This window comes from Pteropus medius, unplaced genomic scaffold, assembly GCF_902729225.1.
Source record: "Pteropus medius unplaced genomic scaffold, Ma_sr-lr_union100, whole genome shotgun sequence".
NCBI lineage: Eukaryota > Metazoa > Chordata > Mammalia > Chiroptera > Pteropodidae > Pteropus > Pteropus medius.
Window position 1 is genome coordinate 1,630,444 of NW_024351731.1, and position 144,179 is coordinate 1,774,622.

A 144,179-nucleotide genomic window follows, 5' to 3' on the forward strand; every position below is an offset into this window, starting at 1 on the left:
CAGTGGAGGGCAGATTGGAGGAGGTAGGAATTAGGAGCTGTGTCTTGGACGTGTTAAAGCTGAGATATGTTCAGGATAGCAAGAGGAGATTTTGAGAGAGCAGCTGGGTGCAGGAATGTGGAGCAGAGGTCTGGGCTGGAGTGTAGTTGGGGTGGTCATGGCTTAGAGGTGTCTCCATCCACGCACATGGATAAGACCACTCTCGGCGTGAGTTTAAACAGAGAAGAGATCCTAGGACTAAGCCTGAGGATACTCCAGAATTTACTAAGAGTTGGAAAAATGTGGAAGACTTCGCAAAGGAAACGTAAAACCAGTGAAGGAAGAGAAAGCCAAGTTAGAAAAGTGCCTTAAGGAGGAGGGGGCACTAACTGTGTCAAATGCCTCTTTAGGTCAAGTTGAATGAGGCCCAACAATCCATCGTTGAATTTCCCAACATCGAAGGTCGTTGTGGCTTTGACAGGGGCTGCTATGGTGGATGGTAGAGGGGAAATCCTTATCAGGATGGATTCAAGAAAGACTTAGAGGAGAAGAATTGAGGACAAAAAAATAGAGAACACAAATCTACCCAGGAATTTCGCTGCTACTGGGAGCAGAGACATGGAGGATGGAAGTAATTATAAGGGATGTGGCATCAGAAGAGGGCTTGATTAAGACAGGTGTCGTTCCAGCATGTGGGCATGCCGCTGCAGAAGAAGAGAGGACAATTCCTGGAGTAATTTCCGCGAATAGATAAGAGGGGGCGGGTTGCAGTGCACGAGTAGTGAGTGGCCTTAGATAGCGGCGTGGACTTTCTATCCATAGAACAGGAAGGAGCGAGAGCGGGAACAGATGCTTGTGGGTGTATAGAAATGGTGCCAGTGGCTACTTATGTCTTCATAATTGTTTCTATTTTTCTCAGCGAAATAGGAAGCAAGGACATCAGCCAAGAATGACATTTGAGAGGGATATCCTGAAGGTTTGAAGAGAAAGGACGAGATATGAAATATATGAAATAATCGCCCGGGGAACGGGGGACCATGTACACAGGATGAGGTAAGATGACTTTCAGGCACCACCGAGCACCTTGAGGTCTGTGGTCATGAATTTAAAGAAAGGCCTGACGGTGTGTTTTTTCTCAAGCCACGTTCAACGTGTGAGTAAAGTTGCACAACAGATGCAGCAGTGGGTACAGCCGGAGTTGTGGTTTTACCTGGGAAGCCATGAACAGAGTGGGGTGCAGAAGAGACACTTCAGTGATAGCCGTGGAATCGAAGGCGAAGATCGCAAGTAAAGACGTGATAGAGCCTGAGAGACAGTGAAAAGTTGTCAGGATCGATAGAATTTGATCCCAAGAATGTCGAAACATTGTTGAAGATGGAGAGGTAGGCGAACTAGGAAGGTGGTGATGGGTAAGGTGGTTAAGGTACGTGTTCGAAATTGAGATTATGACGGAGGGGATGACAAGGTCCAGGGTTTGACCGTGAAAGCGCGTGACCGATGCAAAGTGGAGGACAAGATCATAAGCACAGCAGTGGCAAAGAAAGGGTCAGACAAGAAGCACACGAGAAGATGCTCAGCATCATTAGCCACTAGGTAAGTGCAAATCCAGACAATGGTGGGTACCACTTCACTCCCATTAGGGCACAGCTATAATAAAAATGACAGACATTGGCAAGTGCAGGTGAGGATGTGGAAGAAATGGAACCCTCGTAAGCTGCTGGTGGGAATATAAAGTGGCGAAGCTACTCTGGAACGAACATTGGCAGTTTCTTAAAATGTTAAATATAGATTTACCATATGATGTAGCAATTCCATTCTTAGGTATCTACCCAGGAGAAATGAAGACATATGTCCCCACGAAGGCTTGTATGTGAATTTCAGAGCAGCGTTATTCATCGTAGCCAAAGAATAGAAACAACCCACATGTCCATCAATGGGCGAACAGATAAACTACATATTATTTCTACATAACAGGATATTATTCTACCATGGAAAGAAGTGAAGTGGTGATTCATGCTACAACATGGGCGAACCTTGAAAACACGATGCTCAGTGAAATGATCTAGGTACAGAAGGCCACATATTATATGATCCCATTTATATGAAATGGCTGGAAAAGGCAAATCTACAGAGACAGAAAGTAGATGAGAGGTTTCCTGGAACTTAACAAAGGAAAATAAGAGAAAGACAGACAGCAAGTGGCCGGAGTATGAGAAGGGTTGTCCACGTGTACATTGAAATCGCCACGAAGCGTGACCGGAGCGGTGCTGGAGAGGGCGGCAGTGAGGGACGTCCTGAAACCTTCAAGAAAATGAGGGGTTGGTAGTCGACTGCACCAGGAAATGGCAGCAGATGGTGTGGTCCAAGGCGCGAGCTTCAAAACTAGAGGTTTAAGCAGGGAGAGGCAGGGACAGTGATCCAGAAGTAGCCCTGAGCAGCAAGGACACCTACCCTACCTCCAGGTCCAGTCATACAAGGATTCTGGGAGAGAAAACTGAATGCATATGTTTATCGTTTATAATTAATCGTCACAACAGCCTGGTGAGGTAGGCAGGGAGGTGTCGGGGGGAAATGAACTGGACCTGGAGCCAGACATGGGACCCTAGTGTTGGCTCCTCTGGTGGTTAACAATTGACCTCAGGCAACCAGATCACCCTCTGGGACCCTGAACTAGAGAACGAGAAGGATCATCACCATCGACCTCAGGGAGTATTCTGAGGGTGACACAGGGGCACTCAGACGCCTATCTCACATTTCATAGTAAGAGGCCCCAGAGAGCTTTGGTCCTGTGTATTCTCCATTTTCGCTGATGAGAAACCTGAGCTTTAAAGGTCAGCCGATTTGTCCAAAGCCACACAGCACTTACGGAGAACACAAGAAGGTGCCAGGAAGCTCCTCCGTCAGCGTCTCTAACCCAGGCAGAGGCGGGAGCGCCACGCCCTCTTCAGGGCTCCACAGCCACCCCGACTTCCCCTGCGTCTTACTGCCCTTTGTCTTCTTTGTTCATTAGAGTGTGAATGTTGCTGCCTCTTTGTCCACCTTGTTCATTAGATTCTGAGCCCTGAGCTGCACGGAGCTCAGAACGAACACGGGCAAGAGCTGAGAAAGGGCAGGAAGGAAGGGAAGAAGGACACACGCTGGATGTGTTAGGTTCTCGTTTAAATCCTGCCTCCCTTTTGATAAAAGGTCTTGAAAACTAACTCGTTGTGTGGTCATCTTGACTTCCATGTTGGGGGTAGGGAGTGAGCTGACTTTCCTGTAGGGTGACAGCTGATGGCACTGCCCTTACAATAAATCATAGCAGGGGCCGGGCCTGTCATCTGCTGGAGTTCTCTGCTTCCAGCTGGGCAATGGCCACACGACTGACCCCAGATGGTGACCGCTTCCGTGTCCAAAGTCTTTCTCTCTAGGTGGCCTGTTTTCATATCTCATCAACCTTGCAACCAAGATAGTTTTCTTGGATAAACACCAAGATGTTGGCAGTGCTGTCTTTGAGTCGAAGGAGAGTGGGTAACTTCTTCTCCTTTGTTTGAATTTTCTCATTTTTATTTAAATAACATGGTGGTTAATCATTTTCAAAATCAAGAAATCAAATCAATTATCATTAATAGTGATCCTTTCTCGTGCCACAATATCAGCTTCCTCTCTCTTGTTTAGTCATCTCCGTGACAATAAAATGATGGTCCACTTCAGAATCACAAGACATGAACTTATGCCTGTGCTATTACATGACGTTCAAAGCAGCTGACTGACAGGCCCAACATCATGCAGCTGTAAATTACGGAGCTGCCAAGTCAAACCCGTATCTGTTTGACTTCAAAACCCACATTATCTGTATATCCTTCTAGCTTGTGTGAAATAGTGGGAGAAGTATTTATTCAACTAAATTGACACAGCCTTGGCCAAGCCTCAGCCCACTGCTTGTCACTTCCTTCTACCATCTCACCTAGTAACTGAAAAATTCACATGGTCCCAGAAGTCAGAATGACGACTTTCACTACTACTAACGTGACCACTACTACTGGTAATAACCCACTACTAATAATAGCAATAATGGCGGCTCCCACTTTGAAAGAGCTTGCTGTGCATCTAGCACTGTGTTAAGCTTTAAGTATTTTGCCTGTGTGGACTCATTTAATACTTATGAAAATGCTAGGACTTAGGTAATATTTTTATCCTATTTTATAGATGAGGACGTCAAGGTCTTGAGAGGTGAAATACCTTGTCCAAAGTGAGGTGACGGTTAAGCGGCTGCCAGAGCCCAGTGCCAGCTCTAGTGTGACTCCAGAGCAGGACCGTCTCGCTGTAGTGTGGTACTAGTGTTCAGAGGATGTGATCGGCCGGGGAAGAATCAAGGAAGATGAGGAAGGTAGAAGGCTCTGGAATGCGGTCCTTTAAAAGAGAGAGAAATGGAGCTGCTGGCACTGAGCTTCAGCTGTCTCCCCCACAGCAGATCGCTTGCGACTCGAACTCGAATTTCACCCACACAGAAGTAAACTGTTTCAGTTTGGGTTGGGGTGGAGAGTGGGTCGCCCTGTCTTTCCACAATGCAAATGCAAAATGACATTTTGCATTGAAAATGAAAGTCCTCACTCACCAGCCTTTGTTTCTAACCCAGCCCCCCACGCCTGTATTTCATGTCTTTTGTTTTTATTTTCATTAAGGCTACAGAAGGATAAGAAAATTTTTGCAAAGTAGTTGCCAGCTTTTAGCATCCACCTGCTCATTTGCCCCCCACTCACCCCCAAGGTACCCGTCTGGCTGTCTAGCAGGTGTAGCTTGCAGCTGTAGCAGATTTCACCCAGCATGGGACAGATGGAGGGGATATATCCATCACAGCAGGGTAGTTTTTTTAAAAAAACTACATGACCAGACCTTCATCAAGGCCTAGTAGGAATTTATGGCATTGATGGAAAGTATGCCAAGTCAGCGGGTGTCTGTTCTGCTGTATTTTATGAGCAATAATGGGGTTCCTAGTGGTGGGGAGTGGGTGGTTGTTAGCATTGCCTGCAGTACAGGCAGGTCATTGTATCTGGGTTGTCTGGAAATAACCATAGCAGATTTTACTTGGGGAAGCATCGTGGGATGAGGGGGGCAGGGGGGGTGTCGGGGAGATGGCACGGGAGCCTTAATGACCTGGGGTAGCAGGTCACACATTCTCTCTGTGATTTCAAATGAGGGTGTGGCAGAGTCCGCTAGAGCTTGCCAAAGAACCGTGTGCTTTCCTCTGTTTCCCAGCCCCCATGTGTAGGTGACTTATCCTTACTGGTGGCAGGTAAGGGAGGAGGTACGTCACTCCCTGGCCAGAGGCAGTTAAGCAGGCAGGCTTGGAAGCCACATCCGGCCAAGGGCAAGGTTAGGAGATGGAGGAGGGCTGCCTGGCCCACATCGGGCTTGACATGGGTTTGCCTATTGGGGCAGCATGACAAGAAGTAACCCTTGGCAGGGCTGCGCTGTGGCTTATTATAGATGAGGCAGATAAAGCACTGCACACAGCAGGTGCTGCGTCACGGCGGCAGCTCTTTGCCTGGTCCCGTGAACAGCTACAGAAGCCTCTGCCGGCCGAAGCCATAAAGCGAACCAGACAATGTTAGATGATTCTCTTCTGTCGCATCTCATTTGTGTCAAATCTCTGAGGATCTAGACCTGAGAAACTTGAAATGCAAGGAAAAAGGTCGAGAAGTCACAGTTGTTTCTGAAAGGTGGTTCTTTTCATTTAATCTCTTGCCCCATGGAAAACTTTTTCCCGAGTTAATATTTCCAGAGAGAGCGACCCCACCCCTCTTCCGTAACCCTTCTCAGGGGCAGTCACTGGTGGGGGAGCAAGGGCTGTGGAACAACACCGGCCGAGGCTTCACACCCAGGTCACCTGCTTAACCTCTGCGCCCTGGGAAACGTTACTGCCCCTCTCTAAAGTTATCTATAAAATGGTGACTATAGTACCTGCCGTATTAGGGTTCTCCAGAGACCAGAACCAATGGGATATATGACATGTACATACTCACAGTTGAGCCTTGAACAACCTGGGGTTAGGGATGCCGACCACCGGCGAAGTTGAAAATATGACCATAACTTTAGTTGGCCTTCCACATACATGGATTCCTGACCATGGATCAAAAATACAGTTGACCCTGAACAGCGTGGGTTTGAACTGTGTGCATTCACCTAAGTGCAGATTTTTAAAATCCTCATTTTCATCCATCGTGAGAATGTGCCTCTCCATAAAAACTTTAGAATCAGTGTGTCCAAACCCATAGAATGTACAATACCAAGAATGAGCCCTAAGGTAAACTGTGCACTTTAGTGAGTGTGATGTATCAATGTAAGTTCATTTTTAGTTTAAAACAAAGAAAGAAAAGAAAAATGTACCATTGTGGTGAGTGACATTGCTCATGGGGGAGGCCATGCATGTCTTGGGACAGAGGGTATATGGGAAATCTCTGTTCCTTCCTCTCGATTTTTGTTATGAACCTAAAACTGCTATAAAAAAAATAAAATCTTTTAAAAAATGCAAGAAAAAAAAAAGTATCCTGGTAATTTTCGAAAGGTGCTAAGGAACTGACTCTTTGAAAATTGGCAAATAAAGGGAAAGACTCGAGCATTCAGCCTTCCTTTCCTGTAAAGGCTGAATCACTGTGTAATCAGATGGCAGATGTTTCTCTCTGCAGACGTATCCCAACACATAAATGCAGAAGACAGGCTCAAATGGGAATGTCATCAATTTTCGACCCCTAATGAATTAAGGATCTAAACATTGAACAGAAATGGCTGCTACCAACACAAAAAGATATTAAGTGCCTGTTGATGAGAACTATGACAGCACCTGTGGAATAGTTCTACCCCAAACACTTAAAACTGCAACCGATGAAGCCTCTGTAATCAACTCACCCTTGGCAGGAAGTACAGAAGACTGAGGGAAATACTGATATTTACCGCAGGAATGCAGTCAGCAGAAATTCCGGTCGAGGAAACTATAGAACAAAGGATCCAATTTCCACAAGAAACAAACTTCAAAGCTGGAGGGGGGAGTTGGAAGGGGAACCTATGCATTAAAAGAGACCCGAAAGACAAACGGCATATTTTTTTTTAAAAACGGGCAGAGCTACAGTATGATATTTAGGAATAAACACCGGTGATAAACTCCAAAGAGGGGTACAGCAGTGATTACTATAGAAATGAGACAGTGGTTATTCTGAGGGTGGAACCCTTCAGGGTTCCGGGTGTAGCAGGTTCTGTCTTGTCACGTTTGGGTCTCACAAGGGCATCTGCCTTACAATAATTTTTAAATTACACATTTGTTTTACACTGTTTTCCATATTTTTAAATGGCTGTTTCGCCTATTTCACAGAGTGAAAGGAAGCTACCTAAATATGCAGCCTCCTGAGCACAGAAACCTCATGTGTCTTCTTCATCGTCATATCCCCAAGGGCTAGACTAGCTCTTGGCACATGGTAGGGACTGAATACAAATTTACAGAATAATGAATGGATGAATGGATGAATGAGACGGTAGCATCACATACGCACCTAAGGTAATATTCTGATTACTATTATAAACTTCAGCAAGGTCATTCATTCCCAAGGAGTGGAAAATTTATCGCGTGCTACAGACGTTGTCCTCTGTAGCTGTGCTGCCTGCTGCTGCGGCTGCAATGACAAATGGGAGCCTCAGAGGAACCAGGCTGGCCATTGGCAGAGTGATGACATCCAATGACGAATAAGTCTTCCCGGCTCCTCACACGTCAGCAGTCGGGCTCTGTGTGCCTCTGTCGCCTGTGGAGCTTAAGGCGATAATAGCTGCTCTAAGCGGCGGGGCTCGTGGGCATTGATCTGGCTGCAGGAAGCCGCCAACTGACTTGTTCTGAAGTCGCCTTGCGGAGCCACACATGCTTTCACTTGGATTACACCTTCATAGTAACTCGGGGGAGAGTTCACGGACACTGGGTTATGTCGTGCTGCCTGACAGTAGTGCCACAAGCCCAGCAAATTAGAACACACCCTCATTATCTCACGGTTTCTTTGGATCAGGAGGCCAGACACAACTTAGTTGGGTCCTCCGCAAGGCTACAGACAAGACGTGTTCAGCTTGGGCTCACATCTGAGGGCTCCGCGGGGGAGGCCCTCGCTATGGAGGCACAGGGAACTGAAGTCCACTAACAGCTATGTGAGCTTGGAAGAGGAACCTCCCCCAGTCCTGGCTGACACCTTGATTGCAGCCTTGCAGAGGACCCAGCTCAACTGTGCCCAGAAACTGTAAGGCCATAAATGAGTGCTGTTTTAAGCTGCTAGGCTTGGGCTAACATTGTTAGTCAGAAACAGATGACTAAAGCAGACAGTGTGGGGAGGAGAGTAAAGCCACCCCCATTCTCCCCCAAAAAGCACATTAGCAATAATTCTCAGAGCAACCCGAAAAGTAGGAATTATTATCTCCATTTTATATAGAAAGCAACTGAGACCCAGAGATTAAGGAACTCCCCCGAATAAATGGAGGAGCAGGATTCGATTTCAGCCGGGTCCTTCTAAAACCCACCCTCTTTTTGTATGTTCACAAAGCTTTAAATGAAGCTTAAAGCTCATGATTGCTTTGTTCACCTTCATGTTAACTTTAAATAGCAGAGTAGAGATAGTCGATCTGCATTTATCCTCCCCAGTCAAGCCTACCTTTTGTACACTAACTCAACGCTGCTGTTGGGGACAGGAGCCAACTTTGGGCTGTAAACTCAGTGCAGGTCTCTTAGCATGCTCCAGGTCTGGAAGGGTGCCGGCAGAGAGAAGGGAACTGAGGAGCCCATGTGACAATAAATCACACGGCAGCTGACCTGGACTGACTTCAGTAGTTGCTGTGAGGCCAAGGCCATGGACTGCCCCGCTGTGAAAGGTCCCGCCACCTGCAGAGATGGAGCAGGCTGTCCTTCTTCCTCCAAAATCAGCTGTTTCTTGAGCAGACAAGGAGCCACGGCATTCACGTACTGAAGATCCAGGTTCAGAATGTTCTGTGGAAACCCTGGAGTTGGGTTTGGCTGGTGGATCTGTCCTACTAAAATTTGACGATTGACTTGAAATAGCAAAATCCGCAGAGGATCAAACTCCAGCCTCTTTGTGAAGGCAGGAGAGCTAAAATATGACCGCGAAACCTGTTGAAATCCAGCTAAGGCCCTACAACAGCCCCTAGCATGCAAAGCAACAGTCGTGGAATCGTTTTCCCCCGAGCTTCACCCACTGGCAGCAACACCTCCAGCCCGAACACATAAAGCACTTCGAGAAAACACTTGGTTAGAAATTCTAGGTATTCAGGTATAACGGAGGAGCAGAAACTGTGAATACCTAGAAGTGTCCGGGGACAGCGATGACCACATCGTCTTCAAACTCAGTCAACAACTGCTTCTGAAGACCTGTTTAGTATTTAACCCTGTGTAGAGTTCAAAGGCACAAGGTGGGGACATGGGGAGGAACAAACAAGAGTTTCAGTCTTAGAAACATGAAGGAGGCATGGACCAAGGGCACAGGAGCAGAGGAAAGAGGACCCCAAATCAACCCGGGGGACTCGAGAAAAGCTTCTCGAGTGGCAGTGAGAGTTGAGGGGACTCTACAAGACCAAGGGATTTCCACGAGGGACAGGCAGGGGAGGGCAACCCAGTCAAGGGACTAGCATGAGCAAGGACAGGAGGAGGCAGGAAGCATGGCGTGGCCGAAGAACTCCCAGCGGTTCACCGTGACGGGAAGACTCTGTCTCTCCGAAGCCTCCAGAAAGCGAGCAGTGATGCCAACGCCTTGATTTTGGCCTTCCGACCTCCAGAATCGGGACACGGTAAATTTGTGTTGTTTTTAGCCCCTGACATCTGCTGTCAACCACCAAATATTGAGCCTCTCTTTGGGGAAAAATGATGACCTTTTTTTGATATTATGTTTTAAGGATAAACTGCATTTATTTACTTTTAAGTCGGTGTTAGTTATACAAACTTGCTTTCATCACTCAGTTAAAGCAGTTCGGCGAGGGACAGGTCCATGTGGGCAGGCCCAGGAATCTGTGTTGTCATTGGCTCTCCACATAATTCTCTAATGCAAATTAATGTTTGAGAACCACTGCCTTGGGGAATAATAGGGCAACCTTTACCCAGGTGGTTTGCTCTCTGCCGCATTTTAGAGTCCTTTCCCTTTCGACTGCTAGCGTTTGCAAGGGAAAGACGAATTAATATTATTTTTAAGAGCATATTACAATTATGAGCGCAAAACCGAGATTTAAAAAAATATATATATAGCTCAAATTAAACCGTGTTTTCTCAAGGATCCAGTTGCTCACTTCCTTCCAATAAAGCAGCTGTTCCAAGCAGACTGCGAATCGGACAATTTCCGGATATCCAGACTGAAGACATTCATCAGAGGCGCTCCTGAATGGCTGTCAAATTTGGCAAACCTAGATCAGAGGAAGAAAAGAAATGCGTAATTCGGCCACATACACAGGAAGTTCAGTATCTACTCTCAACGGCGCACGCACACGCACACGTGCACACACACGGACAGACTAGCCTGGATAATTATAACTAGGAAAATGGAGCTTCCACTTCCAGTAACTCTTTTTTTTTTTGGTCTCAGCCGTTCTCGGTTCTCTCCCTTTCCTGTGATTCTGCCGGTAATGTCAACTTGGTACTTCGTCAACTACCATTTCATATTGTTTTCTCTCTTCACCTCTAGAGCAGACATGCCTAGAGGGTAACAGGTGGCTTTTCCCCATATTTCTACTCCCTAAAGCTTATTAATTCAGCCGTCAACTACATAAACATGCATTCCTGCATGTAAGAGTAGAGAGAACAGACGCTATCCCATGTTGTTGCTTCGACTTCATAAATGTGAGAAATGTAGGCTGCTGATGCTAACACATTATTGGCGGTGTGGGATACTGTGAGGGCCTTCATTTGAACGGGACGCTCAGGCCAGTGGCAAACAATACAGATAGTCCCCAAGCTCGGCAGACTTTAAATTGAACGCAGAAGGCGACAGCATAAGAATTGCATTATGGTGTGAAAAGGGATGGGACCTGAGAAGTGACAGTGCCGAAGAACTGGCACCTAATTTGATCTAACCGTGCAGACAGGTATGGGAGGGCCGCCGCAGTACTGTTTGCGAACTGGATTCAGAGCTCGCCCTGCGCTCTCTTAGATCATCATCCCTGATTGTTGGAATAGACTTATGAGTCATTCTTGACTCTCGATGGTAATAACCATGACTTTGGCTCATTCGCTTCTGGCTATGATTATATGTGAGGGAGAGCGTTGCAAAATATTTACTCTACAGGCACAGAGCTCTTGGCTATCAAGGAAGTCGTTTAAGAAATGATGTGGCAAATACCTTCGATTTAATGAATATTTATGGCGTATCTACTATTTTCAAGGCATTGAGATGGATACAAAAACAAAGTCAATAGTCCTGTTTTCATAGGTCTTAAATGCGAGAGTGTGTGCATATGAGGACTAACAAGTGTGTACACGAATAATCAAGGGATCTTATTCTGTAAATGAAGCTGTAGATGAGAGTATCTTGGATGGGATTATCATCCTGATTATAAATGGAATTATAGATGGAATTATCTGTCCTGATCTAATTTCTTTTAGGCGGGAACAAACAAGGAGCTCAGACCAGTGCGAGGTGCCCTCGAAGCCACAGGTGACATAACCCCCGCAGGTCTGACAATGGCTCTTCCCTTCCCTTCCCATCCCATACTCCCTACCCCCTTAGTCTGACGAAACCTCACTCCTGGTGTTCCCATAGCCTCCGTGCTGACTCTATACATGCAGTTCCCATATTCCATATTGAAATGCTACTTCGCCATGCCCTTTCCACATCTTTCTAATCAGACCCTGAGATCCTGAGGCCTTGGCATTACAACCTGACACTAAGCAACAGTGTCTAACCCTTGGTGGAGACTGTAAGTGTCTGCTGGGCAGGACTGGGCACCCAGTGCAACACAGAACATATAAGTTCTCAATAAAGAATTAGTAGGTTAAATGATGCCACTTTAGAAATCAAACCATCATTCCAAGATATTCATAGTTAATGTACAAAAAAATTACCTGGAGAGGTTGTTGAAAATGAACACCCTCAGAAATTTGGGTTCAGAAGGTCTAGAATCAGGTTCTATAAATTTGTTCTTTAAACAAGCTCCCCAGTTGATTCTAGATTGTTCTGTGCCATACTTTGAGAAACTGCCCTCATTACAGAGCTTCCTAACAAGATGATACTTGTCTTTCCGATTAATTGTATATGTTTATCTTAAAACCCGCCGAGAACCGATTTATACAATTCACACCATCTGACAAACAATGTCTTTACTTCCTAAAGTTGGGTTACAAAATGACTCTATGAGTGGGAATCTTTCGTTCAGATATTATTGGTTAGTCCAGTGGAGACTAGTGCGACGTCTCAGCCCATAAAGCTGCGTCCACGAGCGGACCTGTAGGTAATGCCACGTAGGGCAGAGAGCGACCTGTAGCCAGAGGGAGGGGAGTGGGTATTTTAGAAGAGCTTTAAACAAATGTCATTTGTTTACGAGGGCTAAGGAATAAGGATTTCTCAGGTGACCTCGGAGGAATAAGGATTTTTCAGGTGACCTCAGGGCCTAATTTTCTAAGTCTTGGGTTAACAAAACTTAGCTATATCAATGCCTGCACCCAGAAACCCAGAGTGCCAGGAAACTAAAGGAAGCATTTCTCAAAGTGTCAGTAAATCAATATTGGCTGGAGTCCTAAACAAAATAAATCTTCACTCAGCCCCATTATGATTTCAGAATTATCACAAAGATTTCATGAATAGAGCAGCGTAGTGTCAAGAACGAAAGCCAGTAAACTAATTTGAATTACAGACCTGTCTCCAAGCTGTGGGAGGTGGCCTCTGGCAGCCATGTTGAAGAGAAGGTAATTAACACAATCCATCTTGCGTGGATGGTGCTTTGCAGGCTGTTTGAAATTCTGTGAACCTCTCACCCAGATCCCAGTAACCCTTTGAAATACGCTGAACGGTGGCAGTCAAGAGTATAGGGGGTTCGTGAAGTGAGTGAGAGATGGCAGAGAAATCTCAGTTAGGAACTGAGATCATCTCATGGGCAGTTTGCCAGTTGTTTGGGAAACTATAAGATAAAGGCCTCTTCTAATGAGGGATGTTTTAAAGTGCAGTGCTGTGAATCTATAAAAGCCCTTTACAACTATTTAAAAATTAAAAATTCATATCATTTCCTAAGTCCTGCGGCCTAAAAAATTAATTCTATCTATTTTGGTGTAAGAATCGAGACAGGATGATGATACTATTCGATTTTAGTGTTAACAGAAAATATTCTTCAGGACAATGATCAGGACCTTTCCTGTATATAGTCATGGCTGTCATTACCAGCACAAAGCATTCTGGGATGTCAGATTATGGTCATCTTTGTCCAGACGATGACAACAGAGGCAACACTTACCGAACACAGGTGGTGGCTTCGAAATAGCTGGCAAGGCTGAGAAACAGTGACTTGACAACATCTTGGGTGAGAAAGGAAAATATTTTTAAATGACCAAAATTGGAAAGAAATACAGGAAGTAGAGAAGTCATTTGGGAAACAGTTACTTACAAGCAATAGTCACTACCAAGAAGCATGTGAAGACACTGGCTAATATTCCTCCTAGAAACCATCTGAAATGACAAGATTGATCAGGTTCAGCAAATTAATCATGCATTTCCAATATATGAGATGTTCTTTTAGGTTGACTCTAGACTTAGGATTTTAAGATTTACATGGAAACTACATCAATAAACATAGTGTGGTATTAGTAAAGGATAGAAATATGGATCAGTGGAAGAGAAGAGACAGCCCAGAAAAGACCCACACGGAGACAGTTCACTGATTTTTAGCCAAGATGCAAAAGCAATTCAATGGAGAAAGGATAGCCTTTTTAGCAAATGGCGTCGAAACAATCGTATATCCACAGGCAAAGAATGAGCCTCCACATGTACAAAACACCTTAACACAAAATTTAACTCAATGAGTCATAGACTGAAATATAAACCACAAAAGTCTAAAAGTTCTAAGAAAAAAAAGAGAGAAGCTATATGTCTACAGCTTCACAACCTTGCCCCAAAAGTGTGCTAACCTTCTGGCGTATTGCCAGTGAGTCGAGTGATTGTATTATGGGGTGGATTTTTTTTAAATGAATACCGTCTTCATTGTTTTTGTGTTCAAAATATGAATTATTGAAAGAGATTACAAATAGATACAAAGGAGGAAGGAAAATAGAATAAAAAAATCCCACTGCCCTGAAGAAGCCATTATGAATATCTAATGTCTATCCTTTCAGACATCTCTTTATATGCATTTTTAATTGAGTATTTTAATTTTAAATTATTGAACATTTATTTATAATTTAAAAAATTTAATATTTTACATTTAATTTTAAATTATGCATTTAAATTGACCTTCAACAAATATACACTAAAACATATGAAGTGTATATTTTGGGTTTTTTTTTTTTACATAAGCCCCTGTAATTTCTACCCAAATCAAGTATAGAATATTTCCAGCACCGAATAAGTTTTCCTTTGTCGTCCCTTCCCATGCTATTTCTCCGAAGTAACCGCCATTCTTACATCTATAATAACTGATCCGTTTTGCCTTTTCTTGAATTTTATATATGTATGCAATCATATAGACTCTTGTGTCTGTCATCTTTCACTTCCATAATATCTATGGGATTCATCCATGCTGTTGCCCAAGTGAATCGTTTTTTAACCAATTATTTACTTAAATAACTTTTTCTTTAGAATAACTTTAGGTAATGCAGAAAAATTGTAAAAACGAGTACAGAGGGTTCTCATATACCCCTCACCCAGCTTCCTCTATTATTAGCATCTTGCGTTGCATGGCACACTTGTCACAGTTAAGGAACCGACATCGGTGCGTTACTAGTAACTCAACTCCACACTTCATTTGGGCTTCAGAGTTTTCCCTAATTTATCCATGTCCCAGGATCCCATCCAAAAATACCACATTACATTTAGTCATCATGTCTCCTTAGCGTCCTCCGGGTTGTGACAATTTCTTAGACTCTCCTTGCTTTTGATGACCTTGACAGTTTTGAGGACTGGTCAGGTAATGTACAGAATGTCCTTTGATGACCTTGACAGTTTTGAGGACTGGTCAGGTGATGTACAGAATGTCCCTCGCTTTGGGTTTTTCTCATGGTTACACTGGAGTTTGGAAGATCACAGAGGTACAGTTCCATTCCTATCACATCATGTCAAGGGTACACGCTGTCAACATAACTTACCCCTGTTGATATTACTCTTGGTCATTTGAGGTCATGTTTGCCAGGTTTCCCTCTTCCTACAGTCTATTCTTTGCAAGCAAGTTTCTAATGCAGCTCACACTCAAGGATGGGGAATTAAGCTCCCCTCTTAAGTAGGGAGTACATGGGGAAATTAACCTAAGAGGAATATTACACCAATAAATAAAAGAAAAGTTTCCATGATCACTTAAATTTGGGGTAGCCAAGTTAAATAAAGCTAAACGTGTTTCTTCACTATATTTCACTGTGCCGTTATCATGCGAAAGCACATTATGATCCTCCAGTGTGGGATATGTAATGCAGAATTTTGCAGATTTATTTTTAACCACAGGACACCCTCCCTCTCCTGTTTTTGTTCTTTTGGTCCCATTGTGATCCAAAAATACTTCTCAAACCTCATAATTATCTGGGAAGCTTGTTAAAAAAAAAACACACAAAATGATTCTCAGTAGATCTAAATTAGTATCTCAAGGGATGGGATCCAGATTTTGCACTTAAAAACACAACTTCTTTCAGCGACATGAAATATTAGACCCTCAAGAGGCAGGGCTTGAAAGCAAGCAGCACTTGCTGACCAGGGGGCAAGGAGCACAAAGATTTCACTCTTCTGTTTCACTGATGCAACAAATATCGACGAGCCCCTGGCACTGGGGGTATAGTCGTGAAGGAGACACACACGTCTGAGCTTGCCTTGTTCCGGGGAGAGACAGATCATTAACATTTAAACAAGTGAACACACTATAGGTCAGGGAGTGACAAGTGCTCTGAAGAAAAGTAAAGCGAGGTATGTGTGACAACAAGTGGTATGCTGTTTCTACAGGGTCGTCAGGGAAGGGCTCTCTGATGATGTGACACTGGAAAAGATTCCAGAAAGAAGGAAGAGCATAAGTTATGAGGCTTTGTGGGGAAGACTGTACCAGGCAGAGTAAACAGCAAGCGCAAAGGCCCTGAGGCATGAGTGGGGCATAGCACAGAAGAGATGTGATCGTTGACCTGGAGACTTGGGCAAGAAAAGGACAGGAAGGACATGCTGGGCAGAGGGTAGAACGGAAACATGCCTATAGGTAGGCAGGAGCATCATGTGCTCTGAGATGCTGAGTGGGCATCCCTGGATCAAACGCTTTGCGTTAGGATATAAAAATATAACGGAGAACTTGGAGTCCCAGTCAAAGTGCCTTTGACCTCTAAGCAGGGGTATTTAGACTCTATCTGCAACAGAGAATCACTGAGGATTTAAATAAAGGGTGATACATGGTAAACTCCAATTTCTAGCAAGATACACTGGCTTTTGTATGCTTTGTGAGATGATGGGAATGGGGAGGTGACAGATAAAGGAGCACTTCTCATGGACAGACAAATGAGCAAATTTTAACCACAGAGCTACCTAAAAATGCTTTGCAGGATAAGACAAGTAAATCATCCATCAATTACAGCTTCATTAATTATGAAACATCACTGCATGAAAATAAAACGCGGATTACCTCGCACATGCAGAAATGATCAAACATGCAGCAAGTAGAATCATTTGAAGGGAGACCTCTCCCAACAAACTGGTTTCTAAAAGGAAAAATAAAAATAAATGAATTAGAAATCACTGCTGATTAATCTTAAAACAGCAAAATCGTACTAAAATTTCTACATACCAAAAACTAATTTTCAGATATATGTCAGCTCAAACAATTTGTCACGAGTAACAAGATAAAATTATCAAATATTAGAAAATTTCTGCAAATAATTGGATATCCTGTCATTAGAAATAAACGATCATGCTATATAAACAGTATTGGGCTTGCCTTTTACCTCAATGCTAGAGAAAGACTTTGTTGAGTTTTTGCTAATATCAGACATCTACCTCTGATGATGATGATGATGATGATGATGATGCCTAAATTTGTAGCATGCTTTATAATTCACAGAGCTTTCATATGTCAGTTTGAAAGTATGAGATGAACTTTCATAAATCGGTTCATTTGATCAACACAACAAACCTGTGAGATAGGAACCATGATCGTAGTTTTGCAAATGAGAAGACCGAGACTGAGAAGAATGAAGAAATTTGATCAAGGTCACACAGCTACGAGGGGCCAGAGCCAAGATTTAAAAACCGCGCCGGGCTAGAACATCATGTTTTGCCTGCAATGGGGTGGGGAAAGAGCATTGCAACTTCGCATACTGGGAATCTCTAAAGGGCACCAAACAGAACATATATCATGAACCGCTGGGCCTTGGAAAACTCTTTGCTATCAATAAATATATAGCAGTGCTTTCAAGCCACAGTGGAAATGACTGCAGATTCTCCAGCAGCGATAAACATGAGTTAAGCCAATCATGACCCTGAGTATTATTCTCATCACCTAAAAAAAATCAGAGCTGGTTTGACGATTACCACATAAAGATTGAAGGGAAAAGTGTGAACAGATCTCAACTTAATTTTTCCTGTGTGCTTCGGAAGTTCAATTTTGCAACAGTTGTTTAAAATTTGGAATGACTTCCGCTATGCATGCATTTATTTTTGCTACTTATGTTATTGAGTCAGCACACAAGACCTACTTAGTCCATCATGTGGATGGGATACTGAAGACTGGCCGTGTCAAATATAGTAGCTGTGAATGATGTCGCCTCAAATGTACAGTATTTCATGTACATTGTGAATTAAATACGTGATCATGAGTTCGATTGAACAATCGACCATCCTTCTGAAGTGTGTTTCTATTCTTAGCCTCCTCTGATTTCATGTGGAATTTGAAAACCATTTCCTCACAGAAACAAGTCCAGCTTGACAAACTCACTAGAATTAAATATTAAAGGCTTACTGAATTTCAGTTTAAGTTCTACAAAGGTATGACTTAGGTGATTTTGGATAAGGTGTTTATTGATTCAATCCCTCAGGAGCCATTTCTTTAGTACCTATTTTGACTTAGCTCAAGTGTAACCTCCTCCAGGAAGCCTTCCTTGACTCTTTCGACTCTGCCTTGGCCCTTAGCCGTGATACGTGGCTCAGGCATGTCTCCACCAGCGCTCTTTCACAATGAATTGAAACTGATGTTTTATTTCTCTCTATCCCCCACTGGACTGCAAGGTCACTAAGAATACTAAGTTGACATCTATGGTGGCAGTGCCTGTAATTTCCTTGGGGAATCACCTCTTCCTCTTTCTTTGTTCATGGTTCAGGCACAGAGACTGATTCTCCTCCCAGCACTGGGCCCACTCCAAACCATTTGGAGCTTCACATACTTGTTGACAGCGTGATTGGTTTAGCCAGCCTACTCTTCCAGAACCAATGAAACTGGGCTTCTTGTCATAACTCCAGAAGGCCGCGATCTCTTTCTGCTGAACTGGAAACTGGAAAATTGTAGGCACAGAGCCACTGAGAGCCACCATGGAGTAAGAGCTTTTTAAAGTATAAAGCTGACACAAAAGAGAAGAGACAGCAGAAATAGACTCTCAGACACCTGAAATTCTGCCTGGAGTTTTCATTAATGTGAAACCCACTTTGAGTTGGGTTTCCATCCACTGGAACCCAAAAAGCCCTGACTGATAATGATGATGTCCTGTACGCCTATATTGTTAGCACATGGAACATCACCTGGAACAGAAATGCACACTCAAAACCTACATGTGAAGGAGAAAAAACAATCAGATGGAGACCTTGTCCGCCCAGGGCTTCAGAGCCAGATGAGGAGGAGGAAAATATTTCCAACAATGACAGATGCAGAGTGCTAGGGAATTATGGGGCAGAGTGCTACCTCCCCCAGCCAGAAAGGGGCAGAAGAAGCCTCATAGAAGTGGTCTTGTTTGATTTTGACCTTGAAGATGGAATTGGGATCTTCCGGGACTAGTAGGTGGGAGACACATTCCAGACACAGCAAAGAACACATACGAAGGCTTACTTGACCTGTCTGAACTTGAGTATTCTCATCTGTAAATCGGAGATAGCACACTTAATTGGCCCCTCACAGTCATGGAGCCCCTGCTCTGTACCAGGCATTATGTGGGCAGATTGAAATCAACAGATGATTAAAACGTAGTGCCCAGCCTCAAGGAGCTCATAGCCCAGCCTTGTAGACAAGATGCAGAAGTAAACAGGGAACAGCAGTGCAGGAAATGGGCATGAGAGACGGGAGCCCTGGGCGCAGAGGAGCACAAAGAGGGGTCACTTAACATCCTCTCCCTAGGAGGGCAGGGTGGGCTCCCTGGAGGAAGTGACTATGGACTCTCAGTAGGTGTTGATCACCCAGAGACAGTAAAAGCTGCTTTCCTGTCATATCGCTACCTCGAAAAGGAACTAAAAAATCCTTTTAAATATTGAATAGCTGCACCGAGAATAAATAAAGCAGGGCATATTGGTCTTTGGGAGTAGAAGAAGAGGTGGTCAGTGAAGTGAATGTTCATGGTTTTGCGTAGGCCAATGAAGAGAAGATATTTTTCCATTTAACTTCAATCTTATGTAATTATATCTTTATTTATATACATATACATATATATATATTTTAGTATTTTGTACATATGGCACATGATGTCAAGTGCTCTACATGAATTATTTTCATCATTACAAGGTAGGAGCTCTGATTATCTCCATATACAGAGGAAAATGTGAAGTTTTAGAGAGTTAGGTGAACTTCTGAGTAACAGCTAACAGGTAGGGGGCTGGGCTGTGAACTTGGGCAAGCCGTTGGACAGAGCCTCGATGAAACACTGTGTGCAAATGTGATTGATCTGATTTCAGCAACTTCGAGATCAAGGGACGTGTTTGCTAAATTTATTTCAGATTTACTCCCAACAGGAAATCTCAGTACCTTTAAATTTTGACTTTCCCTTGCCAGGGGCATAGCATTAAAGGAAGTTTTTTCTTTTATTTCTTTCTTTTTTTTTTTTCCCTACATAAGGAAGATGTCAAATACAGAGCTAAATATGAAGAGTAAAATAACAGACACCTGTGTACACTCTATGCAGATTTCGCAAAGGTTAACATTTTGCCAAAAGTCTCCAGGTTTTTAAAAAAATAAAAATAAAAAAAAAATAAAAAAATAAAACTGCAAATTCAGTCCTTTGGATGCCTCCAAGGTAACACCCAAGGCAGTCGCCTCCCCTGTGAATGCCTCACATAGGAGCTGGCAGCACCCCAGGTCCTACCCGCCTCACACAGGTGGAGTCCAGTCCCGAGGTGTACGTTAGTCATCGTCTCTAGGCCCCGAAGGGGAGAATTCCTTGGGTGCGGCAAAGATTTAGGAAAAGAGACTCACTCGAAAGATGCGCAGCGTCGCCTTGGAGATGGTCGGAGGCCATCGACTGAGACTGAAGGGGAGATTCGTGGGAGTTTTTTCCAGGAGGCTGAGATGCGACGTGGCCCGAAGCGGAGGCGTTCACACACTCGGCATTCGGCGTCTCCGACTTCCAGTCGTCGGTGAGAGAACAGTCCAAATCAGCTCCTGGAAAAGCGAAAGGACAGTACAGTGTATGTAATGTGTGTGTGTGTGTGTGTCCATTGGAGCTTGAATGGAGTGGATCTCTAAATGCAATGCCATTTCCATTTGTCCTCATCCTTGAAGGACAGATCACCCCAGGCAACATCTGGAGCTATTTTAGTTGTCACAGAGTGGGGGCTGGGGGAGGGCGCTACTGGCATTTAGTGAACAGAGCCGGGGATGTTGCTAAACATCCTGTAATGCACGCAACAGGCCTCACAACAAGGAATTGGTCGGCCCCAAACTCCGATAATGCTGAGGTTGTGAAACCCTGTCACAAAAGCTGACCTAAATGTGCAAGGAGTCTTCAGCCTTATGGCTCTAAACAGTTTTGGTGAGTGCTCACAAGGGGAAAATGACTATTTTCCTGTGCTTTCTGCATCTTCCTAATTGCCCTTACTCTTGTCAAAGCACCTGCTCTCTGCCTTCGTAGGGCAAATTATAATTTCTGATTTTCGCAGTGATCATATAAACACACATTACATCATGCTTAATTTGAGTGATTTTTATTTAATGTCTGTCTTCCTCACCAGACTTCTAATGATTAACGCCTAGCTCATTGCAAGCCCTCCATAACTGCTGTTCGTGAACGGGGAATTCCAGTGGGGGCGGGGAGGTGGAGCCAGGCAAAGCTTCTCTACCCCAGATCTAACCTGGGCTGCAGTAACGCGGACAGTAACCGTAGAGATGGTGGGTCAGTTCTTCCCTCCGTGGAAGCTCAAGCCGACCTGAGCCTGAGGCTCCAAGCGAGGGGCCTGGCTTCCTCCACCTGTGGCTCTGTCCTCCTGCTCAGCCTGGATGCTGAGCCAATGAACCGGTGCTTCTGGACACAGAAATTCCTGCCCACCCTGCAGCCTCCCTCCCACAGTTCTTCCCACACCTTGGGGCCACTTGACTGCAGAAGCATCCCTGCTGGTTGCCATAGAGAAATGAAGCAGGGGAAAGTGAAACATGCGGATCATCTAGTAATGACCACAGGGCAGAGGAGGTCCTAGATGTCGTTCATCGCAGCACTATTCACAAAGCCAAGACGCGGAAACATACCAAGGGTTCATCCGCAGACGAATGAATGAATGAATGAAGAAAATCCTGCCCTTTGCCATTCTATGGATGAACCGGGAGGACATTATGTTAAGTGAAATGAGCCAATCATAGAAGGACAAATCCCGCCTGATTCCGCTTCCATGAGGTATCTAAAATCATCCGACTCATAGAACTGGGGAATGAAACCGTGGTTGCCGGGGCCTGGGGCTGGGGGAAGCGATCCACAGGTGTAGTCTCAGTTATGCTCATCCAATAACGCCTAGAGGTCTGCTGAGCAACACGGTGGTGTGGTAATAGTTAAAGGTACAGTATTTCATGCACTTCAAAATTTGATAAGAGGGTAGATTTCATGCGAAATGTTTTTCCTACAAAAATAAAGAACCGAAACAAACCACAAAGGGTCACGAGGAAACTTTAGAGGTGTTGGATGTCTATTACCTTGATTGTGGTGTTTGCATATGTCTAAACTCATCTAATTATACATATGAGATGTGTGTAGTTCTTTATGTATCGATTATGGAAGTGAGAAAGAGCTGGGAACTTTTGTGGCTAGTTATATATTCACGAGTGGCACTTAATTAAGGTCTGGGGGGATGTGGATGAGGTTGCGACAACAGTGAAAAAAATCTCTGTGTTGCTGTCCAAGGCTGCTCGGTTGAACTTAACAGCATTGCCACTGAGAATTAGATGACATGAAACAAAATGTATCCTATGTGGAGTACCGGAAACATTATACAGAATCTTCTAAAAAGGGGATGGCATTAAAGAGGGATATTACAAAAAAGTCTTAACATAAAAAAATGATCGAGGAGTTTCTATCTCTGAAAAGACATGGTTCGCCCCCAACTCACACTTTTCCTAACTGACATGTGATTTCTTTCTCCCATCTTAATAATAAATGAAAAGATCACAATGCAGAAAACATTTCAGCAGATAGCTCTTTCGTATTGGTTTTGAGGATATTAATGTCATCCTGTTTCTCCTGGTTTATTTAAATTCAGTGGAGTTTACTTCTGTTTTTAAAAGGATGAAGCGATTTCTTCCAAGCACATTTCCATATCCTTGCATGTAAAGTGGGCATTACTGTTGGCTATAGAGGGAAATGCGAAGCCACCGACAGATGCAGCCATCAAAGATATTTCTGGGAGAGGCCTTAATAGCTCTGGAGAGAATCGCAGACCTCGGTCTAGTGTGTCGTGCCTGAGGTCATCTTGCCTTTCTTTCTTAGAATCGGCAGAAATAGAGCATGGGGGGCGGGCCTGATCTGTGGGTTGCATGCAACTGCTGTCCACTTTCAATATGACTTATGGAGTTCTGGGAATGTATGCCCAACGGCAGTATTGGGGTCTGGGCAGGTGGCAAATGCCATGGCTAAAGAATGAATTGCAGCTAATAAGGAAAGGTGTCTCACACAGCTGTGGGGCAGGGCAGGGGTGGGAGGTGAACCAAGGATAAACCAAGCAACCAAAAAAAAAAATCCTGTTTAGCCTGAAAAACGAAGCAAGAGAAAATCAGAGGAAGTAAGTTTTGATTACATCCATCGCCCAGAGAGAAAAACAGCAAAACAAGTTAATTTTGAATTCTCGAGTCTTCTAACTAGGCGACACTTCCAGAGAAAAATAAATTGTTGATAAAAGTCACGGGGCCTTGGGTAGATCTGGAAATGAAGTCTGGGGAAGATTTAATTATAGTTGACAGCTGAGAAGAGAGATTTTGAAGTCCTGTGTACACCCGGGTTGACTAATTACTAATTTTGGAGGTGGTGGTGGTGGTGGTGGTTTGATTTGTTGTTATATTTAGAAGATATTTAGAAACCATGAGAATTTTAACAAGATACCTCGTACACGTGCAGCGCTGCTGTGGTCCAATTGCTTTAAAATTGTTTGGACATATTTCGAAGCGGTAACTATGGGAAAACTAGATGCGAATTTTCAAATATGTGAAACTGCCTTCAGGACAGTGGTTCTCGAACTTTAGTCATCCAAGCATCATTTTCCCCATTTTTGCCACATCATGGAGCCCGCTTACCCTTAGCCATTTAATATTTTCCTCAAATTGTCCCGTTTTATTTAGTCTTTTATGTCAAAGGAACTATATCAATTATTTAAATGCACTGGAGACAAAGTAAATGTAAAAATAAGTACAATAAAAATGAGACCTTATTTGATTTGCACTAAGTACCGTTGTAGAGGAAAGCTCTGAGCTTATTCTTTGTTCAAAGAACTTTGTGAAAACAAAAGAGAGATTAACAGACTTCGGAGAGAAGTGACGACATCACATGAGAATTTGCTGGAATGGCACTGGTCCATAGCACTTACTGTTAGGGGTAATTATTAGTGGAACATCTGTTCAACCCCCTGAATTCCTTTCTTAAGTCGCCTTTATGCCCATTCACTCATTTTCCATCGCCGAACTCTCTTATTTCAGAGACCTCTACTACTGCTCATATTGGCTCCCAAACCAATATTTTTAGATCCTTCCTTCTTCCTGAACCCCATTCCCACATTCCCAAAACTCTGCTGGCTATCTTTCCACTTCCCATAGGTATCTCAAATTCAACTCATATGAAATAGAATTCATTGTCTCTCTTCCTGTCCCGAATGTGTTTTTTTTTTCTTTTTTTCTTTTTCTTTTTGCCTTTTTATAGCTGTTACGTGGGCAGACTCCCAGATCCTGTGCTAAGTTTTCATGGATTATTGCGTTTCATCTTCACGACAATTCTATGTGCTATTATTTTTCTTATTTTATATATAAAGACATGGAGGATCGGAGGGGCTAATTAACTTGCCCAAGAGCATCTGGGTTGGAAAAGGTGATTCTGGGACTTGAATTCAAGTCTATCCCGCTCAAAATCCACTCTCCTCATCTCTGGGCCACACTGTCTTCATGACCGGCAGGACTTTTCATGCAGCACCCCCAAATTAAACACATCAGTTTTCTCGATTCCTCCCACTTCAACATCTCTGCGTTTCATCATTCAACCTGCCAGTTCTGCCTTGAAAACAATTCCTGATATCTCTTCCTTCCTCACTGTTTCTAGGCCACTTTCCTTGCCTGTTGGTTTTAACGCCTCTGAGCTCCCACTAGGTACCGTCCCTCCAATGATCACTCCGTGTTACCATAAAGGTAATCTCTGAAAGTCCAAATCTGATTATGTCATCGCCCCACCCAAGAGCCTTCTGAAAGATCCTCATTTGATTAGGTAAAATCCAAACTCCTCAACACAATCCAGAAGGTTCTTCAAACACCTTCAGTTTGTCTTCCCAGACCGCCCCCCACCCCTTCCCAACCCCATGTCCCTGTCTCTTTCTCTTCTCTTTGTCCTGTTTATACATCCCTGTTATTGTGGGGAACTAGGGTGCACTCAATTAATCATTCGTTTATGTCAGGAATTGTGTCTCATTGAACGAGCACTTACTCTGTTTATTTTTTAAAAATTAATGTAGTATTACACACAGAAAATATACTGGTGAAATTTTAACCATATTTTGTGTCATTGTCGATTTCCTGCTTTTGATCGTGTACTAGACGTGGTTGAGTGGATGGCTGAGTAAATTTTTACCAGGGAGGAAAGTTGGATAAAGGGTAAACCGACCCTCTCTGCACTATTTTTTGCAACTTCTCATGAATCTATGATTATAACACATTTAAAAGTTTTAAAAAAATTAATGTAGTATTTGAATTTTCTGCCCAGGAAGTAGGTTGAGAAAAATAGTAGACATGTAAGTATTATACCTTTAAATTATTATATTATTATATCACATGACTCCTCTCGCTTGCTGCTTGGGCCTGGGCTGAGGTATATGCCGGATTTCATCTTGGAAAGAAGAGTAAAGCCTCTAGACAGACTGAGGCTGAATTCCAACTCTGTTGTGTATAAACTAAATGAACTTTGGCAAGTCACCCCGAACCTCAGTCATCATAAAAAGTAAATAAGATAATACGACCTACTTCCTAGGGATCTTTGGGATAGCTAAACAAGATAATGCACGTAAACAAGGTGATTTACTTAATCAAGACAGAATGCAAAGTACTTAGCATATAATAAGCACCTTTGACTTCTCCTTCTCAACCTTCATCAGCAAAGCCTCGTGGCTCAACAATTTCTCACCTCTTAGTTCAAGCTACCATTATCTCCCACCTGATTCAACTCCAGCAGCCTCTTAACTGATCTCCTTGCTTCTACCCCCAATACCTACCTTACGTCTAATCTGAACACAGCAGCCAAAGACATAAAAGTTGAGTCACGTTATTCCTTTGCTCCAAGTCCTCTTATAGTTTCTCCTCTCACTGAGAGCAGATGGCAAAGTCTTTAAAATGGCCTCACAGGTCTCCCTGTCCTTCCCACTTGTTCTCACCCATACGCACCTCTGAGATCCTGTTTTCTCCTCTCCCATCATGCACCTAGCCCTGGGCGGGCTCCCAGTCCAGGCCCTTTGCACTTGTATTTCCTGGGCCTGGACTGTTCCTCCCCCAGATGCTTCGCTGCCACTTTCAAGTCAATGCTCAAAAGTCACTCTCAGTGAGGGCTTCCTAATCACCCTACCTAAACTTTCAATCCCCATCACCTCCTCTATCATTCTCCTCACCACTTACCACTTTCTAACGTACTATATAATTTATTCTGTCTCTTCTGACAGAAAAGTGAGTTCCATGAGAACAGTGATTTTGTCTGTTTTGTTCACCACTGTGTCCCAGAAGAGTGCCTGGCACACAGTTGGCCCTCAATAAAATCTTCCAAGTGAATGAATAAATGAATGAATTCCAGCAGATGAGCAAAATGACCAAAGCCACAGAAGCATGGAAGAGCATGGTCCATTTGGGAAACTGAGAGCCCATCGGGATGACCGGAGTCGAATGCATGTATGGGAGGGACCTGGTCTCTCTCCTTCCCTTTGCAGGAGACATCTCGAAGAGTCCTCCGTACCCCATGACTTCGTTTCTTTACCTCTCACACTCTCCTTGTCCTGTTTCTAGTTCTCTTCTGCCTCTTTCACTCCATCGGCAATGACCTCCAGGTCAGGGACTCCGGCGGTCGTCGCGTTGAAGCCCAGGGTATGATCTGCCGCTGTCGATTGCTCCCTCCCTCTCAAACCGCTATTTCCCTTTCATGACACAACACTCTCTTGGTGTTCTGCTCAGCCTTCTAGATGCCTCCTCTCTATCCCTTTTGCAGGCTAGTCCTGTCCTATTCACCCGATCATGGTTTGAGTTTGCGAATTTCCATTCTAGGTTCTCCCTTTGCCGACTCTACCCTCTTCTGGATGTATCTCATGTACTCTGTGTCCTCAGTGACCACCTAGACTGAAATGGCTTACAGATGTATCGCTTTAGCTCAGGCTGCCCCTCCAAGCTCCGGGTCAACTTGCACCTTTGATGTCCCACAGGACCTTAAACTCAATGTGTTCCCAATCACGCTTGTGTTCTTTCCTCACCCAGCGAACCTACTCGCGAGACTCCGGACTCTAGCCTCTTTTGTCTCTTTAGCTCAGAACGCTCTCACCTCCTCTCTTTGCTCAGAAAAGGTCCGCTCATTCTCTAGAACTCAGCTCAATTGCCACATCCACAGGGACACCTTCCCTGAGCTTCTGAGTAGGTTGGATCTCCCCTTACATCATATACTTTTTCTTCAAGGCACTTACCACGATTATTGCTTTGTATCTGTTTGTGCAATTATTTAGCAAATGCCTGAACCTCACCCCCTGCTCCAGTAAACTAGGGACAGGGGTTATGTTGTTCATAATCACCCCGTATACCCAGACTTAGCACAGTACCTGGCAGATGGCAAATGCCCAACAAATATCAATTTTTTTTCATTCTAATAATAAAAATAATTATAACTACAAATTATTGAGTATCAAGCATTGACCTATGCTTGACGTTCATTGTCCTATTTAATATTAAGATGTGCGTTGAGTTCCCATCAGGGTATTTATATACATATACGCACATATCAAATACATACATATTTACCTATAATATATATAACGTATACTATTTAATACATATATGTGATATATCTAATATATACATAGAGCATGTATTTCAATAGGAATATTTCATATATTATGATCATATATTATAATATATAAATATATTATCATTCTATATATACGTATTTTGTTTTAAAAATGAGGACATTTAGAGTTAGCAAAGTTAATAACTATCGCAATATGCCCAAACCAGAACTTGAACCCTGACTCCAGTATCTTTTCTCCACCCATATTCAAAACGGAAAAGATACATTGGAGATGTGCAGATATTTTTCAGGTTTTATCAACTTAAAAATTTACATACTTAAATTAGGCTGTTTTGCATGACATGGAAACATATGTATTTGGATCATATAGTAGTGTGGAGAGAACTTTAGATGAATTTTTAGAATGCGGCCCATCCTCTCTATCAAAATGACTTTCATTTTGTCTAAGGCCATGCCACCCTGAACAAGAGCGATCCCGTCTGATCTCGGAAGCTAAGCAGGGTCGGGCCTGGTTAGTACTTGGATGGGAGACCACCTAGGAAGACCAGGTGCTGTAGGCGTAAAAAATAAATTAAAAAATAAGGGATTATAAACCGACAAGGTTCTTGCAATCTGTGAGGTCAACCGAAGGTTGCCTCTCCTAAAAAAAAAAAAAATGACCACATTTCTGGATTTTACATTGGTCCCAGACCAAGTGTTGGTACTGACCACGTGGCAATGGTATTGCACTATGGGAAGGGAGATGCAAACTTACCGTTTTCACTGCGATGGTGGATGTCTAGCCTGCTGGCCCCGTCCAGCCAAATATCCTCACTTGAGGAAGAGTCAACATCGCCCAAGATACTTCCATGCAGCCAGGATTTCGAGGCACCGAGTTGGAAGAGGGAAGAAAAAGAACGGCGGAGCCTCTTTTTCTTTCTAAATATTCTGGAGAGAAATGAAAGAGGATGGTGACGCATGAACAGCAGTCACCTCAGGTTCAAAACGGTGAATTTAGTGAAAGTGATTCGATGAGCAGCACACAACACTCCAATTCCGTCCGTGAAGCTCATTTTATCTGTTCCCTCTGTTAATTCCACAGAAGCTTCTTAAATTTCTGGGTGTGCCAGATGCTTGGATCAATGTCAAGGATACCGAGATAATAGACAAAACCTGGGATACAAAAAGTTCACATTCTAGTATTTGAGAAAGACAAAAATGATGCAGCCATAGTTAATGCTTTCATAGAGCTTATTCCGTGCCAGGTGTCTTTCTAAGAGGCTTACATATAATACCTCACATTATCCTCAGGACAGCCCTGTGCGGTAGGTACCATTGTTACTCTAGTTTTCAAATCAGGAAACTTAGGCACGAAGAGATTTAGTAACTTGTCTGAGTGCGTACAGCTAGTAAATGACATAGCTGAGATGCAAACCCAGGCAGTCTGGCTTCATAGTCCCTGCTTGATTACTGGGCTATGAGAGATGAGGGGGGATATGTGCTCTGACAAAATTAACTAGAGGCTGCTAGTTAAGAGTACCCACCAGGAGGGGCATTGCTAATCCGGAGCCGAGGGAGGCTTTCCGGGGTAGGAACACTCTGAGCGACATAGGATGATCTGACCTGTTCACTGAAGCACACACAAGTGCATCCCACGTTGGATCATGCTAGGAAGTGAGGCCAGGAAGGTAAAAAGGAGGCCAGTAATAAAGAGCCTGGAATGTTACGTGAAGGGCTTGGGTTTAATGTTAGAACAAAGAGAGAACACTGATGTATGTCGAGGGTGGTGGTGATGCAATTTGGCTTGTGTTTCTAAAAGATTTTAACTACTCACATGTCCACAATCCCAACAATCCACCCTCTGCATTGTAATCAGTTGTTACCTTGCTAAGGAGAAATCTGAGATTTGTCAATGGCTCCTCTTCATCCGCAGAATAAAGCCCAAACTCCTTAGGCTGGAATTCAGCCCCTTCCGTCCACTCCCGACGTCTGTGCTCAGCCTTCTCTCTTGCAGGGCAGCTCTTTCCACCCTAAGCTGTATTTCCACAACTGCTCGCTATTCTCCAAATTGTATCGGGGTCTCTCAGAACTCTCTCCAGCGCTCCCCTTTCCTGCTTCTATTTTAACCGACATCCTACATCTCCCAAGACTCAAGTCCATCATCATCATCTCTAGTAAGCTTGTTTCAACCTGTTCGTGCACGTGAGATCAGCCTCCTTCCTCCCCCCTTCCCCTGCCCTCCGTTCAGACTTCATCACCTGCATCACTTCATTACTTTCGTCTGTTCTCATGTCAGCTCTTTCTGCCCTATTAGCCTTTGTTTTTCCACAGTCTAGAGCAGCAATGGACTCCTTATAAATGAATGTTGAATGAACAAACGAATGAATGAATAACTAACAGGTGCATTGGACTTCCGATTCTTTTACATGATATCTTCTACTTACCTAACCAAGTTCTCCTTGTATATAACACTGGTTTGGGATGGGCTCAGGGTTATGTTGCCATCTTTGTCGCAGAGAAAACTGTCTTCTGTCCAAACGTAGTAGCCATTGGTGAGGAGTCTGGGACTTCGGCGACAGGGAAAGTGGGAGCCTGTCAGGGCATCTGTGGAGCAGCAGTCAAAGGGACTGTCACCATGCAGGAAGTCACAGGTAAAACTACAGAGGGAATAAGGAAAGTCCTTTAAAGCTCTGTCCAGAACATCTAGTCACACAAAAGCCACATTTCTAGTCACTATAAAGGAAAACTCCTCTGCATTCATGGCTGCCAGTGACTTCTGCAACCCGAAGAATTTCACTCTCGGTCTTCTGGGATTCATCTCTTTACCCGTGAGAGCATTGGACTCCAGGACGTTTAGTGCTTCCTTCCGTTTTAAACACTTCGATAAAACCATATGATGCACTTACACCCTTGACATTAATCCTCCAAGTAAGATGCTTTCTTTGCATCTTTCGTGGATGGAAAAATTGGAAAGCAGTCTCTCTGGGGTGTGGGAAGCTCGTAGTCTCCTCCACTCCTATTACTCTGAATATCCTTCCAATTTCTATGTCCTCACTCTTGTCACTGTGATAGACAAATTATAACTATGCAGCCACCAGACAGATGTGAGGTATAGAGTGAACATGCAGTTAAAGAGATCTGTTCAGCCTTTGCCAATTTCCCTCTTGGTCAGCCACACGAATGTTCATGCAGTTCTCATCCCTGATTCGGTATCGGGAGTGTCTCCTTAGGTAAACCTGTATGTCTTAGGTTTGCAAAACACATATCTATGTGATTGAAAGGCAACCTCATGCTCTACTAAATTTCCGATAACTTTTTTAAATTTAAAAGTCTACTCACAATTAATATGTGCACTAAAGTTAGTAAAGTGCTACTCTGAGTGAATATTATTTAGTATTGAAAACTTGCTATGGGGCTTGGCCCATACATCACGCTTTATCTACCTTAGGGAAAGTTCCCTAAAAGCTAAGTATTATTATCTTCATTGTGCAGCAGGAAAAAATAATGAGGTGCAGAAAGGCAAAAGAGAGAGAGAGAGAGAGAGAGAGAGAGAGAGAGAGAGAGAGAGAGAGAGAGAAGAAGAAGAAGAAGAAGAAGAAGGAAATAAGACTTCATTGCAGAAATTGAACAAAATGGTAAAACTACACATTTTAGTGGAGAATGAAATTTGGCCAGCTTGTGCATTGGTGTAGAATCTGGTTTCTCTTGTAAGGTAAAATAATAAAAGCATATTTAAGAGAACATAAATTCGAGAGAAAATAACCATATACCAGTATTCATTAGTTTCTCCACTCATCAATTAAACAATTCACATTTGCCTACATGTTCACACCGCGCCCCCCCCACTCCAAAAAAAAAAAAAACCATTATTAGCTTAGGTGAGTTTTCATTTTGTATGTGCATGGGACGGAAAATATACACCCATACCCAAACTGGTTGATACCTAAAACTAATATTTTTTAAACAGGAATACAACAAAATAACGCATACAGGAAGAGAATTTGACTGCTTGTTCTTGTAAAAAGCCCCATGGAATACCTTGGAAAAATGCATGTGGAAGACAGTTCTCCAGCATATTCTTTCTCGGGCTTGGAAGACCCTGCATGAGCAAATGAGAGAGAAGTACAACTTTGTCACAGCTCGCCAACACGCATGATTGCAAACAGCGGAGGCTGTCAAGAAGGTGTGAATAGCTGATGCCCCAGCCTCAGGAGAGACTCTAACTGATGCAGCCATCAGTATTAATGCGACTTGTCACCAGGCCTCTCTGGGCAGCCAGAAATGATCTAGGGGCTTCTACCTTCTGGTTCTTCTCCTCAGCACTCCTTTAGAGGTCCCTTAGTGCAGGATGAGGCGATAATAAATCATTAGCATCAAACCGACTCATGAAAAGGAAGAAGAAAACATCTTGTGTGAAGCTATAGAAAACTGAAATCAATTACCCAATGTGCTGGTTATTTTAGCTTACTCAGTAATTTGAGGAATTCAGTCATCTGCCCGGAATCTCTCTCATTAGTGCATTTTAAGGCACTCCTATGGTACAATAATGAACAAAAAGCAATAGTGGAGGGAAAAAAAAAGTAGTTTTGTTTTATATAAATGATTTCCTAACGTATGAAGCCTGTGAGTATTCTTAAATTTTTTTAAAGCATTCATTCATTCATTGTAGTTTAACCATAGGCTTAGCAACAGACTTCAATCAGGGAAAATTGTGATTGCTTAATATTCTAAACTCTAAAGCAGAATTTTATATCATATAGTAATGGTGTGAATACTTCTACAAGGCAGGCTCTGTGAAACTTGATTCCATTACTGACAATTACTATGTAAGCACAGAAAGGAATTTAGACGTTCAGACTGGGCTGGTTGATTTGTAAGAAGAAAATTGTAGGTGTGTGAGGAAGGGTTAGAAGCAGGGTTTGGGGAGGCAATGACAAGAGGAAGGAAGAAACTTGAAACCACTACCGTTTTAACAACGCCCTTATTTTCTACAAGTAGCTATCAAAATCATTCAGTATTTTTTTTTATAGACAAACAGTTTTGCATCTTAATAGTAGCTGGTAAACAATCTCCTTTCACATTTATGCACAGGCATCTAAAAAAAAAATGGTGATTTTTTTTCCCCCTACTAAAAGGAAAAATACCACATTTCTCTCAAGGAAAGAAATGAAGTCGAAATCATTGCCAAAGTGAACGCTGGCATTTAAGAAGCACAAGCTACTGACAGATGGTTAATGGTGTGAGTATCAGCAAAATCAAAGCAAGGAAATTGCTAAAAGAAGTCTAATCATTCAAAAGATAATTGCGTTCGCCACATTTACTTGCCACTGGTGTTGACATCAGTTGAGATATTCGGTACATCTTGGGAAGGCTGCTTATTCAAACTTCACAGATTTTCTGCAAAAGATGTAAAAAAAAAGGTGGATTATATATTAAAAATAGAAAAGTGATGCCAAAACAGATGGCATCTACTAATTGCACTACTCAGATTTGTTTACTGAAATAATAAGGAGACATAGGATGGAAAGCAGGAGACTGGATCGGAGGACCACCGAAGTGGAGTCTGCCTCTCCAATTTTGTGTTACATTTTCCATTGTCTTGCTCAGTGCACCTAAATAATCTTGTTCTGTAAATAAGATCAACATTTTATTTGGGAAAGCTAGACTTGCAACGACTGACTTGTAATTAAAATAAAAATAAAAATGAATTGTTCGATTAAGGAATCTGAAAAGTGATTGGTTCTAGAGCCCTCTGAATAAGCTTATGTATATTTTCATCATCCAGCACACATCAACCTCATTGTCAAGTTTCCAGTCATGCTTGGGGTTAGTGTCTGTCTTTGGTCCAACACCTCGAACCGCTGAAAGGTAGTCACGGGGAGGGTCTTTTGCACTTGCTATCGGCCTGGACATTCGTAAGCGGCGTAAGCAGCATCGCACTAAAAATAGTACACCACTGGGCAGATTTCAACACTCAGTTCTCACGAACATGTTATTTACCTTCTCAATTACAAATTAGAAAATTATGTAAACTCTGACCGTTTATCACTCATCACATCGGTCTACCTTCTGTTCACTATTTGCAGATATCCCTATTCTAACAGCTTTATAAAATAGGACGAAATGCTTTTCTAATTCACCGCCTCTATCCACATTTTTAAAAAATGCAATAACTAGTAACGAATTGTTTTTTGTAACTGTCATACATAATTTTAAATCAGAATAATTATACAGCTCTAGATTGATTCTTCCAATAAATTATACACGAAACCTGTTAGAAAACATAGATCCTGGCTTATATAGACCTGCGGACAAATCAGGAGAACTTTCTGGCATCCCTTGGATGATCTCTAAATCAAAGCACACATTCATCAATGTCATTTGCTTAGAATATAAAATAATTTTATTTCACTATAATAGTGCATCGCTTGTCCTTTTTATTTTTGCTCAATATAATATGAATATGTCCAGCCCAAATTACCCTATGTTAGTTTCCCCAAGCATTAGGTTTAATTTTAGGCCACCAGGTTCTGTAGCAGAAGATAAGATCTTATGGCTAGATCTTAGAAATACTGTCATAGGCTACTCGCAGTACACTAACAGTTAATAGAGTATTAGTATTACTGAAAAAGAATTCAGTTACAGCTCTAAAACTTTTCAAGAAACAGATCCTATCTACCAGTTCCATCAAAGCAACCAATCTGTTTCGAAAAATAATTTGCCCATACTCGTTCTTTCCAAAGGGAATCCCCAGTCTCTTCTTCCAATTGATAGATGACAAAATAGTTACTGAAGTGTGAAGCTTCCTGAGTTTGACAGTCAGCGGAGAAATCCAGGACTTAGTAGTTCTTCAGCTGAAAATAATGTCAGAATGTCAACAGGTGCGGAAGTCCCCTCATAACAGAAAATCCCACCTTTCTCTCCTGCTAATAGATGCCTGCGTACATTACTGTGTGCAGCAGGAGCTGGCAGAGAAGTTTCATCTTCAGCGGTCCTCTGTTCTTTTGGTTGTTTCCTAGAATAGAAGAGCATGTAGTTCTTGGGAAAGTCAGCCTTAAAACAGCTCTTGTTTCCTTTCAAAAACTGCCTGCGTAACCAGAGGCTGAGAGCAGAATGAGGTCACACTTCCTGTGGGGCTCAGCATCAGGGGCATTCACGGCTGAGGAGCATGGTGAAGACTCAAGATTGTCTCCTGGACCAGCAGCGGGGGATGTGCATCCCATGAGTCCAGCCAGCTGGACACATCATGGAGGGATGCTTTGCTGAGCTAACTCGCCACCCCTAGCTGCAAGAGCATAAGGAAAATCTTCAGAGAAGCAACGCTCACACTTACTGTTTATCATCTTCTGACCATTTTCAGCATGAGTAGTGCATAGTAGTGCTTCGTCCAAATCAATTAAATTTCTTGGTGATAATGTGCTGATGCTATTAAATTCAGCATTTTCTTGAATACCAGGAGTTTGATCTTCTGAAAATGTCTGCAATGGCAATATGTTGATCCATCAAACAGTGGGCTTTACAGGACACTCTATGGGTGGCACTTTACATTTTATATTTTAGTAGAGCCGAAAGAACTTGATGTCGGTGGATTCCTATAAATTTCTGCTATTGTAAATGATAAAAGAAATATACATTCTAGCAACACTGAGGTGCACTGGATTGTAGAAAGCGTACGGGTTTTGGAGCCACACAGATTGAGATTCAAACTGTCTGCCACACCAGCTGTGTGCCCTTAGATTTGTGACTTAACCTCTTTGAGTTGCAATGCGTTCAGTTATAAATGTAATGATATATATTTCAAAGGATGGCTTGGAGAATTAAATGAGATAAAAGAAATGGGACATAAGTGAGTCCTCAGCTCACTTTATGTTTCCCATAAACCGACTTCTCTTCTGAGAACCCAGTTGGTCAGGCTGTCAGAAAAGTTAATCTCATTCTTTCTTGGGGTTCCCTTTCCCCCTGAGATTATGCCACAGGCAGGGTCCTCTGTTGAACATGCCCCAGGCAGCAGAAGCTGCTAGGAGGAGAGCCTGTCTAGTTTGTGGTAGGCAGCTTTCAAGGATGGACCTCGAGGATCCTTGTGAAATCCTCCCTCCTTGAGGGTGGGCTGAAATAACTTCTGAATAGAATCAGACAAAAAGGATGGATTTTCACTATCATGATTAGGTCACAAAAGATTGCAGCTTTTGTCTTGCTGGACTCTCTATTACCTTCTTAGTTTATGCACTTTGATGAGGCAAACGGCCATGTCGAAAGGATGTAAAGGTGGTCTCAAATGCCAGCGAGGAACTGAGGCCCTCTGTTCAACAGCCAGAAATCAAGCCGACAGGCGTTTGAGTGAGCTTGAAAGTGGATTCTTCTCCAGGGTAGCCTTGTGACTGCAGTCCCCACTAACGCTTTGACTGTCACCTGTGAAATATGCAGAGCCAAGGAGCCAGTTTAGCACTACCCAGATTCCTGACCGACTGACACTGCGCCATCATAAATGGTGTGTTAAGGCATCGGGTTTTGGGGTAACTTTTTACACGACAGTAGGTAACTAATACATAGTCATGACAAATGTTATCTTCTGAGCCATCCATTATTGCGGGGTACAAACTTACAGCCTGTGTCTCTCTGCTGCTTTAGCGCCATCCTCAGAATATAGGCACATTTATTCAAGACTATGTATAGTCACGTCCACCTAGATTTACCACATTCTGTCATACAGCCTTTCTGGATGTGTGGTACCCTCTTCCTTGTAATTCATAGCTCTCCACCTTCTCATGCTCTTCTTGTCCTTCCCATTCTTTCTTTTTCTCATCCTCCTCCTTCCAGCCATAGCTACTGTATTCCGAAAGAGGAGGTAAAGATCCTTCTGACTTCTTTAAGACCCTCTGATCTGCCTGTGTCCGCAAATCTCAGCTTACTTTCTGTTCCTAGAATTGGTAAGTGGAGGGGTCCTTTGAAGCCTTGATTTACAGTACTACCTTCGATACCAAGCTTGCACCTCTTTGGCTATACATTCCATCAAAAACAGTCGATAGCTTTTTACCTATTTGATCTCAATCACCTCTCTGTGCCAATATCCATACCTATAATTCTCTTGAAACATACCTATCTCTTTGTTTCTAATTGCTGGCACCTTGAACTTGTCAAAGTACCCATTTCTTGGGTATTTGTCATGTGTCGTATGAGTAATTCATGGCCACTGTCTTGGAAGAACTTTCAAACTGTTTGGTTTTATGAGAACTAGATTATGTTAGCAAGATGAGCTGTGATTAAATTGTAAAATCAGAATGCCACTAGGGAGTTATTTGGCCTGTAGGTAATATGGGGGTAGGGATGGGGACTTATATATATAAATATTTGGAGGACATGATATTTCAGTTGCGAGTGATATCCCAAGGAAAGGCAAAGAAATCAGAAAAATGGCAAGCCAGGATAGACAGGGATTTATTTAAACTTTAGTTCCCCTGTGACAATACTGGAGTATCTCATGTTCAGATGATGCTAAAAAATAAATAAATAAATAAATAAATAAATAAATAAATAAATAAATAAATGAAAGTGAAATCCCTCATGATTTCTTTTGATTTTAGAATCTACAATTTCTACAGTTAAATTTATTGTAGTACTTTTATTATTTGCCTTTAGATTTGATTTTCTTATCCTTGCTGATCTCAAACTTCCTTTGTTGCGAACGTGTCTTTTTAGGATTTATACAGTATTTCTTGAAACTGGAATTCCTGTCTCTCAAAAATGCTCTAGATATATCCTTACTGTTTGCTCAGGGTTCATATTCAAATTGCAGTGGGGGATAATATGTGTGTGTGTGTGTGTGTGAGAGAGAGAGAGACAGAGAGAGAGACAGAGAGAGAGAGAGAGACACTGAAAAATGAGAGGTGGGGCAGAGGAGGAGGATCGAGAGAGTGATTATCTAGTGAAAACCCTATAATAAAGTCATAATAAGAGCTTACATTCTTGGTGACAAGAACAGCATCTTATTCTTCTCTGTAATCCCCAGCAGCTCATATAGGGCTTGATGCAAAGTATGTTTTTATGGAATCAATAAGGAGCGAAACTGGGACCACCCACAGAGATAACAAAACTTGATACGTGGGGCCCTGTGAAATGTGAGAAAGAAATATTAGGAAACACTTTGTATTTGCATATTAATTATGATATGCAAAACGTGTAAGGCTTGTTCTATGTAATTTCATCCTCAAAACAATGCTGTGCAGTAGATTTAAAAGTCTCATTTCCATGTGAGGAATGGAGAATCCGAGAAGAGTCTAGTCCCCAAACACTCAGGTAGCCGTGTCAGGTCTAACTTAGAACTCCTGGTCTCATTCCAAAGCTCTGGCTCGAATATAGTTTCTTAGTTTAAGTTGCTATTAAAAAACGATGGCAAGAAGCATGTTAATGTCTTGATTCCCTTCAAATTTATAGTCCCCTATGATCTTCATGATACCTATAGTTCTCAAAAAAAAAAAAAAGGAGACAGTAAGGAAAAATCAAAGGGCTTTTCCCCTCATCCTGGTGAAACTGGCTCTGCCGAACGTTTTGCAAAAGTACAAAAGAGGAAGTAATTCAATACGTGACCGCAGGGTTGTGTTGCCTCAATATTTTTGACTAAGGCAAAACTGTGGACTGTGGCAACACTTGTGCTAACATGTTCTCTGCCCCTGCCCAACCCTCTCCCCTCCCCCACAGGGGGAACTGTTTCATGGGAACATCAGCCAGTTACCTGGAGGATGCTGGTATTGTTTTCTGATCCTGACTAAGGGGACAGACATTTAGACAAATTGTGTGACCAGTGAGAGCACACATTCTCAATCTGCTCATCCTGCATGCTAACACTTACACTGTATTGAAAGTAGCTGTCGGTGTGTTGGTCTACTTAGCTACACTGCTAAGTGCCTTAAAGTCAGGAATTAAGCTTATTTGTTGGTATGCTCCTGAGGCCTAAGCACTGTACTGGGCACACAGCAGATGTTCCATAAACGCTGTGGGAAAGAAACAGAAGTAGAATGAGGTTTTTTATTTGTTAGAGCTTGAATCAAAACTATAAAGAACTATGGGGCAATAATAATTTTGGAGTCTGCGTAGAACTCTTATTTGAAGCTTACTCATCCTTCAAAACATATTTCAAAGGCCACCTCCTTTATGCAGTCTTCCTTGATTTATTGAGTCAGAATAAGCATACTCCTACAGTAGAGTATCTCTATTTCAAATTGATTAATATTTTGCTGCCTATCATACTTGCATCTTTCTGTACCCATTATGGCAAGTCACCTTAGAATTGGATACCTAGTTTCATTATTCTTCCTGTTCTATCACTCTGTATCACCCACTTTCTATCATTAGGTAGGATCTCCATCCAAGTTTGCTGAATGATTAAACCAAGTAAATGAGTCTTGAGACAATGCATGCAGGCATGCTGTCTGCCACATGTGAGGATGCCACTGAACTACAGCTATCTCCATTCTCAAGGAAAATAATAATCACTAAGAGGTTAAGAATGTCGACTATTTGATTACTGTTCATTTGTATGCTTGCTACGTTCTGTTGCCCACCCTTTCTTCCCCCAGTTTTAACAATCACCTGCAATGTGCTTCTACATTGTAGAGACTGCTTCTAAAAGCAAATACCTAAGGAATCAGGAATATGAATGTGTTAGGTCAGTCTCTCACTAGCTTTGCTCCTCATTTGGCTTGCCTTTTTAGCTTTGCAAACCAGCAAGTATTCTCAGCTTCGTTGGACGGCTGTAAGTTGTAATTTGGAGTTCTATTCAGTATCAGCCAGTTGCAAGCATCTTAGTTGTTTTTGTTGTCCAGCTTCCATTCTCTTTCTTTCGAGTAACAGCACCCCAATTTTCTGTAAAGGATACCCTCATTCCCATCTCTCAGGCCGTAACATTTGGGCCAGTCTCCACTCCCACCTGCCTTATTGGGGATTGGACCCAGGTCCATGACAGATTAGTACAAGTTATTCCTATGACCACCATGCTTGGTTCGGGCACCTGATTTAATATAAGCCAATGAAAGAATGACTTCTAGGACTTCTTTTCATGTTCATCAGGCTATTGTAATGACGAGTCTGAAGCTCTTGGGGGACTGGATGTCGATCTCAACAATCAAGCCAACCCACAGGAAGCAGATCCCCAAAATCAAACTTCCCCAGAAGGCAGACTCATCTCCTTTCCCTTCTTAATTCCACGAGCATAAATTCCCTTTACGCTTAAGCTGTTTTGCGCTGAATTTCTATCACGTGCCACCAAAAGACTCCCAAAACGATTTCTGAAACTTTCCTGTACAAAACGATCATTTAGAATGGCTTTTGAAATGCAGGTTTCCAGTCTCCAAACTGAAAATTCAGGTTTAGGGCCCAAGAATTTGCATTTTAACAAACGGCTCCTGTGAGTCTACTACAGACAATTGGTAGACCAACACTCGAGAAATACCGATATAGTTCCCAATGAACGACAATAACCCAGATCAGAAGAGGTACAAATTATCAACAGAGTAGCTGAAAGAGCCCGTCCTTTGTCCTGGCATCTCAAACAGGAAGGCTATTGAACATCCAAGAGTTAATTTTACATTCAACGCTTTTCCATTTAGGAACTCTTCACCTGATTTCTCTTTATTATTTATTCCTGCTTTAGGTCGCATGGTCACGTATCTCAGTTTGTCTGGGATGGCCTGGGAATCCACCTGTTGCTCTCGTATAATTATTAATAACGCTTCTTCCACTCTTAAAAGTGTCCAGACTTGGATGAGATCTTTCATGCTTACTCCATTGCTTCATGGCAATTTGCACAAAAAGGAGTTCTTTATCATTCAGGCCTCTTGCTACATTTTCAAGCTTTTGCTGAGCCAAAAATGTATATTTTTTTTCTATTTTATGACCTTTACTAGCAGAGACTCATTTATTACTAGTATTTAAATCTTAAATTTTTTTAAAAAAATTTATTTTTCAGTTATAGTTGACATAAATATTATATGTTTCATGTGTACAACTTAGTAACATTTATATAACTTACAAAATGATCACACCAAGAAGTCTAGTACGCATCTGACACCATAAATGGTTATTACAATATTATTGACTGTGTTCCCTAAGCTGTACTTTACATCCCCATGACTATTTTGCAACCACCAATTTGTATTTCTTAATCCCTTCACCTTTTTCACCAAACCCCCAACCCCCATCTTACCTGGCCATCAGTTTGTTCTCTGTATCTATGAGTTTGTTTCTGTTTTATTTGTTTATTTTGTTTTTTAGGCTCCACATATAAGTGAAATCACGTGGAATTTGTCCTTCTCTGTCTGACTTATTTCACTTAGTATAACACCTTCTAGGTCCATCCATGTTGCAGAGACTGGTATTTTAAAATCATTACTGCCATGTCTAAAATGCTTAAAAATCTCAGAAACTCATGTAGCTTCTGAATAGCATATAAATTACTAGTAAAAATAAATAAGTAAAATAAAGTTGCCTAGAATGTCCTGCAATCCTTAGAATTAATTTATTCTAAGGAAGCAGCGTACAAACCCAGAAATCACAATGGGAAATACATTAGAAATGGGAGCAGAATGCTGTGTGGACACGTGAGAAAGATGGTATTTTCCTAGCTTAGAAGTCCAGCTACCAAAGATGAATTCTGGGACAATCATAACATTTGGTCAGTTGATAAAGGGATATGGTGACACAGAGACAAAGCAAGTAAGCGTTTGAGACATAAAGGAAGTGATGTTAGTGCTATTTTCAAAGATTCTTAAGCACTTGGAATAGAGAGATGCCGAAGATGTCTATCACAGCAGTTTAGGTTTCTACTGAACTAATCTATTAACAAAAAAAAAAACAACAACTTTGAATTGTTTTGATTTTCTTCACTGATGCTAATTATAAATATTAAAGAAACAGAAAAACAGCTTTCTTGTGTTTTATATGTAATCAAGGAATATCTGGTATTTAGTAGTGACTTTTTCCTCCCTTAAAATACGTCTATACAGTCGTTAAATATTACAGGAGATATTATGGTTCCTTTTTCATATTTTTAATGTTGGAGGAATTTAGTTTGATTTCTGCCTAAGGACTAAGATAATTTGCCCAAACTGCTTGTTTGGTTCTGCTCTTACACAGCTGTAAGATCTTTCTATATTTGGAGATGAAGTGACTGATGGCTAACATTAACCATCTGGATGAGGGGTGTGTTGGGTGCCAGAGAGAAGAGGGGACATAGCCATGCATAGCTTCACTGCAAGGCTGAGGGACCATGTCTAGACTCTGCCCTGATCCTGATCTTTGATTTTAGATGGTCAAAAGAGGCAATGATAGCCTATGTGGGTTTTTTTAAATCAGTTTTGTCAGACTTAATGACCCCATTTTAGAGTTAATGCTATGTAACGCCCTTGCACTTTTCTGAAATTAAACTCATAGATGATATAAGTGAGCTACACATAAATCATTTAAAAAATCAATATAATGACAATGATAATATTTGAACAAACTTTATGGAAATAATTCATAATAAAAATAACATATATTTCAATACATATGTGTTCAATCATGACTCACAAAGAGACATAACGAAGCAGTCAAGTGCATGCACCTAAATTTAGATTTACCGTGAATGTAACAGCTACAAATGCAGAGTGACACAGGCATGTTCTATCAGTGCCTCAAATACCATGAGTAGCTCTGCCATAGGTGACATGATTTTTAAACATGGGATAAACTCTCGGTAATGTTCATAAAAAAAGGATAATCTTACCTCGTATTACACAGAGGCTTCATTCCTGGAAAATCGAGTGTACATTAAAACCTTGCAAAACTACTTTGTGCTTATGTGTGAAACCGAGTCCTAGGCTCATATAATTATAAACAGGTTTTGTAACCTACACGAATGTCTGGAGCGACATTCAAAAGCCATACATGACTTGGGGCAATTCTTGAAGGTATTTCAGGATGTCTACCAGCCCTGGTCCCTCCTCACTAAATTGCAGCAGTGCCCTACCCCAATGACATGACAACTAAAACACACACATCCCTATACTTAAAGTGTCCCCTACAGGATGGCATTAGCTCCTTTGAGAGCAGTCACCTATACAATCCGCTCAAGCCAGGAATTATTTCCATTTTTTTCCTTTCGAGTTGCCTCCTTGGAGGGGTCCCTTGTTAAGTTCCAATTAAAATGGAAGAATCATCCTTTCAGGATAGACTGGTGGATTCTCAACAAACAGTGGAGAGTGGATAGAATCTGTATTCTCCTTTATGTCTGTATTTTGTTTAAATTACAAACGACCTTAGCTTTTCAGTGATGTAGAACAACAGATGTTTATTTTTTCCCTCACTTAATGGATTGTGGGTCAGCATGGTTTCTGCCAGGGTTTAGTTAGTTAACTCCAGGTTGAAAATCGGAAATTTGATCACTGGCACTACAAAGCTGCTGAAGAAAACTTTCCGTGCTTTGAACGTCACTAGCATCGTCTGATACACAGTCCTCAGTGAGAGAGTCTAATTAGTATCGCTGAAAACAGCACTTTAGCTGCAAGGGAGCCTGGGAATGTGAGTTTCTGACATTTTCATTTCATTTGGAGCAAGGTTGCCTCTGTCTCCAAGACTCATAAGGTGGGTGTATCTGTCAGTTGGGTTAGTTGTGTTGTGTAATAAACAGCCCTCCAAATCTCAATAGCATAAAACAACAAATATTTATTTACTTTTATTATATCAGTTGTAGATTAGCAGTTGGTTCTGGGCTCACCATAATCTGTGTAGAACTTGGGTTGCTAGAGCTGCTACCATCTCAAATATTGTTTTTCAAGGAAAGCTTGATGAACTGGCTTTTTAAATTACCAGCTGGCCATGACAGGGCTCACTCTCAATTTCATTTTATTAGCCAAAGCAAATCAAATGGCTTCATGTAATTCCAAGGAGTGTGGAAGGTAAAATCCTGTCATGTGTCCAGAAGATTCTGGAAATACACGGTATACTACACTAATGACAACCATAATGGGGAGTTTCCCAAACACGGAGAGTTCAAGTGCTGGGCAACCAAAATACAACATGACAAATGTCCAGTTGAGACCGTCTTATTTATATCTTTTCTATATATTTCCATGCTCAGTCTAACTCAGTAGCTATTAGTAACATGGTGATGAATGAATGTCGAATACAAGGATAGCAATGTGTTTGTTTAAATTTCCAAATCTCACTATAGTTGAAGCTTAAAGAGAGCAATCTGCTATTTTAACTTCACCCTGTAAAGCATGATAAATGTTATTTGTATGTCATGTTGCATCTAGTAAGCTTAAGAGCCAGACTGGTGCACTGGAGAGAGAAAAACGATGCTTCATTTCAATATTACTTTGAATATGTTCACTTGTTACTTTCCCCTACAGTGGAGACACTTTTGGGACGTGGTGGGTATTCAGTAAAAGTAGTTCTATCATTAGCTGTGTAATCTTGGGGAAGATTCGCGCTCGCTCTCTCTCTCTCTCTCTCTCTCTCTCTCTCTCTCTCTCTCATTCTGTAATACCTGCCTTTGTATTGTTAGGATCTCCTAGACTACAGAGAGCAGTACAATTGTGCGGTTGTGGCTGTCATGTGATGTACTTACAGCGCACTGCCTGCCACAAACTATTCATTCAATAGAGATTTTATTGACTTTATAGCAGTAACCATTCGCTCTATTTTTAACGTGGGATGGGGTGGATAGCTAAGGAAGCGTGCGCTGCATTTATAAAAGTTTGCCCAGGGTGCTGGGGTTGAGTAGTGGAAACCTGGTTCCCATCAAATCAACAATAGTAATATTCAACGGTCTTCGTCCTGATCTCTCAAAGGTCAAACACTTCACAGCCGCCGATGGGCCCCCGGCGCTGGCGATGCTCCCTTCGCCCACCCCGGCCCCTCCCGCGGGCCCTCCGCGAAGCCCCGCCCCCCGCGGCGGCCCTCCAATCGGCTGCGCGGCCCGGGCCCGGCCCCCGCGCGTCACGTGACGCGCCCAGGCCCCGCTTCCGGCGCGTCGCGGTCGGCTGACGTCGCCGGGGACCGGCGTCGCGTCAGGGCTGGCCGGTGGTGGCAGCGGCGGCGATGGCAGCGGACACCGAGCGCGTTTGAAGGCTCGGACCCGCTCCCTCCCGCGCGACCTCGGGCCCGACCCGGCGCTGCGGCCCCAGCTCGCTGCGCTCCGCTCCCGCTCCCTCCCCGGCGCTGCCTGGGCGGAGGCGGAGTCGGAGGCGGCGGCGGAGGCCCGGGCTGGCCGCCCTGCTCGTGCCCCCGCTCGGCCCGGGACGGCCCGACTGCTGTGCGGAGAGGAGGCCGAGTCGGTAAGAGGCGGCGTCGGCGGCGGCGGGGCTTGGAGGCCGCCCGGCCCCCGCCTGGCCGCCCAGGACGCCACGGCGCCGGTGTCTCTCTCCGGCCGCTCCCCTCCCGCGTTCCTCCCCATAACTCGCCGCCCCTATTGTCTGGGCGCCGCCGCTCCCTCACCCCCTCCCTTCCTTCCCCCCTGCTGAGGGCCGGACGACTGTCAAACCTGGAGGCGTCTCCAGCTCCCCGCCAGCGCTGTCGGAGCCTTTCCTGTCTGTCTCCTGCCACCCTCCTCCCGCCCCGCATCTCTCCCCACCGTTTTTTTGGCCCCGCGGCCATTCTCTGACCTTTGCTTCACTTTGCTAGTGTTGCATCCTCTTGATAATTTTCCCTTTCCTCCAGTTGTCATCTCTCACAACTTTCTCCATCCTTCTTTCTTTTTTTTGCCATTCTTTCCCGCTTTTCTTCCCGTTTTTACTCCTCTCCGTTCTCTCTGTCTCCGTTTCTCTTTTTTGCTCCAAGTTTTTTCCCCAATAGACTTTTACTTTGTCTTACTTTTCTTTAATTCAGATCCCTCCTCATCTCCCCTCTCCACCTATGAAAGAGGAAATCTAGCCTTTTCTGGTTACTCAAACCGAAGTATCACTGTGGAATTATACGTCGTAATTCTATTACTATTTATGGTTTGCAGTTTGAGCCTAGAAAATGTTAGCGAGCTACTCCCTGCGAAGTTCTTCCCGTGACAAACAGCAGGGAAGGTTGATTAGATTTCTACACAGACGTTTAAGTAGCTGCCTTACACGTTGCACCAGATCTCTTAAAAATATTCATGGTTTTGTGCCGTTTACACCAAATAACCCTGATAGCTTCCTGTTAACTTTAACGCATTAGTGTTTGCTTCTTCCATGGCAAGAGACTATCCGCCCCCCACCCCCATTAGTATTTAAGTTTATTTCACATATTTTATGGCAGGTGTTGGTGTTATTTCTCCCCTTGAGATCAGATTTTTTTCAAAGAGGAAAATTGGTTTTTATGTTTGCTGTTAGGTCTTGTCCCTTTTGAGTGATGACTAAACCATTTTAAAAACCTAAACATTTGTGTGTTTTCCTTTTTAAACTGGAAGCATTGTCATTTTCGTAATTCTAAGTACCAGAATTAAGAGCCATCTCTTCTCCCCTAATAACAATAGATTTACATTCCCGATTACCTGTTATATTTTGATCAGGCTATCAAAAATGAGTTCATATTCTTTAGGTACTAGGTAGTGAAAAAGAGGCTACCTCAAGTGTGCTGGGCAGCCCCTGTGTCCAAAAGGGTAATAAATAGTCCATGTGTCAGCGATCTAGGGAGGAATAGATAACTCTTTTGTAGTTTTTTGCTTGTTTGAATGTTACAACCACATTTATTGTCTGTATTGAAATTGACAGGGGCATGTCATCATTGCTTACTGAATGTGAAGTATAGGAAAGAAATTTTCTTTGGAACTTCATATGTTAAATTAAAATTATTGGATCATTTGCTGCCAGGGCGGGAGATCATAGGTAATGAAAAATCCTAATCACAAGAGGAATTATTAAAATCTTCACTGACAGAGGAGTGTGTCTGTCGTTTTTCCATCTTTGTGTGTTCTTCATTGTCTTATCAAGTATTTTGTGTTACCAGGTACTAAATATTTGTTGAAAAATTTGGTTAATTTTTCTCTTAAGAATTTCAGTAGTCATATTCCAGAACGCTCAGCTGTCTTGATTTTTCAAAGACCGAAAAACATTTTCAGTTGTTACTGTGGAGAGTTTTCTTGGTTATTTTCCAAGTTAAAACTTAAAGCATTGTAGTTTTAATGCCCAACTGTTTATTCTTTAAGTTAAAACTTAAAGCATTGTAGTTTTAATGCCCAATTGTTTATTCTTTTTCAGCAGTTATCTCTTTAATGTCCTTTTTCTTAATTCATTCTTGATAGATTGCCCGTAAGTTGCACAGTACTTTGCCTGTAGATATTGGTAATTATCATTCAAATTTTTAAAAAATTCGGTAGTTATTTTGGCTTCTCTTGTAATGTTTTAAGAATTCTGTTTAAATCCTTATGCATTTTATGCATCAGAATCTAACATTTTTTTTCCTCTCGAGGTAGTGAAAAAAGAACACTGAAGAATAGCATCTCAAGATGAGTAAAAAGCCCCCAAATCGTCCTGGAATCACTTTTGAGATCGGTGCTCGTTTGGAGGCACTGGACTACTTACAAAAATGGTATGGAAAACATGGAGCTCTTGCCCTAAAGCATGCTGTGGTACATATGCTGGTTCATTGCTGCTGTCCTGACAGTGGCAGAAACATTAACATGTTTGCATTTCGAACACACGCATACATTGTTTTTTAGTTTTCCTGCTCTTCAACACATTTTGTAGGTTTAGCATTTAGACAGTATTTCTGGTCAGAATCTTTCTAGTCACAATCATTTTAGGTGGTCGAGAACTGCAAATAATTCTCTAGAATATGAGAGAAAAGAGAGTATCAGTACCTCTGTGTACTTTAACGTGAGCTGTATTGATGGTGGGAGGGAGGGGATTAATCCAGATAACCTGCTTCCCAAGTTTTGGCTGAAACTTGATATTAATCTATTTTCTTAGTCTGTGTCGGAGGTGGTCTTTCAAGCTACGGAATATGTTGATGGCTAGCCGAGTCCTTACTCACTAGCCCACCTAAAACTAAGAACCACTTTACCTCCTTCTCCTCCAGAGGGCTGTGACCGAGAAGGCTTGTTGTTTGTCTCCTGTATGAAATGGGCAGTCCTTCCAGACCTCTTATTTCTTCTCTTGTTCTGGCCATCGGTGATAAGTGTTGATGCAAACACTCCACCATACCCCTTATACAGTGATGTAGGAAAAATCGCTCACCTGAGATAAAGCACTACCTGGGAAAGAGAGAAGGGGACACAACACACAAGGGTCACTGGGTCACAGCTGGAATAACGCAGATCCCCTCTCCAAGGGAATGCCTTCCTCATTCCGGCTAGCTGGCGTCCACTTCCGCTCTCTGGGACTCTGCTGTGTCTTTTTGCCATTCTCAGCCCCCTGCCCTGAGAGGGCTGTTAGAGAGGCTCCTCTCCCGGAGTGGAGCTGCCTCAGCGCCTCTCGAAGCCTGTTTATTTTGATGAGGTCTAGTGGCTTAGCCACTCCAGAACTTTGTTTCCTAGGCTTTCTGACATTTTCTCTCACTACAGCTCCTTTCAAAATGTAGTGGGCATTTCGTAGATTTGCCTTGATTGATTTGTATTTAGTCAGCTTCCTGAGCTGACAGTGGCAGGCAGAGAATCTTGCTTAGTCATAATCTTTGACTTTAGACGAGCCTCGGGTTTCTGTCTCTCAGCATCCAGTGTTAGAACTCTCCACATGTCCCTGACCCCCTGTTTAATGAGCTCTGTCCTGGGCTCTGCTTTGGGACAGTTTGAAACTCCAGTTTGAGGTGGGAAGCACAGTTCTGACTGGCCTCATGCCTCCAAGCTGCATCTCAGTGGGTGCTTGTTTGTAGGGCAGCAGTCCCCAACCTTTGTGGCGCCAGATACCAGCACTCCTGTGAGAATCTGATGCCTTATGATCTGAGGTGGAGCTGAGGCGGTGATGCTGGCGCTGGGGAGTGGCTGCAAATACACAGGAAGCTTCTCTCACTTTCTCGCAGTCATCTTCTGCCATGTGGCCCGTTTCTTAGCAGGCCGCAGACCGGTACCGGTCTACAGCCTGGGTGTTGGGGACATCTGTTGTAGGGGACTTAGTTGTTATTCTCATCAGGTGGAGAGTACACAGGAGATCTCAGGAAAGGCTTGGAAGGAACATGGGAACCAGGCAGGAGCAGCCTCCCAGTCAGGGCGATAAAAGTCGTCTCCAGATATTGCCAGGTGTTCAGCGGGGGGAGTGGACACTGTCCTGGTTGAGAACCGCTCCATTCGACACCAGTCGCCACCTCAGTCCATAATTGGCTGTCTTTGATTTTGATTTGACCGAAAGAAGCTTTTTACAAGCACACTATTGAATGTGTCATACGGGAGTGTGAGAAGTGATACTTCCTACTTCTTTGATGTCAATTAATCTTAAAGTTTTCTTTTCTTTCTTTTTTTATTGTTACTGGCTTTTTGAATTACTAGTTAATTCATAATTCATATTAGTATATTTTCTTGGGCTTTGAAACCGAACTCGCTTCCAGTTTTGGGCTTTGAAACCGAACTCGCTTCCAGTACATGCTCTCAGTGGCTTTCAGGGCTATTAACATAACTTTGCTATTAGTAAGAAATTTACTCATTTCTTACTAATTTATTACTTTTACTGGTGAAATGTTTTCTAATTCAACAGCTGTTAAATTGATGATCCAGTAGTTAAGTTTATAAAAAAGAACTACTTTTGAAATCAAGCTTGAGTGTGCTTTTAGAGTATTTGGAATTTCAGAGAACAAAGGAAAGTTTGGCTTAAGTTTTTCATTGTATTATGCTTCTCATTAAGAGATTCTTAAGGGCTTAGGTAGGATGATAACATGCAAATGTACCGATTGATGAAGTTTAGATTTAGTTTTAACGACCCCAGTGATAATGGTCTTTTTAAAGTAAGTAAATAGCCAGAATAATTACATATCATATTTCTGAAACTTACCATCATTTTGCTTTTTATGAGCTCATTTATATGAAGATTTTAGCATTATTCTATGGTTGATGCTTTAAAAAAAAGAAAAATATATACATATTCTAGGTAATTGAAAGAAATAATTTTTCTTATTGTGACTTTGTTTTTAATGTCATTCAAGAACTAGTTAGGCTTGGGCGATGCTATAATTTAGTATGTAGGTGCTTTACCGTAGAACAGCTAATTAATTGCTAAGATTTATTGAATTTTATGTGGGGCACAAGGGAATTTTTATGAGCTATAACGCTCTTAACAGATTTTATTTCTAAATGAGATAAACTTTATTCATATCATTCCATTTCTTAAGGGCTATCCCGTATTTCATATGAATTCTACACATTTTTGTTTTAGTATCTGGTAAAAGTATAGACGAATTATTTGAATGTTGAGAAACTTTGATATTCTTGTGAGGGCAAAAAGTTAATCCCTGAAAATATACTAAAATAATTTCCCTTCATCCATGCCTTCCTTTCTACTTTCATGAATTCTCATGTTGCATCCATATTAAATACTTACTTAGTCTTCCGTATTTATTCATTCGGTTGGAAAGATATTAAGTCTCTATTTGACATAAATGTCTTTTGAATTGTTATAGGCATTAGACAGGGAGGGACGAGCAAGAATGCAAATACTACCTACTGTCTCTGCACTCGAAGACATTTATTATGAGTACTGTATCTGTTATTAAGGAAATAACATCCCACGTTGATACCTTTTTAAAGAGAAATACAAAGGGAAAGTTGTGTTGAGCACCCAGAATGCCAATTTGTCCTGAGTGTAAAAGGTTTTTCCTGTATAAAAAAGGAAAATCATTTTTAGAATATACCCCATAAATAAAAGGATAAACTCTAAATTTAGTGGACAGAAATAATCTGAAGTTAAGCTCCCACTTTCAGGTTTGGGGTAAATTTGATTTAATAGTAAGACTCAATCTGTTTTTTTAGGAAAAGTACATTATTACTGCTTGAACAAACCATATCCTACATTTTTTTAAGTTCATAAAGATATTTCAGCCTTGAAAATATACTCCACATTTTTAAGTAGTGATTTACTACTTTTTATTTAAAAAGTAACCTTAATAGCTACTTTAGAAAACTCATTGATGGTTTGATTATTTACCAGTATTAATGAATGCAGGTCCTGAGAAACCATCGTGAGAGGCCAGTTATCTTTAGGTTCAGTGTGTGGTTTTTGATACTTGGCTCACTTCTCCACTGACTAAACCTAATTCCTACTGAGTAGTATGAGTTGCTGTAATTTTTAAAAATTTTGTAGTTTTACTTAAAGCATTCAATTTCTTCCTCAGCAGTCTTTTAATTTAAAAGTCTCTTCAAAGACTTAATATGCTGATGTTTACAGCTAACGCAATCAGCCATTTTCTGTCTTATCTCCGTCATATTTTCCACCACAGCTTCTGTACATCCAAACCTTAGCACATCAGTTTCTTAATCTCTTGACTACAGTAACCCATAAGAATGAAAATGGATACAGGTTGTCGATCCAGGAATGTATTTGGGGAAAGAGAAAGTTCAGAGTTGAAGTTATACTGGAAACACTATAAGTGGATTCTAAAGATAAAAGAGGCAGGTTTAAATTCAGACTGTCACTTTCTGATCCTGTAAATATGGGTAAATCCTTGAACTTGGTTGGTTTAGCAGTAAAATGGAAATAGTGTTACTGGCATTTATTTACAGAATTATTTTAAGGATCAAGTAAAATAATGTATTTAAACTTGCTTCAGAGTCTACAAATAACACATAAAGCACTGAGGGAGATACAAGAGAAGAGAGAGAGTTGAAAAATAAGCCTCTGGGGATGTGAAGACAAGTATATATGTTTTTAAAATGTTGCTCGAACGTTGATATGAGAATGCCCTGGAATGTAAAAGGAAAATCATGTCATTGCAACAAGCTATAAAGCATATTTTTGATGCGATAATAAAATCTTTGTTTCCGCATTTTTATAGTTTACAAAGCACCCTTACAAACATTAAAGTGTCTAATCATTCCGATTATTGTTCAGTAACAAAAGTGACGAAATCAAACTGGTTTTGACTATTGATTTAACTTCTGTCTTTTAATTAAAATTAAAATAAGTTACAAGTGACTTAATTATGAAAACAATTCAAGTAATATGCTCTGGTGTTACTTTTAAAAGAAATTTGTGACATAGAGTCAGTTTAAAACATTTAGATGAGTTTGTGCTCTTCTGACCTTTTTCGGAATGTTTCTATTTAATTCTCTTCTAGATCTAAAGGAAAAGAAAATGAAAGATAAAAATAATGTGGTGAGGTCTCCAAGTATTAGAGTTTGATAGAACAGTATAAATTTGAATTGGCAAATGCTGTTTCCACACATTTGGAGTTTTTTGAACTGTATGGAACATTTGCAAATGTCAGTTTTTAAAAAATGTTCATGAACAGAATTTTAATAGAGTAGGAAAATTGAGGAAATTTAGATTGTAGCAAGTACAAATACCTTCTAATTTAAATGAGAGTAAATTATTCTGAATAAAGAGTTGCTTTTTTCTAATTGGATTTAGCTATTCAAAGGAAAACAAAGGTAGAAATAAATTATGTGATCTATATTTGAAGAAGAACGCTCCTGAAAGTAGATCAGATTTAAAAACTGAAATATTTGTATTAGGTGGGTTTGAAATTTATAGAAACCTTTAGGTAAATACTTTTAAAACAGAAATTCTTTTGCTAATAGGAGTAAAATTTTGTCTTTTTTGTATATTGGGTTTTCCTGAATCTGTATATACTTGAAAAGTATTGATTTTTATTTTGAGTCACTACCTTTGAAAACCTAATTCCAGCTTATAGACTTAACAAAAATATGATCACATTTATACACCTCATAATTTAATTGTGTATTATCAGTGGCCATAGAAAACTTACCCATGGGTTCCAGATTAAGGACTTTTCCTGCAGAGATTTTCAAATTGAAATGCATGAACTGTGACTTGGGAGAGTTACTTTTCTGCTTTAATGTCTTTGAAATGAGGGTGTGACTTATTAGATGATTTTTTAGGTCCTTTGAATTAGAAACTCAAATTTTTAAAATCTATTTTCCATCTATTCAGGGACAACAGATTTTTTAATCTCATATAAGTGTATAACAGACTTGAGGCAGAAGTAATGCAGACAAGGATTAGAATTCATATGTAATTCAGAGGTGCTGGTCACTAGAAGAGAAAATGCGTTGAAAGTGGAGAAAGGTTAATATATTTCAGAACAAAAATATAGAGGGTTGAAATATTTCGAGTATCGTAATACTGGGCAGGTTGTTAACTTTTTCCAGTCTGCCCTCCCACTCATTTAAATACTTACTTTTTCATTACTTATTTAATTTGGACATTACTGAAAATCATACCTATTGGCTTAGAAAGTATATTTGCCCAGTAGGATACTCACTCACTTTCTGTGTGGTACCAATTTACTAACAAATTGGTTCTCTTTACAAAGTTCATCGATACTACAGTTTTGAAAGTGGTTCGTGTGAAGTCAGGAAGAGCGGCTCTCAGACTTGAGCCTGCAGCAGAATCACCTGGAGGGTTCGTTAAACTTGGATTGCTGGGCCCATCACCCAGCTTCTGAGTGGGTCTGAGGCAGAACTCACTCACTTGCATTTCTAGCAGGTCCTCAGGTTAGCCTGATGCTGCTGGTCTGGGGACCACAGAAGAGAACCCTTGGTGTAGACTATGCAGAATTACGAACCTGAAGATAAAGCTTTTGAGGTAGATAGCAATGGAAATATCCAGGATTACTTTTTGAATGTATAGTGTGTTTTTAATTCTTTGTTAGTTGGAGGAAATAAAATGTAAGTACACAGCAAAATGATGCATGATCCAGGAATCTTTTTTTGCTGTTTTTCAGTAGAATAGGATACATTGCTCTGCATGTACTTTGACATGCCGTCGGTTTTCTTGACCCTCTTTTGTAATCTCCAGATCTACTTGCTGGATACTTGTTGGGGTTTAGGCCTTTGTTGCTAAAAACAAGGATTAGAATTCATATGTAGTGACTCGTGGATTGATTTATGAGACATGATTTCTGTAATGATTTTAGGATTTCTAGAAAATAGTATGTCACTTGAATTTTACAAGAAGCCTGTCAGGTAAAGAGGGATCTTCACCAGTTCAGAATTGAAAAATCTGAGGTTCAGAGATTTTTTTCCATTTCATCTATCCAGAAGAGTTGAGTCCTGCAGCCAGGTTCTTTTGGCTCCAGGTCGAGTGATCTCTTTACTACAACGCTTTGCTTCCTATGTAGGTGCTCTAAAGCTTTGAGCCTCAGCTTCCAGAGTAAATGGGCTCAATGCTCGCAGGCTGTCTTAACTCCTGACTTGCTCTAGTGATCTGCGTATGTCCGGTGTCTAGAAGGACCCTGAGTCCAGCACGCCTGTGTCACTCTTGTTCCACGGAGTGCTTCTGCAAGGCAGGTTAATTCCAGGCCCGCCTGTCCTGGAAAGTCTTCCTCCTGAGTTTACCTAAGAGTCACACTTTCAAGCTGATGCTTTCCTAAGCTTCATAAACGAATGATAGTGTAAAGTCCAGGAACCTCTCTGGCTTATTTCGCTGTGGGGGGTGTATCTGTGTGTGTGTGTGTGTGTGTGTGTGTTCATATTATGGCAAAGATTGGACTATGATGTAAGACAGTTTTATTTGCTCAACTAACATTTGGTTGAAGCTCAAACATCACAAACCAACATGCGTCGAACTCCCTATTCGTTAACGTCATTCCTGCTGAATATTATTGTGTATTGTGAGATCTTACACTTGTCACATCACATTAGATGATGTTTTATTTTGTAGTGAGGAGTTGATTAAAACCACTAGTGGGGAAATAATTTATCGTCCTGGTAGTCAGCTCTACTAAAAAGAATGTTTTGCCATTCTACTTTTGCTGAGTAGACAGAATTGTTATCTGCAGAGACTTAAGGTTTTAAATTTTGTTTTTAAGTAATTTGAGGGAGAAAATACTAGTTTTAAGTTTTAAATGTCAGTGTAATTTTTAAAAGAAATTAACAATGTCGAAAAGCCAGCTTAGTTTTTCTGTTCTTAATAAGAGCCCTAGTTTTTTAGTATTTTCATGTGACTTTATATTTTGAAGAACTATTGACCATTCCTACTGCCTCCTCCCACAGATCATTAGCACATAAAGTTTTTTATTAAATTAGAAATTGATATGCAAGTATTATGTTATTTCAGTAATTATAATTAACTTTGAGAGAATCGTTGCACTAAAATTGAAGAAAGGATCTGGATATTTAATATTCTTTGTGTCTTAAAAGTATTTATTGCCAAACAACAACCCTCTTCAATTAAAAATGCATGTTTCTAGTACATCATGGTTAGGTAAGGTACTGAATATAAGCTACTTACTTGGAATAACGTATATACGAGGCCTAGCCCCTTCTACTCATAAAAGGCACCCAGCGAAGTTTATGAAATTTTGGTGAGTTGGTAAAGAATGGCCTCAAAAGTTTTGAGGATATCATGAAATCTGGTTACCAATGAAGAAGATTATGGCAAATGAGTTGTGACTTACTGGCTGAAAACTAAGCACATTTGTAAAACTAGATTTGCAAATTTAATTTCATTTTTAAAGTTTTTTTTTTTTAGTCTAACAAATCATTTCCTAGGTTTCTTAATTTTTAGACTTAAATGAAGACAGTTTTTAAACATCGTGAAAGTTAAGCTACTTTTCTCAGACTTTTTAATTTAGTAATGTGATGATGTTTCATTCTTAGGCATAGTGAGATGCAGTGTATCTTTTGTTTTCAGAAATTTTAATAAAACGAGCCTTTTGGATGTTTATTTTGTACAGTATAGTAAAAGCTGTTTTTTATACCCTTTGGGCTAACACAAACCAACATTAGGCATATTACTTGTGTTAAGAAAAAATAAACAGATAATATAATTTGATTTTGACTTTGTTTTTATCTGTTTTCGGTACCTCCTGGTAAGAGCCTCCTATACTTGGAGCATTGCAGTAGGTGTGACAAGAGCTGAAAATCAGTAATTGCAAGGTACAGAGTGTCTGTTGCTCGAAAGCACAGTCTTTAAGGACAGATAAATCTTTGTTCAGGGATCTACCATTTATTACCTGTTTTTACTTGAGCAAGTTACTTAAGCTTTCAGATCCTCTGTGACCTCCCTTTAATAATGGGGAACAATGGCAGTGCCTGGCTCAGGGTTCTCTGAGGATTAAGCAATCCAGTGCGTGTTGTGTTATCATACTTTCTGCCACATGGTAGACACTTAGTAAGTGATAATAGCGTGAACATTAGTTAGTCTACGAACGTAGACTCTAATGGGAGAGGAGTCAGTGTAAACTCTTAAAACCTTAATCAATAGACATATAAACCTGTGTGTCTCTGAGTAGTAAAATAATGTTTTAAGTGCCAAATATTAAGAAATAGAAACTGATTGGACTGCAGCCTGCTAGAGTTTTTAGTTTTGTGACAAAATTAAGTAAAGAGTTCGGTCATGTTAGCTTGAACAAATTATATGAAGTACGCAATCTTTGAATAGAATAGCTGGTGGCATTTTTTGGTAGAGTAGGAACTTTTGATAGTCTAATCGATGCATATGGTGGGAGATGATAATGAGTATAAAGGCTGAGGTGTAGGCATTTCAATTTGTTATGAACGAAGGCGTGGCAGGGGAGTCAGGTGCTAAGGAGGTAGAGCGGAATAGGAGTTTAAAATCCAGCGATCTGAAAGGAAGCCTTAATTTGAAAGGTGGCTGCTGCAGGTTCTGCAGGAAAATACAGCTAACTCTGATCTCACCCACTCTGCTGCAGAGGTTGTAGACAGGGAGGAAGCAGGGTGGTTTGGCAGCATGTCCTGGATGTGTGTCCTGGACAATGAATGCATCTGGAAAGAGGGATCTGAGTGGACCTGAGGGATAATGTGACAAGACTTTTAGTATTTAATGTTGGAGATGTGATTTTTGACATTCGTTATCATCTGAATGTCCTTGAAATTCTATATTCATTTGTATTTATACTTCGTTTTGGAATACCAAGTTTGAATTAACCAAAGGGTTTTGTTTCAGTGTGTTCTTAAGCGAAGTAGTTAACATGCAGTATCTAAAAGCACTTCATTTAAAAATATTGTATTACTATTAGGTGACATCGTTATTATGGTTACAATCAATGAGCGAATGGGTGAGAGAACACTTGAAAATTACAGAGCATAATGTAAATTTGAAATACTTCCAAGAAGCTAAATTTTTACGAGGTTATTAGATTCTAAGGATATTATGTTTGCTTTGGATTACATTTTATGTTTTTATTATTTGGAAAATAATCCTTGTGACAGTCTTATGTGAAGAAGTTCTTACCTCTAATATGGTATCATACAAAATGACTAAAACGTAGTAGAACTAGAAATAGTTCTAGTTCTAATTTGGGGAACTCATTCTTATTTGTCATCTAGTTTGATATATGCAGATTTTTACCTGTATGGGAAAAGAAAGTTAACCATGAGGAAATGACAGAGAAAATGCTTGATACACTTCTGGCCAAGAATCTTCTACACATAAGCCAAAGGACAGAGTTGTTAACTATTCATTGATAGGTTACAAGCCACTAAACAAGGCCTGACAACAGTCTCAAAGTTCCTAAAGACCATCAGAATTCACTCTGAGATGAAGCTATTTAAATTAAGTGCCATATTAATTAAAAAGGCAACATATTTTTAAAAATTGCCCCAATAAATTATTCAAATTATATATTTTTTAAAGTCATTTGTTTATACCGATAAAATAAAATTTCTAATTTATATAAATTTAAATATTGACAGTTCTGCATCAATTTCATTTAACTCAGCAAATACTGAGTCTCTAATTCACTATGTGCCAGACAGTACAGTAGCAATAAAACTACAAATACAAATAAGACATTATTCCGATCAACTCAAATTTAGAGGAGAAGGGAGAGAAAAAGAGAATCAAACAAGTTAACGCAAGTACAATATAATGTAATGGCTAATGGAGTAAAGGCATATTATAGTAGCATAGAGAAAGAGTACCCAAATTAGATGTTCTCCTAAAGTAGTTCCTTAATTTTCAAGGAATGAAAGATACTTGAAATAGGACTAAAACACAATTTAAATGTTAACAGAATCTTAGCTGGAATTAACAATTAAAAACAAGTTTTGTGAAAGAAAACTCATAAGCAAGAAACTCTAACATGGTATCATACAAAATGACTAAAACGTAGTAGAACTATTTCTAGTTCTATATGATCTAGTTCTCTAGATCACAGGTTTAGTTCAGAATCTACATATCTCGCCCCTCTCTGAATAATCTTGTACAGGTGGGAAGCACCAGTGACAGCATTAAAATGCCAGTATTATCAGGTAAGACAATAAAGTGCTATAAGAGTTCAGGGAAGGTGAAATCATTTTATTCTTGATAATGGCCTTGCTCCACTCTGGGGTAGTAGCCACAGTTTAACTTGCCCGCTGATTCAGAAGGGGTCCCAAGGAATCACTGACAATTACCGTGGTAGAACTACATGTATGACAACTGTTAACTTTGGCAAGGATCAGTATAAAGGCTTCTCAGTCTTTCTGAATGCTTTTTGTTTTTCTTAAACATAATAAACCAGAAAGACCCAATTTTAGGGTGGATGATTTTCCTTAAGTTTGCTGAGAATAAACTTCTCTAGGATTCAAGTGTAAAAGACATCTGAGAGCAAGGTAGACGTGGGGGTAGTACCTTATTTTCTACACAAGCAAATATCATTTAAGCAATGTCTGCACTCAGAATGGGTTTATAATAGGGACAATAGACAGTGGAAATTTTGAGGTGTTTTGCAGTAACATAATAAGGGGTAACATCTCTGCGTAGAATCTTGGCATTGAGGAATCTTCTAGTGAGGTTGCCTTCTCTCCGTCTCCTTTTGAACCCTTGAGAGATGCCAACTATGGTTATTTTCTTTTTATTTTCTAATTTTCTAAAACAATTTTCCAATTGTTTTAACTCTGAAATCCGTCTTCCACTTCTCAAATCTTTCACAAATGTCTGGGACTTAGCTTAATCACTATTCTTTAACAGCATTCCATGACTCAGCCTTTAAAAAAATAACAAAAACATTACCGCTACATCTTCCGAGTTCAATATGAAAAATCTTATGTCCCGTTCACACTCAAATTATTATAAAACATAAATAGCGCATCAAAATAATATTGCCGTAATTCAAGATGGGGAGACATTTGTGCATACATTTGTTCAACAGAATTTTTCATTCACTATGTGTATCAGAGTATTGTTACTGTGGGCCATCTGCTAGAGCAGGGAAATCATTTCACTGTATAAAACTATATGTTAAATTGCCATTTCATGCATTTTAATATGTATAGCAAAGATCTTGACATTAGGATTTTTTTCCAGGGTATAACTGATTACTGAATTAAGTACAAACTTTACGGAATTCCCTGTTCGTAGAATAGAGGGTCATTTTATTACTCTTTCAAAGTGCTTTATTTGAACCTAGCTAACCAGTCCAATCCAGTGTCCCACTAATCTCTTTTCACCTTACTGCTTACCATGGTCTAGCAAAAGAGGACCGTTTCCCCCAGTCTCTCCTCCAGTCTCTGATCATGAGGTCTTGAGGGTAGAACTTGTCTCTGAATCCTCACTGGCTGCCTGCCTAACCGTGAGTCACGTGATGGTTTTAAGTAAATGAACACTGAGTGAGTAAATGAAGTATGATCTGTGGATACATTTTACCTTTGTTTGCACCATGTTTATTAAGCCCAAATTCTGCAAGTCCCCACCAAGATCAACATAGACACTGTCCCCCAAGGACCTTCAGTGAACTTCCCAATTCTCTCCGAACTATTAATAGCACCTTATGTAAAATTTTTCTAATGCCTGTTTACCAGGTACGACATGATCACTTTACTGCAGGCCTTATCCTACATCTTTTATAGGCCGTTGTGCCAGTTTTGGCTTTGAATACTCTGCCACGAGTGTTCTTGAGCAGTCTGCCACCTGTTAAATGTGGACTGTGTTGTCTATACCTTGGGTGGTTACTGGGATCCAAATGAGATAAGGTCTATAGAGAGCAGTTGACACTCAATGAGGAAGAACATGGAGCCTGACACACATGACTCAGTAAATACTCTGGTTCTTCTCCCTCTCTCCTCATCTGACTTAAGCTAATAAGCTCCTGAAAGGTAGGAGTTAATTGTTTTCTTTTGACCTATCAGCAGTGCCCGGCAAGGACCTTAATCTTATTAGGTGCCCAATTATATGTTGAGTAAATGAACAGAAATTTGGACATTCTTTGTAAGGGTAATATTTATGACACCTTTATTTAAGATTCAAAATTTGATTAGTAGTGAACATTGTAAAAAAAATAGATAATCTTGGGTATTTATGTTATTTATTTAATTCTTGTCCATCATCCAGAATTTACATATCAATCTCTAGGTATTTATGTGTAAAGAGTATAACATGCTATAAGTTATCCTAAAGAATTCCTCAAAATATAATTTTTAGTCTGTTCGTTGCATTTGGTACCCTCTCAGCCAACAGTATTTGAAATACGTTAGGAAAACTATAAGTTACTTAAAAATGCAATCCAGATTTAAATTCTTTGAACTCACTTAGATTCCGATTCTTTAGTGAATTGCATCATATTGTGATGGTAAAGATAATGTCTGACTGTTTCCATGTACTATTTTCACTTTGAGAAATGTCTTAAGTATATAGAGTTGGGCACACTTAGAGTGCGAAGGAAGCTAAGAATACATCCCTATTTTTTACTCAAAATTTAAAAGACACGGTAGTAAATATGTGAAACTAGAGGCTCTTATATTTTGAAATTTTTAATTTTTAGAACTGATAGAACTGATAGAAAGCCTCTTTACAGTAGTTGGTTAAATGGCCGGCAAATGTTGACAAACACACGAAAGGTTAACCTTATTCCTAGGCTTCCCTTAATTCTATTGGCAATTTTTATGTTTTAAAAAACTAGCGCAGTAAAAACAATCAGAGCAAGCTGCCGAAGACAAGCATTGTCACGTTCATTCTAAAGGCGATGGCTTGGGCGTGTCCACCTCGGGTATGCAGGTCCCCTGAGTGTCCTTGTTCTTAGCTCTTTAACTGTTTCCTCCCAAAAAATGACTCAGGGTAAGATGTAACCAAGGTTAGAATTGGGTTGCCAGCTGTCTTGGTTCTGAGGACACGCGCATCCAGATTGTTTTTAAAGTCACTTCCTATTCCTACCGAACGTGTCCTGAGCGGCCAGGCCAGTGTGTCTGTCATGGTGCAGATGCTGGAGAGACAGATGGATGTGACGGTTATTCTTACATCATGTTCCTCGGATCTCTACTCTCTCGAGAAATGTTAATAAGTGTTCCTTGATAAAGGGTTATGTAGTTCTGTAAGTTTGGTCATAGTGAGTACTTTATCTCCATCTCATTGAGGGGGCCGAGAAGTTTTTTAATAAAACAGTTTAGCTTTTTCAAGTCAGTATTTTCCCAGCTTATTTGACCATTGGCCCCTTTTTGTGTGGCGCCTTAGCGTCTCCGGGGCTGTAAATGCCGTGCCTGCATGGAGCCGATCTCACGGAGGGTCCAGGGGAGCAGCGGGGAGGGGAGTGGGGAAGTCTTCACAGGAGCGAGTACACGCAGAGCCACCTCCCAGACGATGAGTGTGCGCAGGAGGGAGGCACCCCGGGGCGAGGCAGGAGGAACAGAATGTACAAAGCTCGGGGCGTGCATGGGGCGTGCATGGGGCGTGCACAGGACGTGCACAGGACGGGCTGTGCTCCAGGGAACTCCAAGTAGCTCCATATCATGGAGAAAGCAGCTCTCCCAGAGAATGCTTCACAGCCCTTGAAGTGTATAAAATCTTGACTGGCACATGTGGTTTATAAAGCGGGTAGCCATTCACTCCTAAATTTCCAAGTTATGTGAGGTCTAGTGTGCTTTATATTTAAAGCTAATTTTCCAGAGCAATAAGAAGAATTTCAGGTTTATCAAACACCAGGAAAAATATGGGATAAACTGTTACGGCTGAATCATCTACCATGTGCTGCTATTGAGTTCTTAAGTTTATTTAATGATACTTTAAAAAAAAAATGGAGTTATCTGAATTTAATACGGTACAGTAGGTAGGAATGATGAAGCAATTTCCCTTTTTAAAAATTTTGAGTTAACTAATTTCTATTTTGGAGTTAATTGTAGGAGAATCATCACACATGAAGACAGAACAATGGGATATTATTTTTATATTTTTAAAATTTAAGTTTTAATTGAATTTTCCCTACTACCATTGATGCTCATGATCAAATATTGGAAAGTAAAAAAAATAAATACATTAAAGACCATAATTTTCCATTCAGTGGCTATACTGTTGTTGGTATAGCTAAGGACTGTTCATTTTGGCTAACTGTATTTTTAGATGGTTTCTATTTCTTTGTTGTTATAAATGTTTTGCATATATAATTCTAGAATTGGAATGATTGGATCAAAAGTAGGAATATGTTTAAGGCTCTTGCACAGTAATTTTTAGTTCCACTGGGTGTGTATCAAAGTGTTTATTTCAAAAGGAATCAAGAACAGTCATTAAATTCAATTAAATTCAAAAATAAAGCAAACTTTGTTTACTTTCAGTAGTTTAAAAACATGGACCCATATTATTTTGTTGGTGGTTTTAACAGTGAGCAATATTTCATGCTTTTTAATACGTTGTATAACATATGTAAGAATGTTCTCCTGATCTAAAGCTCCTTTTTATTTTTGAGGTATCCATCACGAATTGAAAAGATTGACTATGAGGAGGGCAAAATGTTGGTCCATTTTGAGCGCTGGAGCCATCGTTACGATGAGTGGATTTACTGGGATAGCAACAGACTGCGACCTCTCGAGAGGCCGGCACTGCGAAAGGAGGGCCTGAAGGACGAGGATGATTTCTTTGTGAGTAGCCGCTTTCATCTGCTAGATGTAGAATGACGCATTCTAAAGGGAATTCTGTTAAATTTCACAGAAGCTTGTTTTTATTAAGGAAATGCTTATTTATTATATACATGGTATTGATCTTAAAAGTTGTTTGAAATAGGATTTTAAAGCCGGAGAAGAAGTTCTGGCTCGTTGGACAGACTGTCGCTATTACCCTGCCAAGATCGAAGCAATTAACAAAGAAGGTATGTGTCTAGAATGATCCGGGGTTTATGATAGTAAAATTTTAACACATTTTTAATTTTAATTAATGCCTATTTAAAGTGTTGAAATTAGGAGAGGTAAATAGATGGTTAAAATTTTTTCAGCGTTCAGTGCACAGGCTGGTATTGTATGCTTTTTATTTCTTCTCCTCTGTTTCCAGTTTGTTGGCTAAGTTAGTTTTGTAAACATCTCAATCAGAGTGGGAGGAAAGTTAAAGAGCGAAATTCAAATCAGTTAACTTAGAGGTGAAATACTGTCCAGCATTCTCTGAGGAAAGAGTATGGAACTTCATCAGTTTGAGGATTTCCTTTATTGCTTCTTTCCCCTTCCCTTTTTTCTTAATTTTTGTGAATAATTGAGAGTTAATTTTCCTAATAGCCTTTTGTGGTGTCTAATATTGATACTGAGCAAAAGTTACCAAGCTGATCAGAAATGTTGAAAATAACAAATCAGCTGTGTGAATGTGGCACGAGATGAGTAAATCTATTGCACAGATTGTGAATTGAAAAAACAGAACTTATAGACCGATTAATTGGGAAAGGCATAAGAATTAATATTTAAATTATTATTGGAAATATACTTATTTTTTAATTTCTTATTTAAAATCTCATTTAAAACAGTTGTGAAATACTTGTAAGTCTGTCTTTCTAGTTAGTAATACATTAGTTTTCTGTTACAATTATCTCTTAAACTTGACCACTCATTTATTCTTTTTTACTAAAGAAACACATTGAGTGACAGCTTCTTGGCAAGAAGGGCATTTAATCTAAGGGGACACTTCCTTTAAACTGAATATCGAAAGACAAGTTAGCTAGGTAAAGAAGGACTGAAAAGGCTTCTCTGGCAGAAGAAATAGTGTATGCAGAAGAAAAGAGGAGAGGCAGGTCATTTTCCAGGATCTGTAGTCTTCAATGTGACTGGCGTGAAGGATTCCTTTAAAGGGACTAGAATAGCAGAAGAGGTTGGCGAGGGAAGTGTGTGAAGAGTCTGATAATCTTCCTAAAGAATATGACTTTTATTTGGAGGTGATGGGAGCCAGGTAAAGGATTAAGCGGAAGTTTTAAACTAACAGGACGTGAGAAAAAATAGGAAGTAAGAGAAGATAGAAGAGGAGGACATTTAAGAAGAGATACACTATAAGAATGTTGAGTGTGAAAAAGTAGGTCATAGTCGTCTAGCTAGGAATTACGATATAACTTTACGCAAGCTTTATTCCGATCTGTTGTTATTATGAAATGAAATAACAGATAGGGCTATGATTTTATTCACACCAATCACCTTGTGGAAGAGTTGAGGGCCATCTCAGTCTTGAAGGTCACTTCTCCTTTTCTACTGTGCACTTGGGCTTCTGGAGAGCTGTGTTATGGAGCTTGGATTCCATGTCTTACACACATGGGCTCCCCCAGGTCAAGTCCAGAGCCTAGCACAGAGTAGGCAGTCAGCAACAATTTGTGGAAAGGAAGGAAGAAATCAGTTCTGTTGTATAATCCACCGAAAATAGCACTAAACAAAACAAAATTAAACAGTGCTAACCTAATTAAGAGCAGTTTCTGTAAAGTGTGGTAAGCTTTGGGACCTTCCGCTCTATGTTTAAAGCTCCTTGGGAGTATGCACACAAGCGCATGCAGACACACGCTTAGAACACACTCAGAAACAAAACCACCCTCGTTCGTTATCCCATTTGTCTGAAAATTGGAAGAGTGAAGATAGTGATTGCAATCTCTGCCATTTTAGGAGCAGTTTAAGTGAGCAGTTAGTGAAATATTGGCAGATATAATTTGTTTTTTGAAAATCTCCGCTAGAGGTATTTATTTTTGTGACCTCTGTATGTCTCACGTGATGGATAAATCTGCCCCCTCCAAAAAAAAAACAACAACAACAACAAAAAGCTAAAAAAGGGCAAAGGAAGCCCAATCAGATAGGGATTGACTTGGAAGTCTGTCTTTCAAGTTAGACTACAAAAGCTAAACAGAACTAACAAATAGGAACTTTTAGGTATACGTAATATGTCTTAGAGAATCGAAGAGAAGAGGCAAATCTGTAGAATGCAGTGGTCAGGGAAGTTTTCACATTAGGGGAGGGGTCTGAAGAGCTGATCCGTGAAGAGTGGGTTGGAGTTAGGGAAGGAGGGAGGCAGCACAACAGAGGAGACAGTGAGTGATGGCAGGGAGGGACAGCGCACAGGAGGTGTGGCAAGGAGCCTGCGGGCTCTTCCGGGATGCCATTTGGAAGAAGGGAGAGGGCAGTCGCAGGAGTCACGGTAGGGTAAGGTGGACGGACGGTTTGGCATGCTCAGTCTTCCCAGTGTCTTTATATCCTTGCTATTCGACAGATCAGTTCTTTTCATAACTTGGGTTTAGATCTTTATATCTGTGCTATAGTGTCTTATGCTAATTATCAGAAGATAGGAAATTCACATTATAAAAAAATCTTTGAACGTATGTGGCATTGGCTTTGGCGCCAGTAATACTAACGATCACATTTATCGTTTGTGCTCATTTTGTAAAGGTCAAGTATCTGTTTACTAACAGTGGTACTCTGCCCTCATTTGTACAGGAAATGATGATAGGCAAACATTGGAATTCCATAAATATGAAATGTACATAATTTATATGTTTTCTAATACAGCTGACTTTTATTGACTTGCAAGCATGGAGTCTGTTGCAAACAATCTTGAGTCCTAAATGCAGGATGAGTTAGGAAAGGCATGGGGATCGGGGGTGTTAGTTGTAGCTAGCTGTGCTGCTGCCTAGCTGACCGCCATTGGATGTAGCATTTAGCTTCTCTGGACTTCAGTGGTCTAATCTGCACAGGAAGACTTTTGTCTAGATGATCTAGAAAGTGTTTTCTAGCTTAAAAGCCTGTGAATCTATAATTCTTATTTGCCAGTTTATTAATATTTACTAAGGAATAATTCTTTTCTGAGAAAATGATTTTTTTCTATTTTAGATCTCCCTCTCTGTTATTTGGAAAGAAACTTTGAAAGACAGCAAATGATAATTTTTATAGAAGTATTATACATGTTTGTAAATAATGATTTTATTTTGGCCAGATATATTATACCTGACATGTTATTTAAACATATATTTAAATTATTAAAAATAAAATTTAAAATCCTTCAGCAAAAATCAGAATGACATGCGACTAACTTATCATGATTTAATTTGGATATTTTTAAAGGGAAATTAGAGTCGTTTTCAGACAGAAAGAGAAAATAAACTTAATCAACTTGATGGAGTCCTGAAAAGGGGTGTGTGTTTGCAGTTATTGCAGTCATGGACATTTATTTCTGTCAGGGCATTAGTTGTTAGATTTCAAATGTTGCTGTAAGATTGAATTATATTTTCTAATGATTCTGACTTGCTCCGATTTCAGGAACATTCACAGTTCAGTTTTATGATGGAGTAATTCGTTGTTTAAAAAGAATGCACATTAAAGCCATGCCCGAGGATGCTAAGGGGCAGGTAAGAGTGTTCAGCGTTCTAGCTACCCAAAGGGTGTCTTCTTGAATGGTGACCGATCAAAATAAATGTACATCTCTTTAAAGCGAACTAATTGTAGGGTTATGTGCTGATAGCCCCAAATAGCAGCAAGAAAAAGAAGCTTAGAATGTAAAGTAAATTATACACTTGATTTTTAGACCTGCTAAAGTTATAGGTCACTAGTTTCTGTTCCAGGTGAAATCCCAGCATCCACTAAGCTGGTGTTGTCCTATCGACCCAGCTGGATCGTGTAACCAGTCTATGGGAAGTGAGGTAAGTGCCTTTTTTTAATTGTTTCATTTTTCTGGTATATAGTATCATTTAGAAAGTTAATTTTTAATATAAAATTTTATATTGAGTTTCTTATCTTCTCCTTTCCTTCTATAAATCATAGTCATTAATCTTCTTTTAAAAGGCGCTTACCTGACACTCTGTAGGCTGTTCCCGGTAGGGCTCTCTGAGTCATAAGATATAAGCAGTGTATTACATGGTTTGTCACTGCTCAAAGCAAGAATGAACGGTAAGCATTTGAAGGAGAATCTGAGATGCAGTTAAAACCATGATTCCTTTGGTTGACAATGTTTCCTGAAATACTGGAAAGAAAAGGTGCCAGTAGAAATTTAAAATATTTTCTTTTATGTTCTGCTGTTATTTGGGATTTTCAGCACCTGGACCTACAATTAACTTTAAGAAATTGAAAATATAAAAATGTCTAATATGGAAATATGCTACATATTTGTTCCATACCATACACTCAAAAATGTCATCCTGAAATGTGTTGGAATCACCTGATCAGCTTCAGTGCAGTGTAGACATTTAGCGATCTAGAAATGTTGGCCACCGCATTAGAAAAATGATTCCTGATACTTTCTGCGAAGAGTGTTTTAAAACACCTGGTTTTCAGAGATTTACTTTTGAAATGATCAGCTAGCAGAGTTTATTTTCCCCCCAATTAATATATAAGTGCAATTTAAAGTGGCAATGCTTTTGATCAGTGAAGTGCTCTGTCTTCCTGCTTGTAAGTATAAATAAATGTTCTTTTAAGCATTCAGTGGTATGATTCTTTGTTACTGCATAGAAAGATTGAGTAAAACATTGTGAACTTAGTTTAATATATACCCATTTAATTAAGCAAAAGTCTCTTTTTTTTTTTTTGCTTTAACACTATTATTTTGTTACTTTGGTTATTCAAATGTTCGTGAGTTGGCCCTGTCCCTAAAACTTTGGTTTTTTTTTTCCAAAGTGAGACATCGAGCCAGTTTGGTTTGTGGTAAAATTTTAAGTTGTGAAAATTAATTTATCAGATGTATTGGATATTTAGTTTTAATAAGTATTTTAGTCACACCATGGTGTAAGCTAATATTAAAATCAGTGCCAAAATACTACTGAAAGAAAATCTGAGTAGCAGTATATTTTATTTAATTTTGAATTACAAACATATTAAAATATGTGCAGAATTTTTAGTTTTATAAATTGCTTTCATTTTTAAAAAGTGTCTTTTTTCCTCAAAAAGGTTTCGACTCATTTTTATCTAGGGAATATTCTAAGTCAGGGGTTGTTTGGGCAGAGCGAAGAGAATTCACCTTTGCTTCTCTTCTAGATTTTGAGTACTTTGAGAATTCTTTAATAAGATGCATAGTAGAATTTCTTTTACTAAACTAGCAAAAGATAAGGCATCAAATAAATGCCCTGTGGAAATGCCCTTCCCTAAGCTTTCTGTCGCTTTTTCTCCCCTATTCTTTTCCTTAGTCCACCGATAGAAAATTTACATTTTAACTCACTAATGTCACAGGTTGGCTTCTAAGATCCTTTACTATCTATTAAACATTTCGTTTTATTGAATTCTCATAGCAAATCCTTTGACATAAGTATGGCTGATATTTCTGTTTCACGGATGAGGAATTCAGAACTCAGAGCATTGAGTTACTTGCTTAAAATGTCACTCAACCGTAGTACTCAGAGTGGCTCCAAACTCACACCTGAGTTCAGGGTTTGTTCTAGTGCACTACTCTTATGTTGCCTACAGGTAACTTTGAAATATATTATTAGTTCTGATTCATTTGATTGAACCAGTTATTTTTAATAGTGAATCTTTCCTATTTAAAAATAGAAGAGCAAAATAATGATCACACAACTGCAATCATGCCATGATTTACAAGTCATGTGATCAAGAACTATTTTTTATATCTAATTTACTTTATATCTAAGTAGGACGGATTGGCCAGTACTGGTGCATTTGGTTTGTTTGTTTGTTTGTTTACAAATTAGACACAGCTTTATTTTACAACTTCATAATTCACTTTCTAAAAAGACACGTACTGGGAACATAGTTTAAAATGCTGGAAAAGCTAGATGCTGGGCGTTTTCCAGGTAGGAGCAAAAATATGGTCACTCAGGGCCGATGCGTTCCTGGGGCTTCCAGGCAGCTGCTTTTATCAGCCGTGGTCTCGTGAGCACTTAGCATGCTTCCAGGCGGTGTAGTGCGATATTCAATAGGAAATTGGTGACCGGATGTGTTAGGTGCAGTCACATGACATTTTCAGTTCAGTCCAGTCATGGGGGAGAGGGAGAGACATAGATTTTGTTTGTTTGTTTGTTTGCTTTTAATGGCTTATTGTCTTCACCATATATTTTTAACAATGAGCAGCCATCAACCTGTAATGCTTAATGACCTATGTTTGTTAATGGAACCCGTGAATTAAATGCATTTGATGTTGTGAAATTGTTTTTAGTTGCTTGGTTAAGAATTTAATGGATTACCCATTTTGGTTGAATCTGAATTGGTGGTCTATTTGACAGCTTAGTGGCTTTAGTGGAAGATTAATTCTGTAGAGCTATTACAAATATTCGTTATAATTAAAAAATCTTTGCTTGTGAAAATTTAAATGTTAGTACCACTTTACATCTTTCCATATTTTTTACAATAAGCGTTTTTAGTTAAAAATAAAACAGTGAAAATTAGAAACAAAGTAAAAAAATTAATACAGGAAAAATAAATATTCGCATCTCAGCAGAATGGTGACTAACATGGCCCAGGAAGTTGGAGCGGGAGGGAAATTAACCTGGAGCCTGACAGTCTGTACTTTACCTTGGCCAAGTCAAGTATTTTTTTTTTTTTTCACTAGTACTATTAAGTTGTTGTAATAAATTGGTATCTGAACTTTAAAAGCTCTAAAGATTAATAAAATCACACCTTGATTTTTATGAAATTGACCATACTTTGACTATTCTTCCTAATAAGGGATAGTAATTTACTCAGTGGAATACATTTCTTTTAATCTTTGCAGAAGTGCAACATAAGTATTTCTCTCTTATTTCTTTTATAGTCTGTTGTATTACGGAAAAGAAATGCAGTTTGGCCTTTAAACCCTAAAGTACTAAGGCAAAATGTCATGTCATAAGTTTCCTCGGTTATTTTAGATTTTATTCCCAAGAAATTATATCAAAGGAATATTTATTGAATATTTTTCTTTTATAAAAGCTTATAAATGCAGCTAACCCATTAGATGATTAAATTTAGTAATCTACCATGTTGATGATATACCTTGTAGATACAGTTAATTCAGTTTTTATATTTGTGTGAGTGTGAAAGTAGCTTTGAAAATGTGATGTGATACATGTTTTTACTCATTATTGTAATTAAATTTTGATTAATTTTTAATGCTTCACATATTTTGTGTTTTTCCTTTGGAGGATTGGATAGCTTTAGTCAAAGCAGCTGCTGCAGCTGCAGCCAAGAATAAAACAGGGAACAAACCTCGAACCAGCGCTAATAGCAATAAAGATAAAGAGAAAGATGAGAGGAAATGGTTTAAAGTACCTTCAAAGAAGGAAGAAACTTCCACTTCTGTAGCCACACCAGAGGTTGAGAAGAAGGAAGATGCGCCCACGTCTAGTGATACTTTTGGTACAAAATATGTTCTTACGTTCACTCCTTACGGCAGTGGTAAAACTCACATCGCGTATGACGAGTAGTCGGATCCCTTGGCTGCCTGTGATTTGAACATGTTAAATTATTAGGCTTTTTCCCTAGCATAATATGATAGTTAACTTTTTTTTTTTTTTTTTTTAGCATTTTATGTATCTGAAGATTATTGGTCAAATATGGATACTTGATAATGCATGCCCTCAATATTTTTGAATGTAAAAGTTGAGATTTTGATTTGCAACTTATTGGTAGTAGGTTTTGGGGGTTTTTGTTTATGTTTTTTTTTTAACCTCTTAAATGCTTCTGCATGTATTTCAGTACATAACATGGAAAAAACAGGAAGTCATTCTCTTCCTGCTTTTTTCCCCCCCAAAGAATAACTGCTTAGTAGTTATTTCTTTCTGATGTATCAGTTTGGAGAGATTTGTATTTTTAAAGTTCTGTGTCAGGCACTATATTTTAAAAAAAATTAAGTGCGAAGCATTTTTACTGTTTTGCTATTTAAAAAAAAAATCATGTGTTTTAGCTGTGGATTCTATATAAACTCTCACATATGTGTTTTATTAAAAGTAGGACTTCACGTAGAGAACGTTCCAAAGATGGTCTTTCCACAGCCAGAGAGCACGTTGTCAAACAAGAGGAAAAGTAGTCAAGGCAACTCATTTCAGGCAAAGAGAGCGCGGCTTAACAAGATTACTGGTAAACTGCAATGATTCTTTTGCCGGGGAATGGAGGGTTTGATTTTAGCTCGTTTTTAATAAAGCAAAATGTATCTTTTGGTGTAACATATAACTGGTTAATAAGAAAAACAGTTTCTGTGGTTCTTCAGGGTCAACATCCTTCAGCACTGTGGGTTTCTCGTGTTGTGAAATGTGGAAAATATCACACATCTGCCTACCTCACAGGGATGTTGTGAGGATCGATAGGGTCAAAAGTTGTAAAATTCCATAGTTTGAAAATCACTTTGGTGATAAGAGTAGTTTCTATAAGAATTGAATTACCTGCTTTTGTCAGCTTGTGGGATGCAATGTCTAAGGTTCTAGATACTATGATACATTCTTACTCTTGATCAGACTCATTAAGGATGGTCCTGTGTGTGGCTAGAAAGACGAACACCGAAGCTGTTAATTTTCAGTGTGCAGGTACTTCTCTAAGTTTTTAAAATTTCTGTCCTTGTCTTCAGGTTGGTCTCTAGAAATGGTTTTATTTCTCTGTGCGTTGTTCTAACTCAGGAGGTAGAGTGCTGGGATGATGAAAAACACTGATAACCCTAGCCTGGTTAGTGTTCATAGAAGAAAGGATTTCAGTATTAGAATCGAGGCCAGTCATACTGGGCCCCATTACTTCCTGGGCCTTTTCAGCCTAGTGATTAACTGTGAACATATATAATTTTTCTGAGTATATGTTAAAAGGCCAATTAAAATACATTAATTATTCAGTCACATGTTCTTATTTTAAGGACAGAATGCTTTTTAGTGCCTTTGGCCTAATAAAGCTATATCAACCCTTGTTGGCATCTTTTAAATAGTTTGAAGAATCTTGGTTTCACTGTGAGATTCCAGAATAAACTTAAATTAAACATTTTGTCTATTTTTTGAAGAGTGGAAGCCCACTGAATGATGACTATAGCTTAGAGTTCTTTAGAACCACTGTTTTATTATAGTATTCACCTAAATGATTATAATTGGTTTCAACAGGTGAGACTTCTCAGTCTTTCCATTTGTTAATATTATTTTTGTGCTTTTTTCTGATAAAGGATATATTTGGTCGCAGGACAGGAAATGTTTCAAATCAACTCACCCATTCCACCTTTTCCTTAGAAACTATTAGTTTTGGAGAAATCCAGAGTGTTATCCAGGCAACTTGGGACTTCAGTTTTGCCTTAGCGTAATGGACCGTAGCGCTCTGTCCTGTGACAGAAGTGGACTAGTACTTCTGACTCCCAAGATACCAAGATTGAAACAGCACGATTGGAGGACCAAGACCAAGGAAGATGGAAGTGACACAGATGTGATACAGCTGCCAGCTTACTAGCATCCTGGTTTTCCCTACAGTCTGGATAACCTGATTTTAGTTTCAGTTGGTATGCTCTTACATGGGCCTTACTGAGAAGTTCCAGCTTGACATTAAAGCGAGCAAAAAAAGAAAACAGCTCAGTCCACAGTGATGCATTATCTCCACATGGCCTTGGAAAGACAGTAGGTGGGGAAAGAAGAACCATTTTACCATGAGCTTCAAGGAAGTTCTAATAGAGGTTGCTTAAGAACACCCTGTGCCTTCTGTGGAGGGACTTTGTCTTCACTTCCCGTTGGGAATCTCAGATGAACACGTGATAGTTTGGCAGCAGTAGAAAAAAGCATAAGATTTTACAAATGTGGAGTCATTATGACTTTTTATCTTTATTTGCTCAGAAGATTTAAATGTATGATGATCTTTTTAATAGTTCATCTCTCTGCATCCATTTCTGATTTCATGTTAACTACATCATGCAGAAAAGACAATAGATATTATAAGATTGTCTTCAACGGGTGAAACTCAGACTTGCCTCTATATAGTAAATTTTATTTGTAGACTATGAAAACAGTTGAGAACTAATATAAAATAGCAATCCTGTTATGGAATTATGGTGTAGTTTAAATTTCTCAAGCTCACTTATACATGTCCTAATATCCCTTAGCTGCCAAGATGAGTAATGCTTCGATTTGGGCAGCATCTCAGCCTCCCCAGATGTATTTCCCCCACTCGATTTATTTTTTAAATAGTTCTAGCTGGAAGTAAGTGGACCATCTGCTGGAGAAATTTAATTAATGTATTCACTTTCTTTCTTCCCATGTACACACCCTACAGAGATTCTAAACCTGATTTCTACGTGGGGAATGATATAGAACGATTTTTTTCATCAGTTTCCAACTAAGTAGAAGTTGAAATTATAGTTGCAAAGTTTACGTATGTTCTTCCAGTCTTATTTTTTTTTATTATGTAATGTACTTTATTGATAGTTGTCTACTTTATGCATATTGACTTAAAATAGACAGTTCTACAGAGAGAATCAGGAGTGCAAACTTTGGGCTAAAGTTGCAGGCAAACTACAAATTTGAATAGATTTAAAAATACACGTTCTAAAGGGAATAGAAGAAGAAACATCAGCAGTTGGTACATGTTCTGTTTGTAATAGTTCTAGGAGTTCTTCGAAGTTCAGCCCGTTTAGATATGTTCGTGCAGCTTAAGGAATTTTAAAACTAATTTTAAAAACCTAGAGGTTTGACTTGGCCAGTAACATGTTACCGATCATAATATCAAGAGTATTTGATTCTTAATCCCAGTACGGATATTTTATTGGAATCCATGACTGATAAGTAAGCCGTCATTTAAACGCTTCGTTCTCTTTCCTTCCCTTTGTTACTCCAGGGTGCTCTGGCCTCGATTCTATTTATTCCTGTTGGCAGCGAGAGACCAACTATATATTTTATAGCTGATGTAGGGTATTGAGAAATTGTAACTTTGTCAGTGGGACTCATGAATATTTGATATTCTACTTTAACCTGATATTTAAATAATTATTTAAAACTGCATGATGATTTTGTTAAGATAATTACTCTATAGATTCATCCCTCTGGAGGAGGACCTGTTAGGAATATATTGATCATCTGTATTTGCAAATAACTAAAATTAATTTCATTTGTGTATGTTTTCTTCCAATTCTCATTTTCTGAGGATATCACATTTCTCCCTAGAACTTGAGCAGGTCAGGATGAGCGATCTGGACTGCTGCTTAAGGCAGCGGTCCTCTCGTCAAGGATATTTTATTTTTTAATCCCCTTTTGTTTATATTCAGTAACTCTTTTTTAAGATGGTATGCATGCAAAATATGAAAACCTTTTATTGATCATATTTGAGGCGTTCGAATTCACTAGATACCAAGTATTTTCTAATCTAATTTTAAGTAGTTTGCATTAAATGTCTCATTTCCTTTTATAAGAACGTTTCAAAGCTCTATTTTTCCTTCACAAACCATTAAGTGGAAATTGCGTTTAATTAACTGGGTTTATAATATCCCAATTTAAATTCAGAGTATGGCTGCATTGTTAGTATCATCATTTTTAAACTTGTAGTACCCTATTTTTAATCTTGTAAATTGCGATCTGTTCTACCTATTGATGAGATTCAAAAAAGTATTTCCTTACCTGTATGAAAGGGAACAAAATGTAAGATATGTTGAATAGATTGAATAACAAATATTTGTCTTGTGTGATTAGCCTTTAGAAGTAGAACCTCTACATCTTCCTACAAAAGCACTTAATTCTCTAATTATTTTCCCTTTTATTTCAGCTGTGTTTCTCAAAAATGTTAGCTAGAGAAAAACCTAGTGAATGCGATTTTAAATGTTAAAAAAACACATCATGCTATATGTTTTTGAGTCACCTAAAAATATGTTCAGAAGTTATATTAATATAATTAATTGAATTTATGGTTTATAGACTATTTTTGTAAAATATATTGGTTTTTTTTTTCCCGTTTAATCTATACTTGATATTGCGTAAGACTTTAAAAAAACTATGTAGATTGTTATCTCAGACTAAATACCAGTTTTAATACCAGCCATTGATATATTCACATCATTTTTTTACATTCCACCTTTTCTATTTTAAATTACAATTTCGAGTGCTAGATATTCAACTTTCCAATGAAGGAAAGGGCCTTTTTGCCTAATTGAACAGTGGGCACTAGTATCACTTTAAGAATAGAGTTTTACAATTTGAATTCCTACTTAGGTTACTTAACATCCTTGAGATGGTTATCTGAAAAAGACAAGAGATGTCACCACATGAATAACTTGAGGTTATGTAACACTTGGGGGCACGTTTTTTTCTCCTATTAATAAATATGCTGTAGACAGCTTCAGTAATGTAAGTGGTATAATTGCTGTAGTAAGTATACTATCATGTGGTCGATTGTTAAACACACTTCCTTTGACTCAGTGGTTTTGTGTGGCCAGCTTTGAGATGACACAAAAATGATTTTTGGTGATCTTCTATGTACCCAACGGCCATAAGCAAAAACAAATACTTGTTATTAGACAAGGGTTATAAACTTGTCTTCATTGAAGGTATTTGTCAGGTGCTTAGCAAAGAATCTTGACTAAGTAAATGCCTTTAAAATTTATAATTAAAGCGGTGTCTTAATGTCTTGTAAAGTTAATTGTATTTACTCCCGATAAAATATCCTGTCTTCTAAAATTGAGAATCAGTTGTATGCATTGGAGAAAACTGGAACTCCCAAATTATTTTATCATTTATAGATGTCGTAGGAAGGACCCATACCTTTCCACATTAACGAAAAGTGGCTCCATCAGTGTTGGCAGCACGTTTGCAAGAAGATAAACGATAGCTGGATTTAGAGATAAACCCGTAAAGCTTAGGTTAAAGGATCCAAGAGAAATTAAAAATGGGGAGCACTTTTATTAGCTAATATAGCAACAACAGAAGTCTCCTTTTATGTTCTAGATGTTTGGAAGGATTTCTCATGTCTTAATATTAATTTCATGTTATTTCAGTCGTATAGACAAAGCCCATATTAAGAGTCCTAACAATCTAAGTAATATTAGGTTTCTGGACATTAAGCCATAGAATTTAAAATTTTTGTAGAATAAATGTGTATGTGCGTGGTGTTAAGGATGTCTTTAGGAGTATTTAAAAAATGAATTACGTAAGCAACTTTCAAATTCCGATTCAGTCCCCTGAGTCACTGTTATGGATGTTTGTATTTTTGACAAACTTTTGAGCATATTTACTTCCTATATATTAAAAAGTATGGGGGATTTCAACTGATAATATTTTTGTGAAGTTCATTAGGGTGAAAGTCAATGTTTTTTCTAATAAGAAATTTCTGTGCGATTTTTCTCAAGGTTTGTTGGCATCCAAAGCTGTTGGGGTGGATGGTGCTGAAAAAAAGGAAGACTACAGCGAAACGGCTCCAATGCTGGAGCAGGTATGAAACGGTAGCATTTGATTTTATTCAAGGTTCCCAACTGGAACGATCGCGGAGCTATAATGCCACGTAATTGAAATTGCCCTTTTGATCAGACATGGGAATAGGAAGCTAATTAATCGATGGTATGTTTTTAACTCTGCCTTCTCCAAGGGATACAAACTACAGACTTCATTAGTGTTTATTTTCAATAGACTGGCATTTAAGCCTTTGTCTCCAGCATTCGAAGGCCTGGAGACAGGCATCCCAGGGTATACGTTTCCAGCTGGATCACCTTTAACTAGCTTAGGAAAAGGCCCTTCCACAAATACTTTTCATTTGTGAGTTAAAACAGGGTTTTTGACATCTAATAAAGCTTCTTTTGTAAGAAGTTTCTTTTATATTGTAATAATTGGTGTTAGACTGACTGTGTTTTATGAATTGATCAATGAGCCATACATTTTTGCTAGGATGTATATTTTAATAACTACAAAAAAAAAAAAAGAATTTTAAAAACCTCTTAAGGGTCTGTCTTTAAACCACCTAATGGAGGAATTTAAAAGTGAAGGTTGCAGTTGCTAGATTTGCCGTGGCTGCCTTCAGATTCCCACAGTACCTGTACATAATGCGCTCCGCATGCTTTCACATTCCCTAAGGGCTTCACTTCTGGGGCACTGTAAGACCGGAAGAACACAGTAATAGCCATAACTGGATTTCCTTGGTTCTCCTGTTTTAAAATCCGAGCCTTAATGTAGTTTTAATATATCCTTTTTGTATTATTTTAATTTTCTTTATTAGTAGCCTAATAAAGAAGACTTTAGTACGAGTCTCTTTTTGCTCTTATCTATATGCGTTTAAAAAAATAGTCCAAATTTAATTGATATTGTATTGAGTTTTTCAGGGTTATTTTAGGCCTGATTTGATAGCAATGCATTGTTTTGGTGCCTCCATTAATGTATGAAATCAACGGTCTTTAAATTGATTCATATGTCAGCAAATCATACCTTCTGATTTTCTGTGATCATCAAACGGTCAAGTCTGCCGTTACTGTCAGTTTATCAACCAAATTTTAAGTGACTTTACTGTGTATTACTATATTCAACGTCCCAGATATAACAATATTTTGTATTTTCACCACTGTTTATGGTATTCTTAGACTGCAATAAATCAGGGACTTGGGTAATAAAATGTTTCTGGAAAATTCATTACAATGTCAATCTTTCATTCTGCACAATCCTGCTGAGGTGAACGTGATTGTGAAAATTAATTATTTTATGTGGAGGTTAGTATAGAGAGAAGTATAGAAAACAGCATTATGAAATTGAGTTGAGAAAAGAAAAATCGAGTAACTCGGCTGTTTCTATTTGCATCATTGAAAAAATTTTGAGAGTTCTTGCCAGTTTTGTAACAAAGAGACCAGTAATCATTAATGAAAACTTTGTAAATTATTTTATATTTTAAGGACTGTAAATGCGGTTCCCTCATTTTTTGTCATTCAGGTTGATTTCAGTGTGAAAATGTTTTGAAACCAAATTCTTAATTTTTATGCTGTTTGCCCTGCTTCAAAGTTAAAAAGCCGAGTTATAAAACTCTCAATGACATCTCGATTGGTATCAACACTAGACTGAAATGAGAAGTATTGTTTGTCACTAACCTCTTGTCGTCCTCAGTAAAATAATGTCATTCATGACATAGATTTATAACAGGCCTACAGCCAAATTTACTGTGCTAATGATTTCTTTTATTTACCTTAAAAAAAATTCAAACTCTGGTCTTGAACCCCAATTCTCAGATTATTAATTATAGATTACTTAATTGTATTAGGGAATCGTCATGTTACATTTACTTTGGATAAAACCTGCATTAGATGCATAATTCATTAAGTTTTTAAAAATGTTAACTTGTCCTTGTTTAGAAGTTAAGCACCTTATCAAGATATTAATTTAAGTTTTAAAATCTTGTTTTATAACTTTGTAACTCGAGATTAATGGATGCTGTAGTGATGTCTCTCACGTATGTGAAGATGAACAATAAAATTGTTTATTTACAAGTAATGGCTCTAATTACTTTTCTGGCAACACCTTTTATGATAAGCTGAGGAATTCTTTCCATTTATTGAGTACTTTTTCAAATGATTAATCTGCACTAAAACACATGTGTAATGAGTAAATTCAAAACTAGGAATGATAACAAATAAATGGGACACTTGACATCAGCCCTTTTATGCGGTATGTCCAGCATGCCATCTATAGAGCATTCAGAGGTGCCCTACTTAATACCAAATACACACTTTTTTTTTCCCCCACCAAAATTTGAATGCCTTATATTTTAGTGGGAACAGAAAGCTCTTTGGTCCCCAGCAATGACCTTGCATATTCCAGGGAACTGCACTCTTGATGGTCAGCCCTCACAAAGGATGTGGAAGTTAAAAGGTTTCTTAGGAATAAGCATGTCGTTCGGAGTGCTAGCAGTTTCATTCCTTATAGAGGCCTATCTTCCTCTAGATTTTTAAAAAGTGTATCTCATATTTTGCTCTCAGATACGAATATCAGAAAGAGCTACAGTATAGGCATTCCGACACCATAGATTGCAGATCCACCCAATGTGGCTATTCTTTGTTGTCGTTGGACACGTTCACATACAGTTTTACATACGTAGGAAATTTTACTGCCAAATGAATAAAGAACTGACAAAGTTCTAATTTTTTTTTAAAAGTATCAGTTGGCAGGAAGAAGGTAAAAACTCTCATCTAAGAATGCGACGTATTTTGTTTTTAAATCCAATGTTTTTAACTTACACTTGGTTTTACTCCTTGGTTTTTTTTTTTGTTGTTGTTGTTGCTTGTTTTGTATTGTTTTTTAGTCTTTTAACTCTGTATTGCTGGTGGCTTTGATTTCATGATGCATTATGCTTATGAAACTCTGGCTTTCAGCACTAAAATGAGTTAAAGATAATGTTTCGTTAATTTGATCATTGTTTTCCTGTTGAGATCTTTCTTTAAAGGGAAACTGTCTACTTGGCCTTCTGCATTCAACTTGATAAAGGAAATTATAAGAAAACATCTGAAAGTCAAAGGCTTAAATGTATTCCTCTAAGGCTCTAAAACATGAAAGTGCTGTTTATTTACCTAATTATTATTAATGTCATTGGAAATTATGGTTTCAAAGAAATATATTTCAGTTTAATACTGAAAATAGTACGATAACATTGGATATTCTGAAAATATTATGAATAATACATTTCAAAAAACCTGAATTTAGACTTAAAGTTGACAGCATCCCTGTAAAGACAGCCTATTCAATTTTAGTTAATAATTTGTGGGGTTCTTTTTGGTTTTTCATTTGTAATAGAAATGTTATATGTTGCTTAACAATGTTTTTTGGATACTAAAGTTGCTTAACAATCAAAATAGAATACAAGAACAAAAATGAAGAAACCAAAATAAAAATATCAATTTTTTATTATTTATTCAGGCGATTTCACCTAAACCTCAAAGTCAGAAAAAAAATGAAGCTGACATTAGCAGTTCTGCCAACACTCAGAAACCTGCACTGTTATCCTCAACTTTGTCTTCAGGAAAGGCTCGCAGCAAGAAATGCAAACATGAATCTGGAGATTCTTCTGGGTGTATAAAACCCCCTAAATCACCACTTCCCCCAGAGTTAATACAAGTCGAGGATTTGACGCTTGTATCTCAGCTTTCTTCTTCAGTGATAAATAAAACTAGTGAGCACAGATTTTTAAAAAATAGTTACTTATCCTATAAGATACATTAAAAACTGATTGTAGTTATATTGTCTTTTTATGAATTTGCTTTTTTAAAATTCAAACTTAAGTGGATATGATAGGGAAGGCTTGAAACTATTTCAGGGGCAAAAACCATATACATTTCTGACTGATTTATTGTGCAGAGACTGTACGTACTGCTGGTTGAGAAACCTTACCATTTAAAAATAATACAAATTCCACTGTAGTTTGATTCTCTTCAGCTAATAATCCAAGCGCAACAAGAGGCCTGATTCATTACAAAAAAAAAAACAAAAACAAAAAAACAAAAAACCTAGAAAGAAAGATATAAAAAAGACTGACTCATGGAGGCTGTTTTTCCTCAACTCCTAAGACTATTCTTATGGATAGATTGAGTTATTGTTCCCACTTTCTGTATATCCCTCTGCAATACATTTTATTTATTTATTTATTCAGTTTTATTAATGAAAGAAGAAGAACGCTTCCTTGATCTTATTTTTAACGATTTCGCTGTTTCAATACCACTTCAATCGTTTAAGAGTTAATTTAGTCTTTAAGAAAGCCTTTCCAGATGGGTTTGGTTATATATAAGACAAAATTTGTGTTGACCCTATGTTTCCCATATTAGTTTAGTATTCTCAGTTAGAAATATATGAAAAACAGTTACCTGGAAAGTTGCTTGGTACAAGATACTTTTGCTGTTTATACAAGAGATGCGTTAATACCCTGATTCGTAAAATGAATGTGACACGTTCCCTCAGGAATTCTTCTGTACCATATCTGCCCCAGCAATTAAAAATGTCGGCATTGAGAAAACTTATCAAATATATTCACCTCCTGTTCAGTTCTCATATTTTCTACCAAGCCATATTTTTCAAGTTTTGATTAGGTACTTTTTCTGTTTCGGTTTTGTTCTTTTTAATAAATGGATAGAAAAGGACGGGAACAGAAAAACTAAAATGTTTCCTCATGGCGTTTATCCTGAAAAAATGTCATTAGTCAACAATGTCACATGACATTGTTAAGTATTTTATTTTGAAATTGTTTCGTATTTTAGTATTATAACCACAACGTTGCAGCAATTGAATTTTCTTTCATTTTTAAAAAATTATCACTTTTTTATTTCAATTTTTGTAAAAATTTTAAATATCGGAAGTATCAATCTCTTTAGACTACTTATTTCTTCCTTCTAAATTAATATATCGGCCTTATTCAGTCCTGCCTATTGTAAGTAATCAAACATTTACATGCCACGTAGAAAGAAGAAACCTAAAGGTAAAAAAAAAAGACAAATTTGCAAACTTTTGTGCTATATGGATATAAGACGCTTAAATGACTCATCAAGTTAATTATTAAAAAAACACATTAGGTCAACAACAGTGTCATTTTCTTATAAAATTCTGATTATTTGCCCATGTTCTTAAAGTTGTTTGTGTTCAATTTTTTTTAATGAATCAGGCCCAAACATATGCTTATAAAAATCCATTTGGGGGAATGAGGGTGGGATAAAGTTATTTATATTAGTTTTACTTTGGCAAGTAAAGTAAAGCACTAACTACGATGCATGTTAGATTTTTGTCACCTATGCTCCCACTTTTTTTTCCCCCTTAGGCTTTCTAGATTTGTAATGTAGGAAAAGGGATATATATATATATATTTTTTAATCTTTGGCTGTACAGAGACTATTTTCCCATAGAAAAAATGGCAACTAACACAGCGATCTGCAGTTAGAGAATTAACTGTAGTCTGTCACTTGGGGAAACTACCTGAAATTAATGTTACATGTTATTTTCTTTTGGTTCTAGTAGGCTTGGATTTTAGAAGTTTTGATTAATTCTTTTTGTGAATGAGGGCACAGGTTTTGCCTTTGATTACTTTTGGAACATGCCATTCCTTGTGGATGCCTAACAACATCAGAGGGCAGTATTTAAATCATTTTTCCCATTTATCTCCTTAAATATTATAAGATGACCCCAGCATGTGTGTGCTTCGTGAACATTGAAGATCTTTTTCTAGGTCCTCCACAGCCTGTGAACCCCCCTAGACCTTTCAAGCATAGCGAGCGGAGGAGGAGATCTCAGCGCTTAGCCACCTTGCCCATGCCTGATGATTCTGTAGAAAAGGTTTCTCCTCCCTCTCCAGCCGCTGATGGGAAAGTATTCTCCATCAGTTCTCAGGATCAGCAAGAGTCGTCAGTACCAGAGGGTAATGTATATTGATTTCCTATAGAACCAAATATAAAAGAAGATTAAGAAAACATGAGAGAGAAAGACTATTAAAATATTAAGAAATTTCTGCTTTTTCATCCTTACATCTTTTGGATTTAGAAGCATTTTATTTATTCTACCAATAGTTAGTTATTGGCTTCTTTGTGCCAGGCACTGTTTAACTTACATAACATTTTAATCCATGTGAGTATTAACTGAGTCAGTTTATCTATGTTAATATATCTCATTCTTTATTTTGTGTAGTGCCTGATGTTGCACATTTGTCACTTGAGAAGCTGGGACCCTGTCTCCCTCTTGACTTAAGTCGTGCTTCAGAAGTTTCAGCACCACTACTAGCCCCAGATCCCTCTTACCATGATGACTGTCCCAGGGCAGAAAAGGAAGATACGCAGATGCTGACAAATCCTTCTTCCAAAGCGGTGACTGATGGAAAAGGAGCTCCAACAGCATCAGGTAAAAAGGATTCATTTTACAAACAGCTAGGCTTACATGTATAGGCTATAAGCATTTTGATGTATGATTATGTTATTTTAATATGAAATTCCTCTTCAGAAATACTTTCATGTAACATCCGTGGGACGTAGGGTTTCTCTGTTCAGAGTTATTTTGTGCCACCGTTGGCTCTCATGTTCCCTGAATATACTTCTTTGTCGCTTGAATCTACTTTTCCCTGTTTGCCTGCTCCCTTCCTCCCTTCCTTTTCAATTTTTATTTCGTTTTTCAATTTCCCTTGACATTCAATATTATGTTAGTTTCAGGTGTAGAGCGTCATTGTTAGACATTTATATAATTTGTGAGGTGATCCCCCCAATTAGTCTAATACCCACGTGGCACCATCCGTGGTTATTACAATAGCGTTGACTGCGTTCCTCATGCTGTACTTTACATCCCCATGACTTTCGTAATTGCTGACTTGTACTTCTTAATCCCTTCACCTTTTTTTACTCAGCGCTCTAAAACCCCTCCCACCTGGCAACCATAACTTTGTTCTCTGTGTCTTTGAGTTTATTTTTTTGTTTATTTTGTTTTTTTAGATTCCATATTTAAGGGAAATCATATGTATTTGTCTTTCTGTGCTTGACTTATTTCACTGAGCATGGTACCCTCTAGGTCCATTCATGTTTTGCAGATGGTACGATTTCATTCTTTTTGATCACCAAGTAATATTCCATTGTATATATGTACCACATCTTTCTTCAGTCGTCTGTCCATGGACACTTGGGTCTTGTTTTCTTATCCATCAGCTACCCTGTGTCTTTTGATTAGAGCATTTAATCTGTTTACATTTAAAGTAATTATTGATAGGCATTTAGTTATGGCCATTTTTTAATTCATATTTTTTATTGTTTTTTATTCTTCATGTGAGTGTGGGACCAGCCTGTTTCACTTCTCTGCCCCTCCTACCAGTCTCAGTGCGGCTTCTCTATATACTCAGTTATAAGACTTCTGTTCAGCTAGACTTCAGGTGGTTCTCAAGAGTGGTTGTTCTATAATTTAGCTATAATTTTGTTGTGAGAGGTCATGAGAGGAGGTGAGCACAGCATTTACTTACTCCGCCATCTTTACTGGAAGTCCCCTCCCCGCTTCTTTCTTATATCCTGTTTTTACTAAACAGGAATTACTAGAGCTAAATATCATTACAGAAGTTTTTAGTTTGAAGCCAGAAAATACTCAATGGGATCAATACTTAGGTTTAGGATTTTAATAGAATTTAATATTTAAGAAACTTAGCTTAATTTTAACTTATACCTCTGTCTTAAATATAATCCCATATTTTGGGACAGAATCCCCCAAATTTAAATGTAATTTGTTATAGCGTTATTTTGGAAGTCTAATATGCAAAATTGGCCGTGCTCAATAACACATTTTTGGGACGATTTTATGATATTTATTGTAATCTGAAACCATTCAGAGGTATTTTATCAAGTTGATACTCCACTAGAATATTAATTTATTTCCTTCATATGGTTACATTGATATAATTGGAAGTTTTATAGAATTTTAACCATAACTAAAGAGTATATATAATTTTTTAAAAGGCAAATACTAATTTCAAATGCTTTTCCAGTAAATTACTAATTTAGAATTAGATAGATGAAAGGTTTGAATTGAGTCAGTTCTGAAATGGAGAAAAACATAAAACCGTTTTGATTTTCAGCCAAGAGTGTTGGGAATACTTGTTTTTAATAGCATTTTCCCCCAAATCACTTTAATCTTTCAACTTTTTGGATGAAGCATAAAATAAGAATTTGTTCTTTTCTTGTTGTGGTATGTATTTATTAAAATAAAGAAACATATACTTTTTAGATTACTGCCTTTAACTTCTTATTCCTTTTTTCAAAGTAAAAATGTAAGTATTATTAAAATAGTTTCCTACAGTTCCTTTTTATTAATAAAGAATGAAGTTAATTTTTACCTGATAGAGTTTCTGTATCTTATTTTAAGAAATTAATGCCCAAATCTGAAGATTTATGGGTTTCGAAACATTCGTTGTCATTTCCCGAATGTGATCAACTGTCTTTTGATTCTTTTTCTAAGCCTCTTTTATGCTAGGATAATTTTGCTGCTTTTTCACACAAAATTTCTGAATTACTATTGACCCTTTGAGATGTTTTTCCTGGTGAAGGTCTTCTGCAGATCTTTCACAATTTGGAATTTGTGGCTGTCCTGAATATATGAAAAATGTATTAAATTTATAATGATCTAACATCCACTGGGGAAATTATTTTCAGATGTATATTTGAAGACATTTGTATTTCAAATATATAAATATTAATACTAGTAACAAGGCTGAAAGATAGACCGATACAAGTAGCGGTATAATAACAGTTACGTTTGCTAGATTATGTGTCCTAAAACATCAAAGTAGTGACTGTGCATGGACACCCTTGATTCATGTGATTTTGTTTCTAATCAGAGTATAAACCTAGTCTTTTTTCAGAATTTCTAGCACATTGGTGGAGATAGGGCTAATTACCATGAGGTGTGGTTCTTGTTGTTATCCTAGTGGTTAAAATGTAATGGGGTGGAGGGAAGACATGATAATTCTTTTCCTTTTTAAGTATTAGATATAACTTTGAGAAAGTCAAAGTAGTAACACAATTTTCTGGAACAGTGAAAGGTAGGAGTGTAGGCTAGTAATATGAATCTGTAGATTTGTTAAAGAGTAAGGATCATCTGGGTATCATGACAGTTTCATTGCTTAAATCAAAGAAATGCGTGGTTTTAAATGTTAATTACTGGAAGTCCATTTATTAGAGGGTTGAACACATTCACAATATTTGAATGCATGGTGGGGGGAATTCTAATTTCTATTATCACTTTTAATTTTTTTGAAGGAAGAAATGGAATTCAGGTCATATTCTCTTGGATACTTTTTGATTAGAAACCTTGGAAGCCTGTGTGACTTGTCTTGAAATTCTCAATGACCTGCATGCTTTTCTTTCTCAAAATTTGTATCTCCCGTTTCTAAACTGGTCTGCAGTATTCGTGGACTGCTCTCTACTCCCTTGGTTGTCTTCCACCTGGAGTCAAAGAACCAAGGTGTTCTGTTTCCGTTTCTTCCTCTCCCTCTTCTGTGTTTGCTTGCTTGCTTGGTTTCCATCTTGATTCTAAAAGTGAATTTTGTTACCGTTGGATTTTAAAACTTCTGTAGAAAGCAGTATTTACCAGAACTTGTATCAAAGCCATTTTCTGGGGGTATTTTTGTCAAATTGAAACTCTTGTGGTATTTTAGAATGAGGAGGATGTTAGTCATTACTGTGAAAGAGTTTAACAGACTTAGATTTTTTGCTCTTGTGAGAGAGATACACATACTGTTTCATTTAGCAGTCATGGTAAAAGATTGATGAGATTATGAAAGTTATCCCATTGTATACACCTGTTCTTAATAGGTTAAAATTTGCTTTTAATTGTTTTTCCAGTAGAGGTAGTGAGCTTGCACTAATCCTTCCAGATTCTTCCACTGGGAAGCATGCGGACATGACTAGCCAAGGTTAAGAACACTATTGCTGCCCACATTACCAAAACAGTCGTTGGTGCCCTTATAAAAGCAGATGCCTCTTTTTGCATTTCATTATCAGAATGCTTTATCTAACAGAGCCAACTAGTTCTAGGTAAGGATGGAGCCTTAAGTTCTATTACTCTTAGTATTAAGATGGAATCCTGTTACTATCTGGGCGTGTTAACTAGTTTTCTTATCTACTGAATATATGTATAACAAATACTGAATTACTGTAACCTCTTTAAGGAGTTAAAGATATGGAAGCTCAACATTTTTGTTACCCATCCATTTTTATTATCTACTTGCATGGAAAGGTGAGCCAATAATAGTCACAGACTCTGACTTGGGGACGACTTCCCTTGCCGAAACTGTGCTAGCACTTCAAGTAGATGACTTTTAGTCCAACATCTTACATCAACTTCATATTTATTTTACTTTTTAAAAGCTTTTTTGTTTTAAAGTGTTTTCCAGTCCCCCCAGCCTCAGAATTGTACAGAACAAAACAAAGCTACAACCAGAGGCTCTGCAGTCTCCCTCCACCCCCACACCAAATGTTCACGGCTTGTACAGAGCCTGGGGTTTCCATGGAGAGGCTCAGGGATAGCCTCTTTTTTGGCCAGAAGATTCAGATATTTAGCATACAGGATGGGGCTTGAGAACCCACCCTGCATTACTGGATTTTAACGTTTAGGCAGGCAGGCACAGCTCAGAGCTACCTTTCTGTAATCTGAATAGCTCCACGTGTTTTGAATCTCTTGGGCTTTTTTTTTTGTTTTTTTGTTTTTTGTTTTTTGTTTCATGTATTGGACTATCATGTAATATTTTGTTTGAAGAAATGTTGTGTTGATAAAATTTAGTTTAAAAATCACCATTCTATAAACTAGTACTCTGGTTCCCAAATTCTCACGTGTGCTGAAATAAGGACAATGTCATGAACTTACCTTCAAAAATTGATTCTTTTGTTGAATTCTTGAGTAGGTCGATTTTTTTTTTGTACTTAGGTGAGTTTTTAAAAGTCTTGCTGCTGTTGCACGTATGAATATTTACTTTGATATCCTTATTTGTGAAAAACGTTGACAACCCTTCGTCAGTCCCCCAGTTTTATTTCTGAAATTTTGTCAATTAAGAAATACAAAGATTTGGGAAAACTGAGTCTGGAGCCAGTGCTCTTGGAAGCGCTCTGGGGATGGCTGTGTCCTTCAGCTGTGCTGACCTGTGTGCCGGAGCAGCCAGCCATTCATGACCGCTTTACTTGTTCTCCAAGTACCTGAAGGGTCCCACACATTCCAGTCCCTGCAGGCAGCCCCCCCGGGCGGTTCCTTTCATTTGATTCAGCCCAAGGGGGTCCAGCCGTGCTCCACCTTTCACCCGGAGAGTCAGTGCTCCAGAGAATTACAGACCTTCAAGGCATTAATTGTGATCAAGTGCCGCTTCGCGAACATATCTGTACTGTCTTTGAGGATTTAGAAAGCACACTCCTCATTGCTTGCATTGTAAATGCCTTATCATCTTTAAGAAAGTTGCATTATATTTGTAGAATTTTCATGGAGCACTCATTAGTAGTCAGTAAACAGTAAAAGGAAGCCATACGTTTATTTAAGTCTTGATAATAAGGAAATTTAATTGTATTTCTTTTTGCTTTGATGTCCCTTTCATTTTTTGTCATGAGATTTTTTCATCATGCAGATTGTTGATACACTTAGTATGAAACTTATTAGAGCCTTATTAACATTTAATTCAAGTTGAGTGGTGTTTTTATATTTCTGAGTTTAAATTATATAAAGTATTTGAAGATGATAAAATGCTAGTTTTTGATATTGTATTGAAGTGATTTAAAAATCAGAGAACTCATGGTGTCATTAAAGCATAATTTAGTACACTGAAATTGTATATTAAATTTACTGTGGTATTTTTCTTAGATTAACCCTAGACACACATAAGATACTGGCATTGGGAATGGTCGAAGAGGAGTTGAGAAACTCAGCTAAATGTATTTGTGTCAGTCACGCAGTTATTGGGGTACACTGTTGGTTTAAAATGTATTTTGGACTATTAGATAGTAATTCCTAAATGTCATTAAAGTTCAGTATTTTTTATGCGTTAATAAGCCTTTGTATTTTGCGTTTAGATAAAGACCAAAAATAATTTGTAAAGTAATTCTATTTTGGCTTTTATCATTACCCAACACCATATTCATGGTATAGTTCAAAGGTAAAAGTTTGTTTTAGGCAGCAATAATTTAATATTAGTTTAAAATTTTATACAGGTTGTTGAAAACCAGTATAACTCAATATGAAGTTTATTATTTCATTTGGATGACCTGAATAGCCTTTAGGTCATACCTGTCACAGAAGTGGACAGGGACCTATTCCTCAGGTACATTTCAACATCTTCTGGATTGCCAAAGGCTGTGATATCAGGGTAGATCCTTACTGATTGCCTAGTACATTTAGCTTAACATTTTTTAAATGTTTAGACCCATATTTGCTCTATTTTTAGAAATGATGTAGTCTCAAATTATTACCCCACCACAAAGGAGAAAGTGAAAAAAAGCACTTATTTGGCAGACACTGGTCTAAGCATATTCATACTTTGACTCATATAATCCTGGTAACAACACAAAATAGATGCTCCTGTTTCTATTTGGCAGTTAAGGAAACTGAAGCGCAGACATTTAATGAATTATCAAGGCCATACGGCTAATATACGGTGGAGCCAGGATTTTAATCCGGGTAGTCTGAAGGAACAGAATCGTCCTTAATTTATCAGTTTTTTCGAAGTAAGAAGTCCCACTTCTTCGTTACTAGTTCAGGCAGTAAAATAAGAGAGCTCTTTTGGGGGAAAGAGTCTTCTTAGAGTTTTGTGATCGATGATAATTTAAAACCTTATTCCATACTTTTAACCCTTCCTGACTAAACTTATATATTTCCCCCCCAAATCTGCAGGAATGTCGAAAACAGAAAAAAAAGTGAAATTGGAAGAAAAAAGCTCAACAGCATTTGGTATGAACAGAAAGCAATCCTTAAGCAAAAGACTGTATTTGGCTTGGCAGTGGGAGGGCTCGGTGTGCCCTTGCTGTTTACCTGGCAGCTCCCCCTTAGGTGCGAGCTGGTCATTTGCTTGAGTGTCTCTCAGTGTCACTCAGCTCCAGGTGCATGAGTTCTTAGATACATAACTTACAGCATCATGTGCATTTTTTTGTCAGGGGAGTCTGAGGCTTTCTCTGAGAACTTTGTGTTTTTGAACATCTTTAAAATTATAGCTATTTAAAAGTAAGCTGCCACTTAATATTGTTGAGACTCAGAGAATGAGTGATAAATTAAAATTGTCATTTTTTCAGACTGTCTTCTTTAAGCCACCTTAGGACAAAGATACTAAGTTTTCTGCTATCTTTTCTCGCTTTTGTGCTATAATTAAAAGTTTTGGAATAATGGATGATAGTCTGAAGTAGTCTGTGGATTAGCTAGCTAAATGGAGCTTGAATCACTGAAAGTTGGTTAAATGTGACAAATTGTAGACTGACCTATTTTGAGTTGGAACGATAGTTGAATATATGTAATGCATTCATTTTAAATGAAATTTTTAGGATACTGCTTTAACATCTATTCATTTTCTTTAAAGTACATATGATTAGGAAAAAGGTATATTTTAAAATTTGGGGGAAAAGTTTAATGAAATAGTTTTTTTCTTCGTGTTTGTAGTCTTCGTTCTTGTATACCCTGGGAAAGTATTGAAAGACTAAAGAAATTATGGATTGATTTAATGTTTTCTTTTTTATTTTTTCAAAGAAAAAAGTTCAAGGACTTTTAAAATCTTCTAATACGTTTTAATTAAATTATATATGGAAATGTTGAGTCTCCTCAGTCTGGTCTTTCTTAAATTATGGAGCTTATCACTTGCCACATCAAGAAACTGAGTTATATTACTCATTTAAAGATTGTTAACTACTGTCTGTGTTAACTTTAAGGTGTCAGGAGTTGGGATTTCTCAACACTGCTAATGAAGATCCCCTCTTATAGCCCAATAAGCTAATCAGGAGTTCCAGACTCAGGACAGGAACAGTTTAATTGAATCCATCCACTCTGGGCAGGTGACTGGAATAGCTGATTAAAACGTAAATGCTGCTTTTAGGTTAACCACAAAGGAACTAGTCAAGATCTGTCATGATTACTAACTTACTTTCTTTTGTCACTTAGGTAAGAGAAAAGAAAAGGATAAAGAGAAAAAAGAGAAGAGAGACAAAGATCACTATAAACCAAAACAGAAGAAGAAGAAGAAGAAGAAAAAGAAATCTAAGCAGCATGGTAAATGTGTTCAAACAGCTGATTCTCACTGTTTTTAAATTCTAAGGTTCTTTCAACTTTCCTGTCTTCTTTCACAAAATGGAGGCAGGACGAGATTCCTACCGTAGGAGAACTGAGGAGTCCTGTGGTTTTCCTTTGTCTTGCTGGTTTGGAAAATCCGCACTTCTCTCCCGCTGATTCCACTGACTGTAATGGAATCTTTACCTCCGGTTGGACTTCCACTTCCAGTGTTAGGTGGACAGAGGCCCTGACCAAGTGCCCTTCAGCAAGGAAGGGATTATTCTTAATCTAGAATTTTGTATTGCCTTGAGTTAGCTTTCAAAACGAGGGTAAAAATAAAGATATTTTTAGAGAAACTTGAAAAGAAACAAATGATAGCCTATCGCTAACCTGTCTCTAAAGGACATCATAACTCTCCTGTGCTTGGAGGAAAATGGTGAGAGAGAGATTTCACATGCCAGAGAAAATGATGAGAAGAGAAAATGCAAATAGGTGGATAAATCTAAACATCGATTATATGAATCGATTTGATTTGTGGAGGAAAAGATAAAACAAATGGTAGAGAACAAAAATTTGTAATAATAGTAACTTATAAACTGAGATGGACAGACTTGTATTTCAGTGTTGTTCAGGTCTTGTTTTGGATGAGTAAAATAAATTTATTGCTTTTAGACTCTGATAAGTTAAATTTGCATTTTGGAATTTCTAACATGAAAACGAAAAATAGAAGCATAATTTCCAAAGTGGGCGGTGAGCAAGAATGTAATGGAAAAAAAAAAAAAAGAATCCAAAGGAAGACAATACGAAAATCAAAAGATAGAAATATCAATTAAAAAATAAGATACTGGAAATAAATCCAACTATATCAGTAATTATAGCCATATGAGATCATCATAGATTTTAAAAATCCAGTTATATTTTTAAGAGACAAAATATAACGATAGGACAGAGCAATGCTGAAAATAAAAGTATGGAAAAAAAATGTAGTGAGCAAATACCAACCAAGAAGAAAGTTGGAGTAGATACAGTTATTTCAAATAAAATTGTCAGTAAGGCAAAAATCATTTCTAGAGATAGGTGGTTACCAGAATAATGATAAAGGTTCAGGTCAGAGAATTTATATCTTCCTAGATATAAAATTCCTAAATTTTATCACTGAATAGCATCATCATATCTTTCTTAGTAATTAATAAATTAACAAAATTCAACAGTCCTGTGTAAAGATAAGAAAGATGGTAGCAACAGGGTGACCTGCTAGACCTGTGGGATCGCTGCCGTCGGCAGCTGCAGGAGCACAGTGTTCTCACGCAGACGCAACCGTTTGTTAAAATTGACCATGGGATGCAGCTTCGAGCACATCCGAACACATTTTAGTGAGCACTGTAAGGCAGACCATAGTTTCTGACTATGATATAGAGAGCTCAAATCAGTATTAGAATGATAAATTGAAAAACCCCATGTCTTTAGAAATCAGGACAGACATTTTTAAGGAACTTATGGATCAAACAACAGTAAGACGTTAAGAACCTGAAAGATGATGAAAATATTATATATCAAAACCTGAGAATGTAGTTAAAATAGTACTTTTAAGAAGAAGTTGTTTTTGTCTATGACCATGCCACCCTGAACGTGCCCGATCCCTTCTGATCTCGGAAGCCAAGCGGGGTTGGGCCTGGTTGGTACGTGGATGGGAGACCACGTAGGAAGACTGGGTGCTGTAGGCGTAAAAAATAAAAAAAAAAATTAACGGATTGTAAGCTGACAAGGTCCTTGCAATTTGTGAGGTCAACCAAGGGTTGCCTTGCCTAAAAAAAAAAAGAATGTTTTGCCATACATGCTTACATTAGAAAAGAAAGCTGAAAATCAGAAAATCAGCTAAGCTCCAACTTAAGGTAGAAAAGAACAAGTTCAAAAAAAGTCTAAGTAAATAATATGAAGCAGAAATTAATGAACCAAAAAATGCTAGGAAGAAATAAAAAAAAGGTCAAAGTTAATTTTTTGTTAAAAAAAACGAATAAAATCAGCAAACCTCTGGGAAGACTTATTAGAAAAAAATACAAAATGCATTAACAATGTTAGGAATAAAGGGAACACAACTGTAGCTGCTCCAGACATTAAAAAAATAATAATGTAAACAACTTTATGCTAGTGAACTTGAGAGGTTAGGCGAAAAGTATGGACAACTGCCAGAAACCAGACTCACTCTAAAAGAGGGTAAAAACCCGAATAGTCTTCAAACCTTAAAAGAAATTTAGTCAGTATTTTAAAATCTTCCCACAAAGAAAAAGCCCTGACCCCAAAACTTTTGCTGCCAAGTGTTAACAAATATTAAAAAGGTGCACGTTACTCTAAACATACATAAATTATTTCATAATGTAGAAAAAGAGGAACACTCCTATAGTGGGATGAAGTGTTCCCCCGGAATAGGTGTCCAGCTCCCAACCCCCGTACCTGTGAATGTGGTTGTGGTAATTTGTTGGAGCAGCCCTAGGGAACGAATACAACTCCAGCGTTGTTTTAGGTGATTTAAATAACCTCTCAAAATCAGAAGAGAACAGTATGGGAAATTACAGGCTCTTCTCATTTATGGACGTAGATGCAAAATCCATAAATAAACGCTATGGAATTAAACCCAGCAATGTGTTAACTATCGTGACCATGTAGGATTGGGGTGCAAAGTTGGTTTGAATACAGGTGGGGTGTAGAATGCTAGCAGTAGTGTTCATTTGCTAATATGATATAGAGATTAGTCGGCCATGTTTTATTTTTAACATCAAATAGCGATTTCTGTCATAAATTTGACACTCATACTCTACTGTTTTTACTTTTGTTAAGAGGCCAATATGACGTGTAGTTGATAAAAGGCAGCTTTGAAAGCTGAGCATGTGGCTTCAAATCCTGATTGTAACACTCATAGCTGGGCAAGTTATTTACTACCTATAAATCTCAGTATTCTCATGTCTAAAGTAATAATGATAGTTTTTACTTCATGGATTTATTGTTAGAATCAGTCAGTTGATTGTCGTACTTCACGCAGCACCTAGCTGGCATTCAGTAAGTGCCCCTTCCATGTCATGCCTGAATCGTAAGGCGTCGGGCCAGCTGCTGTTCCTGTGAGGCCCTGGGAGGCAGGAGGGCAGAGTGCAGCTGGAAGGCCGCTGTGTAGCCTGACAGCGTTCAGCGTCGTCGAGGAGTGTCCCCAGTCCTAACCCACCAGGCAGGGAGGCCCAGGAGACTGTGTTAACAAGCTTTAAATGTCGAAATCCTCTGACAGCACTTTTTGGTTAAGAGTAAGGTGTCTAGTCAGGCTGTCTGGGTTTGAACGTTAGCTTTGCCATCGATAGCTGTGTATTTTGGGGCCGTTTCCTTAACGTTTCTTCTCCCTCCTTTCGTTTGTAAGATGGCACTGCGGTCGTAGCTCCCTCATTGGATGATTGTGAGGACGGAAGGACTTAAACACTGAGGGCGCTTAGAATCCCGCTCGGCACAGGGAGCCTGCGCTCCTGTGGAGTTTCTGCTGTGCACTGTGTTAGCGCCCTGTAGCTGCTGTCACAAATTGCGCATGTCAGTGACCTGAAACAACACGAATTTATTACTTTACAGTTCTGACAGCGGCCTAAAGTGGGTCTCACTGGACTAAAATCAGGGTGTCAGCAGGACTGCCTTTCCTGCTGGAGGCTCTGGGGCAGAATCTGTTTAGCCTTGTCCAGCTTCTCGAGACTACTGCATGTCTTGGGTTGTGTCCCCTGCCATCTTCAAAGGCAGCAAAGGGCACTCAAGTCTTTCTCAGCTCATCACACTCTGCCTGCCATTGACCCTTCGGCCTCCCTCTCTCACTTTTCGGGACCCTCGTGATGACATTGGGCCCACCCAGACAATCCAGGATAATCTCTCTACTTTGAGATCGGCCGATTAGCAGCCTGAATTCTCCTCTGCCATATTGCAATCTAACACGTTTACAGGACGTGGACAATTTGGGGGGCATTCCTCCCGCAGCCACCAGCTTCAAATAGGTGCTTGGCACAGCCGCTGTGGTTACTGCTCCTTTGTGAACTTGCTTTCTCACTCTCTGCTTTTCTTCGACTCCCCCCCGACCCGTCCCACCACTTAGTTATTCCCTAACCCAGGGGTCCCCAACCGCCAGGCCACTGACCGGTAACGGTCAGTCACCTGTTAGGAACGGGCCACATAGCAGGTGAGTGGCAGGCCAGCGAGCGAAGCTTCAGCTGTATTTGCAGCCGCTCCCAAGCACTAGCGTCACCTCCTCAGCTCCACCTCAGATCCTCAGGCATTAGATTCTCATAGGAGCACAGGTCCCTGGTTGGGGACCGCTGCTAACCTGCCTCAGATGATGATGTCCTTTGCTTCATATGCAGTAGAGGAAACAGACGCTGTCGGATGAGAACGTGGCCATCTTCTCTCCGCACATCTGCATACTCACCTGAATACATCCATCCCCTCCTCGTCCTCTGCAGAAATGGAGGGAATGTTTGTCCTTCTGTTCTTAAAATCCTGGCATTTCTCACCCCACCCCACGCCCCTTCTTTCCCGCATCTTTAGATTCATGTGGATGATGTGCAGGATCTCCCGTCTTTAAAAAGTCCTCCTCTGGGCCTGCATTTCTCCCCTGGTTTCTCTGCCCCGTCTCAAAACCTCACGTCCCCTCACCGCACCGTCGCTGTCCCGTGAGCTGCCTGTGGCCTCTCCTTTCTCATCCATCTGTGTGACTCATTCCAAGCTGAGGAGAAAACTTTGACACATTTCCTTCAGGACCAGTTAATTTCACTCAGAGGTTCTTTGCTAAAGAATGTATTGATCAAATGGTCACTGTGATAATTGGCATGCTAGACGTCATGGGGACCTCTTTACAAATGGCGAAGAAGAAGGTTTGCACATCTTCCTGCAGACATAGCTGTGATTGTAATGAAGAGAAAAATGTAGAAGTGATCATTTTGGGACTACTGAATAAGAACTTACTGGTACTGCTTAGAACATGGTGATCTCTGCTATACATATGCTGTCTGGGCTGTATTTCCCAGGTGTTCTTGCCACGTCCAATTCATCATCTAGCTTTTCATGGATGAGAAAAAGTGGTGGCATGATTGTTTTTTGGGTCTTAAAACCTGACTTTCTCATTATTTTTATAGCGACTCTCCTTGATTACCGGACACTTTATTAATATTTCTTTATGTATCTTATATTTCAGACTATTCAGACTATGAAGACAGTTCCCTAGAATTTTTGGAAAGGTGCTCTTCTCCACTAACTCGATCTTCTGGGAGTTCTCTGGCTCTGCGAAGCATGTTTACGGAGAAAAATACAACCTATCAGTACCCAAGGGCAATCTTGTCAGTTGACCTTAGTGGTGAAAGTATGTGTAACCATGTAATGCTTAAAACAAGGCTTAAGATTCTTAAATGTGGAACTGAGGACAAAACATACTTTATGGAGGGCCAGTCTGAGCAGGGCACGCAATTTACAAAGTTATTCTGTAAACTAATATGAAAATGATAGCATTAGAAATTCGAGCTACCTTTTAACTGGTATAAAGTGAAATTGGCTTCACACTTGATTAGAGGAGAGGTGGTAAGGAGGAACCGTTAGTTTCTACCACAAACTGGTCTTCTGCAGTTGTTTTTACATGGATTTTTACATTCTTCCCTACCAACTTGAAAAGTCGATATTGTTATCCACATTACATAGATAAGCTGAAGCTTATAAGCTAAGTAACGTTGGGGCTAGTTAGCGTTAGAATTAAAACTCAGACCAAGGTCTTTCTTAACTCCAAAGATAATGCTTTTTCTACCAAATATTCATCTTGGTCTTAAAAATGCACGTTGAATTCCCGAGCACAGATACACCCAGAGGGCTGGGAGTGTGGTCAGCAGCGAGTTGAGCACAGTGGGGATGGGCACCCTCGCACAGGCAGAAGGCCGTGCCCGGTGGCGAAAGCCCTACGGTTGGAGTCCGTCATGTTTTCCTGCAAGTGCAGTGGGTGATGCTGGAGACTCTTAACCATTCAGCGCTCTAAGCAGCGGGAGGAGGGGCTCTTCCTGGCCTTGGTCTGAGACCAGAGCAGGATGGGAACCAGAGTTAGGGAGTGGAGAATAAGGGACGAGGTCTTCATCGTGTGTAAAACCCCGTGCTCGCTTCCTGTCTTTTCCTTTCCCCTGAAGGCCCCACGTGGTAGATACTAGGTAATGAGTTTCCTTTTGCACTGTTACTGCCTGCCGTCTTCCAGGCCTAACTCCTCTCTTGCTCACCATGGAGAAGAGCAGCACATTCTTCCCTTTGCCCTAAAATAAGCACACAGCACTTTTGAGATTTTTAATTAAAAAAAAAAAAATTGGGAGGAGGAGGAAGATTAGGAAAAAGTTGTATCCCTCCCTACCCTTTTCCCATTTATAAATATAAACCTAAAACCTGGCGTTTAAACCAAGTTATGTGTAGTGGTCATCCTTATAATCTAATTTCTAAAATATACTTAAAATGAAATTTAAAATTCCTCAGCGAACTCGTGATCCCAGTTTAAGAACTGGTGAAATGATTAACGCGGGCTTCCGCGGCAGGCAGTCCCGGTCCGCACTCGGCGCCCCCACAAGCTGCCCGCACTACGCGAGCAGGTTGCCTATCTTATATTTAAAGCGTTAGTGTCATACGTCGTGTGTATTAAGTGCAGTGGTCGTTGATGATACTGATGCTGTTCAGAAGAATAGTACTGATGTTAGGCCCTAGGCAAGCTCTTTCACCTCTGCGAAGTGCTACATACACCTCTTCACACCTTGTGGTTCTTACGAGGACCAAAAGGGTTGACATTTGTGAAAGCACTTGGAACCTTTGCAAATTTAAATGCTTGGTATCAACCTTAGACACAACCTCTAAACACCAAGATGAGGGGATGCTTTCTGGCTGTGATCGTGTGCAGATTAAGATGTGTAGCAGTCGTGATAACCTAGGCTTCAGAAATGATTTGCTGCTTTGTCCAGAGACAAAGAATCTATTTCCATTTGTTTGCCCTACCTTTGTAAGTAGTTAATAGCTTATAATCACTTCTCATAACACCTTTCTTTCTGGAAAATGACATAAAAATGGAAAAATATGCCGAGTGTCCTTTTATGTATATTGTAGACCTAACAGATGTGGAATTCCTAGACGATTCTTCAACGGAGAGTTTGCTTCTCAGCGGGGATGAGTATAATCAGGACTTTGATTCGACCAATTTTGAAGAATCTCAGGATGAAGACGATGCTCTTAATGAAATCGTGCGATGCGTTTGCGAATTGGACGAGGAGAACGGCTTCATGATCCAGGTAGGACCGGTTCTCTCCGGGCTCCTCCTGTTACTAGCTTGTCCTGTTGGAGAATGAAGGTTTCTCACTTAGCATGTTTAAAATACCAGCAGTAATGACTGGGAAATCTCTTCGTCAAAGAAGTAGACAGTTTTCTTATTTGAGGGTCGCCCTCCCTTTGCCAGGGTCTTTAGCGTGAGGCCTTCAAGCTGAAATTCTTTTCAGGAGCCGGTAGGGTGGCTGAGCGTCCACAGTGGAGGGTAGGCAAGGAGGCCCGGCCCTTCCAGGTCTGGATCCCTGTTAACAGCGAGTGGCTTCACAGAGTCACCCTCAGTAGGCGACTTTGGAAACAAGTTTCCTCTGTTCTCAGAGATGAAAGGAAGGCTTTGTTCAAGGGTTAACCATTACAAGCAACCTTTCCCTGCAGAAAGAGCATCTGTCTTTAAGAAAAAAGTGAGTATAACCCGTATTTTGTGATGACGTTTGGAAGATGTGGAGACGTTAGTCACAGGAATGCAAAAATAGTTATTTCCTTTTTTTCATCCCCTTTTCAGTGGTTTTCTCAAATAAGGGAACTGCAGATTTATAGGTTCACCCGACAGGTAGTACTTTTAAGAGATTGTTGTTACAGGCACTGCTACAGACTTGCCTTTTTCGTTTAATTTGTGAACTTTAATAAGATATTCTTAAGAGTTTTAAGCATGTAATTGCCTAGAAATCAATGGGAAATAGATGAGAGAAATAGCTTTATGACTTTCTGTAATTTAATTTTATGAAAGCACGTTTTAATCGGTGCCACAAGAGGAAGTTTTTGAAATAGTTGACTATTTCGGAACTAAAATCCATGTTCAGTCAACACTTGCTTTTGTTACGTGGACCGAGACTGCGCCAGTGGCTGCAGCAGGGACTAAGCCAGCCAGCCGAGCGCCCGTCTGCGCGCGGTGACGTGCGTGCTCTGTCCCCGCAGTGTGAAGAGTGCCTCTGCTGGCAGCACAGTGCGTGCATGGGGCTGCTGGAGGAGAGCATCCCCGAGCAGTACATCTGCTACGTCTGCCGCGACCCTCCCGGTAAGACTTGCTGCGCTCGGGGCCCGAGCCCGGGGCCGAGCGTCTTGTTGCGTATTCCACAGGGAACCACCTACGACACCATTACTTCCTTGCCAATTGCGCTTTGCTTCCCTATTAAAATTTTCAAGTATTTTTCACTCTTATGGCTTTATCTTCCATGTTAGTTACTTAGGCAAAAACATTACCATAATTCATCAACATAATTACTCCCTTACTGGAAGGACAGAGTCGTGGCTTTTTCCTGGAGAAAAATCAGTCCCTCAGTGTACGCCCGTCACTGACTTCCAAGTAGGTTCATGCGTGGCTAGTTGGATGGGGCTGTGTTCTCATCTTATGCTCCTCCGGGCGTGGCTTTATGAAAGTTTCGGATAGTGCGCTATGTCCAACTAGTTTTAGAGGACACGGGATAGCAGATGATCACAAGTGATCCCTTCATTTCACTCATGAGGCGACTAGGACGCAGAAAGTTCAATGCCTCGTGCACAGGGATAGTTCTAGACGTGGCAGAGCCAGGAGGAAATCCTAACCTCCTGACCCCTTGTCCACCCAGCTCTCCACGCAGTGCCTTCTTCCGTGCTGGCCACGTGCATATACTGTGTATGTTTTCAGCTTCTGAAGCAGAAAGCAACTAGGTACTCTCCAGTAAAGGGCTAATGAATTGTTTTTCTGTCTATCAAAAAAGTAACATTAAGAAGCAGAATTACTCAGACCTTCATGAATGTGGACATTCGTTCATTCATTCAGCAGCATTTATTGGCTGCCACTGTTTGCCAGACGCTGGTCAGAGGTGAGGTGATTGATTCTAACCATGCCTCCCTCTCTCATAGTGTGTGGGGGACACAGACACATAAGCAGCTAATCAGAGGAGGATGTAATTACTGTTGGTTGACATTGAAGATACAGGATTCTATAGGGCTCTGAGAGACCTCAGACATGGGCGAGTCCCGGTTCCCTGTTCACTTAACTAGAACTTTGTCTTATCCAGTTCAAAACGAAGGTCAGGGAGAGAAAGAGACACCCTTCCTAGTTTCTCTCCAGACCTCAGCCTTTTTAGAGGACAAGTGACAGATACGTAAAGATGGAATCAGCATACTCAAGGTTCCACTCGCGGGTGCCACCTGCCACCGACCGTACCCTGGGTGGAGCGTGTGCTCCTCGGTGGGCAGGACGCCCGGGCTGCGGAAGCTGCTTCAGTGCCAGGTCCTCCGTACGCCGCCGTGCTCCTCCGAGGTTGACCTTCGTGCTAGCCCTCGCCCTGCTCCCTGGGTGATGCCGGCAGGGTGGGAAGTGACCCGAACGAGTGGATCCTTTATGACTAACGTCGGCTTCATCTGCAGGTCAGAGGTGGAGTGCAAGATACCGTTACGATAAGGATTGGTTGAATAATGGGAGAATGTGCGGGTTATCGTTTTTAAAAGAAAATTATTCTCATCTCAATGCCAAAAAGATAGTTTCCACACATCACCTGCTTGCCGATGTCTGCGGCGTCACCAAAGTGCTGCACGGGCTACAGCTGAAGATCGGCATCCTCAAGTAAGTGGCAGCCCCCCGAGAGGCCGCGCCGCGAGTTTAACTCACGGGACCAGTTGGCCCTTCGAAGAGTCAGATCAGCAGTTTGGAGGACAGAATAGTCATTTGAGTAAATTTTAACTTACAAGGAAAGGAAGGTCTGATAACGCCTGGGTGAGTAGCTGCTCCGCGCCCGCTGGGTCAGCGCCTAACCTTCCAGCACAGGCTGGTTCCGCTCCCACTGCTCACCGCGTCACACGTTAAGTGTGTTTGCTGCGGTGAACCCGCATTTTATGTCCTTCTGGAATGTTGTCAAGGTGAAATAGAGTCAGTAACATACTTTTAAATCGCCTGCAGGTTGACTTTGAAGGGGGCTGACAGGTCACGTCATCCGCCCCTCTGCTGCGCACCAAATTTGTTTTAGTCATCCCAGACAACTTTCCCATAAAAAAACAAGCTGGCACCTTCCCAAACAATGTATCAGAGTGTTCCTGACTTCCTTGTTTTCAGTTCTTCCTAATGCCTGGCTAGAATTCGTATTTTTTTTAAAAAAAAACACATTTATGTAAAAACAGGATGAATCACTGGTTCTTCACAGGAGTTTTGTCATTTTGACTCACTCGCCTGGCCAGAAGCCGGCCCTTTCCTCTGCTCGCAGCCCCGTCCTGGTGGCTGCCACGCTGACTTGGGGCACCGCGTGTGCCTGCGCGGGGTCGTTCCCTGAGCGGACAGTCCGGTCCTGTCGCTCTCCTCTGGTACCGTCTCAACCTAGGCCGTTCTTTGCACACGGACAGCCGCCATCCCTTTAGAATTCTCTGCGGCTCGTCTGGTACTCACTCTCGCTCATCCTTCACACTGTGGCCACTGTGATCTTAGTAGAAAATAAATACGAGCTCGTCTCTTCCCAGCTAGATACACACTGCAGTGTCTTCGCGGTGCTCCGTGAACGGCGCTGAGGGTCTTCGGCCCGCATTCTCCAGTCCTCCTGTGATTCATCTCCCATCTGCCACATTGTTGCCATGTCTCCCCTCTCCTCCTTTTTTCCCCAGATGTTCCAGCTGTAACCGTAGTCCCTGAACGAAGCATGCCTTTTCATAGCTCCAGGCCTTTATTCACACCCGGAACAACCTTCTGCCACCAGCACAGACCTCTAGCAGACAGGTGTCTTTCCATGCTATCTGCTCAGCTAGAGGTGGCTGCGCCCTTCCTGGCAGACTCCACCCACGCTGCTGTCAGGCAGTTCGTTGTTTTTAATGCCTGCCTTGCCTTACTACAGCGTGGGTTCCTTTAAGGCAGGGCTTGCTTGTCCATCATCTTATTCCTGGTGCTTAGTGTAGGGATAGGTTGTTTCTGTTGTATATCATAAACTTGAATATGGATTTCATATTTAAAAAAAAGGCCATGCAAATGATAAAATGTGAGGAATTAACTAACGAAACTAATAAGGCTTTTTTAACCCATTTCTCGTTTAGAAAAAAACAGTGCAGCTCGTTGCCAGTGTTAATTTTACATAAACACGCTCTTTGAGGCTGAAGCAGATCTGACTGGTTTTCCGTGTGAAAATAAAATGTGAAAAGTATTGTTGGAGTTCTTTCTAAACAGAACTTGTCTCTAATCCTAATGTAACAGTAACGTGTGCATAAATCAGAAAAATCAAATGACTCTTCGGCTGACAACCGCTTGAGAACAGTGTTAATATCGCGTGTAGGAACACTTCATTTTCTAGGATTTGACATTTTCAGCGATCGAGAATTACTATATTTTGTAAATGGAAATACCGCTACTAAAAACAGAACGCTGCAGGCAGAATAATGTCATTTGTTTCCAAAGACTATGAATGTACTAGAGCGATGCGAAAATAATAATAAGAGCGAGATATTTCTTGGCAAACTTTGGGGGAGAGGTTAGGGCTATAATCCGCGAGTTATCTCGGGGTAAACGCTGCAGCTGCCAGTGAGTATTCCTGGGGCAAACAGGTTAAAAATGGGTTTAAAAAACCTGACCGTCCTTGATTTCAATATGAATTTCTATGCATTCGTAACTTTGCTAAGGGTTTTGACTAGACCATTTTTGCCTCATGCCTGTGTTAGTATGTCCAGTAATAATGGTAATGATTATCATTAGCTACAATTAATTGAAAATCTACTCATGCTAGAAATTTGTGAGAAGAAAAAAAAAAACCTAAATGTGCAGAATTAAAAAAAAGAAATGTGTGCTTTGAGTACATTTTATTTGTTCCCTGAGTAAGCTTGAGAAGTGGATTTACCTTGTTTGGTGGACAGGCAGAGAGCGAGGTGATGTGATGGGTCTGAGCTCCTAAGTGGCACAACAAGATTCGACCCACTGGGCTGTGGGGCCACAAAGCCAGCTTTACCTCTGCTGTGCCTTTTACCGTTGGAAGAATTGTAGTATTTTCTGGATATTAAATTATTAATCTAAAAGATAATATTTATTTCAGAATTTGACTCCTGGTATTTGTCTAACTTGGAAATTATTAATTTGCAAACACTATTGAGCCTTCTGAAGGTTTTGTGCCTCCAAAATATTCTTTCGCTTCCATTCTGATGAATGGATTCCTGTTTTATTTTTTGCAGAATTTTAATTACCACACAACTGACTGCAGCCCCAGGCTCACATGCTTGGTGAGGGGGTGGGAGGGCTTGGTCCTAGGCTCTCGTGAGGGCGTGATTAGTACAGCCTCTTTGGCAGGCACTTGGGCCATACTTACCAGAATGAACATGTGCATGCGGTATCCAGCAATTCCATATCTAGAACTTTATCTGACTGAAATATTTCCTCCCATGTGCCAAGATACACACATACACACGCACGCACACGCACACACACCTTTCGGTCAGGAATCAGCTGGCTTGGATAGACTGTGGTGCATTAGTACTGTTCAGCTACTAGAGTAAAACACTCTAAACGTATGATGCAGCAAGATGCCCAGATGCGTCATAAACGAAGAGGATAAATCGAGAGCTCCACGTGTGTAAAAAGAAAAGGTGTGAGCTTGCCCATTTTAAAAAGAACTGTATGTGTGTAGAAAAAGTCCAGATCACACCGCAGTCGCTTATGATTGCCACGGCAGGGAGACTTTTACTTTGACACATTTATAGTCTGAATTTTTTGTCATGCACAAGTATCACTTTTTGATTAAGATTTTAAAATGTGCTCACATAAAAAGTTTTTCATATCATAATTTAAAAAAATACAATGAAAAATCATTAGTATAAGACGTGCATCTGTCAAATGATTAGAACTGTTAACAGAATTGAACTCATTATTTCTTTTCCCACTGAGTGCTATTTCTTTTAAATTGTGAGAATTCAAATTTTAGGTGAAATTCTGGGGCAAGTTAACCTAAGGAATATCTTTGCTTTAGCCTTGAGTTTCTGACCTCCTAATCGGGTCTCTCGATGATGATCTAGGTCTTCACGTGAGAGTTGGGGGTCTGCCGGCTGAGTCAGGTGCACTCAGAATGCAAAGGCAGGGATAACCGAGGGTTAGCTGTATAATTTTATATTCTGAAATTTATCCCTGAAATTTTTTAAACTTGTTGCTGGATTTTCCCTAAATGGCATTTCTCCACTTTGAATAAACTTATCATCTGACGCTTAATTCTGAACTTGTTCTGTGAGCAGAAAAGATAAGATCAATAATGTAGAGGCAGAAATATTTTAAGAACACGATTACTCAAGAAGAAAAGAAGTATGTACAAAACCATAAAGAGCCACCTCGTCTGCCCCTAAAAATGGAAGGAACTTATATAACAAGTGAGCACAGTTACCAGAAGCCACAGAGTTTTGGTCCAGACCGCAGACCTCACGCAGACCCGGGGAGCTCAGATGATGATGACATCAGTAGTTTTGAAGAGGAGCAGGAATTCCACACGAGGGAGAAAAACCGTTTACTATACTCAGTAAAAGAAGACGGATTGCCTGAAAAGGTATAACTACTTCTTTTGTCTCTGTTTGGAAAATATGATAGACTGACAAAGGAAAATTTTACATACTGAATTCCCAGAATTTGCTTATGTTTTCCAAGTTCACGAGTACCTTGTGAGTGTAAAAACATTTTTCGCCTTCTCTACAAGAAAACCCTGGCCATTTGGACGTTTAGTTATTCCTTAATTCAGCAGTATAGTAAATCAGGAAGCTTTTTCCCTAACAAAAGTTTCAATGTCATAAGTACACCAAGATACCGCCAAAAAACACGGACTACATTTTATTCAGAATGAAAGTTGTCTGGGTGAGAACATGACAGGGCATATGGGTGCCTTTATATGTCATCTGTCTTTTTTATATTTTATATAAAAGGTGACACTTTAATCCTCTTTTACAAATATTAGTATATTTATGTGTATATATCAATCCCATTACACACAGTAAGCTGAATTCTTAGAGCTCTATGTATGTACATTGAATATTTATAGACTTATTTCCTCGACATTAGGATTATCTTAGAGATGTTCCTTCTTTTTTTTTTGATTAATTTCAATTAACTTTATACTGCAAATTAGTTCTTCCTTTTTCACCGGCTTTAACTTCAATCAGAATGATCCGCCTTAATACCCTTTGTTGAAACACCATTCTTCTCACGCTTATTAGGAAGTGGTATGAAATTCATCCACTTTATACGAAATGGGTTGTCCTGGCAGTTCCCACATCTAGTGCGTATTAGTAGCTTAGTTTTAATATTTTCAGCCTCCCCTCACCACACCGATTTAACTGCGTCAGTGAGGTTCAGTCTACAGTTCATTGGACTTTGTATGGGTCTTCGCTAACTTGATTTTTCCATGATTGCTTTTTGCCTTCCCTCTCCTTATGTCACCAGTTTCGATTAATTGAGAAAGAGGTCAGTCTGAATTAGCTGCACATTCTAATTATAGCATATAATTAGTGACTTCACTTGTTTAGCACATTTTATTCAATGCCTTTGATCCCGTGTTGCCCTTTGCTACTAGGCATTGTGGAGGGGCACAGCGGGCATGTCTGCTTTTAAGGACCATCAGATGTAATCTGATTATGTGCTAGACTTTAAAAACATTCTCGGAGTCAGATGGGATTTTACTGATCCTTGAGGGTGACGGGGTTTTTTTAATATATCTTTTCCTTTATGACGGTCCATTTCATCCAACTCTTTGTTTTTTCCAATGGTCTTTTGGAGAAGAAGCCAGCTGAAAAGAACACAGTATTTGCCTGCAATGATAAAAAGAGCACTGCAGACCCAGGAGACTCGCATCTTCAGTGGCAGCTCAACCTCCTCACACACATAGAGAACGTGCAGAACGAGGTTGCCAGCAGGATGGACCTAATAGAGAAAGAAGTCGATGGTAATTGCAGAAGGATCTAAAATACCGTTACTGTAGAGTGACAGCGCGTTCATTATTGTGAAGGAGTTATTTAAGGTTTTTTAAATTAGGCAGTGGAAAGTCCAGGTGCTCATTATGCTGTTGGAGCTCTGCTGCTCCCTTTACGTGGACTTACGCGACACAGCTGGCATTTGGGACCTTTCGCACTGCAGACAACGTGACTGGATACTATCTTAGATTTTCTTAAGGTGGATACTTGTTAAATACTGCCCATCTACCAGGCTCAACATAGAGCGCAGATGGGATATTTATTAGTTACACTGAACTATGTTTTCTTTGGAATTCTGCAGAAGGATTTGAGCGTATTTGAAATATGGGGGATAACATTTTGAATCTGTTTTTACTTTGGTCACTATTTGTTAGGTGAAATTGACAACACAAAAAAAAAACCCTGTAAGGTTAAGTAGGTAAACCTTAAGTTTGCATACAAATTTTCAAATACATATATATTTTTAATATATTTTCAACTTTATCACACAGGAGCCCTGAGGAGTAGACAGGGACGATATTATGCCCATTTTATAGATGAGAAAATAGAGCGACTTAGATTAATTACCCAAACCTAGTGTTTTCCCTGTGTTTTCTGACTCCTTTTTCCTCCTAACCTCATAGATTCCATTCTCCACCCTCTCCTTTTTTTTCAAATTTGCAAAAACGGTGTGATACCTTTACCCTGGGCTGAGTTAGAGCTTCTACTGCTTTGCCCGCCGCCCAAAAGAGGAACTAGGAACCTTTTTCAGAAGCGTCTTCCATTTGGTCATAAGCTAACTGTAGAGTTAGTTTAATATTTTGAGTAGATCAGTGAAGAAAAAAATGCAACTTGACACTATTTCCTATTTATTTAATAAATGTGGAATGCAAATTAATTGCATTCTGCCTAGACTTCTGATATGCTCGTGTTTTTAAAAAAAGTAATGATTAAATAGTAGAATTGAAAACGACACTGAGAAATTGCCACCTCCTTTTCTTTATTAAAAATGAACTTCTGAATTAAAAAATAAAAATGGTTACGATAGCTAAGTTTCATTTAAAATGGAGACAGTGTAAGCCTAAATTAATAAAACTCTTGAGCAGGCACAGGGGACTGTTGTTTCCTATTTCAGAAGAGACTCAAGGGAGACATTCAAAAGGAAGTTAGTTTACATGTATAAAGGAAAACGCGATCTAAAATAACAGCAAGTTAAGGTTACCCAGAAGGACTGGAATTCGTGTGGGATAAGATAGAAAGGATGCTGGACCTCTCGGGAATGGCTTGTGTATATCGGCCTCTCGGGAATGGCTTGTGTATATCAGCCTTCAACAGAAAGGGAAGTGAACTCTGTCTCCCTCCAACCTTCTGATCATACCATTTTGTTGCCATTTAAATTTGTTTGTTCTCTTCTCTCGTTTAGTTCTGGAAAGCTGGCTTGATTTCACAGGGGAGCTGGAGCCACCTGACCCTCTCACAAGACTGCCCCAACTGAAACGCCACATCAAACAGCTTCTGATTGACATGGGCAAAGTCCAACAGATAGCAACTCTTTGCTCTGTATGACAACAGTGAAAACCCACAAGAAAGAAGGTGGCTCTCTTCAGCCCGATAATTTTCATTATCCACGGGACTACTACGTGGATAGTTAAAAAGCTTAGTGATCTTTGGTAATTTATTGATTTGTGACATCAGTAGGATGGCACCTTGAAAAGGAAAATGAACAACTTATCAAGGAAGCTCATAGGAAAAACAATCTATGAGCAAGCTACAAATGATAATGTGCCGTACGCCAAGGATCAGTGAAGGCAGATATAACCTATACTAAGGCAGGATTTTTGAATAGTTGATTATATGAAACTCGAAATATCTGTAGAAAGAAATATGGTGTATTTATATAGTTTTTAGTAGGAAGATCCACATTTATAAACCAGCATCTGGCCAAAAACAAAATTGTGCAGGAAATCTAAACTCTGGAGAGTTCTGTAAGATCACCATAAGAACTGTCTTCTCTGCAGTCGATCCAGCTGTATCAAAGTTTAGGGTGTTGAAACTCGTATAGGATCATGAGCTGTTTCTTATGTAATGAATTTCCTTAATCATCAAACTGACAGTAGAAGTCTCACTTCTGGGGAGAACAAGTGTGGAATTCTTACTTCATTATGAATATATTTTAAAAACAAACACCAAATAATTGGAATTTATTGTAGGCATTAAGCTCATTGAAGACAAAAATGGGTTGCAGAAGGGTCAGTGTGCCAAATGATGATACTGCTGGAAAGAGAATTGTACGCATTGTGGGAGTCCTCCCACCCCAAGTCTTACAGAATGCCACCAGTCCGTCAGAAACGCATGTGTCCCGTACACTATATGTGTAATGTATATAGCTGAGTTGCAGTATTCAGGCTTCAGCATATCGGTTGATCCTGAGTATGCTTGGTGTTTGCCTTCCGAAAAAAAATGTAAATAGCCTCAGCTGGGATGAGGAGTGACAGAACTCTCGAAAGAATTTGTGGCTCTGGATTTTAAACTGTTGGTAGTAGAATACTGGAAAACCTTCATTTCTGAAGATGAATTTTATTTTTTAAAAACTACATGCACACTCAAAACGTTTCGCTTCAATCACAAATGGACACGTTCCTGAAACCAAAGGCAACTAAGTTGCTGTGCTAGCTCTTGCTGGATTTCAAGCCCAGGTCCTCCGGTCTGCAGTGCCCCGTGAGCCGTGTGCGCCCCGTGCTGCGTGCGCGGTCTGCGTGAGTGTGGATGCCTGTTTGAAACAAACACTCGACGTACATATGTACATAACCTACACATATTTATATCTACACATATCTAGTTTTATTACCATAGACTCTAAGAACTGATGGTTAACATGAAATGTTACCTTTTAACAGACTGTTTTTAAAATTAAAAACGTATGTACAGGTTTTGAAACTTTTTTAAAAAGGGGAAAAAAACTGTTAAGAGGAGGCTCTTTGATGACATATAACACTTGAATATTTTATGCCTCATTCTGTTTATCAGTTCTAGCAGTCTGTATAAATGCATTTTAGAACTGATAGACAGTAAACTTGAATTTATCTTTGATAAGAATACATGCCACTGTACATTCAGATTATTTAAATTTGCAAACACACTGTTCTATATGTAAGGTACTGTATGTAAAACTCTTTATTAAAACTATTCCACATATCTTAAAATTTCAGCTTGCCTTTTTGCGGCCTTATATTTTGATGTAAAGATGATTAAGCGAATATGCAAAACGGTCATTAGGAATTTTTCTTGCCTTTTGAGATTCTCCAGCTTGACAGATGTGCCAAAGATCAGCCAACGTAGAAAACAGTCCTGTGTTTTCACTTGTGATCCATTAACATTGTCAAAGATCTCACGGAGAAATGGAAAGCTTTAGGAGGGTGATATTATGGGGTGATGCTTACACTTGCTTATTAAAGTGAATAGTGCCTATATTCCATGTGTGGAGTAAATTTGCTAATGTCTCTACTTCAAGATTGATACTGTATCTTTTCATTTGTGTTTTAAAATAATAGCTCTAATCTCTTCCCTATTGTGGCTAAATTCCAGATGTTGAGTTAATATCTTCTTTTCAGAAATGGAGCAGACGGCCTCCTTAATCCAGAAGGAGGGCTGTTGCCACACACAAGGCCCTTCGTACCCAGCAGCTCTCATCTCAATCCCTGTGACCGTGGTTAAATGAATGTGTGTTTGTTTTCATAATATCTGCAAATTAGATCACTTTACTTGTTGGCAGCCAGCAAACTGGAGGTTCCATTAATAGTTAGATTGCTAAAATTTTTGTTCTGTTTCTGTGTATATGAATTGGAAGTCGGAATTTTTAAATTTACATTTTTAAAGTAAATCCGTGTCAAATTATTTGTACATGTTCATTTAATACAGAATGTATCATCGAGTGAAGCCTTTTAGCAACTAGTGGGCTTAGAGTTCTTTATTTAAGAGAGCGAATTGGTTTTTGAGAAGTCTTGTGCAAGGCTTCAGATGAGGTGATTTTCTTTCCACTTAGTCTTATGTAAAAACGATAAGTATATATATTTAAATAAAAGCAGTAAACTAGAAGAGGGTGTTTCTTGAAAAGGTAACTCCTCGTTGCTACCCAGACAGACTAGAACGAGCATCAGTCGGGAGGGACCAGACTCAGTCTGTTACTGATGAATGTACTTTGTCCTTCCTCATACTGGTGCGTGGTCCTAACGACCTGTTCTTTTCAAACTGAGGGGTTATGCCCTCTTTTAGGGAAGTTGATTATTCTCGTAATTTCAGGTAAAGCCCTTTTTCCTAAGGCTCATTTCCACTGACATATCTCCTCTCTGATGTTCACGTGCCACGCGTTAAAAAGCACCTCATTTCCCCTCCAGCCGCCAGGATCCCGTGGCAGCTTCCCTCTCTCCACTAATAACATGACCCTACGAGCCCCGGCCCCAAACTTGCAGGCTCCCCCCAGGTTGATGTCACTGGTAGGTGTGCCGGTTCCGCAGAGCGAATGGCGTGTGCTTCCTGCTTCTCCCTCTCACCGGTAGTCCGCCCTTCTTCATCAAAATCATGTCCTGGAGGTATTACTACCGGCCTCTGAAATTTCAACTTCGTCTTCACTCTAATTCACAGTGGTCACTTCCAGCCTAGCGGATCACTCTCAGTCAGGGCCTGCTCTGTGCCAGGGAATGCTCAGGCACCCACGGTGCCTAATTTGGTTCTTTTGTAAGACAGGGCAGACAGGAAGGTCTTTTGGGATGAGAAGACTGAGGATTAGACATCCGGAAACTGACCCTGGATAAGACTTAAGTGGCGGGTTCAGGATGCAAACCCTGTACGATGCGCCCTCGCAGTCTTTTCTGAAGCAGGTGGATTTCAGCTTCCTTGTCATTTCAGCTTTCTGCTCGAAACCTCTGTTGACTTCCTGTTTAGAATCCGGTCTGTGTAATCTGTACCTTTTTCATTGTGCCCAGCTCTCAGATTCCCGTAAATATAGCCTTACTGTTGGGTAGACGACTGTTTCCTTCTCTTGCCTTCACATAATTTCCATCTTTTGGAAAATTCTCTGTTGTGTCTCTACAAACCCAGACAAGTCTTCAAGCTTCAACTTCTCCTTCTAAGAGAAGCAATCCATTATCGAGGCCTCTTAGAACATCTTGCATTGTGCGGGGCTGCGGATGAACTACATCCGTGAATGATGGTTTATGTCGTAGCACAGGCTTGAACTTCGCCATCCTCTGCTCAAGTTCTCACTCTGACGATTTCTAGCAATGATCTCTCTGAGCTTTGATTTCCTTATCTATTTCCTTATCTAACTTAGAACCTTGAGAAGTGAAGCAAATAAAGTGTCTAGAAGTGATTAAATTATGAAGTTGAAAACCGTATGTAGTAGACGATAGATTGTCATCTGTGTGCTAGCCCTTAAGTTTTGTGGCTACATATGGAATTAAGATCAAAGTCGGTAGGCTAATGGAAATATAAAAGCCATAGTTTTCAACGAGACAGGTAATATCAAGTAGTACAAGGACCCAAAGAGGCAAAAGAAGAAAGATAATTAGACTTGTAGGTGGAGTGATTTGGGGGAAATAGATTACGTATGTTAAAGTGGTCTTTGAACGATGTCTATACGGGAGTTTTGACAAATTATACTTTCCTCCTGGTACGTGTTGTCTTTGGGTACCCCTGCAAGTAGAGCCGGAGACGAGACTTAATGTACTTAGTTTACTTCCTAGCGCATCCAAGGAAGTTGGAGAGGGGGAGATTCGGGGGGCGGAAAAAGCCAATATATGCACAGTTGAGGACACTGCTATGGGCAATAGGACTTTGGATTCTGCCATTTGAAATTATAAATTTGAACAATGGCAAAGGGTGTGATTTCCAATTTGTAAATGTTGGCATATTAAAAGTCAACCTATCATTTAAAAATATATGCAATAGAATGAATATACTTTTGCTATTTAACATCTATTTTAAAAATACACGACCAAGATTTTTCTTGATATTTGGAAATTTTATTTATTTTTTTATTTTTTTTTTTTTGCCTTTTTATTTTACGTCCCGATAAAATGTTATCTTACAGGTCTTTGTCATTCTCTCATATTTTTGCCCACAAAAAATAGTAAATTGTAATTTCAAAATATATTAATAGGCTTCATAATAGAATATATGAAGGGAATATATGGCGGGAACACGAATACCATAGAATAGAAAACAAAAAATCCATAATTATTGAAGATTTCAACCCTCCTTTAGCACTAATAGAACAAGTACAGAAAACCAGGATATAGAGGACTTGAAAAAAACGAACCCTCAAATCGACCAAATGAACATTTGTAGAACATTCCACTCATCAACATAAGAATACAAATGTCCTAGTCAAGTGCACATGGAACACTAAAAAAGTGGACTGTAACACTAGGCTATAAAACAGGTCTCAGTGAATTTAATTGAAATCTTGTATGCTCTGATGACAATGTAAAGTTAGAAAGATCTGGAAAAACCCAAATAGTTTGGAAAATATTCTTGTAAATAACACGAATCAAAGAAAAAAATTCAAGTAAAATTAGAAAATACTTATAATTGAAAATGAAAATATGCTAAAATGCACGGGAGAATTTATAGCATTAAATGTTTATATTAAAAAGAAAGGCACAAAACCACTGACCTAAGATTAAAAAGCTAGAGAAAACAATTTAAAACCAAAACAAGTAGAAAAGGGAGGAAATGTGCTGTAATCAGTGAACTATTAAACAGAATAGGGAAGCATCAATATAACCCAAAAGCTAATTCTTTGAACAGAACAATAAAATTAGGTAAGACATCAAAAATTAGAATGGAAAATGGAGCATAACTATATCCCACAGACAATTTTCAAAAGGAATATTATGAAAAACTATTCCAATAAATTTGCCAGCTTACCTGAAATGAAACAGTTCTTTAAAAATACACGTTAACTAAAACACCTCGAAAAAATTAAATTGAATTTGCAATTTAAAACATTCCCTCAAAACTTCGGGCTTCAATGTGAATTCTGTCAAATGTTTAAGGAAAATTATGAAGTTGAAAATCGTATGTAGTAGATTTTCTCACTTGTACACAAACCTTGGCAGAAAATTGAGACGAGAGAAACACTCACTTTTGTGAGACCAACTTTGACCTCATGGCCAGCATCAGGAGAAGATAACATCAGGAAAAAAAAGTATAAACCAACATCTATCCCTCTCGATTATAGACGCAAAATGCTCAGCGAAAATACTAGCATTGCAAATGCAATAATACACAGTAAGAACAGTGTATCAAGATCAAGTTGGGTATCCCACAGGAATGCAAAGTTAGTTTAATATGCAAAAATCAATGTAATAATATATAAAAATTGTGAATAAAGAAAAAGCATTGCACAAATTGCAGCATCCATTCATAAGTAAAAACTAATGAATAGACAGGAATTTTCATAACCGTAAAGGTCATCTGCCAAGAAAATCTTTAACATCATAATGGTAAATGAGCATTTTCCTTCCCAAGGTAAAGAACAAAGCCAGAGCGTTCACTAATGTTAGTTATAAATGCTATCCAACACTGATGTGGAGGTCCTGCTATTCAATATGACCCCGAGCAATAAAGGAAGGAAGCATCTGCAGGTGACGTGTGTACATGAGAAAGTCGAATCCACCAAAAATGCTACTGAACTAATATTTCTGTACATAAGCCATGAGCTACTGGAAATTGGGGTTTAAAAAATAGCATTTCAATAGAAATAGAATTAAAAATTCTATTTTAGTGGAATAAAATAGAATTAAGTATATGGATACTTAGGGATGACTTTAGAAAAGTATACTCAGTACTTTTACACAGAAAACTACAAAATGATGTTTAGAATAAATGAGTAGAAACACACCAAGAGCATAGATTGGAAGACAATACTGTTGAAATGTCAGTTCTCCCAAAACTGACCTGTAGAGATAATGCAATCCCAATGAAAATCCCAGCAGACTTTTTCAAATAGACCTAGAATATCCTAAACAATTTTGAAAAAGAAGAACAAAGTTGAAGGACATACAATTTCTGACTTGGGTGCTTACCATCAAGCTGCAGTAATCAATACAGTATAGAAATGGCATAAAGATAGAGATATATTTTAATGATACAGAATCCAGAATCCAGAAGTAGACCTAAAAAATTATAAATTTTTTACTGTGGCTTTACAGTAAGGTTTTGAATCGGGTAGTGTGATTCCTCTCATGTTCTTGCCAAGTCTAGGTTTTTGGCATTTTCATAAAATTTTTAAGATTGTCAACTTCTTTTAAAAACCTGCTGGCATTTTGACAAGAATACACCAAATCTAATGATCAGTTGCTAACTTAACACTACTGAGTCTTGATCTGAGAGCATGGTATGTTTCTCTCGTTGTTTATGATTTCTGTATTTTTTTTCTCTCAGCAATGTTTTGTAGTTTTCAGTGTTCAGATTTTGCATTTATTTTATTAAATTTATTTCTAAGTATTCTAAGTGATGTAAATGAAACTGTCTTCTCAATTTTGCTTTCAGATCTTTAATTACTAGAATACAAATAAAATTGATTTTTAAAATCTTATATCCTATAACATTATTAAATTCATTTATTAGTCCTTGAATTTTTATATATTCCCTGATATTTTCTATGTACAGTATCCTATTTTCAATGAATAAAGACAGCTTTACTTATTCCTTACTGATATGTATGCCTTTTATTACTTTTCCTTGCATTATTGCACAGGCAAGAATATCCAGTACACTATGGATAGAAGTGATGAGAGTGGACACCTTGCCTTGTTTCCCAAGGAGAGGGCATTTTAAGGCTTTCGCCTTTAAAGATGTTATCTATAAGTTTTTAGTACATGCCTTTTATTAGATTGAGAAAGTTACCTTCCATGAGTTTTTTGAGAGTTTTTATTATAAATAGGTTTGGGATTTTGTCAAATGATTTTTTTAGTTTCTATTGAGACGGTCCTATAAATTTTGAATTTTTTCTTTTAATATTACATTAATTCTTTTAGAGATTAAACTAACCTTGCATTCCCAGAATAACCCTACTTGGTTATAATGTATAATCCATTTTATGTATTGCTGAACTTGATTTGCTAATACATTGCAAAGATTTTTGTGTCTGTATTCATAAAGGATATTGTTCTATAGTTTACTTTTGATATTTTTGTCTGGTTTTGATATCAAGGTAATATTGGCTTCATTAAATGAATTGGGGAGTGTTTCCTTCTCCATTTTCTGGAATACTTTATATGGACTTAGTATTATTTATTCTTTCTATTTTGCTTATTCTTCAGAATTCACCAGTGAAGCCATTTGGTATTAGCCTTTTCATTGTGGAAAGATTTTTAATTACTTATTCAATTTCCTTAATCAGTATAGTTCCATTCAGTTCTTTGATTTCAGAATTTCAATATTTAGATTTTGAGCTTCTTTTTGAAGTTTGTATCTTTCTAGGAATTTGTTTGTTTTGTTAAATTGCCTAACAAATTGTGTTTTTTATAATTGTCCCTTATAATTCTTTTAATTTCTATATGGTCTATAGTGATGTCACCTCTTTCATTCTTGATTTTTCTATTAGTATCTCTTCCTTTTCTCCTCTATTCCCCCCACTCCACATCAGTCACATAGAGGATTTTCGATTTTGTTCGCCTTTTCCAGAAACAAACTATTGCTTTATTTTTTTTGGGGGGGGCGTTGTTTTATGTTTCTTTTATTCTTTCTTCCTTCTACTTATTTTGGATAAGTCTTTCCTTTAGCTTCTTAAGGTAGGAGATATTATTGATTTTAGAACTTTTTTTTAATATGAGCATTTAAAGTTGTAAATTTTTCTCTAAGCACTGATTTAACTGCATATCATATATTTTGATATGTTTGTTTTCATTCAGCTCAAAGTATTTTCTAATAATTGTGATTTTTTAATTGACTGTGGATTATTTCAAAGCGCTTAATTTCCAAATACGTGGGGACTTCCCACATTTCATTTTGTTACTGACTTCTAATTTTATTTCACTATAGTTAGTGAACATCTTTGTATGACTTCAGTCTTTCCTCGTTTATTAAGTCTTGTTTTAAGGCATAGCATATCCACGTATACTTGAAAAGAATGTGTATTTTATTTTTGTTGGGCGGAGTGTGCCATAATTGTCAGATCAAATTGGTTAAGACTTTTTCTGATGTCTCTTACCCTTACTGATTTTTTCTCTAGTTTGATATCAATAATTGAGAAAGAGATATTGAAACCTCCAGCTAAAACTATTGAATTGTCTGTTTCTCTTTACAATTCAGTCAGTTTTTACATTATGTCTTTTGGGCCCATGTGTGTGTAGTGTAGTGTGTGTATGTGTGTGTATTTATAGTTTTTTATATTCCTAGTAACCCCTTTATCATTATGAAATATTCCTTCACCTCTAGCAATACTCCTTGTCTTAAAATCTGTTTTCTGATATTGATATATCCAAGATAGGTGAAAACATACATCTACGTAGAGACCTGTACACAAATGTTTACATCAGTGTTATTCATAATGGTCAAAAAGTAGAAAGAACCCAAATGTCCATCAACTGATGAATGGATAAATAAAATGTCGTATATCTATATGATTCGGCAATAAAAAGAAATGAAGTATTGATACATGGTACAACATACATGAACCTTGAAAGCAATGTGCTAAATGAAAGCCGATAATCACAAAAGACCACATATTATATGATTCTATTTACATGAAATGTCCAGAATAAGAAAATCTATAGAGACAGAAAGTAGATTAGCGGTTGCTTAGGACTAGGAGCTTGGTGAAATTTGGGGATGATGGCCAACAGATGGGGGGTTTCTTTTTTGGGTATTAAAAGGTTCCAAAATAAAGTGTGGTCCATGGACAATTACATGAATATACTAAAGTCATTGAATTGTACACTAAATAGGTGAATTTTAAGGTATGTGAATTATATCTCAATAATGATATTTAAAGAAAAAACAGCAAACTTACACATATCATGGTCATGTTGTTGCACATTGCAGGAGACTAAGGAGACCTTATAGGTAAATGAAATGTAAGTTCCTGGGTTGGATCCTGGAACAGGAAAAAAAAAAGGATATTAGTCGAAAAACTGGTAAAATTTTATCAAGGTCTGTAGTGTAGTTAATAGCATTGTACTGATGACAGTTTCTCAGTTTTGATAATTCCAATATGGTTACGTAAGATGTAAACATCAGGTGAAATTGATTAAAGAGTAATGGGCAACTCTGTGCTTCTATTTCAACGTTTGGATAAGCCGAAAAATATTTCAAAATAAAAAATAAAAGAAAAAACTAGGACACGAAGAATGAAATATAATGTAAACTGTGAACTTTAGCTAATAATAATGTATAAACGTTGGTTCATCCATTGTAACAAATGTGCCACATTAACTCAAGATGTTAATAACAGGGAAGCCGAGTGTGGAAAAAAGGGTATATGGGAACTTTCTGTATTATGTGCTTGATTTTTCTGTAAATCTCAAATCACAAAGTCTATTAATTAAAAAACTAAAGAAAAAGCAACGTGAGAGGATAATTATAATATGCTTTTCTTTTTTTTTTTAATCTGAGAAAGAAAAGAATTCAGTAAAATTATTACAAACCCACAGGCAATTCAAAGTTCCATCCTTGAAACAGTCTCGACTCAGGCTCCCCCAGAAGATCAAAGAGGAAATGCAGCCTTTGGAAAAGCGTGCTTCCTTGTCACAGTCAGCACAGGAGTTGGAAGATTGAAAACAAGCTTTAAAAGGAGAGCGATGCTTAGGGGGTTATCTGAGATCTTAGAAGGCAGACTGGCCACGTTTCAAACAGAAAATGGGGCTCCGAAGGCCAGGGTAGGCTGACCCGAGTGGGAAATGGGGTTACAGGGGAGATACAGTCGCTTTGAAAAGAGACACTAGAGAGGCCAGAAACATCTTAATTGTGACCATCTCGGAGCTGACTTGAGAAGATGGGACCACGCTGCACACCGAGATCTTGGCTCTCTGTTGTTGGATTCCTCCAGAGAGAGACAGAGCTCGGGTCAGGGGACTATGGAGAAGCTCCACCGTGAAGCCGTGGATATTGCTGATAGAGTGAGGGGGACCGTCCCTTGAATGGACTTCTGTATGGGATGCTAAAAGAGGCTCTAGACTCTTAGGAGAAGATTGGACCAGGAAGACCAGCCTAGAACACTCCGAGATATCTCAGTGAGTGTCAAGGTGAGGCAGGCACCTTCATACAAAGGTGGAGATACAGATATTACTTATGCTCTGAGGGAACATGCCTGAGACACATGGAATGGTGACGCTAAAGTAAGGCACACAGAGATCTATTGAAAGGAAGCCAGGCAAAACAAGATAGCATCCATGTCTGGTTTCTTGATCAGATGGTGGAATGCCTTGACTGTGACAGTTGAGGAAGTGGCAGCAGACAAGATAGGTTTGAATAAGTGATGCTTTTGGCAGTCCCAGAGTTTGCTGATTTTATCTCTTCCAATCTGAGAGACCCAAAAGGAAAAAAAAAAATCTAGAGGCAAATGTTTAAAAATATATTATTTTTTTCCATAAGGAGAAAAGAAGAAAGGCTCAAATCTAGCAAACAAAACCAGCTCATTGCGAATCGGGGAAGAAAAGAGTGACCTAAAAAGCTGTTAGAACTATTAAAAAATAGCCAGAGCCTTGCTGAAAGCCAGAGCGGAACCACAGCGGAAAATAAGACGTCAGCATCGTAGTTCTCAACTGCGGAAAATGACGTAGCAAAGCAGATACCACCCAAGATGCGAGATCGTCAAAAACGCAGATGTGCGGGGCCTCAGGAGCACGGGCGGTTGGTTTCACCATTCCCTTGCAGCCACGGCCGTCCAAAGCCTCAGGGAGCTGATTGACTCAAGAGTCATTCAATGAGGATGATTCTCGGGCTGAAAGAAATTTTGGAGATGAGGAGGAAACATTTTCAAAGTTAAGGTTTCAGAAGGCTGCAAAATTCTGGGACCAGCATCCAGGACAGTAGCCACGGTGGGATGGGATTATGCATGGCTGCCAGCTGAGCTAGCGACTGAGGTTTCGCCAGATACATCCATCTTCAGATACAGCCATCTACTGGGCTCAAAGAGGAACCAGAAATTAAGAGGTTTGAAATATATATCGAAGGGAAAGACATGTATCTTAAATAAGACTGCCACCTTTGGAACATTCACTCATTTTTGCAAGAAAAATATTGAGTGTTTATTGTATTCCAGGCACTGTATTATGCATCTTTATTAATTTACTTAGTCATCACATCACCCTATAAGTTTGGGCAGGAATAACATCACATTTTTATAGATGAGGAAATTGGGGCTCGGAGAGATTAAGCAGTTTGTTTAAGGTCGCACAGCTGACACTTATACTGGGCTCTCCTGGAGATGGGGGTAGGACTGCTTTGATGGCAGGTTGTTCTCTCTCCCAAGTTAGCCATTCTGCTTTTAACGCTTACAAGCAGTATGTGGGGAGGGGAAATGTTGGACACTGTTCGAAGGAGAATACGTGTCTCATTTTCAGTCCATGGGAAGGGATTTTTCCCTAAGGTCTCTTGGCCTCTAGTCCCACCCCTTACTTTTTCCAGGGCTGTCGTGGTGACCGGTTGGTGGGCACCTTTCCCTTTTGTCTAATGTAAACATTGTGCTATGACTCTCCCTCTCGGCCCTGCTTTAGCTGCGCCCCAGCACATTCTGATACGTTGTGTAGACGTTTTTATTTAGTTCAATATTTTTAAATTTCTCTTGTGACTTATTCGACCTATGGGATATTTACAAGTGTGTTGTTTAGTTGCCAAATGTTTGGACATTTTCCTGTTGTTTTTCTGGGACTGATTTCTAGTTCGATTCCCTTGTGGTCAGGAAACAGACTCTCTACGTAGCAATTCTTTTACATTTGCTGAGGTTTGTTTTATGGCCCGCGATACGGTCTTTCTGAGTATGTATGCAATGAGCGCTTGAGAAGAACTTGTGTTCTGCTCTTGTGTGGAGTCTTCTATTAATGTCGATTGCATTCTGTTATTGATGGTGCGGTTGACTTTTTCTGTATCCTTGCTGATTTTCTGTCTCCTTGTTCAGGTCGGGTCGTTTTTATTGCTTTGTCTTTGAAGTTCATGGGTTCTTTCCTCTGTTTCTTTCACACGGCTGTTTTTTGTTCATCTACTATTTTTTTAAATTGGGTTATTTGATGTTTTCTGTAGTTTCCACGTGGTTCTTCTTTGCGTCTTCTGTTTCTTTGATGAAACTATTTCTTTACCGAAACTTTCTGTTTCTTTAAATTTATTTCAGCGTGTTCATTATGGCTCATTGAAGCATTTTTACGATGACTGCTTTAAAATCTTTGTCAGATAATTGTCACATTTGTATCATCTTGGTGTTGGCATCTGTCTTTTCTCATTCAAGTTGATGCTCTCCTTGTTCTTGGTAAGATGAGTGATTTTGGGTCAAAATCTGGACAGTTTGGGTGTTACGTTAAGACATTCGAGGTCTCATTTCAACTTTCTGTTCCAGTGGAAGCCTTCCGACATCACTGTGGCGGGGAAGAGGGATGCCACCTCACTGCCACCAGGCGAGGATGGGAATCCAGGTTCTCGGTCCCCCTCTGCTGACACCTGGCAGGGATGTGCACCTCGTTACTGCTGGCTGGGGTGGGAGTTTAGGCTCCCTACTAGGACTGTGCTGGCTGGGAGAGGGGGTCAGGGTGCCTTATTGTTGCTCCCATGTGGCCTCCACTGACTCCACAGAGATGGGGGCTCCTGACTGCTCATCCAGGGCGAAAGTCCTGGCCCCTCGTGCGGCCTTATGTGTCAGCACCCTGGCACGGGACTTGGGGTTCCTCCTTATAGCTTGGCAAGGGTACAATTCTAGGCTCCCCGGTTTGCTTTTGCCAACAGGCGTGGGGGCGGAGCCACAGTTAGTTTCCGTGATGTTTGCTGGACTAGGGCATGTACTGTCTAAAAGATTTCTGCCTTGCCAGGCCGCCCAAGAGGCTCTTCTTGGGGCTTTTTGGGGGTCTGAGCTTATCGGAACCTGTAAGTTGTGCTTCTCCATCACCTAGTCGGAGATAAACGAGGCAAAATGAACTCTGAGGAACATATTCCCATCTCGCTTTTTGCCGTCTGGCTGTCTTCTGTCCACCTCTCTGTGTTGTCTTGTTTATTTTATATACAACACCCAGGGTTTTGAGCTGCGGTTAGCAGGAGAAATAGGGAAAAACATGTCTTCCACCATTTGGGGAGCAGGAGTCAAGAACCAGGAATTTCCACGATTCCTCTGGCCACCCGGGAGAAGGAGAGATGTGGCTTTGGGTCGCTGGCACGTGGGAGATGGGGAGTAGCTATCTGCAGCCGCGGCCTGGCCGGGTGAGGGGAGAGATGCCCGGTGAGTGATTCTCTGTGGTGGGTGGCAGCTGATGCTTGTTTTGGAGCAGTTTCCTCCTCTGTATTCCAACTGCTCTCCCTGCCCCCCGTTCTTCAGCAGACGCTTATATACAGCACGCTGGTGTCAGAGAGGAAACAGGTCACGATTGTGTCTGGGGCCGAGGAGGGCGGGAGGAGCGCGGGGCTAGCGATGAAGAGCTCGCCAGAAAGGCGGAGGCCTGAGCCAGGAGCGGGTTGGTGACGACTAGGCCAGGGCATTGCCGCCGAGAGTTACCGTGGAAGCTGGCATGTCCCCCAGCTCAGCGGCGATGAGGTGCGTGCGGCCACAAGGAGCTGAGTCACGATGAGAAAGAGCTTCCACGGTGAGGCGGCCGCGCCCTGGTGTGGCGCAAGGCTCTCCGCTTTGCTGCTCGGGTGGAGAGAAGCACCTCTCCTTCTGGGTGCTCTTGTGCTGGTTCTGAAGGAAGCCTGGCGGTTCCGGCCCACGGAGCTCTCGCTCACAGACTGAGCATCGCCCCTTCTCCAGGTGGGGTCCGATGTGGAGTTGGCTCATGGTCTGCGCTTCCTCCCCCTCCTGGCGCTCTGCATTCCAGGGAGATGAAGGCAGGGTCCCCAGAGCACCGCGCCCAGCGTTTGGCCCTAAGTCCAGCGTCCCCACTGTCCCAACCCAGTGGAGCGGAGCTGTGCTGGCACCGGCCGGGAGGCGCCGATTCTGCCCTGTGCTACCCAGGGCCCAGGCCAGCGAGGGTGACTCAGCACACCGGTGACCTGTGCAAGCTCTGCGCATGCCCTGCGGGGCAGCGAGAAGCTCAGTGAGTGCGGTTTGTGGTGAACCTCTAACGCTGTCCAACATTTTCTAAAACTCATCTGCTTCGGAAAGGGAGAAATGACAGGGGCCACACAAGGCTGCGCTTATCGCATCATTATAGTGAAGCGATGCCACTGGCATCTCCATAGCATGGGGTGTAACTCGGCCCGTGTCATGGGGGCGACAGGGAGCAGGTGCGGAGAGTTCTGTGTCTCCTTGTCCAGTAAATGCCAATACATCTCAAATCATCTTGGCCTGAAACCTAAGTCTCATTTAGTTACGCCCCTTACTCCCCACCACTGAGTGGTCTCCAAGACCTGCCTGTGTCTCCTCCTGAACATCTGAGGATTGGGTCTCCACCCCCTGCCCCTGCAGCTGGAGAAGCAGCCTCGCGAGGGCCAGGGTTGGAGGCTGGAGGCCGGGTAGCAGGCTGTGCTGGTCGGCTAGTCTGGAGCTGGGGCCTGAAGGAGGCAGGAGAGGTGAGGAGGTAGAGGAGGGCCGGTGCCCAGGGACGGGGGCGGGGTGGGGCTAGGGCTCGCTGGTAGGATTCGGAAGCTGATGAGAGCTGAGGGCAGAGGTTTCGGATGGCACTCGGGTTTGCTGTCAGAGACACAGCAGTAGCGTGTTAAGGTGCAGCGTTAGGGAGTTTGTTCTGGGACGTGCTGAATTTGAAGTGTCTGTGGAGCACCCGGGCAGAGTGGGCCTGAAACTAGACAGAGCTGAGGCTGAGGCTGAGGCTGAGGCTGAGGCTGAGGCTGAGGCTGAGGCTGAGGCTGAAGCTGGTGCTGGTGCTGGCGCTGGCGATGTTGGAGCCACAGGCGGGTGTGAGTCTCCAGGAAGGGTGTACAGAGCAGGCTTTTTAATCCCACATCCTGTCAGTTAAAATAACGATTGAGTTTTACTTTCTATAGTTTGTATCACAAACACAATAAAAAGTGATAGTAGCCGATGCTGGGTACTCACACGCAAACGCTGTTTTAAGCGCTTTACTGATGTTAACTCGTGCAATATCCATAGCGACCCTGCTGCGTAGTGCAGTCCACTGTGCCACGGTTATGTCTCCTCCTTCCTCCCCAGAGAAGAGGTGATCCAGCTCCCAGCCTGTCCTCCTGCCCTCCCCTCTCCCTCGGACGATGTCCCTCCAGATCCTCGCTCGCCCTTCCTTTCTAGGACCTCAGCGAGGTCCTCCCTGCTCACCTACCACCCTTCCCAATCTGTCACTAGCCCATCGCCCTGCTGGGCAGTTCTTCTGTGTACCTGTCATTCCCTGGCACGATGCCATTCGAACATGGGAAAATCAAGAGTAACAGCTGCTAGCATTTCTTGGGCACATACTCATCCACATCTCGTTTATTCCCTTATGGCCACCCTATCAAGGAGGTACACGTTCTTTTTCTCCTGTTATTTCTGTTTTCTAGAGGAAGAGGCTGGGGCTCAGGGGCACGAGGTGATTTTGCCATGCCATGCAGAGACAAGAGTGGCGGAAGGAAGTGGGCTTTGCTCGAGAAAACACAGCGGTGTTCAGGCTTTGTGTGGGAGACACAGTTCCTGCTCCCTTTAGGTCGGGGATGTCTGACGTCCTGGACAGAGGGAAAGGGGAAGATAAATATGGACACGAACGTGCGTGTGTATTTGGCGTCCCTCACTAAAATACTTACATTCTGCATTAACGACTTCTGTTTTCGCTCCGCCATACGCTCGTTGCCTAGCGTGCTGTCTGCTACCTTTGGCCTCTAAGATGAGAGTATGGGTAGAAGGAAGGAGGGAAGGGAGGGAGGGAAGAAGGAAGGGAGGGAGAGAGGGCTTGCCGTTCTCCCAGGGCCCTGATCCCGTTGCCCACAGCCACTGTGGCTTTGGCTTTCCCGTGTGAAGATGAAGTTTGAAGCCACCCCACCCACGCCTGCCCCCGCGTATCCTCAGCAAGATTTTCATCCCCTGCTGGAAACATGAGTGTCCTCAGAGGGAGCAGGCACAGGTGAGGACCCTTTGTGACCAGCAGAGCAAACAGGGCAGGTGCCGCTTCACTGAGTGCCTGCAGGTGGGGGAGAGGGCCCAGCGGCCCTATAAAGGCTCCCCAGCCAGAGCCTGGGGCAGGCAGCGGCTTCTCCCCCTGTGCCCCTGGAGGAGCCCGGAACAATGGCCCTGGCCCTGTGGGCACTCAGCCTGCTGGGCTCCGCCAGCTTGGTGGCCGCCAACATCTTCGGTGAGTTCCCAGCATGAGGCCAAGGAGCATGGGGTGGAGAGGGAGCGCCCAGGCCAGCTCTAGGCAGCCAGGCTCTGCCCCTGGGTCTTCCAACATCTGTGACCTCGTTTAATCCCTGCGACGTCCCCAGGTCAGTTATTTGCTCTTTCCTTTACAGGCGAAGAGACAGAGGTTCTGAGAGGTGGACAGAATTGTCTGAGGTCCCAGAGCCAGTGGTTGGTGGAGAGAAGATAGGGAAACAGATCTTCCTAATTTAATTCTAATTTCCCTCATCCTGCCCTGTTAGCAAATTTTCGACACGGATATTCTTTATTCTCTTAGCTATTTCGAGGCCTAGGCTACCCACGTGCCGTGTTCGTGTGGTCAGCACCTAGTAATAAAACAGATCTACCTGCGCAGGGACATAGACCTCGGTTCTGGCCGCGGCTCAGCCACTTTCCTGTGGGACCCTGATCAGTCTGAGCTTCAGCTTCCTTGTTGGAAAAGGAAGCAGAGACACTTACCTTCCGATGCGGTTGTGGTTTCTGAGTAAACTGCATGTTACACGCGTTCTCAATGGAAAATAAGACAAGCGGGATTTACTCGTTCGTTCGTCCCCGGCTCTGTGCCAGGAAGCTGCTCCGTCTGCAGGGGTGGCCGGGGGAATTCCGAACACCTCCTCGGTGGGGTTCTCACCCAACCAGGGCCTGGGGGAACGAGCAGCCGCAGCTTTACTGTGAATCCTTTTGCCAGCTGTGTGACCTTGAGCGAGTTACTTTCGCTTGTCCCGGTCTTCATGCCACATGGGCAAAACGGAGACACGGCCCCCGCCCCACAGGAGCATTGAGGGTTAAATGAGCTAATGTCATTCTTGGGAAAGTGTGAGTAGCCACAGAATTGCAAGCTGGAGCTTGACGGTTGGTGACGATGATAGAAATACAACCCAGAAGAGCATTTGTGCCCGTCTTTGTCCCTGGAACCCAGTCCACGCCCCTCTTTGATGAGCCGCTTCCCTTTCTGTAGAGTACCAGGTGGATGCCCAACCTCTTCGGCCCTGCGAGCTGCAGAGGGAAAAGGCCTTTCTGAAGCAGGCAGACTACGTCCCCCAGTGTGCAGAAGATGGCAGCTTCCAGTAAGGCTCACGCCAGCCCGGCTCATTCGCGCCCTGTGCCCCGCCCACCCCCGCCCTGCCCTGCGCTGTCCTCCATGCACTGAGATGTGGCCGCTGTCATGTGGAGGGCGCCTGCCCGCCTCGCGGTTCTCCAGGCTGAGCCACGCTGGGGGATCTGACCCGGAGCGCCCAATCCCTGCTTCTGCCCAGCTCGGACCAAGGACGTCCCTTCTCTTCCTGCCAAAGCTTTTACTATAACTGCTTTAATAAAAGGGTGCGGGGGATCAGATAATTTGTGCTTTGCCCCCCACCCCACCCCCATCTTCTCGAAACATCAGAGGTGGAGGGAGCAGAAGCTGGCTGGGCTTTCAGGTCAGTGGCTGCCGGGTCCAGCTGTGGCCTGTGTCCTACCGTCCCCCCAGTGGGCTCCTCTCTTGAAGGGGTGTTTCAGCTGCCTCATCATGAGCTAAGGACCAGGACACTCCCCGTGTAGGGTGGAGTGAGAATCTAAACAACTCCCCGCACAGAAAACACAAGAATCCTTCGTATGTGATGTAGTTTAACTTCCCGTCAGGTTGAACTAGGGCCACCCGCTCTGTAGCAGGGGTCCCCAACCCCTGGGCCACAGACCAGTACTGGACTGTGGCACAGCAGGAGGTGAGCGGCGGGCCAGTGAGCGAAGCTTCGTCTGTGTTTGCAGCCGCTCCCAGCACCAGCATCACCGCCTCAGCTCCACCTCAGGTCACCAGGCATCAGATTCTCATAGGAGCACCGGCCCCTGGTGCCACAAAGGTTGGGGACCGCTGCTCTACAGGACTCGGGTCTGGAGCCTTGTGAGACATCCCTCATGCCTTCGTTTTATATGCTCTCTAGTGCGCCTGACGAAGCTCTGACATGCTCCCAAAGTGACGCTCCTTGCTTGGATCCTTGGGAATCCTGAGCTGGCAGAGGAGTGAGGATGGTCCACCTCCACCCGCCTTATTCATGTGGCTTTTCATGTCCCTTGTTCCAGCCACTTGCAGTTTCAGGCCTGCTGGGTCCTCCTCAGGAGGCTTTGCCTACGCTGCCCTCTTTACGGGGAACCTGTCACCTTCTCTGTCTCTAGGATAACAGCTCATCGTTCCGCTCACCTCAGCGTAGCTGTCATTTCCTCTGGCAAACCCCAGACGCGCTTCCCTGTGCCTCTCATAAGCGAAGCCCGGGTCCCTGCCAGCCCCAACCCCCACCCCTCCCCTACGATGAGGTGTCACACACCAGGGCGGGCATTTGAGACGGAGCATGGCTGGAGAGTGAAGGACCCGGGCGCTGCAGGGGTCAGTGGGACAGGAGTGCTTCTCCTTTCTCAAGTCACCTGGCCCCTCCCCGCAGTCTCTCCCTGATTTACATGAAAACTTGACCAATGGAGAGGCAGAGTGAAGGTGACCTGGGTTGTTGCTTCGGGAGCCGTTGACGGTGTCCTCGCGCTGTGTCTCCTGCCCTCAGGACTGTCCAGTGCCAACAGGATGGTCGCTCCTGCTGGTGTGTGGGTGCCGACGGCAGGGAAGTGCCTGGCAGCCGGCAGCCTGGGCGGCCCGCGGCCTGTAAGTGTGATGCGGGGGAGGAGGGGAAGGGAGCGTCCCATGGGAAAGGGGACCTTGCCAGGACCACGCACATCCAGAAAGGAGCACCGGGTTAGGCGTGTGACCACGCGAGTGTCCCTCTGGGCTGCTGGCTCTTCTCAGTTCAGCTCACGGTCGCGCACTTGGGGTCCTATTTCCCACAAGATTGCTGTGAAAAGCAAATGAGACGATCGAGTCACGCCTTCGGCAAATAGCGACCGAGTCCCCCGCGTTCTGGGGACCAGGCCTGGTGCTGAGCAGACCCCGGAGAGCAGACAGCCGAGGCCCCTGACCCAGAAGTGGCCACGTGCACACGAAATGTTTTCTCACCTGACGTGTTCTGAGATTTGAGACCTAGGTGAAAACTTTCTTGTTAAAATAATTATTATGATGAGCAAAAGATACACAGCCCCACTTTAAAGCATGTCACAGTGTAAGCCTAAAACAAAGGCCAGTTTAAGCCGGTCACCTTTAAATGGTGAACTTGAACCAAGGTATCCTTTAACGGTGAAAAGCTCTGTTTCAGGCTGGCTTGGGGAGCAGGCTGGCTCCCAAAGCCGTTTGACCGAATGACCCCGGCCAGGCCACACGCCCTCACTGAGCATGTAGCAGGAATAGAGGGTGGCCATGAGAATCTAACACACGTAGAACATCAGACACATAGTAGGTATGCAACTGGGGCAATCATCATTAGCGCAACTGGTCTTCAGGCACCGAAAAAGGCAGGTGCATTTCAGTTCTGTAGATAAGCGGAGTGGGGTGCAGAGTGGCGAAGCAACGTCCCCAGGGTTACGCAGTAGACACGAGGGGAAAATAGGGTTCAGACAAGCGCTGTGAACAGCCCCATCTGCAGCACCAGCGTGGTGGGGCGTCCGGTGACCTGTGGGACACAGTGAAAACTGCCCTTCTCCGACTAGAAGGAATCCTAGGGTAAAGATGGGCAGTCGGAAGGATGGTCCTGAGCCTGTCCCCAACTCGCTGAGCGTCCACGGCCTGGGGCCCCCCTCAGCTGTGGGAAGGACCACTTTCCCGGCTTAGGGAGGGGGGTGAGCCCTGAGCCGAGACCGCCGAGCTGGCCCTGCAGCACTGTTCTGAGGCTGCTCTTTGCGTCCTTAGGCCTGTCCTTCTGCCAGCTGCAGAAGCAGCAAATCTTGCTGAGTGGCTACGCCAGCGGCACGGCCACCTCCTACCTCCCTCAGTGTCAGGACTCAGGGGATTACTCGCCAGTGCAGTGTGACGTGCGGCGGGAGCAGTGCTGGTGTGTGGACGCGGAAGGGATGGAGGTGTACGGGACCCGCCAGCCGGGGAAGCCGAGGCGATGTAAGTCTCACAGAGCAGCGGGACCCCACGGGGCGGGGTGTGCGGCTTCCACGCGGTGATCAAACCCTGTCGGGCATCCCTGCAAAGGGCAGAGAACCTGGCGCTTCTGACGGCCCCACGTCTTGGGGGCACCTACTTTGCCACGTCATTTTCCATGTGGCGGATGATCAGGATTCTCCGGCCCACGGTAGGGAGCATAAGCTGGATTTCAGCGAGCGCTCGCCTGTCTCCTGTTGCAGACCTTTGTCCCCGTTTGGGCCTCTAACTGTCGCATGTATAGCATACATACGTGAATGTAGACTGCAGAAGCATAGGTACCTACTCGTACATACGAATTAATTTTTCCTTGGAAACGTGTAGGTCCAAGGAGCTGTGAGATCAGAAACCGCCGTCTTCTCCACGGGGTGGGCGACAAGTCACCCCCGCAGTGTTCTCCAGATGGTGGGTTTCTGCCCGTCCAGTGCAAGTTCGTCAACACCACGGACATGATGGTTTTCGACCTGATCCATAGCTTCAACAGGTAAGGGGAGCCAGCCTCTGTACCCTCCTATCTCCTGCCACAGCTCACGCTCACGTTGGGGTTGGGTGCCAAGAAGTGCCAAGAAGTATCATACACGCTTGGTGGGAATTGTGAGGGGCCAGCCTTTCGTACGCTGCCGATGTACATTTAAAAGGTGACAGAGTTTTTACCAAAGAAAGCTGGCAACAGTTACGCAAATTAAAAATACATGAATCCTCTGGCCCAGCCAGCCCACGGAAATAAAAACACCAGAATGCGAAGACATATGTACTAGGATGTCTACTGCATCTGTTTTCATTGTAGCAGAAAACTGGGAACAAAGTATCTGAGCAACCCTGAGGTGGATGGCTGAATAAATGTGTATCCCCCATAAATATTTATGCAGCCATCAAACAGAATGCATTAGAACTACACCAGTCGACTGGGAGAAGGTTCTGCAGCTTATTACGATAATATGATAGAAGATACAAAGTACAGATAATATGACATTGTTTAGTTTTTAGAAAACAAACAAGCATACGCATCCTGTTATGTGCGTGTGTGAGTATATGGTTATACTTGGTCTGTAGAGCCCTAGGTCAGCACGGAGAATAATATGAATATGCACGTCCTGGGTGATCAGGCCGCCGTGGGAAAGGAAGAGGCAGCAAGGAGATGAGAATTGGCAGAAAAGGAGAAAGGAAAGCACCACGAAAAGCGTGGCTGCGATCATATTTATGCGTTTCTGTGAGGTGCGTGTATGAATGCTCTCATAGATAAGCTTAGAGATTTAAATAACAAATATAAAAAGAGCGATGCATTATGGCGCTCAGCCCAAGTAATCGGATAACCCGGTGATTCGGGTAGCTGCTTTATTGTTGTAAAGGACCCTCCCCCCCTCCCCGCACAGACTTCAGATAAAATAGGAACGTCCTGAGGACATAGGGCCCCGCCTCGTCCACAGTTTTCCGCCTCTTGGTTTTAGTTCCCCGAGGTCAACTGCGGTCCAGGAATACTAAATGAACAATTCGCAAGTTTTAAACCGCGCGCTCTTCTGAGCAGTGTGATGAAATCTCACGAGTCCGCTCTGTCCAGCCTGGACGTGGACCGTCCCTGTGCCCTGCGTCTTTCCGCAGCAGACGCCTGTGAGTCCCTTAGTAGCTGTCTTGATGATCAGATCATCACACTGTCACGGCACCACAGTGCTTGTGTTCAAGTCACCCTGATTTTACTTCACAACGACCCCACAGAGCAAGAGTAGTGATGCTGGCAATTCGGATATGTCAGAGAGATGCCGTAAAGTGCTTCCTTTAAGCGAAGAGGTGAGTGAAGGACAGTTGTTTTGAGTGCGAGAGATGTCACATTCACATAACTTTTATTACGGTTCATCGTTACAGTTGTTCTGTTTTATTATTAGTTGTTATTGTTAATATCTCATTGTGCCTAGTTGATAAATTAAACTATCATAGATATATATGTGTAGGAGAAAAACATAGTATAAATAGGGTACTAGCTGTAGTTCAGGCATCCACTGGGGGGTCTTGGACTGTAACCACCATGGATAAGGGGCGGGGGGCGGGGCTACTGGAAAAGTCAATAGGACGCTTAGGCTGAGATACTGCCAGGAATTCTCTTGGAGAACCTGAGCCTTTACGCGGCTGACTTCCAAACGACCACTTCCTTTCTGAATTCCTGATTCCAAAGTCAAGGGTGGGGCCTGTACGCATTCTCCCAGAGCACCGAAACGAGCCTTAAACTGTTCTTTTTCGACCGAGCGTACACCCTCCGGCGCTCCAGGCCCCTCCGTGTCCCCCTGCTCCATCCATCTGCATTACTTGCCTGGCCCCTTAGCATTTGCCATTGTGACTCTAATTAGGGCTCTGCCACCGCTTGGCACAGCGACCTGGCCACTTACTCTTTGTGAATCTCAGTGCCCCCATCTGTGGAGACAGATAGGACAGATTAGGTCATGGTGAAGATCCGATAGACCTCATCTATGAAAACACTGCATAAAACTTGTCAATTATTATGCATCTGTAGGAAGTCTTTACGGATAACTCAGCTTCAGCAAACATAGATTAGATGTTTGGTCCCCAGGCCCAGAGAATGGCCTGCCAGTGACTACATAAAACAGTCTGATTTACTGATGTTCATTGATGCAAACCAATGTGTACTCAGTTCAACTAAGTGCTTACAGCATACAGGGGGTTTAACATCCTTTTACCCACTTTAATACTTACAAAAATAACTGAATGAAAAATTATGGTCTCTAGCATACGAACGAGGAATCTGAATCAGAGGTTAAGGAACTCACCCTAAGAAGCATAACTAATGGGTGCTAGAGCTGTCTGGCTCCTTTTACTATCCCATGCAACCTCAATTCATTGGTTTCCCCTATAGTGCATAGCACAGGGCCTGGCACACAGTAGGCCTACAATCAATACTTACAATTGATGCATCAAAGAACTTCTCCAAGGGTGCCCACTTGAGGCACAATTCACAGCTCCTCCCACCAGAGGGCAGTCGAGTTAAATGCAAAAGTTCAAGACTTAGCCTCCATTGTTTAAGACAGACAAAAAAATTTACTCTTGAAATGGGATCTCTTTCTTTTGTGTAAGCAAGCATATCTCAGCGGATTTTGATTTAGGTGGGTCATGGGAAGGGTCAGGTTGTTGGTTACTGGAAGCTGAGCCACGTTCGGGAATTTTCTGATTAGCAGACCTGGGCGGTGCCAGGCCCAGAGACCTCACTGGGCACAGTGGCAGCAGCCATGGAGGCTGTATAAAGATGGAAAGCCTAGATTTAATACCTAGGGTTGCTAGATTAAAAACAACAACAACAACAACAACAACAACAACAACAAAAAACCAGGATAGCCAGTTATATTTGAATTCAGATAAGCAAGGCGTAGTTTTTTAGTGTAAGCATATCCCTAATATTGCACCAAGGTTTTTAAGCTGGGTCGGGGGGTGGGAGGGGTTGGGTATATCTTAATGACCATCGGAGGAGGACTAGGATTTAGAAAAGAATGGGCCGAGATTGAAGAAAAGCTGAGTGGGTGCTGGGAGATGACTCTATGAGTTCGGAGGTGACCGTACTGGTCCGGGTGAGAGGTATTAGACAGGAAGGTGGAGAGATGGGTGAGGATGGTTGGAGAAGTATTTACAAGGTGAAGCCCACAGACTTGCTGAAGGGATAGGTATGGAGGGGCAGGGGGCAAGAAGAATCGAGGGATCTCCGAGGTCTGGTTTCTAGGTGGATGGTGGAGGATGAGTCTGGGAAGGAAAAGTCACAAATTTGATTTTGGAATATTGAATCCGAGGGGATTTTGGGGGGAGATTCAAGTGGAAAAGTGGTGTCAGGCAGTTGACTTCCTTCCATGCGCCTACGGCGAGGCTGGAAGCCTGTGGGCAGCCTGTTTGCCAACCTGTTGTGGGTTCTTAATGTGCTGGGTGATGATTTGCACTTGAACTTGGCCACAGGGTTTGCCACTTGAGGCAGGCCCCTTTGCCTCTGGAGGAAGGCCACTGCTAACTACACCTATTTGACGGATGACTTTTAAAAACCCGTGTCGTGATGCGGAGTAAGCTTTGCTAGTCCTCCTGACTCTTCCTCCGTTATTCATGGGCTCTGGCCTAGATACCAGTTAGGTAAACGTCTTCCGGCCGAGCAGACTGGACGCGATGGTGTTAAGAGCTGATGTTGGCGATCTGGGTTGACATTCAGTTCCTGGGTTTCTTCATCAGCCCTGTCCTTAGTGGCTACGGTCGGTCATACTTCCTTAGCAACCAGTCTCTCCTGCAGTGCCTTGGCAACCCATGACATCCAGATAATTCAGTGAGAAGGATCTAGTGGATCTTAGTGTGTGGCGAAGGAGCATCATTACCCGAATATGCACGTAACTGAGTGGAGACATCCTCCTAGGCTGACCTTCCAATGACCTCCCACGGGACATCTGCTGGGCCTTGAGCCCTGTGCTAGGTCACAGTGCCCACTTTAAAGAGAGTGACTCTAGTGCAGGAGAGAGTCAAATACATTGCTAAATTTATTAATCGATGCTTAGATTTCCGGAGGACTATCCGTGGGCGCATGCAGAATCTGACTGTGCGGGAAGTGTCAGCTACTTGACCCCAGAGACATGACAACTGCTCTGCCAAAGGGCAGGACCAGATCCTAGCTGTGACTGGCGCTGTTTCTTCCGGCGGGCCGTTCCCGCGAGTCCTCTGACTCTGGGTTGGCTGCAATCTGAGCATAAACTCAGCGATGCTGTCGTTTTTGTCTCCATTACCGTGTTCTTTCTTGAGGGCTTTTCCGTGGTTATCCTGAGATTTTACTTTTTATTCAACAAAAGGGAAGCGTTCTTTTCCACTAGATGAAATACATAGTATTTTTTAATTGTTAAGCATCGTGTTGATTTTCTCTTTCTCCTTTCTTCTGAGATGCCCAGAACAGGGTCGAAGTGTAAAATGGAGAAAATCACGAGGAAGGCAAAATAAGGGTAGAAAATAAGAATAAAGCCGGGCGAAGATTGGTACACACCATTCGGCCTATAGAGTCTGAACGACGGTGAGGGGCTGCATGCTGTCTCTGAGTTCCTAGAACCAGAGGAAGAGAAAATAGTCTAAGTTATTCGGTTTCCACCAGATAAAAATAAACCAGTTTCTCAGAGGGATACAATTATTTTTTCTATTGACAATGGGAAGAACTTTTTTTCTCAGATCCTTGGAAGGAGATAATGCCATATGCCATAGGGTGTTGTATGCCGTGACATTGTCCTGCGGCCAAGACCATCGATTTTCTAAGGCGGGTACCCGTAAGGGGCAGTAGGCGTGGCATTTTCACCATCAGAGCTTCCAGGATCGAGATGCGTGGGTTCTGGCATTTGCCAGCAGACTCGTACCTCTCTCTGTGACTACCAACCTGTCAGGTCTCCCTTCTGCCCACACAGCGGTCCTCTGTCTCCCCCCTTGAATTTAGGGACCTGTGAATGACCCCGGATGTGGTGTCCATTCTTCCGGTCTCCCTCACCTTGCCAAATCATCGTTCTTAGCGTTAGCATCCGGCTAGAGGCTCGCGTCTTCTGAGAGCGTTCTTTGGCAGCGCAAGGGGTTCCAAACTCAGCTGACTCACGTACTAGGATGGAGACAGGGCCGTCCGCCTTTCCTCAGGTTTGGGCTTAATGGTTCGGCTTTTCTTGGGGTGTCAGAGGAGGGTTGGGAATCGAATGATAACGGCAGAAGCAGCGAATAAACTGGCTCAAATATTATACGGGGGGAGGAGTCCGAAATTCGTAGACGGTGACATTGTTTCAGTAATCAACCACGAAAATCAGATCGGATCACCCTGGATTTTAGGAACAAGGGACATGGGGGAAGTTTCCGAGCTCGAACTTGCTGTCGACTGCAGGGCAGTCTCCTAAGGACCGTGCTCTATTTACGGACATGCCACCTGTTACTGATTTTGTTAGTAGTAATTAATAGTGAGAGTCAAACGCGGTTAGGCCAGAACCGGAATTCTGATGTGTCTGCTCCAGGTCTCTAGCTATTTTCACTGCACACGAAATTGTCAAGGAGAGATTAAAGATGACCGTGCAGGGTATCTGTCTCAGGGATGAGCGGAGAGCAGCCTCAGAGAGTCCAGGTGGCAGTAGCTGGCCTTAGGGTGACCTTCCTGGGAGGGCGGGAGGAACTTTCTTCTAGACAAAGCCCTGCCAATCTCCAATATACAAGAACAGCGATTCCAGAGGGAGATCTATGCATAAAGCACAGGGAAGTCTGGATACTGGGTGGCTTATAAGACCAGAAACTCAGAAGGAAGGGCTCTGACCCTAAGGGGATGGGACGAAGGTGGCTCTAAGACCCCGCTGGTGGCATTGGCCCTGGGACGGAACGTCGAGGTGGGCCGTGGGGTTGGATCGGCAGAACGTGAGACCAAAGCGGGTCAAACGTCATGAGCTCGTGCTGAAATGGAATTCAGAATCTCAGGTGAGCCAGGTGACGCGTCTGTGCATTCACCCGGCATGCGTGTCTTCCACATCATTTGGATGCTGGGAAAGGCTGGGTGTTGGCATACGGAGAAGAGTGTCAGGACAGAACAGAGTCACGAGCCTTTCAGGTGATGGGGCAGGAACCAGGTACAAGCAAACACACACTGAGGAACACGGTTGGCAGAGATGGATAGGTATCATGCAGGGCATGAGACCTGGATTCGAATCCTGGCTTTCGCCACTATTTCAAGATGGTGACCAACGCATTTTCAACCTCTAATATGGGGATGCAAAGAAATACCACCTGCCTTTTAGAAGAGTTAAGCGGATTAAACAAGTCCACGTATATTAAACATTTTGCAGACTGTGTTTTACAAAGTAGTGCTCAATAAATGGAGGTGATTATTATACTATTCTTAGCACTTTGGGAATTGAACCATCTCAAGTTCCAATAACGACTCTGCATTTAGTGGCCACTGGGCAAAGTGAGTTTTTAGTTTCCATTATGCATGACTCACTCTACCATTCTTTTCAATTCAGCTCATATACGCATAATAATAGACCAACAATATGGAGAGAAAGTCCATAATTTTACAGTGCTTTTCTATGCTTTGTTGTGCATATCCTTTTCCATTCAAACTAACGAATGCTTGTCGCACCGCTGTGTTCAGGCTCTGAGCGGTATCTGCACAGTATATGGCCTTCCAATACCGGTTTATTTATGCAGTAGACATTGCTGTGTGCGTACGGGCCATTTTGCATTCTGCCCTTTTTACATAGTGTTGTGTACACATCCATTTAGGGGAGTTGCTATAATTTACTTTTTAATTTTCCTATCATTGTACCGCAAGGTTGTTTTCAAGAGTTTGCTAGGCCAGAGTATACAGTGATGGGACCTCTTTGTGCAGAGAGCTGCTGCTTCTGCTAACTTATTATCGGGGGGTATATCTCCAGACATAGGTGAGCTTGATTCACATGTACGAGCTACATAAGGCATAAAAACAATCTCTCAGTGTTGCATAGAGATGACGAATCTTCTTTAGTTGCTAAATCCTTGCACGTGGGGAGAACTCCTTTACGTGGCTTCCTATCACCTAAGATTCAGATTCTTTCCAGGAGGAGGAACCCAGGCAGTTAGCTCCTTACAGCAATTGCCAGGGCAGACATGACTTAGGTATACTTTTCCTCCGCTTATGGAAAGGGTTGTGTAGCCCTTGTTGGTGATGTCATATTGATCTGTGTTTCTTTTTTCAACTGTGAAACTGGGAAATGTCCTTCTCAAGAATTTCCTGTGGAGGAATCTGGCTCCTTTTCAAGCTCTTGAAAGTCGTAAAGTCCTTTGATCTCCCAAATGAGATCATCTACAATGTAACGTATGTTTGTGCAGCAAACTTGGCCTTTCGTCTCCAGAGTTACATTCTAGTAAGGGAACCGGTTAATGTGCTGTCTGTTACTTGTTTTCTGCCAGATCCTATGAGACAACGTGCTCGGGTATAAACTGATCAAATGTTACGAGTGAGGAAAACGGCTAATTAGTAGATGACCGCTAAGCACGGCTTTGTTTTCACAGGTCCAGCCTAGCTCTGGCTGGGTAAAACCACCTTAGAAAAGAAATACATCTACTGCAGGAAGCATGGAGCAAATGGCATGGGGGAAAACAATCAGATATTCCTATCCCCCGGATGAGATGAGGCCGCATTTATTTATTTCCACAGGAAGAGCTTGTGAGGACTTGCCTTTTATGAAATGGTGACCATAAATCTTCTCTTTAAGGTTTCCAGATGCATTTGCAACATTCAGTGCCTTTCGGAGCAGGTTCCCCGAGGTGTCTGGGTATTGTCACTGTGCCGACAGTCAAGGGCGGGAGTTGACTGAGACGGGTAAGCGCACCTCAGGCAGTCCGAGGGGACGGGTGGCATTCGCCGGGCCTGAGAGCTTAACTCTCATGACCTGCAGAGCAGGAATAGTGGGGACCGCCTGCTCCCCTGCCAGGCTCCGTGGGTACAGAGGGGGCATGGCCAGCAGGCTTGCGTCTGTGCTACTTTGAACACAGCTGCGGCTGGCCTGCCTGGTGCCTCCGTGTGCTGGAAAGGCCTGTCCGCACCGGGCAGAGGCCGCCCTGCGCGGGGCACGTGGGACGCAGGACGGACCTGGGTCTCCTCCGTCTCCTCGGTCTCTCAGCGGCGCCCTTCGCGCTGTGGACAACCTGCACGGCCACGCACCGCGGCCCTGACCTTGGGGACCATGAAAGTCTGCTTCCCACCCGCTGCGGAGTGAAGCCAGGGGAGGCCCTGGCCTTCTTAATAACGGTTCACGTGGCACGATGGGGTCTTCCTCTCCGCGTGAACCGCGCCTCCAAACGCGCGCTGTCTCTGCTCAGGTCTGGAGCTGCTGCTCGATGAAATTTACGACACCATTTTTGCCGGCCTGGACCTCGCTTCCACCTTCGCTGAGACCACCCTGCTCCGGATATTGCAGAGACGGTTCCTAGCAGTCCAGGTGGTCGTTTCTGGCAGATTCCGATGTAAGTAATGAGCCGACAGCCGAAGCGCATGTTTCCGCCGGGAGGAAATCAACCACTTGGGTTTTAGAGTCGCCGCAGGCTCCATGGCTGTCCCACCAGAGGGGGTGAGGGGACTGGCGGATGTTAACGGCAAGCGGAGTGCGCCCGGCGAACACGTCGCGCCTTCTCCCCGGCCCCTCCTTCCCCGCCTGGCTTTCTCCTAGGCCCCACGAAGTGCGAAGTGGAGCGGTTTGCAGCGGCCAACTTCGGTCACCCCTACATCCCGAGCTGCCGCCGCAGTGGGGACTACCAGGCCGTGCAGTGCCCGAGGGACGGGCCGTGCTGGTGTGTGGATGCCCGAGGAAAGGAGGTCCACGGGGCACGGAGCCCGCCACAGGGGGACACGCCGTCTTGCGGTGGGTGTCTTCTCAAGGTCTCCTCCCGTCAAGCTCCACGTGACGGAAAACCCATTCATCGTCATTAACTTCTAGCGTGTTTCCTGTCCCCGTGTCAGACAGTGTCTTCCTCAGAGAGCTTAGCGAATATTGAGGGTCTCGCGGGTAAAGAATAGGGAGAGAGAATGACGTTTATGTGGGTCACGAGAGGAGCGTGTAAAGGAACACAAAGCAAGGCGGCTTCGAATCTGTCTTGAAGCGCACGTGAGAAGGAGACACTCGGGAAGGCTTCGTGGAAGAGGTGACGCTTGTTTAATTAGTTTTCTAAAATAAAGATAATTTAAAATAAAGAAAACTAATAAAATAATTAGTTTTCTAAAATTCCCGAAGGAGGAAGATAAGGAGAGGTGTTCTCTAGGTAGAGAGCAGGAGAAGCAACATTGTAAGGACATAGATCATAGGCTTTGAAACGCGAATGCCGCTGACTCTGCAGGAATAGGGAAGAAATGCCGGAGTCGGATCAGGGTGGGGCTTTCACTTTAAGAGAAAGGCAGGGTGAGACCATGCGGTCTTTCGCATTGGAGCAAAGGCTTGGGGGCTTCATCTTGCAGGTCAGGCGAAGACCTTGGGGGTGATTCAAGCTGGTGCGTGCCGTGCTGGGCTTTGCATGTAATAAAGATCACGCAGGCGTTTTGGAGGACGGATCGAAAGCAGCGTTAGACTGTAGCGATGGGACCAATTCCAAGAGAGATCGGGGGACTGTATTACTTCCCTGCGGCTGCTGTGACACGTTACCACAAAGCGGGTGGCTTAGAACAGTGGAAATGTATTCTCTCACAGTCTGGAGCCTAGAGTCCAAGATCAGGGTGTCAGCAGGGCCCGACTCCCTCCGAAGGCCCCAGGAGAGAATCCTTCCTGGCCTCTTCCTTGTTCGTGGTAGTGGCTGACAACCTTTGGCATTCCTTGGCTTGTGGTGACGTCACTCCAAACTCTGCCTCTGTCATCACAAAGCCATCTTCCCTCTGTGTCTGTGACTGTGTCTCTTCTCTTCTTATAATGACGCCAGTCATATCGGATGAAGAGCTTCCTCTTCGATGATGTGTCTTAACTAATCGCATCTACAGAGTTCCTTTTTCTAAAAATAAGGTCACGTCCTGAGATTCCAGGAAGGGCATAAACTTTGGAGAGACACTACTCACCCCTGTCCAAGGACCAGGACTAAGGTAGAAGCAGTGGGCCGGGGAGGAGGGTGTGGCCTTGAGAAGTGTCCCTAGGGATTCCAGAAGACTCCATCTCCTGTCATCAGTAAGTGAGGCTCTGAAGGGAGGAATCCAGGAACACGATGTTCTAGGCCGCTTCCCACTTGAGTGGGCTGAGCCAATTCAGCAAGATTTGAAAGCGAAGGACTGAGGGTCTTTTTACAGTCTCAAAATAGCTACGTATTCATGTTCATTCGACAATTCCTGTTAAATCGTTTGGTTTCTCCAACTTAACACTTTGAGTATTCTGCACAGCGTTTGGGAGTATTCTCTCTGGTAAGTGTGCAGCTGTAGAAAAAGAAAAATCTGAAGCTCTGCTTAGAAGGTTATTTGCAATTATATCTTGTAAATGTAATTTACAAGACATAAATTATCTCGTGCCCTCCGGTCTCCAAGCGGAAATGAACTGCGGCTCTCCAAATTAAAACCGAGAGTGCCGCTAAACGCATGGATCATATATTTTGTCTTTTTCTCTCTGGTATCTCAGTCCTATTTCCATGGAAACACATGCCACATGGAACCAGTATCTGAATTTTTTTGCCATGGTAACACTACATACGAATGGAAGGGAGACACTCTTAATCTGGAAAGAGAACCAGCAAAGCAGGAAATTTTATTTCTTTCCTACCTTCCTGTAATAGCTATTAGAGGAAGCCATGGCCTCATTAAGGGCTGCGTTGTGTGTTCTGATGTTGCCAGTCTTTTCTGTCTCTCTCTCTCTCTGACCGCATGTTCCAGTCCTTTCTCTGTTGCCTGGTTACAGAGGAAAATTGGCTGACTTCTTTTTTGGCATCCAGGGGAAAGAATGATTTTAAAAAGTTGGGGTGGTAGGCGGTTGAAAACCTCTAATATTTATGATTTCGTGGAGCAAACAGAGCTTCTTTGCTTTCACCTATATAACGGAGACATTAGAATTGGACTTTAAAATCTTTTATTTTTTTTCTTAGTGTGATTAAAATCAAGCTGGGATATTCAGATAGAATGCCCTGACCATGCCTGGCATTGACTGAGTTGATTACTATTTAATCAGTAATTTCAAGGGAAGGTAAAGAAGCCTAGAAAAATACACTCGGTGTGTTTGCTAAGCGGGCGTCATTGTATTATATCACAGGAGGTATCGTCCTTCCTGTAATACGTAACGATATTATATATCACGATGTAGAAACGTATTTATTATAGGAAATACCAATAGCATTTAAAGAATGGCTGTTATCCCCAGAGAGACTGTAAACCAGTTAGCTGAGACCAGACGGCCCACCAGGAGGTATCCAGTGGGCCGAAGATCATAATATGAAGCATTGAAATCCACTAAGAATTCCAGCAGAGAATGCTGGAAAGCAACATTTCACTTAAAAAATCGGCACTTGTTTCTGCATTCATTGCCTTGGGCGGCTGTAACAAATTACCACAGACTGGGGAGCTTAAAACAGCAGAAATTTATTCTCGTGCAGTTCTGAAGCCTGTGAGTCTGAAGTGAAGGTGTCACCAGGGCTGTGTGTCCTCCGAAGGCTCTAGGGGAGGCCGTGTCCTTGGCCCGGTCCAGCTTCTGGTGGCTGCTGGCAACCCTTGGTGACCCTTGGCTTGTAGCTGCACCCCTTCAGTCTCCCCTCCCCACCCCACCTCACGTGGCCTCCTTCCCTGTCATCGATCCGTGTCTTCACACGGCCTTTTAATCAGGACACCAGTCATTGGGTGCGGGGCCCACGCTATCCCAGCGTGATCTCAACTGATTACGTCTGCAAAGACTGTCTCTCCAAATGAGGTCCCATCCCGAGGCTCCAGGTGGACGTGAATCCTGAGCGGGGGGAGGAGGGAGACATCATCGACCCAGGGCGGTTGGCGTGTGAGTGTGGCGAAGTTTTCAGATACAGAGGAGGAAGAGGCACAAAACGTAGGTGTCCTGCACGGAGCCTTCTGACATTTCCCCACTGGGAAGGTCTGGGGGGCTGTGTCAGGATGACTCGTGACACGAAACCGTTTTTCCTGTTTGCTCTGTCCTGTGCAGCCGAGGCCCCATCCTGTAGCTGGGAGAGGCGGCAGGCCCTGTCCAGACTCCTCTTCGGGCCCGTGGGCTACTTCAGCCGGCACAGCTTATTCTTGGCTTACGAGAAAAGACAGGTCTCTCGGGGCACAGCCAGACTGGCCCCGTCCTGCCCACCCTCCATCAGGGAGCTGCTCGTGGACTCTGGGGTCCTCCGCCCAGTGGTAGAAGGTCAGGGGCGGCAGCTTTCTGCCTCAGAGAGTCTCCTCAAAGAAGCCGTCCGAATGATTTTTCCCTCCCGAGAGCTGGCTCGGCTTGCCCTTCAGTTCACCACCGACCCACAGCGACTACAGCAAAACCTCTTTGGAGGAAGATTCTTGGCGAACGTCGCCCAGTTTAACTTGTCTGGGGCCCTCGGCACAAGGGGCACGTTTAACTTCAGTCAGTTTTTCCAGCGACTTGGTCTCCCCGGCTTCCAGAATGCTGGAGGACCCCTAGATCTAGCCAAGCCCCTCTCCGTGGGATCAGATTCAAATCCTGCTGTGGAAAGCCCCGGAGCTGCCGAGAAGGGCGAGACTATGAATAAGCCAATTGCGGGCAGCTTTGGCTTTGAAGTGAACCTGCGAGAAAATCAGAAGGCCCTGAAGTCCCTCGCTTCTCTCCTGGAGCTCCCAGAATTCCTTCGCTTCTTGCAGCATGCTGTTTCTGTGCCAGAAGACATAGCGAGGGATTTAGGTGACGTGATGGAAGTGGCGCTCAGGTCCCAGGGCTGCGAGCAGGCACCTGGCAGCCTTTTTGTCCCGTCGTGCACTGCAGAAGGAGTATATGAGGATGTCCAGTGCTTCGCTGGACAGTGCTGGTGTGTGGATGCCCAGGGCAGAGAACTCCCCGGCTCCAGGGGTAGAGGTGGACAACCACGATGCCCCACGGAGTGTGAAAAGCAAAGGGCTCAGATGCAAAACCTCTTGGGCAGCCAGCCTGCTGGGTCCAGTCTGTTCATCCCTGCTTGTACCAGGGAGGGCCACTTCTTACCTGTCCAGTGCTTCAACTCTGAATGCTACTGTGTCGATGCTGAGGGTCAGGCCATTCCTGGAACCCGAAGTGCACCTGGGGAACCCAAGCAATGTAAGTACATGGTGTATTCAATCTACAAACTCTGGTTCTCGATTAAGGCCGTAACACAGTGCATCACAGAAAAAACGAATTCAGTCATAACTAGAGCCCAAACTTCTATTGATGGAAAAAGTTGCTGGTTAATCTAAACATTTTCCAGAGAAGTCTTAATAATGTTAACCATTCTGATGAGCAAATAGGGAGATTCATTTGGCCTTAAGGAATTGCCACATACGTGTCTGCAGAGCTGACAGTAGCTGGTCTCAACAGTGCCTGTTTAGTGACAGGAATGCTTTCTGTCTGGACGTGATGGGATCTGTAGTCGTAGAAGATTTTAGTTAAGATTTTCCATCTCGGTCTTCCGTGCTTATTAAACTCCTTCACCTGACACACTGGCTCATTCTCCCTCCACAGGCCCCACGCCCTGTCAGTTGCAGGCCGAGCAAGCCTTTCTCGGGGTGGTGCAGGCCCTGGTCTCCAATTCCAGCGTGCTACCCACGCTCTCCAGTATCTACATCCCACAGTGCAGCGCCCGCGGGCGGTGGAGGCAGGTGCAGTGTGACGGGCCCCCCGAGCAGGTCTTTGAGTGGTACGAACGATGGAGGGCTCAGAACGACGACGACGGCCAGGAGCTGCCCCCCTCCGAGCTGCTAACGAAGATCATGAGCTATAGGGAGGCCGCTTCCGGCAGCTTTCGTCTCTTTATTCAAAGTCTGTATGAGGCCGGCCAACAAGGCATCTTCCCAGGGTTGGCAAGATACTCTTCTTTCCGCGATGTCCCCCTGGCTGTGCTAGAAGGGAACCGGACCCAGCCTGGAGAGAGCACCCTCCTGGAGCCCTACCCCTTTTGGCAGATCCTAAATGGCCAGCTCGGCCGATACCCGGGGCCCTACTCGGACTTCAGCTCCCCTTTGGCACACTTTGACCTTCGGACCTGCTGGTGTGTGGACAGAGCTGGCCAAGAACTGGAAGGAACCCGGACTGGGCCGAATAAGGCCCCAGCATGTGAGTTAAACCGTGCGAAAAACTGAGTCGTGCCTCTGAAAAATAGGTGTCTGCTGGGTATTGAGTGTCCAAGCTGGACTTGGCTTCAGACGTGGCCAGGTGCATCCCTTCGTGTATGCTTGAGGAAGCTCAGGCTGACATAAGAATACCCCAGCCTGGGGAGCTTAACCAAACACATTTATTTCTCAGGTTGGTGGGGTGGAAGTCCAAGACCAAGGTGCCGACAGATTTGGTTCCTGGCGAGACCATCTTACCACCTTGCAGGTGGCCACCTTCTTGCTGTGTAGTCACATGGCAGAGAAAGAAAGAACTCTGGTCTCTTTTCATAAATAAAGATACCAATCCCATCATAAGGACCCCACCCACCTGACCTTATTTAAACCTAATGGCTTCCCAAAAGCCCCACCTCAGATCCCACCTCGCTGGGCGTTAGGGCTTCGACACACACAGCTTGGCGGACACAAACATTCGGTCCATGACATGGAGGCCCATAGAAGAGAAGTGATTTCCCCATATCTGCACTGTTAGGGCTTGGCAAAGTTAATGTAGTTCGTTTTTTAATTTTTATAGAATCAATGAGTTAAACCAATGGCTCGAATTTTAACTGGATGTCTTCTGTGTCCAGAGCATTATCTCAGGCCTGATGAAAGCCATAGATTAAGATGACCTGGCTCTTGCCCTCTGTGGCGAATGCTATAGTAACCTCTCAGACGTCAGGCACACCGTCCGACCGAATGGCATGTGTTATGGTGGCCTTGCCGCTCGCAAGGTCACTGCTAGGTGCTCGGGACCCCAGGAGGAGGGTCTGCCTTCGAAATGCCTTTCATTTACTTGAAGGGGTTTGATCAGGGGACTGATTGGAGAGCTGCTGCAGGAGGTCTGAGAGAAGCTTCGTGGGAAGCGGACCTGTAGGAAAGCTGCAGCATCGGGGCCAGAATAGAATGAGGCTGACTCTGTCCCCCAAAGTAAAACGCCACCTGACCGAATGCCAGGCCAGTTAGGGACAACGACCAGACAGAGGCAACGCTGCTCTTATCAAATCAGAATCTCTCCAGCCAGCAGTTGCTAATATTACAGGTAACATAGCTGTTCAAGTCCAGCGATATCTCCATTCATTCTTCGCGATGGTCCACTTTATCCAGATCTTTCCGGATACTTTTAAAATTAATCAGACTATTTTGACATTAGCCAAAGTTTAGGCTTTAGCAGCCGGGGTTTTTTTTTTTTTTT

At 41.5% G+C, this 144,179-nt stretch overlaps 3 protein-coding genes and 2 pseudogenes across 4 annotated transcripts in view; 4 read left to right on the top strand and 1 right to left on the bottom strand.

Moving 5' to 3' along the window:
- Nucleotides 1–10,238: 10,238 nt before the first annotated feature.
- Nucleotides 10,239–45,715, bottom strand: TMEM71 (transmembrane protein 71). 2 transcript variants are annotated; one of them, XM_039845888.1, is made up of 11 exons: nt 34,703–34,829; nt 34,486–34,611; nt 33,079–33,154; nt 31,796–31,856; nt 30,202–30,414; nt 28,533–28,705; nt 20,533–20,718; nt 16,771–16,846; nt 13,579–13,640; nt 13,429–13,489; nt 10,239–10,392 (listed from the first exon to the last, which is right to left on the bottom strand). In XM_039845888.1, the coding sequence occupies exons 3-11, from the start codon at nt 33,116–33,118 to the stop codon at nt 10,275–10,277; spliced, it is 990 nt and encodes a 329-aa protein (XP_039701822.1). In that variant the 5' UTR covers nt 33,119–33,154; nt 34,486–34,611; nt 34,703–34,829; the 3' UTR covers nt 10,239–10,274. The 2 variants fall into 2 exon arrangements, with proteins under 2 accessions (XP_039701822.1, XP_039701823.1); XM_039845889.1 differs by lacking the exons at nt 34,486–34,611; nt 34,703–34,829 and adding an exon at nt 45,397–45,715.
- Nucleotides 28,220–28,338, top strand: LOC120588883 (uncharacterized; annotated as a pseudogene).
- On the top strand, nt 44,772–109,236 carry PHF20L1 (PHD finger protein 20 like 1). The gene is made up of 23 exons (XM_039846210.1): nt 44,772–45,069; nt 47,174–47,293; nt 62,483–62,654; nt 62,797–62,881; nt 66,276–66,364; nt 66,578–66,655; nt 70,076–70,289; nt 70,884–71,009; nt 76,216–76,298; nt 79,751–80,003; nt 82,041–82,229; nt 82,496–82,705; nt 89,201–89,257; nt 90,452–90,559; nt 95,766–95,930; nt 97,688–97,869; nt 98,816–98,915; nt 100,253–100,450; nt 101,197–101,253; nt 101,897–101,910; nt 104,110–104,373; nt 105,597–105,759; nt 107,190–109,236. The coding sequence occupies exons 2-23, from the start codon at nt 47,211–47,213 to the stop codon at nt 107,330–107,332; spliced, it is 3,033 nt and encodes a 1,010-aa protein (XP_039702144.1). The 5' UTR covers nt 44,772–45,069; nt 47,174–47,210; the 3' UTR covers nt 107,333–109,236.
- On the top strand, nt 92,165–92,283 carry LOC120588890 (uncharacterized; annotated as a pseudogene).
- Nucleotides 109,237–123,437: 14,201 nt separating the features above from the next.
- Nucleotides 123,438–144,179, top strand: part of TG (thyroglobulin) — a 218,929-nt gene continuing 198,187 nt past the window's right edge. The window contains 10 exon segments of the mRNA XM_039845893.1: nt 123,438–124,200; nt 125,203–125,311; nt 126,773–126,870; nt 128,005–128,208; nt 128,569–128,728; nt 136,467–136,573; nt 137,074–137,217; nt 137,421–137,612; nt 140,856–141,956; nt 142,359–142,949. Coding sequence (XP_039701827.1) covers nt 124,134–124,200; nt 125,203–125,311; nt 126,773–126,870; nt 128,005–128,208; nt 128,569–128,728; nt 136,467–136,573; nt 137,074–137,217; nt 137,421–137,612; nt 140,856–141,956; nt 142,359–142,949 — 2,773 coding nt within the window. The 5' untranslated portion in view covers nt 123,438–124,133.

Bases quoted from the DNA above. Each gene is read 5' to 3' on its own strand.
- TMEM71 (XM_039845889.1), bottom strand. From the start codon at position 33,118: ATGTACCGAATATCTCAACTGATGTCAACACCAGTGGCAA. The intron at 16,847-20,532 runs GTGAGTCTCTTT...TTTTCCTTTTAG, and splicing joins CGACGCTGCGCATCTTTCGA to AAACCAGTTTGTTGGGAGAG. The intron at 13,490-13,578 runs GTAAGTAACTGT...TTCTCACCCAAG, and splicing joins CTTGGTAGTGACTATTGCTT to ATGTTGTCAAGTCACTGTTT.
- PHF20L1 (XM_039846210.1), top strand. From the start codon at position 47,211: ATGAGTAAAAAGCCCCCAAATCGTCCTGGAATCACTTTTGAGATCGGT. The intron at 76,299-79,750 runs GTATGAAACGGT...TTATTTATTCAG, and splicing joins CGGCTCCAATGCTGGAGCAG to GCGATTTCACCTAAACCTCA. The intron at 95,931-97,687 runs GTATGTGTAACC...TGTATATTGTAG, and splicing joins AGTTGACCTTAGTGGTGAAA to ACCTAACAGATGTGGAATTC.